The sequence below is a fragment of the Vulpes vulpes genome, unplaced genomic scaffold (assembly GCF_048418805.1).
Source record: "Vulpes vulpes isolate BD-2025 unplaced genomic scaffold, VulVul3 u000000703, whole genome shotgun sequence".
Lineage (NCBI taxonomy): Eukaryota > Metazoa > Chordata > Mammalia > Carnivora > Canidae > Vulpes > Vulpes vulpes.
The window spans coordinates 571,465-713,949 of record NW_027325743.1 but is presented as its reverse complement, the minus strand read 5'-3'; positions in this window follow the sequence as shown (position 1 = coordinate 713,949).

The window sequence follows — 142,485 nt, the reverse complement described above, 5'->3', positions numbered from 1 at the left end:
CCCGCTTGGGCGCCCGACGTTTTCCTGAGTCGGGAAACGCTACTGGACCTGGGTGGATCCGGACCAGGCTGTGTCCCAGCTGCCCTGCGATCCCATATGCCTCACACCAGGACTCCCCGGGCGGGCGAGCCAGCTTTCTGGCCCTGCCTGCCTGAGCCTACCTCTCTATCTCTGGCATCCAACTTGCAACTTCAAGTCCCTGAGGTCGAGAGCTTGGGCTCTCTGGGTCCTGCTAGTAACCCAAACAGACAGACACCTTTGCCATGCCATGCCATGCCATGCCATGCCATTCCATTCCATTCCATTCCATTCCATTCCATTCCATTCCATTCCATACCACTTGCAATCAGGCATCTGCGAAATGAATATTGAGCAAGGGAATTCTCAGCCTTGAACGTTTCTGGGCCCCGCTCCCTTGGCTTTCGCACCGGCCAAAGGTCCAAAGGGCTCCGAGAAACCTCAGCACACGGGCTCTGTTTCCGTCCCTCTGAACACACGTTGCCTGTCTGTCTCCCTTATAATACAGAAACGGGGACGCCTGGGTGGCTCCGTGTGGAGCATCTGCCTTAGGGGCACGTCGTGATCACAGGATCCGGGGATCCAGCCCCACATCGAGCTCCTTGCATTGGAGCCTGCTTCTCCCTCTGCCTAGGTCTCTGCCCCTTTCTCTCTCTCTCTCTCTCTCTCTCTCTCTCTCTCTCTCTCTCTCTCAAAATCCGGCAAAAAAAAAAAAAGAAAGAAAGACAGAAAAAGAAAGAAAGAAAGAAAAGAAAATCCCCTACGTTCGGACTTCCAGGTCACCCCATCAGAAAGATGCCTCGTGGGATGGGACCCAAGAGGTGGTCCATAGAAATAAGGACCCGACTCCCCCCCCCGCCACACACACACACTTCCCATGAGTCCAAATCATGAAGAAGACGGGGAAAGCAGGCCAGGCAGGCAGACGCCAGAAATCCGAAGTCCACAGGCACGCACGCACGCACGCACGCACGAACACCAGAACCGATGCCCAACCCACTGCCTGCGCCTCCACCTCTTTCAGAGGGCTGAAAGGCAACCACGGACAAGGCCTGTTTTCCAGGAGGAAACCGACATGAAGGAACAGGCGGCGTTGGAGGTGGAAGGCTGGAAGGTTGATGGATAGAGAAAGGAAAAGAGGGACAAGAGGGATGGGTGGACACCTGGGTGGCTCAGTGGTTGCGCGGCTGCCTTCCTCTCAGGGTGTGATGCGGGGAGGGGGGCGGGGGTTGGGGAGGTGGAAGGGATACCCTGGGGTCCTGTGCCCGCATCCGGTTCCCTGCCTGCGGGGAGCCTGCTTCTCCCTCTTCCTGTGTCTCTGTCTGCCTCTCTCTGTGTCTCTCAGGAGTAAATAAAGAAATCCTTAAAAAAAAAAAGGAAAAAAATAAAAACCTTTAAATCTGTCTCAGTCCTGGCGGGGGCGGGGACTGCCTTGCCGCCTCTGCGCCTCCGCCTCCCCCGCGGCTCCCGCACACCCCCCCCCCCGTTTCTGCAACACTCCTGTGGATGGAGTGGTCAACTCCTCTGCCATCATCCCGGGTGCCTCCAACGCCATCGCCGCCCCCCCTCCTCATCCCGCCGCCCCCCTGTAAGGAGCAAAAATCACCCGAGCCATTGGGCCACCACGGGAGCCTGACAGTGGGAGTGGGGAACACATAGATTGAGTTTTTAGAGGACGCGAGGGGCGGCGGGGGGGGGGGGGCGGCGGCTGGGGCGACATCTACGCCTTTGGAGCCAATGCATGGTTGTTGGTTTCCTTTATTTTTTGGAGGGGGGGTGCGGTGGAGTTTGAAGATATTTCTTTATTAGGATGCTCACCAGAATGACAGTCTGGCACTGTCCGTCTGATGTGATAAAGGATACATACATCTGATCCGATTCTGGCAGGAAACAGGCGTAACGCCTCTCAGACCTGGTACCGAGCGTCCGTGAAAGACGACTCCATTCACCAGAGAGCATGTTTCCTTGATTCCGAGGTCTCTGCTGTAGCTTCCGGTCACGTCTCCGTGACTTGCTCAGACTTCATTCCGGCATCATCAGTGGACCCTCTCTTTCTTTCTTTCTTTCTTTCTTTCTTTCTTTCTTTCTTTCTTTCTTTTTCTTTTCTTTTTTTTCCCTAGCCACTTCTCAACTCCTTAGGTCAGCTGCCGCCTGTCTGACTCACCCAGGTAGCCTCGAATTCTGCAGCACATCTCTTTGGTACGCTGCTGCCCTGCCACCCTCAGGGGCATGGGTTGGGATTTGGGGGGGGAAGGGGAACGACGTCATGTTACCGAAGCAGACGGCAGGAGCGTATTGGCAAATGACACTAGGACACCCGGACACCCCGCAGGCCCGCCCGAGGGCCTGCTTGGAGCGCACGAACACACGTAGGGCACGTTCTTCTCTTCACGCGGCGCGGCGCGGCAGGCAGCGGAAGGTGCGGGATGACCTCCAGGGGCTCGGCGTCTGCAGCCAGCCATCAGGATGAACTCAGGGATGCCTCCGTGGAGGGTTTTGGTGGCTCCGTGAGCTCCTTTCCGAAGCTGCTTGTAGTTACAGGACTGCTGAACAAGCGTCCAGGAGTTTCTTGGTGAGGTGGGCATCTGCCACGGGGTAGACCTTCGGATTTACATCGGCCTCAGTCATCTCTGCGTATCCGCGGTCCCTGTGGGTTTCCTGTAAAAAGACGTGTCCTGGGAGCTATCACCGTCACACTTCATACGGATGACCAGCTTTGCCCCCACCCACCCCCACCCCCGCCGCCGTTGGGGTTGGGGTGGGCGGTGGGATGCGCTGTGCTCCCGTCACAGTTTGTGGGCCCTGGAATGGTGGTGATCGAGATACACCCCTCCGCCACCTCATTACAAAGAAACAAGACACTGTGGTGTCTTGTTAGACCCCACAGGCACAGCAAAGAAAAAGTGAACTACTTATCCCCTTGTTCCACCGGGACCCACCCGGATGGATGCCCGAGGGTCCAGGCCCCAAGGGACGGGAGTACTCAACTTTTCCTGTGAACTCAACGGATTAGTTAAGTTGTGCCTCTGAGGATTTGTCCACGGAAACTTATCCAAATGATCGATTTTTCTGTCTCGTGTACTTTTCCTTGTTACGAGCAAGCAGGTAAAAAAAAGAAAGAAAGAAAGAAAGAAAGAAAGAAAGAAAGAAAGAAAGAAAGAGAGAAAGAGAGAAAGAAAGAAAGAAAAAGATGAAAAAAGGTCTATAGGTTAAACTTTTACAATACCTTCCCAAATCTTTGGTGACCTGGAACTTTGAAGGTGTAACTAGCTTAATTGATAAATTGGTTCAGTTCACCGAATACCTGGCGTCTGTCTTTCCAACGGAAGGTAAAATACTAGAGTGTGAGTCAATGAGACACCCAAGGTGGGTTTTTTTGTTTGGTGGTGTTGTGTTTTCCTCCTCCACCCCTTGCCCTTTTCTTCCTTCCCCCCCTCCCCCCACCTCAGTTTTTGTGTTTCTCTTTTGTCTGATTCAGGAAACCTGCCGATACCTGGGTGTGTTAGTAAACGTGTTTCAGGTTTGTTTGTTTCTTTTTTCCTTCCTCTTTTTTTAAATTTTAATTCACAATTCATGAGACATACATACACACACACACACACACACACACACACACACACAGGCAGAGACACAGGCAGAGGGAGAAGCGGGCTCCCTGCAGGAACCCCCGATGTAGGACTCGATCCCGGGACTCCAGGATCGCGCTCTGGGCCAAAAGCAGGCGCTAAACCGCTGAGCCACTCAGGGATCCCCTTGCGGACATTTCTACAACCGATCGGGAACGACGCCCGCCGTCCGGTGTCCCGGATCTTTGGGGGTGAGGGCTCCAGGACGCCTCGGATGACGTTTCCAAGTGCGCCCTTCCCGGGGGCTGGAACCGGAACCGGAACCGGGGCGGCATGGGTAGTTCGGGAGACGCTGCCGCCGCCGCCCTCGGCCGGTGCGCCCCCTAGCGGTGCAGATGTCCCCGTCCCGGGGAGGGGGAGGGGGAGGGGGAGCGAAACATCCCTAAGGAAGGCCCCGCTTGGGCGCCCGACGTTTTCCTGAGTCGGGAAACGCTACTGGACCTGGGTGGATCCGGACCAGGCTGGGTCCCAGCTGCCCTGCGATCCCATATGCCTCACACCTGGACTCCCCGGGCGGGCGAGCCAGCTTTCTGGCCCTGCCTGCCTGAGCCTACCTCTCTATCTCTGGCATCCAACTTGCAACTTCAAGTCCCTGAGGTCGAGAGCTTGGGCTCTCTGGGTCCTGCTAGTAACCCAAACAGACAGACACCTTTGCCATGCCATGCCATGCCATGCCATGCCATGCCATGCCATTCCATTCCATTCCATACCACTTGCAATCAGGCATCTGCGAAATGAATATTGAGCAAGGGAATTCTCAGCCTTGAACGTTTCTGGGCCCCGCTCCCTTGGCTTTCGCACCGGCCAAAGTTCCAAAGGGCTCCGAGAAACCTCAGCACACGGGCTCTGTTTCCGTCCCTCTGAACACACGTTGCCTGTCTGTCTCCCTTATAATACAGAAACGGGGACACCTGGGTGGCTCCGTGTGGAGCATCTGCCTTAGGGGCACGTCGTGATCACAGGATCCGGGGATCCAGCACCACATCGAGCTCCTTGCATTGGAGCCTGCTTCTCCCTCTGCCTAGGTCTCTGCCCCTTTCTGTCTCTCTCTCTCTCTCTTTCTCTCTCTCTCTCTCTCAAAATCCGGCAAACATAAAAAGAAAGAAAGAAAGAAAAAGAAAGAAAGAAAGAAAGAAAAGAAAATTCCCTACGTTCGGACTTCCAGGTCACCCCATCAGAAAGATGCCTCGTGGGATGGGACCCAAGAGGTGGTCCAGAGAAATAAGGACCCGACTCCCCCCCCACACACACACACACTTCCCATGAGTCCAAATCATGAAGAAGACGGGGAAAGCAGGCCAGGCAGGCAGACGCCAGAAATCCGAAGTCCACACACACGCACGCACGCACGCACGCACGCACGAGCACCAGAACCGATGCCCAACCCACTGCCTGCGCCTCCACCTCTTTCAGAGGGCTGAAAGGCAACCAGGGACAAGGCCTGTTTTCCAGGAGGAAACCGACATGAAGGAACAGGCGGCGTTGGAGGCGGAAGGCTGGAAGGTTGACGGATAGAGAAAGGAAAAGAGGGACAAGAGGGACGGGTGGACACCTGGGTGGCTCAGTGGTTGGGCGGCTGCCTTCCTCTCAGGGTGTGATGCGGGGGGGGGGGGGTTGGGGAGGTGGAAGGGATACCCTGGGGTCCTGTGCCCGCATCCGGTTCCCTGCCTGCCGGAGCCTGCTTCTCCCTCTGCCTGTGTCTCTGTCTGCCTCTCTCTGTGTCTCTCAGGAGTAAATAAAGAAATCCTTAAAAAAAAAAGGAATAAAATTAAAACCTTTAAATATGTCTCAGTCCTGGCGGGCGCCCGGACTGCCTTGCCGCCTCTGCGCCTCCGCTTCCCCCGCGGACCCCACACCCCCCCCCCTTTCTGCAACACTCCTGTGGATGGAGTGGTCAACTCCTCTGCCATCATCCCGGGTGTCTCCAACGCCATCACCGCTCCCCCTCCTCATCCCGCCGCCCCCCTGTAAGGAGCAAAAATTACCCGAGCCATTGGGCCACCACGGGAGCCTGACAGTGGGAGTGGGGAACACATAGATTGAGTTTTTAGAGGACGCAGGGCGGCGGGGCGGAGGGGCGGCGGGCGGGGGGCGGCTGGGGCGACATCTATGCCTTTGGAGCCAATGCATGGTTGTTGCTTTCCTTTATTTTTTGGAGGGGGGGTGCGGTGGAGTTTGAAGATATTTCTTTATTAGGATGCTCACCAGAATGACAGGCTGGCACTGTCCGTCTGATGTGATAAAGGATACATACATCTGATCCGATTCTGGCAGGAAACAGGCGTAAGGCCTCTCAGACCTGGTACCGAGCGTCCGTGAAAGACGACTCCATTCACCAGAGAGCATGTTTCCTTGATTCCGAGGTCTCTGCTGTAGCTTCCGGTCACGTCTCCGTGACTTGCTCAGACTTCATTCCGGCATCATCGGTGGACCCTCTCTTTCTTTCTTTCTTTCTTTCTTTCTTTCTTTCTTTCTTTTTCTTTTCTTTTTTTTCCCTAGCCACTTCTCAACTCCTTACGTCAGCTGCCGCCTGTCTGACTCACCCAGGTAGCCTCGAATTCTGCAGCACATCTCTTTGGTAGCCTGCTGCCCTGCTACCCTCAGGGGCATTGGTTGGGATTTGGGGGGGGAAGGGGAACGACGTCACCTTACCGAAGCACAGGGCAGGAGCCTATTGGCAAATGACACTAGGACACCCGGACACCCCGCAGGCCCGCCCGAGGGCCTGCTTGGAGCGCACGAACACACGTAGGGCACGTTCTTCTCTTCACGCGGCGCGGCGCGGCAGGCAGCGGAAGGTGCGGGATGACCTCCAGGGGCTCGGCGTCTGCAGCCAGCCATCAGGATGAACTCAGGGATGCCTCCGTGGAGGGTTTTGGTGGCTCCGTGAGCTCCTTTCCGAAGCTGCTTGTAGTTACAGGACTGCTGAACAAGCGTCCAGGAGTTTCTTGGTGAGGTGGGCATCTGCCACGGGGTAGACCTTCGGATTTACATCGGCCTCAGTCATCTCTGCGTATCCGCGGTCCCTGTGGGTTTCCTGTAAAAAGACGTGTCCTGGGAGCTATCACCGTCACACTTCATACGGATGACCAGCTTTGCCCCCACCCACCCCCACCCCCGCCGCCGTTGGGGTTGGGGTGGGCGGTGGGATGCGCTGTGCTCCCGTCACAGTTTGTGGGCCCTGGAATGGTGGTGATCGAGATACACCCCTCCGCCACCTCATTACAAAGAAACAAGACACTGTGGTGTCTTGTTAGACCCCACAGGCACAGCAAAGAAAAGGAGAACTACTTATCCCCTTGTTCCACCGGGACCGACCCGGATGGATGCCTGAGGGTCCAGGCCCCGAGGGACGGGCGTACTCAACTTTTGCTGTGAACTCAACGGATTAGTTAAGTTGTGCCTCTGAGGATTTGTCCACGGAAACTACTCCAAATGATCGATTTTGTCTGTCTCGTGTACTTTTCCTTGTTACGAGCAGGCAGGTAAAAAAAGAAAGAAAGAAAGAAAGAAAGAAAGAAAGAAAGAAAGAAAGAAAGAAAGAAAGAAAAAGATGAAAAAAGGTCTATAGGTTAAACTTTTACAATACCTTCCCAAATCTTTGGTGACCTGGAACTTTGAAGGTGTAACTAGCTTAATTGATAAATTGGGTTCAATTCACCGGATACCTGGCGTCTGTCTTTCCAACAGAAGGTAAAATACTAGAGTGTGAGTCAATGAGACACCCAAGGTGGTTTTTTTTGTTTGGTGGTGTTGTGTTTTCCTCCTCCACCCCTTGCCCTTTTCTTCCTTCCCCCCCTCCCCCCACCTCAGTTTTTGTGTTTCTCTTTTGTCTGATTCAGGAAACCTGCCGATACCTGGGTGTGTTAGTAAACGTGTTTCAGGTTTGTTTGTTTCTTTTTTCCTTCCTCTTTTTTTTAAATTTTAATTCACAATTCATGAGACATACATACACACACACACACACACACACACACAGGCAGAGACACAGGCAGAGACACAGGCAGAGGGAGAAGCGGGCTCCCTGCAGGAACCCCCGATGTAGGACTCGATCCCGGGACTCCAGGATCGCGCTCTGGGCCAAAAGCAGGCGCTAAACCGCTGAGCCACTCAGGGATCCCCTTGCGGACATTTCTACAACCGATCGGGAACGACGCCCGCCGTCCGGTGTCCCGGATCTTTGGGGGTGAGGGCTCCAGGACGCCTCGGATGACGTTTCCAAGTGCGCCCTTCCCGGGGGCTGGAACCGGAACCGGAACCGGGGCGGCATGGGTAGTTCGGAAGACGCTGCCGCCGCCGGCGGCTGCCGGTGCGCCCCCTAGCGGTGCAGATGTCCCCGTCCCGGGGAGGGGGAGGGGGAGGGGGAGCGAAACATCCCTAAGGAAGGCCCCGCTTGGGCGCCCGACGTTTTCCTGAGTCGGGAAACGCTACTGGACCTGGGTGGATCCGGACCAGGCTGTGTCCCAGCTGCCCTGCGATCCCATATGCCTCACACCTGGACACCCCGGGCGGGCGAGCCAGCTTTCTGGCCCTGCCTGCCTGAGCCTACCTCTCTATCTCTGGCATCCAACTTGCAACTTCAAGTCCCTGAGGTCGAGAGCTTCGGCTCTCTGGGTCCTGCTAGTAACCCAAACAGACAGACACCTTTGCCATGCCATGCCATGCCATGCCATGCCATGCCATGCCATTCCATTCCATTCCATTCCATTCCATTCCATTCCATTCCATTCCATTCCATAACACTTGCAATCAGGCATCTGCGAAATGAATATTGAGCAAGGGAATTCTCAGCCTTGAACGTTTCTGGGCCCCGCTCCCTTGGCTTTCACACCGGCCAAAGGTCCAAAGGGCTCCGAGAAACCTCAGCACACGGGCTCTGTTTCCGTCCCTCTGAACACACGTTGCCTGTCTGTCTCCCTTATAATACAGAAACGGGGACGCCTGGGTGGCTCCGTGTGGAGCATCTGCCTTAGGGGCACGTCGTGATCACAGGATCCGGGGATCAAGCCCCACATCGAGCTCCTTGCATTGGAGCCTGCTTCTCCCTCTGCCTAGGTCTCTGCCCCTTTCTCTCTCTCTCTCTCTCTCTCTCTCTCTCTCTCTCTCAAAATCCGGCAAAAATAAAAAGAAAGAAAGAAAGAAAAAGAAAGAAAGAAAGAAAGAAAGAAAGAAAGAAAGAAAGAAAGAAAGAAAAAGAAAGAAAGAAAGAAAATTCCCTACGTTCGGACTTCCAGGTCACCCCATCAGAAAGATGCCTCGTGGGATGGGACCCAAGAGGTGGTCCAGAGAAATAAGGACCCGACTCCCCCCCCCCCTCCCGCACACACACACACACTTCCCATGAGTCCAAATCATGAAGAAGACGGGGAAAGCAGGCCAGGCAGGCAGACGCCAGAAATCCGAAGTCCACACGCACGCACGCACGCAGGAGCACCAGAACCGATGCCCAACCCACTGCCTGCGCCTCCACCTCTTTCAGAGGGCTGAAAGGCAACCACGGACAAGGCCTGTTTTCCAGGAGGAAGCCGACATGAAGGAACAGGCGGCGTTGGAGGCGGAAGGCTGGAAGGTTGACGGATAGAGAAAGGAAAAGAGGGACAAGAGGGACGGGTGGACACCTCCGTGGCTCAGTGGTTGGGCGGCTGCCTTCCTCTCACGGTGTGATGCGGGGGGGGGGGGTTGGGGAGGTGGAAGGGATACCCTGGGGTCCTGTGCCCGCATCCGGTTCCCTGCCTGCCGGAGCCTGCTTCTCCCTCTGCCTGTGTCTCTGTCTGCCTCTCTCTGTGTCTCTCAGGAGTAAATAAAGAAATCCTTAAAAAAAAAGGAATAAAATAAAAACCTTTAAATCTGTCTCAGTCCTGGCGGGGTCGGGGCCTGCCTCGCCGCCTCTGCGCCTCCACTTCCCCCGCGGCCCCCGCACCCCACCCCCCGTTTCTGCAACACTCCTGTGGATGGAGTGGTCAACTCCTCTGCCATCATCCCGGGTGCCTCCAACGCCATCGCCGCCCCCCCTCCTCATCCCGCCGCCCCCCTGTAAGGAGCAAAAATCACCCGAGCCATTGGGCCACCACGGGAGCCTGACAGTGGGAGTGGGGAACACATAGATTGAATTTTTAGAGGCGCAGGGCGGCGGGGCGGAGGGGTGGCGGGCGGGGGGCGGCTGGGGCGACATCTACGCCTTTGGAGCCAATGCATGGTTGTTGGTTTCCTTTATTTTTTGGAGGGGGGGTGCGGTGGAGTTTGAAGATATTTCTTTATTAGGATGCTCACCAGAATGACAGGCTGGCACTGTCCGTCTGATGTGATAAAGGATACATACATCTGATCCGATTCTGGCAGGAAACAGGCGTAAGGCCTCTCAGACCTGGTACCGAGCGTCCGTGAAAGACGACTCCATTCACCAGAGAGCATGTTTCCTTGATTCCGAGGTCTCTGCTGTAGCTTCCGGTCACGTCTCCGTGACTTGCTCAGACTTCATTCCGGCATCATCAGTGGACCCTCTCTTTCTTTCTTTCTTTCTTTTTTTTTTATATACTATTTTTATTTTATTTTAAGATTTTATTTATTATTCATGAGACACAGAGCAAGAGAGACAGAGACCCAGGCCGAGGGAGAAGCAGGCTCCATGCAGGGAACCCGACGCGGGACTCGATCCCGGGGCCCGGGACCATGCCCTGAGGCGAAGGCAGACGCTCAACCGCTGGGCCACCCGAGCGTCCCTCTTTCTTTCTTTCTTTCTTTCTTTCTTTCTTTCTTTCTTTCTTTCTTTCTTTCTTTCTTACTTTCTTTTTTTCTTTCTTTCTTTCTTTCTTTCTTTCTTTCTTTCTTTCTTTCTTTCTTTTTCTTTTCTTTTTTTTCCCTAGCCACTTCTCAACTCCTTAGGTCAGCTGCCGCCTGTCTGACTCACCCAGGTAGCCTCGAATTCTGCAGCACATCTCTTTGGTACGCTGCTGCCCTGCCACCCTCAGGGGCATGGGTTGGGATTTGGGGGGGGAAGGGGAACGACGTCATGTTACCGAAGCAGACGGCAGGAGCGTATTGGCAAATGACACTAGGACACCCGGACACCCCGCAGGCCCGCCCGAGGGCCTGCTTGGAGCGCACGAACACACGTAGGGCACGTTCTTCTCTTCACGCGGCGCGGCGCGGCAGGCAGCGGAAGGTGCGGGATGACCTCCAGGGGCTCGGCGTCTGCAGCCAGCCATCAGGATGAACTCAGGGATGCCTCCGTGGAGGGTTTTGGTGGCTCCGTGAGCTCCTTTCCGAAGCTGCTTGTAGTTACAGGACTGCTGAACAAGCGTCCAGGAGTTTCTTGGTGAGGTGGGCATCTGCCACGGGGTAGACCTTCGGATTTACATCGGCCTCAGTCATCTCTGCGTATCCGCGGTCCCTGTGGGTTTCCTGTAAAAAGACGTGTCCTGGGAGCTATCACCGTCACACTTCATACGGATGACCAGCTTTGCCCCCACCCACCCCCACCCCCGCCGCCGTTGGGGTTGGGGTGGGCGGTGGGATGCGCTGTGCTCCCGTCACAGTTTGTGGGCCCTGGAATGGTGGTGATCGAGATACACCCCTCCGCCACCTCATTACAAAGAAACAAGACACTGTGGTGTCTTGTTAGACCCCACAGGCACAGCAAAGAAAAGGAGAACTACTTATCCCCTTGTTCCACCAGGACCGACCCGGATGGATGCCCGAGGGTCCAGGCCCCGAGGGACGGGCGTACTCAACTTTTCCTGTGAACTCAACGGATTAGTTAAGTTGTGCCTCTGAGGATTTGTCCACGGAAACTTATCCAAATGATCGATTTTGTCTGTCTCGTGTACTTTTCCTTGTTACAAGCAAGCAGGTAAAAAAAAGAAAGAAAGAAAGAAAGAAAGAAAGAAAGAAAGAAAGAAAAAAGAAAGAAAGAGAGAAAGAGAGAAAGAAAGAAAGAAAAAGATGAAAAAAGGTCTATAGGTTAAACTTTTACAATACCTTCCCAAATCTTTGGTGACCTGGAACTTTGAAGGTGTAACTAGCTTAATTGATAAATTGGTTCAGTTCACCGAATACCTGGCGTCTGTCTTTCCAACGGAAGGTAAAATACTAGAGTGTGAGTCAATGAGACACCCAAGGTGGGTTTTTTTGTTTGGTGGTGTTGTGTTTTCCTCCTCCACCCCTTGCCCTTTTCTTCCTTCCCCCCCCCCCCACCACAGTTTTTGTGTTTCTCTTTTGTCTGATTCAGGAAACCTGCCGATACCTGGGTGTGTTAGTAAACGTGTTTCAGGTTTGTTTGTTTCTTTTTTCCTTCCTCTTTATTTAAATTTTAATTCACAATTCATGAGACATACATACACACACACACACACACACACACACACACACACACACAGGCAGAGACACAGGCAGAGACACAGGCAGAGGGAGAAGCGGGCTCCCTGCAGGAACCCCCGATGTAGGACTCGATCCCGGGACTCCAGGATCGCGCTCTGGGCCAAAAGCAGGCGCTAAACCGCTGAGCCACTCAGGGATCCCCTTGCGGACATTTCTACAACCGATCGGGAACGACGCCCGCCGTCCGGTGTCCCGGATCTTTGGGGGTGAGGGCTCCAGGACGCCTCGGATGACGTTTCCAAGTGCGCCCTTCCCGGGGGCTGGAACCGGAACCGGAACCGGGGCGGCATGGGTAGTTCGGAAGACGCTGCCGCCGCCGGCGGCGGCCGGTGCGCCCCCTAGCGGTGCAGATGTCCCCGTCCCGGGGAGGGGGAGGGGGAGGGGGAGCGAAACATCCCTAAGGAAGGCCCCGCTTGGGCGCCCGACGTTTTCCTGAGTCGGGAAACGCTACTGGACCTGGGTGGATCCGGACCAGGCTGGGTCCCAGCTGCCCTGCGATCCCATATGCCTCACACCTGGACTCCCCGGGCGGGCGAGCCAGCTTTCTGGCCCTGCCTGCCTGAGCCTACCTCTCTATCTCTGGCATCCAACTTGCAACTTCAAGTCCCTGAGGTCGAGAGCTTGGGCTCTCTGGGTCCTGCTAGTAACCCAAACAGACAGACACCTTTGCCATGCCATGCCATGCCATGCCATGCCATTCCATTCCATTCCATTCCATTCCATTCCATTCCATTCCATACCACTTGCAATCAGGCATCTGCGAAATGAATATTGAGCAAGGGAATTCTCAGCCTTGAACGTTTCTGGGCCCCGCTCCCTTGGCTTTCGCACCGGCCAAAGGTCCAAAGGGCTCCGAGAAACCTCAGCACACGGGCTCTGTTTCCGTCCCTCTGAACACACGTTGCCTGTCTGTCTCCCTTATAATACAGAAACGGGGACGCCTGGGTGGCTCCGTGTGGAGCATCTGCCTTAGGGGCACGTCGTGATCACAGGATCCGGGGATCCAGCCCCACATCGAGCTCCTTGCATTGGAGCCTGCTTCTCCCTCTGCCTAGGTCTCTGCCCCTTTCTCTCTCTCTCTCTCTCTCTCTCTCTCTCTCTCTCTCTCTCTCAAAATCCGGCAAAAAAAAAAAAAGAAAGAAAGACAGAAAAAGAAAGAAAGAAAGAAAAGAAAATCCCCTACGTTCGGACTTCCAGGTCACCCCATCAGAAAGATGCCTCGTGGGATGGGACCCAAGAGGTGGTCCATAGAAATAAGGACCCGACTCCCCCCCCCGCCACACACACACACTTCCCATGAGTCCAAATCATGAAGAAGACGGGGAAAGCAGGCCAGGCAGGCAGACGCCAGAAATCCGAAGTCCACAGGCACGCACGCACGCACGCACGCACGAACACCAGAACCGATGCCCAACCCACTGCCTGCGCCTCCACCTCTTTCAGAGGGCTGAAAGGCAACCACGGACAAGGCCTGTTTTCCAGGAGGAAACCGACATGAAGGAACAGGCGGCGTTGGAGGTGGAAGGCTGGAAGGTTGATGGATAGAGAAAGGAAAAGAGGGACAAGAGGGATGGGTGGACACCTGGGTGGCTCAGTGGTTGCGCGGCTGCCTTCCTCTCAGGGTGTGATGCGGGGAGGGGGGCGGGGGTTGGGGAGGTGGAAGGGATACCCTGGGGTCCTGTGCCCGCATCCGGTTCCCTGCCTGCGGGGAGCCTGCTTCTCCCTCTTCCTGTGTCTCTGTCTGCCTCTCTCTGTGTCTCTCAGGAGTAAATAAAGAAATCCTTAAAAAAAAAAAGGAAAAAAATAAAAACCTTTAAATCTGTCTCAGTCCTGGCGGGGGCGGGGACTGCCTTGCCGCCTCTGCGCCTCCGCCTCCCCCGCGGCTCCCGCCCACCCCCCCCCTGTTTCTGCAACACTCCTGTGGATGGAGTGGTCAACTCCTCTGCCATCATCCCGGGTGCCTCCAACGCCATCGCCGCCCCCCCTCCTCATCCCGCCGCCCCCCTGTAAGGAGCAAAAATCACCCGAGCCATTGGGCCACCACGGGAGCCTGACAGTGGGAGTGGGGAACACATAGATTGAGTTTTTAGAGGACGCGAGGGGCGGCGGGGGGGGGGGGGGCGGCGGCTGGGGCGACATCTACGCCTTTGGAGCCAATGCATGGTTGTTGGTTTCCTTTATTTTTTGGAGGGGGGGTGCGGTGGAGTTTGAAGATATTTCTTTATTAGGATGCTCACCAGAATGACAGTCTGGCACTGTCCGTCTGATGTGATAAAGGATACATACATCTGATCCGATTCTGGCAGGAAACAGGCGTAACGCCTCTCAGACCTGGTACCGAGCGTCCGTGAAAGACGACTCCATTCACCAGAGAGCATGTTTCCTTGATTCCGAGGTCTCTGCTGTAGCTTCCGGTCACGTCTCCGTGACTTGCTCAGACTTCATTCCGGCATCATCAGTGGACCCTCTCTTTCTTTCTTTCTTTCTTTCTTTCTTTCTTTCTTTCTTTCTTTTTCTTTTCTTTTTTTTCCCTAGCCACTTCTCAACTCCTTAGGTCAGCTGCCGCCTGTCTGACTCACCCAGGTAGCCTCGAATTCTGCAGCACATCTCTTTGGTACGCTGCTGCCCTGCCACCCTCAGGGGCATGGGTTGGGATTTGGGGGGGGAAGGGGAACGACGTCATGTTACCGAAGCAGACGGCAGGAGCGTATTGGCAAATGACACTAGGACACCCGGACACCCCGCAGGCCCGCCCGAGGGCCTGCTTGGAGCGCACGAACACACGTAGGGCACGTTCTTCTCTTCACGCGGCGCGGCGCGGCAGGCAGCGGAAGGTGCGGGATGACCTCCAGGGGCTCGGCGTCTGCAGCCAGCCATCAGGATGAACTCAGGGATGCCTCCGTGGAGGGTTTTGGTGGCTCCGTGAGCTCCTTTCCGAAGCTGCTTGTAGTTACAGGACTGCTGAACAAGCGTCCAGGAGTTTCTTGGTGAGGTGGGCATCTGCCACGGGGTAGACCTTCGGATTTACATCGGCCTCAGTCATCTCTGCGTATCCGCGGTCCCTGTGGGTTTCCTGTAAAAAGACGTGTCCTGGGAGCTATCACCGTCACACTTCATACGGATGACCAGCTTTGCCCCCACCCACCCCCACCCCCGCCGCCGTTGGGGTTGGGGTGGGCGGTGGGATGCGCTGTGCTCCCGTCACAGTTTGTGGGCCCTGGAATGGTGGTGATCGAGATACACCCCTCCGCCACCTCATTACAAAGAAACAAGACACTGTGGTGTCTTGTTAGACCCCACAGGCACAGCAAAGAAAAAGTGAACTACTTATCCCCTTGTTCCACCGGGACCCACCCGGATGGATGCCCGAGGGTCCAGGCCCCAAGGGACGGGAGTACTCAACTTTTCCTGTGAACTCAACGGATTAGTTAAGTTGTGCCTCTGAGGATTTGTCCACGGAAACTTATCCAAATGATCGATTTTTCTGTCTCGTGTACTTTTCCTTGTTACGAGCAAGCAGGTAAAAGAAAGAAAGAAAGAAAGAAAGAAAGAAAGAAAGAAAGAAAGAAAGAAAGAGAGAAAGAGAGAAAGAAAGAAAGAAAAAGATGAAAAAAGGTCTATAGGTTAAACTTTTACAATACCTTCCCAAATCTTTGGTGACCTGGAACTTTGAAGGTGTAACTAGCTTAATTGATAAATTGGTTCAGTTCACCGAATACCTGGCGTCTGTCTTTCCAACGGAAGGTAAAATACTAGAGTGTGAGTCAATGAGACACCCAAGGTGGGTTTTTTTGTTTGGTGGTGTTGTGTTTTCCTCCTCCACCCCTTGCCCTTTTCTTCCTTCCCCCCCTCCCCCCACCTCAGTTTTTGTGTTTCTCTTTTGTCTGATTCAGGAAACCTGCCGATACCTGGGTGTGTTAGTAAACGTGTTTCAGGTTTGTTTGTTTCTTTTTTCCTTCCTCTTTTTTTAAATTTTAATTCACAATTCATGAGACATACATACACACACACACACACACACACACACACACACAGGCAGAGACACAGGCAGAGGGAGAAGCGGGCTCCCTGCAGGAACCCCCGATGTAGGACTCGATCCCGGGACTCCAGGATCGCGCTCTGGGCCAAAAGCAGGCGCTAAACCGCTGAGCCACTCAGGGATCCCCTTGCGGACATTTCTACAACCGATCGGGAACGACGCCCGCCGTCCGGTGTCCCGGATCTTTGGGGGTGAGGGCTCCAGGACGCCTCGGATGACGTTTCCAAGTGCGCCCTTCCCGGGGGCTGGAACCGGAACCGGAACCGGGGCGGCATGGGTAGTTCGGGAGACGCTGCCGCCGCCGCCCTCGGCCGGTGCGCCCCCTAGCGGTGCAGATGTCCCCGTCCCGGGGAGGGGGAGGGGGAGCGAAACATCCCTAAGGAAGGCCCCGCTTGGGCGCCCGACGTTTTCCTGAGTCGGGAAACGCTACTGGACCTGGGTGGATCCGGACCAGGCTGGGTCCCAGCTGCCCTGCGATCCCATATGCCTCACACCTGGACTCCCCGGGCGGGCGAGCCAGCTTTCTGGCCCTGCCTGCCTGAGCCTACCTCTCTATCTCTGGCATCCAACTTGCAACTTCAAGTCCCTGAGGTCGAGAGCTTGGGCTCTCTGGGTCCTGCTAGTAACCCAAACAGACAGACACCTTTGCCATGCCATGCCATGCCATGCCATGCCATGCCATGCCATTCCATTCCATTCCATACCACTTGCAATCAGGCATCTGCGAAATGAATATTGAGCAAGGGAATTCTCAGCCTTGAACGTTTCTGGGCCCCGCTCCCTTGGCTTTCGCACCGGCCAAAGTTCCAAAGGGCTCCGAGAAACCTCAGCACACGGGCTCTGTTTCCGTCCCTCTGAACACACGTTGCCTGTCTGTCTCCCTTATAATACAGAAACGGGGACGCCTGGGTGGCTCCGTGTGGAGCATCTGCCTTAGGGGCACGTCGTGATCACAGGATCCGGGGATCCAGCACCACATCGAGCTCCTTGCATTGGAGCCTGCTTCTCCCTCTGCCTAGGTCTCTGCCCCTTTCTGTCTCTCTCTCTCTCTCTTTCTCTCTCTCTCTCTCTCAAAATCCGGCAAACATAAAAAGAAAGAAAGAAAGAAAAAGAAAGAAAGAAAGAAAAGAAAATTCCCTACGTTCGGACTTCCAGGTCACCCCATCAGAAAGATGCCTCGTGGGATGGGACCCAAGAGGTGGTCCAGAGAAATAAGGACCCGACTCCCCCCCCACACACACACACACTTCCCATGAGTCCAAATCATGAAGAAGACGGGGAAAGCAGGCCAGGCAGGCAGACGCCAGAAATCCGAAGTCCACACACACGCACGCACGCACGCACGCACGCACGAGCACCAGAACCGATGCCCAACCCACTGCCTGCGCCTCCACCTCTTTCAGAGGGCTGAAAGGCAACCAGGGACAAGGCCTGTTTTCCAGGAGGAAACCGACATGAAGGAACAGGCGGCGTTGGAGGCGGAAGGCTGGAAGGTTGACGGATAGAGAAAGGAAAAGAGGGACAAGAGGGACGGGTGGACACCTGGGTGGCTCAGTGGTTGGGCGGCTGCCTTCCTCTCAGGGTGTGATGCGGGGGGGGGGGTTGGGGAGGTGGAAGGGATACCCTGGGGTCCTGTGCCCGCATCCGGTTCCCTGCCTGCCGGAGCCTGCTTCTCCCTCTGCCTGTGTCTCTGTCTGCCTCTCTCTGTGTCTCTCAGGAGTAAATAAAGAAATCCTTAAAAAAAAAAGGAATAAAATTAAAACCTTTAAATATGTCTCAGTCCTGGCGGGCGCCCGGACTGCCTTGCCGCCTCTGCGCCTCCGCTTCCCCCGCGGACCCCACACCCCCCCCCCTTTCTGCAACACTCCTGTGGATGGAGTGGTCAACTCCTCTGCCATCATCCCGGGTGTCTCCAACGCCATCACCGCTCCCCCTCCTCATCCCGCCGCCCCCCTGTAAGGAGCAAAAATTACCCGAGCCATTGGGCCACCACGGGAGCCTGACAGTGGGAGTGGGGAACACATAGATTGAGTTTTTAGAGGACGCAGGGCGGCGGGGCGGAGGGGCGGCGGGCGGGGGGCGGCTGGGGCGACATCTATGCCTTTGGAGCCAATGCATGGTTGTTGCTTTCCTTTATTTTTTGGAGGGGGGGTGCGGTGGAGTTTGAAGATATTTCTTTATTAGGATGCTCACCAGAATGACAGGCTGGCACTGTCCGTCTGATGTGATAAAGGATACATACATCTGATCCGATTCTGGCAGGAAACAGGCGTAAGGCCTCTCAGACCTGGTACCGAGCGTCCGTGAAAGACGACTCCATTCACCAGAGAGCATGTTTCCTTGATTCCGAGGTCTCTGCTGTAGCTTCCGGTCACGTCTCCGTGACTTGCTCAGACTTCATTCCGGCATCATCGGTGGACCCTCTCTTTCTTTCTTTCTTTCTTTCTTTCTTTCTTTTTCTTTTCTTTTTTTTCCCTAGCCACTTCTCAACTCCTTACGTCAGCTGCCGCCTGTCTGACTCACCCAGGTAGCCTCGAATTCTGCAGCACATCTCTTTGGTAGCCTGCTGCCCTGCCACCCTCAGGGGCATTGGTTGGGATTTGGGGGGGGAAGGGGAACGACGTCACCTTACCGAAGCACAGGGCAGGAGCGTATTGGCAAATGACACTAGGACACCCGGACACCCCGCAGGCCCGCCCGAGGGCCTGCTTGGAGCGCACGAACACACGTAGGGCACGTTCTTCTCTTCACGCGGCGCGGCGCGGCAGGCAGCGGAAGGTGCGGGATGACCTCCAGGGGCTCGGCGTCTGCAGCCAGCCATCAGGATGAACTCAGGGATGCCTCCGTGGAGGGTTTTGGTGGCTCCGTGAGCTCCTTTCCGAAGCTGCTTGTAGTTACAGGACTGCTGAACAAGCGTCCAGGAGTTTCTTGGTGAGGTGGGCATCTGCCACGGGGTAGACCTTCGGATTTACATCGGCCTCAGTCATCTCTGCGTATCCGCGGTCCCTGTGGGTTTCCTGTAAAAAGACGTGTCCTGGGAGCTATCACCGTCACACTTCATACGGATGACCAGCTTTGCCCCCACCCACCCCCACCCCCGCCGCCGTTGGGGTTGGGGTGGGCGGTGGGATGCGCTGTGCTCCCGTCACAGTTTGTGGGCCCTGGAATGGTGGTGATCGACATACACCCCTCCGCCACCTCATTACAAATAAACAAGACACTGTGGTGTCTTGTTAGACCCCACAGGCACAGCAAAGAAAAGGAGAACTACTTATCCCCTTGTTCCACCGGGACCCACCCAGATGGATGCCCGAGGGTCCAGGCCCCGAGGGACGGGCGTACTCAACTTTTCCTGTGAACTCAACGGATTAGTTAAGTTGTGCCTCTGAGGATTTGTCCACGGAAACTTATCCAAATGATCGATTTTTCTGTCTCGTGTACTTTTCCTTGTTACGAGCAAGCAGGTAAAAAAAAGAAACAAAGAAAGAAAGAAAGAAAGAAAGAAAGAAAGAAAGAAAGAAAGAGAGAAAGAGAGAAAGAAAGAAAGAAAAAGATGAAAAAAGGTCTATAGGTTAAACTTTTACAATACCTTCCCAAATCTTTGGTGACCTGGAACTTTGAAGGTGTAACTAGCTTAATTGATAAATTGGTTCAGTTCACCGAATACCTGGCGTCTGTCTTTCCAACGGAAGGTAAAATACTAGAGTGTGAGTCAATGAGACACCCAAGGTGGGTTTTTTTGTTTGGTGGTGTTGTGTTTTCCTCCTCCACCCCTTGCCCTTTTCTTCCTTCCCCCCCTCCCCCCACCTCAGTTTTTGTGTTTCTCTTTTGTCTGATTCAGGAAACCTGCCGATACCTGGGTGTGTTAGTAAACGTGTTTCAGGTTTGTTTGTTTCTTTTTTCCTTCCTCTTTTTTTAAATTTTAATTCACAATTCATGAGACATACATACACACACACACACACACACACACACACAGGCAGAGACACAGGCAGAGGGAGAAGCGGGCTCCCTGCAGGAACCCCCGATGTAGGACTCGATCCCGGGACTCCAGGATCTCGCTCTGGGCCAAAAGCAGGCGCTAAACCGCTGAGCCACTCAGGGATCCCCTTGCGGACATTTCTACAACCGATCGGGAACGACGCCCGCCGTCCGGTGTCCCGGATCTTTGGGGGTGAGGGCTCCAGGACGCCTCGGATGACGTTTCCAAGTGCGCCCTTCCCGGGGGCTGGAACCGGAACCGGAACCGGGGCGGCATGGGTAGTTCGGGAGACGCTGCCGCCGCCGGCGGCGGCCGGTGCGCCCCCTAGCGGTGCAGATGTCCCCGTCCCGGGGAGGGGGAGGGGGAGCGAAACATCCCTAAGGAAGGCCCCGCTTGGGCGCCCGACGTTTTCCTGAGTCGGGAAACGCTACTGGACCTGGGTGGATCCGGACCAGGCTGGGTCCCAGCTGCCCTGCGATCCCATATGCCTCACACCTGGACTACCCGGGCGGGCGAGCCAGCTTTCTGGCCCTGCCTGCCTGAGCCTACCTCTCTATCTCTGGCATCCAACTTGAAACTTCAAGTCCCTGAGGTCGAGAGCTTCGGCTCTCTGGGTCCTGCTAGTAACCCAAACAGACAGACACCTTTGCCATGCCATGCCATGCCATGCCATGCCATTCCATTCCATGCCATTCCATTCCATTCCATTCCATTCCATTCAATTCCATTCCATACCACTTGCAATCAGGCATCTGCGAAATGAATATTGAGCAAGGGAATTCTCAGCCTTGAACGTTTCTGGGCCCCGCTCCCTTGGCTTTCGCACCGGCCAAAGGTCCAAAGGGCTCCAAGAAACCTCAGCACACGGGCTCTGTTTCCGTCCCTCTGAACACACGTTGCCTGTCTGTCTCCCTTATAATACAGAAACGGGGACGCCTGGGTGGCTCCGTGTGGAGCATCTGCCTTAGGGGCACGTCGTGATCACAGGATCCGGGGATCCAGCCCCACATCGAGCTCCTTGCATTGGAGCCTGCTTCTCCCTCTGCCTAGGTCTCTGCCCCTTTCTCTCTCTCTCTCTCTCTCTCTCTCTCAAAATCCGGCAAAAAAAAAAAGAAAGAAAGACAGAAAAAGAAAGAAAGAAAGAAAAGAAAATCCCCTACGTTCGGACTTCCAGGTCACCCCATCAGAAAGATGCCTCGTGGGATGGGACCCAAGAGGTGGTCCAGAGAAATAAGGACCCGACTCCCCCCCCCCCACACACACACACTTCCCATGAGTCCAAATCATGAAGAAGACGGGGAAAGCAGGCCAGGCAGGCAGACGCCAGAAATCCGAAGTCCACAGGCACGCACGCACGCACGCACGCACGCACGAACACCAGAACCGATGCCCAACCCACTGCCTGCGCCTCCACCTCTTTCAGAGGGCTGAAAGGCAACCACGGACAAGGCCTGTTTTCCAGGAGGAAACCGACATGAAGGAACAGGCGGCGTTGGAGGTGGAAGGCTGGAAGGTTGATGGATAGAGAAAGGAAAAGAGGGACAAGAGGGATGGGTGGACACCTGGGTGGCTCAGTGGTTGCGCGGCTGCCTTCCTCTCAGGGTGTGATGCGGGGGGGGGGGGTTGGGGAGGTGGAAGGGATACCCTGGGGTCCTGTGCCCGCATCCGGTTCCCTGCCTGCGGGGAGCCTGCTTCTCCCTCTTCCTGTGTCTCTGTCTGCCTCTCTCTGTGTCTCTCAGGAGTAAATAAAGAAATCCTTAAAAAAAAAAAAGGAAAAAAATAAAAACCTTTAAATCTGTCTCAGTCCTGGCGGGGGCGGGGACTGCCTTGCCGCCTCTGCGCCTCCGCCTCCCCCGCGGCCCCCGCACACCCCCCCCCGTTTCTGCAACACTCCTGTGGATGGAGTGGTCAACTCCTCTGCCATCATCCCGGCTGCCTCCAACGCCATCGCCGCCCCCCTCCTCATCCCGCCGCCCCCCTGTAAGGAGCAAAAATCACCCGAGCCATTGGGCCACCACGGGAGCCTGACAGTGGGAGTGGGGAACACATAGATTGAGTTTTTAGAGGACGCGAGGGGCGGCGGGGGGGGGGGCGGCGGCTGGGGCGACATCTACGCCTTTGGAGCCAATGCATGGTTGTTGGTTTCCTTTATTTTTTGGAGGGGGGGTGCGGTGGAGTTTGAAGATATTTCTTTATTAGGATGCTCACCAGAATGACAGTCTGGCACTGTCCGTCTGATGTGATAAAGGATACATACATCTGATCCGATTCTGGCAGGAAACAGGCGTAACGCCTCTCAGACCTGGTACCGAGCGTCCGTGAAAGACGACTCCATTCACCAGAGAGCATGTTTCCTTGATTCCGAGGTCTCTGCTGTAGCTTCCGGTCACGTCTCCGTGACTTGCTCAGACTTCATTCCGGCATCATCAGTGGACCCTCTCTTTCTTTCTTTCTTTCTTTCTTTCTTTCTTTCTTTCTTTCTTTTTCTTTTCTTTTTTTTCCCTAGCCACTTCTCAACTCCTTAGGTCAGCTGCCGCCTGTCTGACTCACCCAGGTAGCCTCGAATTCTGCAGCACATCTCTTTGGTACGCTGCTGCCCTGCCACCCTCAGGGGCATGGGTTGGGATTTGGGGGGGGAAGGGGAACGACGTCATGTTACCGAAGCAGACGGCAGGAGCGTATTGGCAAATGACACTAGGACACCCGGACACCCCGCAGGCCCGCCCGAGGGCCTGCTTGGAGCGCACGAACACACGTAGGGCACGTTCTTCTCTTCACGCGGCGCGGCGCGGCAGGCAGCGGAAGGTGCGGGATGACCTCCAGGGGCTCGGCGTCTGCAGCCAGCCATCAGGATGAACTCAGGGATGCCTCCGTGGAGGGTTTTGGTGGCTCCGTGAGCTCCTTTCCGAAGCTGCTTGTAGTTACAGGACTGCTGAACAAGCGTCCAGGAGTTTCTTGGTGAGGTGGGCATCTGCCACGGGGTAGACCTTCGGATTTACATCGGCCTTAGTCATCTCTGCGTATCCGCGGTCCCTGTGGGTTTCCTGTAAAAAGACGTGTCCTGGGAGCTATCACCGTCACACTTCATACGGATGACCAGCTTTGCCCCCACCCACCCCCACCCCCGCCGCCGTTGGGGTTGGGGTGGGCGGTGGGATGCGCTGTGCTCCCGTCACAGTTTGTGGGCCCTGGAATGGTGGTGATCGAGATACACCCCTCCGCCACCTCATTACAAAGAAACAAGACACTGTGGTGTCTTGTTAGACCCCACAGGCACAGCAAAGAAAAGGAGAACTACTTATCCCCTTGTTCCACCGGGACCCACCCGGATGGATGCCCGAGGGTCCAGGCCCCGAGGGACGGGCGTACTCAACTTTTCCTGTGAACTCAACGGATTAGTTAAGTTGTGCCTCTGAGGATTTGTCCACGGAAACTTATCCAAATGATCGATTTTGTCTGTCTCGTGTACTTTTCCTTGTTACAAGCAAGCAGGTAAAAAAAAGAAAGAAAGAAAGAAAGAAAGAAAGAAAGAAAGAAAGAAAGAAAGAGAGAAAGAGAGAAAGAAAGAAAGAAAAAGATGAAAAAAGGTCTATAGGTTAAACTTTTACAATACCTTCCCAAATCTTTGGTGACCTGGAACTTTGAAGGTGTAACTAGCTTAATTGATAAATTGGTTCAGTTCACCGAATACCTGGCGTCTGTCTTTCCAACGGAAGGTAAAATACTAGAGTGTGAGTCAATGAGACACCCAAGGTGGGTTTTTTTGTTTGGTGGTGTTGTGTTTTCCTCCTCCACCCCTTGCCCTTTTCTTCCTTCCCCCCCTCCCCCCACCTCAGTTTTTGTGTTTCTCTTTTGTCTGATTCAGGAAACCTGCCGATACCTGGGTGTGTTAGTAAACGTGTTTCAGGTTTGTTTGTTTCTTTTTTCCTTCCTCTTTTTTTAAATTTTAATTCACAATTCATGAGACATGCATACACACACACACACACACACACACACACACACACACACACAGGCAGAGACACAGGCAGAGGGAGAAGCGGGCTCCCTGCAGGAACCCCCGATGTAGGACTCGATCCCGGGACTCCAGGATCGCGCTCTGGGCCAAAAGCAGGCGCTAAACCGCTGAGCCACTCAGGGATCCCCTTGCGGACATTTCTACAACCGATCGGGAAAGACGCCCGCCGTCCGGTGTCCCGGATCTTTGGGGGTGAGGGCTCCAGGACGCCTCGGATGACGTTTCCAAGTGCGCCCTTCCCGGGGGCTGGAACCGGAACCGGAACCGGGGCGGCATGGGTAGTTCGGAAGACGCTGCCGCCGCCGGCGGCGGCCGGTGCGCCCCCTAGCGGTGCAGATGTCCCCGTCCCGGGGAGGGGGAGGGGAAGCGAAACATCCCTAAGGAAGGCCCCGCTTGGGCGCCCGACGTTTTCCTGAGTCGGGAAACGCTACTGGACCTGGGTGGATCCGGACCAGGCTGTGTCCCAGCTGCCCTGCGATCCCATATGCCTCACACCTGGACTCCCCGGGCGAGCGAGCCAGGTTTCTGGCCCTGCATGCCTGAGCCTACCTCTCTATCTCTGGCATCCAACTTGCAACTTCAAGTCCCTGAGGTCGAGAGCTTGGGCTCTCTGGGTCCTGCTAGTAACCCAAACAGACAGACACCTTTGCCATGCCATGCCATGCCATGCCATGCCATGCCATGCCATGCCATTCCATTCCATTCCATTCCATTCCATTCCATACCACTTGCAATCAGGCATCTGCGAAATGAATATTGAGCAAGGGAATTCTCAGCCTTGAACGTTTCTGGGCCCCGCTCCCTTGGCTTTCGCACCGGCCAAAGGTCCAAAGGGCTCCGAGAAACCTCAGCACACGGGCTCTGTTTCCGTCCCTCTGAACACACGTTGCCTGTCTGTCTCCCTTATAATACAGAAACGGGGACGCCTGGGTGGCTCCGTGTGGAGCATCTGCCTTAGGGGCAGGTCGTGATCACAGGATCCGGGGATCCAGCCCCACATCGAGCTCCTTGCATTGGAGCCTGCTTCTCCCTCTGCCTAGGTCTCTGCCCCTTTCTCTCTCTCTCTCTCTCTCTCTCTCTCTCTCTCTCAAAATCCGGCAAAAAAAAAAGAAAGAAAGAAAGAAAAAGAAAGAAAGAAAGAAAAGAAAATCCCCTACGTTCGGACTTCCAGGTCACCCCATCAGAAAGATGCCTCGTGGGATGGGACCCAAGAGGTGGTCCAGAGATATAAGGACCCGACTCCCCCCCCCCACACACACACACACTTCCCATGAGTCCAAATCATGAAGAAGACGGGGAAAGCAGGCCAGGCAGGCAGACGCCAGAAATCCGAAGTCCACAGGCACGCACGCACGCACGCACGCACGCACGCACGAACACCAGAACCGATGCCCAACCCACTGCCTGCGCCTCCACCTCTTTCAGAGGGCTGAAAGGCAACCACGGACAAGGCCTGTTTCCCAGGAGGGAACCGACATGAAGGAACAGGCGGCGTTGGAGGTGGAAGGCTGGAAGGTTGATGGATAGAGAAAGGAAAAGAGGGACAAGAGGGACGGGTGGACACCTGGGTGGCTCAGTGGTTGGGCGGCTGCCTTCCTCTCAGGGTGTGATGCGGGGGGGGGGGGGTTGGGGAGGTGGAAGGGATACCCTGGGGTCCTGTGCCCGCATCCGGTTCCCTGCCTGCGGGGAGCCTGCTTCTCCCTCTGCCTGTGTCTCTGTCTGCCTCTCTCTGTGTCTCTCAGGAGTAAATAAAGAAATCCTTAAAAAAAAAAAAAGGAAAAAAATAAAAACATTTAAATCTGTCTCAGTCCTGGCGGGGGCGGGGACTGCCTTGCCGCCTCTGCGCCTCCGCCTCCCCCGCGGCCCCCGCACACCCCCCCCCCGTTTCTGCAACACTCCTGTGGATGGAGTGGTCAACTCCTCTGCCATCATCCCGGGTGCCTCCAACGCCATCGCCGCCCCCCCTCCTCATCCCGCCGCCCCCCTGTAAGGAGCAAAAATCACCCGAGCCATTGGGCCACCACGGGAGCCTGACAGTGGGAGTGGGGAACACATAGATTGAGTTTTTAGAGGACGCGAGGGGCGGCGGGGGGGGCGGCGGCTGGGGCGACATCTACGCCTTTGGAGCCAATGCATGGTTGTTGGTTTCCTTTATTTTTTGGAGGGGGGGTGCGGTGGAGTTTGAAGATATTTCTTTATTAGGATGCTCACCAGAATGACAGTCTGGCACTGTCCGTCTGATGTGATAAAGGATACATACATCTGATCCGATTCTGGCAGGAAACAGGCATAAGGCCTCTCAGACCTGGTACCGAGCGTCCGTGAAAGACGACTCCATTCACCAGAGAGCATGTTTCCTTGATTCCGAGGTCTCTGCTGTAGCTTCCGGTCACGTCTCCGTGACTTGCTCAGACTTCATTCCGGCATCATCAGTGGACCCTCTCTTTCTTTCTTTCTTTCTTTCTTTCTTTCTTTCTTTCTTTTCCTTTTCTTTTTTTTCCCTAGCCACTTCTCAACTCCTTAGGTCAGCTGCCGCCTGTCTGACTCACCCAGGTAGCCTCGAATTCTGCAGCACATCTCTTTGGTACGCTGCTGCCCTGCCACCCTCAGGGGCATGGGTTGGGATTTGGGGGGGGAAGGGGAACGACGTCATGTTACCGAAGCAGACGGCAGGAGCGTATTGGCAAATGACACTAGGACACCCGGACACCCCGCAGGCCCGCCCGAGGGCCTGCTTGGAGCGCACGAACACACGTAGGGCACGTTCTTCTCTTCACGCGGCGCGGCGCGGCAGGCAGCGGAAGGTGCGGGATGACCTCCAGGGGCTCGGCGTCTGCAGCCAGCCATCAGGATGAACTCAGGGATGCCTCCGTGGAGGGTTTTGGTGGCTCCGTGAGCTCCTTTCCGAAGCTGCTTGTAGTTACAGGACTGCTGAACAAGCGTCCAGGAGTTTCTTGGTGAGGTGGGCATCTGCCACGGGGTAGACCTTCGGATTTACATCGGCCTCAGTCATCTCTGCGTATCCGCGGTCCCTGTGGGTTTCCTGTAAAAAGACGTGTCCTGGGAGCTATCACCGTCACACTTCATACGGATGACCAGCTTTGCCCCCACCCACCCCCACCCCCGCCGCCGTTGGGGTTGGGGTGGGCGGTGGGATGCGCTGTGCTCCCGTCACAGTTTGTGGGCCCTGGAATGGTGGTGATCGAGATACACCCCTCCGCCACCTCATTACAAAGAAACAAGACACTGTGGTGTCTTGTTAGACCCCACAGGCACAGCAAAGAAAAGGAGAACTACTTATCCCCTTGTTCCACCAGGACCGACCCGGATGGATGCCCGAGGGTCCAGGCCCCGAGGGACGGGCGTACTCAACTTTTCCTGTGAACTCAACGGATTAGTTAAGTTGTGCCTCTGAGGATTTGTCCACGGAAACTTATCCAAATGATCGATTTTGTCTGTCTCGTGTACTTTTCCTTGTTACAAGCAAGCAGGTAAAAAAAAGAAAGAAAGAAAGAAAGAAAGAAAGAAAGAAAGAAAGAAAGAAAGAAAAAAGAAAGAAAGAGAGAAAGAGAGAAAGAAAGAAAGAAAAAGATGAAAAAAGGTCTATAGGTTAAACTTTTACAATACCTTCCCAAATCTTTGGTGACCTGGAACTTTGAAGGTGTAACTAGCTTAATTGATAAATTGGTTCAGTTCACCGAATACCTGGCGTCTGTCTTTCCAACGGAAGGTAAAATACTAGAGTGTGAGTCAATGAGACACCCAAGGTGGGTTTTTTTGTTTGGTGGTGTTGTGTTTTCCTCCTCCACCCCTTGCCCTTTTCTTCCTTCCCCCCCCCCCCCACCACAGTTTTTGTGTTTCTCTTTTGTCTGATTCAGGAAACCTGCCGATACCTGGGTGTGTTAGTAAACGTGTTTCAGGTTTGTTTGTTTCTTTTTTCCTTCCTCTTTATTTAAATTTTAATTCACAATTCATGAGACATACATACACACACACACACACACACACACACACACACACACACAGGCAGAGACACAGGCAGAGGGAGAAGCGTGCTCCCTGCAGGAACCCCCGATGTAGGACTCGATCCCGGGACTCCAGGATCGCGCTCTGGGCCAAAAGCAGGCGCTAAACCGCTGAGCCACTCAGGGATCCCCTTCCGGACATTTCTACAACCGATCGGGAACGACGCCCGCCGTCCGGTGTCCCGGATCTTTGGGGGTGAGGGCTCCAGGACGCCTCGGATGACGTTTCCAAGTGCGCCCTTCCCGGGGGCTGGAACCGGAACCGGAACCGGGGCGGCATGGGTAGTTCGGAAGACGCTGCCGCCGCCGGCGGCGGCCGGTGCGCCCCCTAGCGGTGCAGATGTCCCCGTCCCGGGGAGGGGGAGGGGGAGGGGGAGCGAAACATCCCTAAGGAAGGCCCCGCTTGGGCGCCCGACGTTTTCCTGAGTCGGGAAACGCTACTGGACCTGGGTGGATCCGGACCAGGCTGTGTCCCAGCTGCCCTGCGATCCCATATGCCTCACACCTGGACTCCCCGGGCGGGCGAGCCAGCTTTCTGGCCCTGCCAGCCTGAGCCTACCTCTCTATCTCTGGCATCCAACTTGCAACTTCAAGTCCCTGAGGTCGAGAGCTTGGGCTCTCTGGGTCCTGCTAGTAACCCAAACAGACAGACACCTTTGCCATGCCATGCCATGCCATGCCATGCCATTCCATTCCATTCCATTCCATTCCATTCCATTCCATTCCATACCACTTGCAATCAGGCATCTGCGAAATGAATATTGAGCAAGGGAATTCTCAGCCTTGAACGTTTCTGGGCCCCGCTCCCTTGGCTTTCGCACCGGCCAAAGGTCCAAAGGGCTCCGAGAAACCTCAGCACACGGGCTCTGTTTCCGTCCCTCTGAACACACGTTGCCTGTCTGTCTCCCTTATAATACAGAAACGGGGACGCCTGGGTGGCTCCGTGTGGAGCATCTGCCTTAGGGGCACGTCGTGATCACAGGATCCGGGGATCCAGCCCCACATCGAGCTCCTTGCATTGGAGCCTGCTTCTCCCTCTGCCTAGGTCTCTGCCCCTTTCTCTCTCTCTCTCTCTCTCTCTCTCTCTCTCTCTCTCTCTCTCAAAATCCGGCAAAAAAAAAAAAAGAAAGAAAGACAGAAAAAGAAAGAAAGAAAGAAAAGAAAATCCCCTACGTTCGGACTTCCAGGTCACCCCATCAGAAAGATGCCTCGTGGGATGGGACCCAAGAGGTGGTCCATAGAAATAAGGACCCGACTCCCCCCCCCGCCACACACACACACTTCCCATGAGTCCAAATCATGAAGAAGACGGGGAAAGCAGGCCAGGCAGGCAGACGCCAGAAATCCGAAGTCCACAGGCACGCACGCACGCACGCACGCACGAACACCAGAACCGATGCCCAACCCACTGCCTGCGCCTCCACCTCTTTCAGAGGGCTGAAAGGCAACCACGGACAAGGCCTGTTTTCCAGGAGGAAACCGACATGAAGGAACAGGCGGCGTTGGAGGTGGAAGGCTGGAAGGTTGATGGATAGAGAAAGGAAAAGAGGGACAAGAGGGATGGGTGGACACCTGGGTGGCTCAGTGGTTGCGCGGCTGCCTTCCTCTCAGGGTGTGATGCGGGGAGGGGGGCGGGGGTTGGGGAGGTGGAAGGGATACCCTGGGGTCCTGTGCCCGCATCCGGTTCCCTGCCTGCGGGGAGCCTGCTTCTCCCTCTTCCTGTGTCTCTGTCTGCCTCTCTCTGTGTCTCTCAGGAGTAAATAAAGAAATCCTTAAAAAAAAAAAGGAAAAAAATAAAAACCTTTAAATCTGTCTCAGTCCTGGCGGGGGCGGGGACTGCCTTGCCGCCTCTGCGCCTCCGCCTCCCCCGCGGCTCCCGCACACCCCCCCCCGTTTCTGCAACACTCCTGTGGATGGAGTGGTCAACTCCTCTGCCATCATCCCGGGTGCCTCCAACGCCATCGCCGCCCCCCCTCCTCATCCCGCCGCCCCCCTGTAAGGAGCAAAAATCACCCGAGCCATTGGGCCACCACGGGAGCCTGACAGTGGGAGTGGGGAACACATAGATTGAGTTTTTAGAGGACGCGAGGGGCGGCGGGGGGGGGGGGGCGGCGGCTGGGGCGACATCTACGCCTTTGGAGCCAATGCATGGTTGTTGGTTTCCTTTATTTTTTGGAGGGGGGGTGCGGTGGAGTTTGAAGATATTTCTTTATTAGGATGCTCACCAGAATGACAGTCTGGCACTGTCCGTCTGATGTGATAAAGGATACATACATCTGATCCGATTCTGGCAGGAAACAGGCGTAACGCCTCTCAGACCTGGTACCGAGCGTCCGTGAAAGACGACTCCATTCACCAGAGAGCATGTTTCCTTGATTCCGAGGTCTCTGCTGTAGCTTCCGGTCACGTCTCCGTGACTTGCTCAGACTTCATTCCGGCATCATCAGTGGACCCTCTCTTTCTTTCTTTCTTTCTTTCTTTCTTTCTTTCTTTCTTTCTTTTTCTTTTCTTTTTTTTCCCTAGCCACTTCTCAACTCCTTAGGTCAGCTGCCGCCTGTCTGACTCACCCAGGTAGCCTCGAATTCTGCAGCACATCTCTTTGGTACGCTGCTGCCCTGCCACCCTCAGGGGCATGGGTTGGGATTTGGGGGGGGAAGGGGAACGACGTCATGTTACCGAAGCAGACGGCAGGAGCGTATTGGCAAATGACACTAGGACACCCGGACACCCCGCAGGCCCGCCCGAGGGCCTGCTTGGAGCGCACGAACACACGTAGGGCACGTTCTTCTCTTCACGCGGCGCGGCGCGGCAGGCAGCGGAAGGTGCGGGATGACCTCCAGGGGCTCGGCGTCTGCAGCCAGCCATCAGGATGAACTCAGGGATGCCTCCGTGGAGGGTTTTGGTGGCTCCGTGAGCTCCTTTCCGAAGCTGCTTGTAGTTACAGGACTGCTGAACAAGCGTCCAGGAGTTTCTTGGTGAGGTGGGCATCTGCCACGGGGTAGACCTTCGGATTTACATCGGCCTCAGTCATCTCTGCGTATCCGCGGTCCCTGTGGGTTTCCTGTAAAAAGACGTGTCCTGGGAGCTATCACCGTCACACTTCATACGGATGACCAGCTTTGCCCCCACCCACCCCCACCCCCGCCGCCGTTGGGGTTGGGGTGGGCGGTGGGATGCGCTGTGCTCCCGTCACAGTTTGTGGGCCCTGGAATGGTGGTGATCGAGATACACCCCTCCGCCACCTCATTACAAAGAAACAAGACACTGTGGTGTCTTGTTAGACCCCACAGGCACAGCAAAGAAAAAGTGAACTACTTATCCCCTTGTTCCACCGGGACCCACCCGGATGGATGCCCGAGGGTCCAGGCCCCAAGGGACGGGCGTACTCAACTTTTCCTGTGAACTCAACGGATTAGTTAAGTTGTGCCTCTGAGGATTTGTCCACGGAAACTTATCCAAATGATCGATTTTTCTGTCTCGTGTACTTTTCCTTGTTACGAGCAAGCAGGTAAAAAAAAGAAAGAAAGAAAGAAAGAAAGAAAGAAAGAAAGAAAGAAAGAAAGAAAGAAAGAAAGAAAGAGAGAAAGAGAGAAAGAAAGAAAGAAAAAGATGAAAAAAGGTCTATAGGTTAAACTTTTACAATACCTTCCCAAATCTTTGGTGACCTGGAACTTTGAAGGTGTAACTAGCTTAATTGATAAATTGGTTCAGTTCACCGAATACCTGGCGTCTGTCTTTCCAACGGAAGGTAAAATACTAGAGTGTGAGTCAATGAGACACCCAAGGTGGGTTTTTTTGTTTGGTGGTGTTGTGTTTTCCTCCTCCACCCCTTGCCCTTTTCTTCCTTCCCCCCCTCCCCCCACCTCAGTTTTTGTGTTTCTCTTTTGTCTGATTCAGGAAACCTGCCGATACCTGGGTGTGTTAGTAAACGTGTTTCAGGTTTGTTTGTTTCTTTTTTCCTTCCTCTTTTTTTAAATTTTAATTCACAATTCATGAGACATACATACACACACACACACACACACACACACACACACAGGCAGAGACACAGGCAGAGGGAGAAGCGGGCTCCCTGCAGGAACCCCCGATGTAGGACTCGATCCCGGGACTCCAGGATCGCGCTCTGGGCCAAAAGCAGGCGCTAAACCGCTGAGCCACTCAGGGATCCCCTTGCGGACATTTCTACAACCGATCGGGAACGACGCCCGCCGTCCGGTGTCCCGGATCTTTGGGGGTGAGGGCTCCAGGACGCCTCGGATGACGTTTCCAAGTGCGCCCTTCCCGGGGGCTGGAACCGGAACCGGAACCGGGGCGGCATGGGTAGTTCGGGAGACGCTGCCGCCGCCGCCCTCGGCCGGTGCGCCCCCTAGCGGTGCAGATGTCCCCGTCCCGGGGAGGGGGAGGGGGAGCGAAACATCCCTAAGGAAGGCCCCGCTTGGGCGCCCGACGTTTTCCTGAGTCGGGAAACGCTACTGGACCTGGGTGGATCCGGACCAGGCTGGGTCCCAGCTGCCCTGCGATCCCATATGCCTCACACCTGGACTCCCCGGGCGGGCGAGCCAGCTTTCTGGCCCTGCCTGCCTGAGCCTACCTCTCTATCTCTGGCATCCAACTTGCAACTTCAAGTCCCTGAGGTCGAGAGCTTGGGCTCTCTGGGTCCTGCTAGTAACCCAAACAGACAGACACCTTTGCCATGCCATGCCATGCCATGCCATGCCATGCCATGCCATTCCATTCCATTCCATACCACTTGCAATCAGGCATCTGCGAAATGAATATTGAGCAAGGGAATTCTCAGCCTTGAACGTTTCTGGGCCCCGCTCCCTTGGCTTTCGCACCGGCCAAAGTTCCAAAGGGCTCCGAGAAACCTCAGCACACGGGCTCTGTTTCCGTCCCTCTGAACACACGTTGCCTGTCTGTCTCCCTTATAATACAGAAACGGGGACGCCTGGGTGGCTCCGTGTGGAGCATCTGCCTTAGGGGCACGTCGTGATCACAGGATCCGGGGATCCAGCACCACATCGAGCTCCTTGCATTGGAGCCTGCTTCTCCCTCTGCCTAGGTCTCTGCCCCTTTCTGTCTCTCTCTCTCTCTCTTTCTCTCTCTCTCTCTCTCAAAATCCGGCAAACATAAAAAGAAAGAAAGAAAGAAAAAGAAAGAAAGAAAGAAAAGAAAATTCCCTACGTTCGGACTTCCAGGTCACCCCATCAGAAAGATGCCTCGTGGGATGGGACCCAAGAGGTGGTCCAGAGAAATAAGGACCCGACTCCCCCCCCACACACACACACACTTCCCATGAGTCCAAATCATGAAGAAGACGGGGAAAGCAGGCCAGGCAGGCAGACGCCAGAAATCCGAAGTCCACACACACGCACGCACGCACGCACGCACGCACGAGCACCAGAACCGATGCCCAACCCACTGCCTGCGCCTCCACCTCTTTCAGAGGGCTGAAAGGCAACCAGGGACAAGGCCTGTTTTCCAGGAGGAAACCGACATGAAGGAACAGGCGGCGTTGGAGGCGGAAGGCTGGAAGGTTGACGGATAGAGAAAGGAAAAGAGGGACAAGAGGGACGGGTGGACACCTGGGTGGCTCAGTGGTTGGGCGGCTGCCTTCCTCTCAGGGTGTGATGCGGGGGGGGGGGGTTGGGGAGGTGGAAGGGATACCCTGGGGTCCTGTGCCCGCATCCGGTTCCCTGCCTGCCGGAGCCTGCTTCTCCCTCTGCCTGTGTCTCTGTCTGCCTCTCTCTGTGTCTCTCAGGAGTAAATAAAGAAATCCTTAAAAAAAAAAGGAATAAAATTAAAACCTTTAAATATGTCTCAGTCCTGGCGGGCGCCCGGACTGCCTTGCCGCCTCTGCGCCTCCGCTTCCCCCGCGGACCCCACACCCCCCCCCCTTTCTGCAACACTCCTGTGGATGGAGTGGTCAACTCCTCTGCCATCATCCCGGGTGTCTCCAACGCCATCACCGCTCCCCCTCCTCATCCCGCCGCCCCCCTGTAAGGAGCAAAAATCACCCGAGCCATTGGGCCACCACGGGAGCCTGACAGTGGGAGTGGGGAACACATAGATTGAGTTTTTAGAGGACGCAGGGCGGCGGGGCGGAGGGGCGGCGGGCGGGGGGCGGCTGGGGCGACATCTATGCCTTTGGAGCCAATGCATGGTTGTTGCTTTCCTTTATTTTTTGGAGGGGGGGTGCGGTGGAGTTTGAAGATATTTCTTTATTAGGATGCTCACCAGAATGACAGGCTGGCACTGTCCGTCTGATGTGATAAAGGATACATACATCTGATCCGATTCTGGCAGGAAACAGGCGTAAGGCCTCTCAGACCTGGTACCGAGCGTCCGTGAAAGACGACTCCATTCACCAGAGAGCATGTTTCCTTGATTCCGAGGTCTCTGCTGTAGCTTCCGGTCACGTCTCCGTGACTTGCTCAGACTTCATTCCGGCATCATCGGTGGACCCTCTCTTTCTTTCTTTCTTTCTTTCTTTCTTTCTTTCTTTCTTTCTTTTTCTTTTCTTTTTTTTCCCTAGCCACTTCTCAACTCCTTACGTCAGCTGCCGCCTGTCTGACTCACCCAGGTAGCCTCGAATTCTGCAGCACATCTCTTTGGTAGCCTGCTGCCCTGCCACCCTCAGGGGCATTGGTTGGGATTTGGGGGGGGAAGGGGAACGACGTCACCTTACCGAAGCACAGGGCAGGAGCCTATTGGCAAATGACACTAGGACACCCGGACACCCCGCAGGCCCGCCCGAGGGCCTGCTTGGAGCGCACGAACACACGTAGGGCACGTTCTTCTCTTCACGCGGCGCGGCGCGGCAGGCAGCGGAAGGTGCGGGATGACCTCCAGGGGCTCGGCGTCTGCAGCCAGCCATCAGGATGAACTCAGGGATGCCTCCGTGGAGGGTTTTGGTGGCTCCGTGAGCTCCTTTCCGAAGCTGCTTGTAGTTACAGGACTGCTGAACAAGCGTCCAGGAGTTTCTTGGTGAGGTGGGCATCTGTCACGGGGTAGGCCATCAGATTTACATCGGCCTCAGTCTTCTCTGCGTATCCGCGGTCCCTGTGGGTTTCCTGTAAAAAGACGTGTCCTGGGAGCTATCACCGTCACACTTCATACGGATGACCAGCTTTGCACCCACCCACCCCCACCCCCGCCGCCGTTGGGGTTGGGGTGGGCGGTGGGATGCGCTGTGCTCCCGTCACAGTTTGTGGGCCCTGGAATGGTGGTGATCGAGATACACCCCTCCGCCACCTCATTACAAAGAAACAAGACACTGTGGTGTCTTGTTAGACCCCACAGGCACAGCAAAGAAAAGGAGAACTACTTATCCCCTTGTTCCACCGGGACCGACCCGGATGGATGCCTGAGGGTCCAGGCCCCGAGGGACGGGCGTACTCAAATTTTGCTGTGAACTCAACGGATTAGTTAAGTTGTGCCTCTGAGGATTTGTCCACGGAAACTACTCCAAATGATCGATTTTGTCTGTCTCGTGTACTTTTCCTTGTTACGAGCAGGCAGGTAAAAAAAGAAAGAAAGAAAGAAAGAAAGAAAGAAAGAAAGAAAGAAAGAAAGAAAGAAAGAAAGAAAAAGATGAAAAAAGGTCTATAGGTTAAACTTTTACAATACCTTCCCAAATCTTTGGTGACCTGGAACTTTGAAGGTGTAACTAGCTTAATTGATAAATTGGGTTCAATTCACCGGATACCTGGCGTCTGTCTTTCCAACAGAAGGTAAAATACTAGAGTGTGAGTCAATGAGACACCCAAGGTGGTTTTTTTTGTTTGGTGGTGTTGTGTTTTCCTCCTCCACCCCTTGCCCTTTTCTTCCTTCCCCCCCTCCCCCCACCTCAGTTTTTGTGTTTCTCTTTTGTCTGATTCAGGAAACCTGCCGATACCTGGGTGTGTTAGTAAACGTGTTTCAGGTTTGTTTGTTTCTTTTTTCCTTCCTCTTTTTTTTAAATTTTAATTCACAATTCATGAGACATACATACACACACACACACACACACACACACAGGCAGAGACACAGGCAGAGACACAGGCAGAGGGAGAAGCGTGCTCCCTGCAGGAACCCCCGATGTAGGACTTGATCCCGGGACTCCAGGATCGCGCTCTGGGCCAAAAGCAGGCGCTAAACCGCTGAGCCACTCAGGGATCCCCTTGCGGACATTTCTACAACCGATCGGGAACGACGCCCGCCGTCCGGTGTCCCGGATCTTTGGGGGTGAGGGCTCCAGGACGCCTCGGATGACGTTTCCAAGTGCGCCCTTCCCGGGGGCTGGAACCGGAACCGGAACCGGGGCGGCATGGGTAGTTCGGAAGACGCTGCCGCCGCCGGCGGCGGCCGGTGCGCCCCCTAGCGGTGCAGATGTCCCCGTCCCGGGGAGGGGGAGGGGGAGGGGGAGCGAAACATCCCTAAGGAAGGCCCCGCTTGGGCGCCCGACGTTTTCCTGAGTCGGGAAACGCTACTGGACCTGGGTGGATCCGGACCAGGCTGTGTCCCAGCTGCCCTGCGATCCCATATGCCTCACACCTGGACTCCCCGGGCGGGCGAGCCAGCTTTCTGGCCCTGCCTGCCTGAGCCTACCTCTCTATCTCTGGCATCCAACTTGCAACTTCAAGTCCCTGAGGTCGAGAGCTTGGGCTCTCTGGGTCCTGCTAGTAACCCAAACAGACAGACACCTTTGCCATGCCATGCCATGCCATGCCATGCCATTCCATTCCATTCCATTCCATTCCATTCCATTCCATTCCATACCACTTGCAATCAGGCATCTGCGAAATGAATATTGAGCAAGGGAATTCTCAGCCTTGAACGTTTCTGGGCCCCGCTCCCTTGGCTTTCGCACCGGCCAAAGGTCCAAAGGGCTCCGAGAAACCTCAGCACACGGGCTCTGTTTCCGTCCCTCTGAACACACGTTGCCTGTCTGTCTCCCTCATAATACAGAAACGGGGACGCCTGGGTGGCTCCGTGTGGAGCATCTGCCTTAGGGGCACGTCGTGATCACAGGATCCGGGGATCCAGCCCCACATCGAGCTCCTTGCATTGGAGCCTGCTTCTCCCTCTGCCTAGGTCTCTGCCCCTTTCTCTCTCTCTCTCTCTCTCTCTCTCTCTCTCTCTCTCAAAATCCGGCAAAAAAAAAAAAGAAAGAAAGACAGAAAAAGAAAGAAAGAAAGAAAAGAAAATCCCCTACGTTCGGACTTCCAGGTCACCCCATCAGAAAGATGCCTCGTGGGATGGGACCCAAGAGGTGGTCCATAGAAATAAGGACCCGACTCCCCCCCCCGCCACACACACACACTTCCCATGAGTCCAAATCATGAAGAAGACGGGGAAAGCAGGCCAGGCAGGCAGACGCCAGAAATCCGAAGTCCACAGGCACGCACGCACGCACGCAGGCACGAACACCAGAACCGATGCCCAACCCACTGCCTGCGCCTCCACCTCTTTCAGAGGGCTGAAAGGCAACCACGGACAAGGCCTGTTTTCCAGGAGGAAACCGACATGAAGGAACAGGCGGCGTTGGAGGTGGAAGGCTGGAAGGTTGATGGATAGAGAAAGGAAAAGAGGGACAAGAGGGATGGGTGGACACCTGGGTGGCTCAGTGGTTGCGCGGCTGCCTTCCTCTCAGGGTGTGATGCGGGGAGGGGGGCGGGGGTTGGGGAGGTGGAAGGGATACCCTGGGGTCCTGTGCCCGCATCCGGTTCCCTGCCTGCGGGGAGCCTGCTTCTCCCTCTTCCTGTGTCTCTGTCTGCCTCTCTCTGTGTCTCTCAGGAGTAAATAAAGAAATCCTTAAAAAAAAAAAGGAAAAAAATAAAAACCTTTAAATCTGTCTCAGTCCTGGCGGGGGCGGGGACTGCCTTGCCGCCTCTGCGCCTCCGCCTCCCCCGCGGCTCCCGCACACCCCCCCCCCGTTTCTGCAACACTCCTGTGGATGGAGTGGTCAACTCCTCTGCCATCATCCCGGGTGCCTCCAACGCCATCGCCGCCCCCCCTCCTCATCCCGCCGCCCCCCTGTAAGGAGCAAAAATCACCCGAGCCATTGGGCCACCACGGGAGCCTGACAGTGGGAGTGGGGAACACATAGATTGAGTTTTTAGAGGACGCGAGGGGCGGCGGGGGGGGGGGGGCGGCGGCTGGGGCGACATCTACGCCTTTGGAGCCAATGCATGGTTGTTGGTTTCCTTTATTTTTTGGAGGGGGGGTGCGGTGGAGTTTGAAGATATTTCTTTATTAGGATGCTCACCAGAATGACAGTCTGGCACTGTCCGTCTGATGTGATAAAGGATACATACATCTGATCCGATTCTGTTTGGAAACAGGCGTAACGCCTCTCAGACCTGGTACCGAGCGTCCGTGAAAGACGACTCCATTCACCAGAGAGCATGTTTCCTTGATTCCGAGGTCTCTGCTGTAGCTTCCGGTCACGTCTCCGTGACTTGCTCAGACTTCATTCCGGCATCATCAGTGGACCCTCTCTTTCTTTCTTTCTTTCTTTCTTTCTTTCTTTCTTTCTTTCTTTTTCTTTTCTTTTTTTTCCCTAGCCACTTCTCAACTCCTTAGGTCAGCTGCCGCCTGTCTGACTCACCCAGGTAGCCTCGAATTCTGCAGCACATCTCTTTGGTACGCTGCTGCCCTGCCACCCTCAGGGGCATGGGTTGGGATTTGGGGGGGGAAGGGGAACGACGTCATGTTACCGAAGCAGACGGCAGGAGCGTATTGGCAAATGACACTAGGACACCCGGACACCCCGCAGGCCCGCCCGAGGGCCTGCTTGGAGCGCACGAACACACGTAGGGCACGTTCTTCTCTTCACGCGGCGCGGCGCGGCAGGCAGCGGAAGGTGCGGGATGACCTCCAGGGGCTCGGCGTCTGCAGCCAGCCATCAGGATGAACTCAGGGATGCCTCCGTGGAGGGTTTTGGTGGCTCCGTGAGCTCCTTTCCGAAGCTGCTTGTAGTTACAGGACTGCTGAACAAGCGTCCAGGAGTTTCTTGGTGAGGTGGGCATCTGCCACGGGGTAGACCTTCGGATTTACATCGGCCTCAGTCATCTCTGCGTATCCGCGGTCCCTGTGGGTTTCCTGTAAAAAGACGTGTCCTGGGAGCTATCACCGTCACACTTCATACGGATGACCAGCTTTGCCCCCACCCACCCCCACCCCCGCCGCCGTTGGGGTTGGGGTGGGCGGTGGGATGCGCTGTGCTCCCGTCACAGTTTGTGGGCCCTGGAATGGTGGTGATCGAGATACACCCCTCCGCCACCTCATTACAAAGAAACAAGACACTGTGGTGTCTTGTTAGACCCCACAGGCACAGCAAAGAAAAGGAGAACTACTTATCCCCTTGTTCCACCGGGACCCACCCGGATGGATGCCCGAGGGTCCAGGCCCCGAGGGACGGGCGTACTCAACTTTTCCTGTGAACTCAACGGATTAGTTAAGTTGTGCCTCTGAGGATTTGTCCACGGAAACTTATCCAAATGATCGATTTTTCTGTCTCGTGTACTTTTCCTTGTTACGAGCAAGCAGGTAAAAAAAAGAAAGAAAGAAAGAAAGAAAGAAAGAAAGAAAGAAAGAAAGAAAGAGAGAAAGAGAGAAAGAAAGAAAGAAAAAGATGAAAAAAGGTCTATAGGTTAAACTTTTACAATACCTTCCCAAATCTTTGGTGACCTGGAACTTTGAAGGTGTAACTAGCTTAATTGATAAATTGGTTCAGTTCACCGAATACCTGGCGTCTGTCTTTCCAACGGAAGGTAAAATACTAGAGTGTGAGTCAATGAGACACCCAAGGTGGGTTTTTTTGTTTGGTGGTGTTGTGTTTTCCTCCTCCACCCCTTGCCCTTTTCTTCCTTCCCCCCCTCCCCCCACCTCAGTTTTTGTGTTTCTCTTTTGTCTGATTCAGGAAACCTGCCGATACCTGGGTGTGTTAGTAAACGTGTTTCAGGTTTGTTTGTTTCTTTTTTCCTTCCTCTTTTTTTAAATTTTAATTCACAATTCATGAGACATACATACACACACACACACACACACACACACACACACACAGGCAGAGACACAGGCAGAGGGAGAAGCGGGCTCCCTGCAGGAACCCCCGATGTAGGACTCGATCCCGGGACTCCAGGATCGCGCTCTGGGCCAAAAGCAGGCGCTAAACCGCTGAGCCACTCAGGGATCCCCTTGCAGACATTTCTACAACCGATCGGGAACGACGCCCGCCGTCCGGTGTCCCGGATCTTTGGGGGTGAGGGCTCCAGGACGCCTCGGATGACGTTTCCAAGTGCGCCCTTCCCGGGGGCTGGAACCGGAACCGGAACCGGGGCGGCATGGGTAGTTCGGGAGACGCTGCCGCCGCCGGCGGCGGCTGGTGCGCCCCCTAGCGGTGCAGATGTCCCCGTCCCGGGGAGGGGGAGGGGGAGCGAAACATCCCTAAGGAAGGCCCCGCTTGGGCGCCCGACGTTTTCCTGAGTCGGGAAACGCTACTGGACCTGGGTGGATCCGGACCAGGCTGTGTCCCAGCTGCCCTGCGATCCCATATGCCTCACACCTGGACTCCCCGGGCGGGCGAGCCAGCTTTCTGGCCCTGCCTGCCTGAGCCTACCTCTCTATCTCTGGCATCCAACTTGAAACTTCAAGTCCCTGAGGTCGAGAGCTTCGGCTCTCTGGGTCCTGCTAGTAACCCAAACAGACAGACACCTTTGCCATGCCATGCCATGCCATGCCATGCCATGCCATGCCATTCCATTCCATTCCATTCAATTCCATTCCATACCACTTGCAATCAGGCATCTGCGAAATGAATATTGAGCAAGGGAATTCTCAGCCTTGAACGTTTCTGGGCCCCGCTCCCTTGGCTTTCGCACCGGCCAAAGGTCCAAAGGTCTCCAAGAAACCTCAGCACACGGGCTCTGTTTCCGTCCCTCTGAACACACGTTGCCTGTCTGTCTCCCTGATAATACAGAAACGGGGACGCCTGGGTGGCTCCGTGTGGAGCATCTGCCTTAGGGGCACGTCGTGATCACAGGATCCGGGGATCCAGCCCCACATCGAGCTCCTTGCATTGGAGCCTGCTTCTCCCTCTGCCTAGGTCTCTGCCCCTTTCTCTCTCTCTCTCTCTCTCTCTCTCTCTCTCTCTCAAAATCCGGCAAAAAAAAAAGAAAGAAAGACAGAAAAAGAAAGAAAGAAAGAAAAGAAAATCCCCTACGTTCGGACTTCCAGGTCACCCCATCAGAAAGATGCCTCGTGGGATGGGACCCAAGAGGTGGTCCAGAGAAATAAGGACCCGACTCCCCCCCCCCCCACACACACACACTTCCCATGAGTCCAAATCATGAAGAAGACGGGGAAAGCAGGCCAGGCAGGCAGACGCCAGAAATCCGAAGTCCACACGCACGCACGCAGGCACGCACGCACGAACACCAGAACCGATGCCCAACCCACTGCCTGCGCCTCCACCTCTTTCAGAGGGCTGAAAGGCAACCACGGACAAGGCCTGTTTTCCAGGAGGAAACCGACATGAAGGAACAGGCGGCGTTGGAGGTGGAAGGCTGGAAGGTTGATGGATAGAGAAAGGAAAAGAGGGACAGGAGGGACGGGTGGACACCTGGGTGGCTCAGTGGTTGCGCGGCTGCCTTCCTCTCAGGGTGTGATGCGGGGGGGGGGGGGTTGGGGAGGTGGAAGGGATACCCTGGGGTCCTGTGCCCGCATCCGGTTCCCTGCCTGCGGGGAGCCTGCTTCTCCCTCTTCCTGTGTCTCTGTCTGCCTCTCTCTGTGTCTCTCAGGAGTAAATAAAGAAATCCTTAAAAAAAAAAAGGAAAAAAATAAAAACCTTTAAATCTGTCTCAGTCCTGGCGGGGGCGGGGACTGCCTTGCCGCCTCTGCGCCTCCGCCTCCCCCGCGGCCCCCGCACACCCCCCCCCGTTTCTGCAACACTCCTGTGGATGGAGTGGTCAACTCCTCTGCCATCATCCCGGGTGCCTCCAACGCCATCGCCGCCCCCCCTCCTCATCCCGCCGCCCCCCTGTAAGGAGCAAAAATCACCCGAGCCATTGGGCCACCACGGGAGCCTGACAGTGGGAGTGGGGAACACATAGATTGAGTTTTTAGAGGACGCGAGGGGCGGCGGGGGGGGGGGCGGCGGCTGGGGCGACATCTACGCCTTTGGAGCCAATGCATGGTTGTTGGTTTCCTTTATTTTTTGGAGGGGGGGTGCGGTGGAGTTTGAAGATATTTCTTTATTAGGATGCTCACCAGAATGACAGTCTGGCACTGTCCGTCTGATGTGATAAAGGATACATACATCTGATCCGATTCTGGCAGGAAACAGGCGTAACGCCTCTCAGACCTGGTACCGAGCATCCGTGAAAGACGACTCCATTCACCAGAGAGCATGTTTCCTTGATTCCGAGGTCTCTGCTGTAGCTTCCGGTCACGTCTCCGTGACTTGCTCAGACTTCATTCCGGCATCATCAGTGGACCCTCTCTTTCTTTCTTTCTTTCTTTCTTTCTTTCTTTCTTTCTTTCTTTTTCTTTTCTTTTTTTTCCCTAGCCACTTCTCAACTCCTTAGGTCAGCTGCCGCCTGTCTGACTCACCCAGGTAGCCTCGAATTCTGCAGCACATCTCTTTGGTACGCTGCTGCCCTGCCACCCTCAGGGGCATGGGTTGGGATTTGGGGGGGGAAGGGGAACGACGTCATGTTACCGAAGCAGACGGCAGGAGCGTATTGGCAAATGACACTAGGACACCCGGACACCCCGCAGGCCCGCCCGAGGGCCTGCTTGGAGCGCACGAACACACGTAGGGCACGTTCTTCTCTTCACGCGGCGCGGCGCGGCAGGCAGCGGAAGGTGCGGGATGACCTCCAGGGGCTCGGCGTCTGCAGCCAGCCATCAGGATGAACTCAGGGATGCCTCCGTGGAGGGTTTTGGTGGCTCCGTGAGCTCCTTTCCGAAGCTGCTTGTAGTTACAGGACTGCTGAACAAGCGTCCAGGAGTTTCTTGGTGAGGTGGGCATCTGCCACGGGGTAGACCTTCGGATTTACATCGGCCTCAGTCATCTCTGCGTATCCGCGGTCCCTGTGGGTTTCCTGTAAAAAGACGTGTCCTGGGAGCTATCACCGTCACACTTCATACGGATGACCAGCTTTGCCCCCACCCACCCCCACCCCCGCCGCCGTTGGGGTTGGGGTGGGCGGTGGGATGCGCTGTGCTCCCGTCACAGTTTGTGGGCCCTGGAATGGTGGTGATCGAGATACACCCCTCCGCCACCTCATTACAAAGAAACAAGACACTGTGGTGTCTTGTTAGACCCCACAGGCACAGCAAAGAAAAGGAGAACTACTTATCCCCTTGTTCCACCGGGACCCACCCGGATGGATGCCCGAGGGTCCAGGCCCCGAGGGACGGGCGTACTCAACTTTTCCTGTGAACTCAACGGATTAGTTAAGTTGTGCCTCTGAGGATTTGTCCACGGAAACTTATCCAAATGATCGATTTTGTCTGTCTCGTGTACTTTTCCTTGTTACAAGCAAGCAGGTAAAAAAAAGAAAGAAAGAAAGAAAGAAAGAAAGAAAGAAAGAAAGAAAGAGAGAAAGAAAGAAAGAAAAAGATGAAAAAAGGTCTATAGGTTAAACTTTTACAATACCTTCCCAAATCTTTGGTGACCTGGAACTTTGAAGGTGTAACTAGCTTAATTGATAAATTGGTTCAGTTCACCGAATACCTGGCGTCTGTCTTTCCAACGGAAGGTAAAATACTAGAGTGTGAGTCAATGAGACACCCAAGGTGGGTTTTTTTGTTTGGTGGTGTTGTGTTTTCCTCCTCCACCCCTTGCCCTTTTCTTCCTTCCCCCCCTCCCCCCACCTCAGTTTTTGTGTTTCTCTTTTGTCTGATTCAGGAAACCTGCCGATACCTGGGTGTGTTAGTAAACGTGTTTCAGGTTTGTTTGTTTCTTTTTTCCTTCCTCTTTTTTTAAATTTTAATTCACAATTCATGAGACATGCATACACACACACACACACACACACACACACACACACACAGGCAGAGACACAGGCAGAGGGAGAAGCGGGCTCCCTGCAGGAACCCCCGATGTAGGACTCGATCCCGGGACTCCAGGATCGCGCTCTGGGCCAAAAGCAGGCGCTAAACCGCTGAGCCACTCAGGGATCCCCTTGCGGACATTTCTACAACCGATCGGGAACGACGCCCGCCGTCCGGTGTCCCGGATCTTTGGGGGTGAGGGCTCCAGGACGCCTCGGATGACGTTTCCAAGTGCGCCCTTCCCGGGGGCTGGAACCGGAACCGGAACCGGGGCGGCATGGGTAGTTCGGAAGACGCTGCCGCCGCCGGCGGCGGCCGGTGCGCCCCCTAGCGGTGCAGATGTCCCCGTCCCGGGGAGGGGGAGGGTAAGCGAAACATCCCTAAGGAAGGCCCCGCTTGGGCGCCCGACGTTTTCCTGAGTCGGGAAACGCTACTGGACCTGGGTGGATCCGGACCAGGCTGTGTCCCAGCTGCCCTGCGATCCCATATGCCTCACACCTGGACTCCCCGGGCGAGCGAGCCAGGTTTCTGGCCCTGCATGCCTGAGCCTACCTCTCTATCTCTGGCATCCAACTTGCAACTTCAAGTCCCTGAGGTCGAGAGCTTGGGCTCTCTGGGTCCTGCTAGTAACCCAAACAGACAGACACCTTTGCCATGCCATGCCATGCCATGCCATGCCATGCCATGCCATGCCATTCCATTCCATTCCATTCCATTCCATTCCATTCCATACCACTTGCAATCAGGCATCTGCGAAATGAATATTGAGCAAGGGAATTCTCAGCCTTGAACGTTTCTGGGCCCCGCTCCCTTGGCTTTCGCACCGGCCAAAGGTCCAAAGGGCTCCGAGAAACCTCAGCACACGGGCTCTGTTTCCGTCCCTCTGAACACACGTTGCCTGTCTGTCTCCCTTATAATACAGAAACGGGGACGCCTGGGTGGCTCCGTGTGGAGCATCTGCCTTAGGGGCAGGTCGTGATCACAGGATCCGGGGATCCAGCCCCACATCGAGCTCCTTGCATTGGAGCCTGCTTCTCCCTCTGCCTAGGTCTCTGCCCCTTTCTCTCTCTCTCTCTCTTTCTCTCTCTCTCTCTCTCTCTCTCTCTCTCTCAAAATCCGGCAAAAAAAAAAGAAAGAAAGAAAGAAAAAGAAAGAAAGAAAGAAAAGAAAATCCCCTACGTTCGGACTTCCAGGTCACCCCATCAGAAAGATGCCTCGTGGGATGGGACCCAAGAGGTGGTCCAGAGATATAAGGACCCGAATCCCCCCCCCACACACACACACACTTCCCATGAGTCCAAATCATGAAGAAGACGGGGAAAGCAGGCCAGGCAGGCAGACGCCAGAAATCCGAAGTCCACAGGCACGCACGCACGCACGCACGCACGCACGAACACCAGAACCGATGCCCAACCCACTGCCTGCGCCTCCACCTCTTTCAGAGGGCTGAAAGGCAACCACTGACAAGGCCTGTTTCCCAGGAGGGAACCGACATGAAGGAACAGGCGGCGTTGGAGGTGGAAGGCTGGAAGGTTGATGGATAGAGAAAGGAAAAGAGGGACAAGAGGGACGGGTGGACACCTGGGTGGCTCAGTGGTTGGGCGGCTGCCTTCCTCTCAGGGTGTGATGCGGGGGGGGGGGGGGTTGGGGAGGTGGAAGGGATACCCTGGGGTCCTGTGCCCGCATCCGGTTCCCTGCCTGCGGGGAGCCTGCTTCTCCCTCTGCCTGTGTCTCTGTCTGCCTCTCTCTGTGTCTCTCAGGAGTAAATAAAGAAATCCTTAAAAAAAAAAAAAAGGAAAAAAATAAAAACATTTAAATCTGTCTCAGTCCTGGCGGGGGCGGGGACTGCCTTGCCGCCTCTGCGCCTCCGCCTCCCCCGCGGCCCACGCACACCCCCCCCCCCCGTTTCTGCAACACTCCTGTGGATGGAGTGGTCAACTCCTCTGCCATCATCCCGGGTGCCTCCAACGCCATCGCCGCCCCCCCTCCTCATCCCGCCGCCCCCCTGTAAGGAGCAAAAATCACCCGAGCCATTGGGCCACCACGGGAGCCTGACAGTGGGAGTGGGGAACACATAGATTGAGTTTTTAGAGGACGCGAGGGGCGGCGGGGGGGGCGGCGGCTGGGGCGACATCTACGCCTTTGGAGCCAATGCATGGTTGTTGGTTTCCTTTATTTTTTGGAGGGGGGGTGCGGTGGAGTTTGAAGATATTTCTTTATTAGGATGCTCACCAGAATGACAGTCTGGCACTGTCCGTCTGATGTGATAAAGGATACATACATCTGATCCGATTCTGGCAGGAAACAGGCATAAGGCCTCTCAGACCTGGTACCGAGCGTCCGTGAAAGACGACTCCATTCACCAGAGAGCATGTTTCCTTGATTCCGAGGTCTCTGCTGTAGCTTCCGGTCACGTCTCCGTGACTTGCTCAGACTTCATTCCGGCATCATCAGTGGACCCTCTCTTTCTTTCTTTCTTTCTTTCTTTCTTTCTTTCTTTCTTTTCCTTTTCTTTTTTTTCCCTAGCCACTTCTCAACTCCTTAGGTCAGCTGCCGCCTGTCTGACTCACCCAGGTAGCCTCGAATTCTGCAGCACATCTCTTTGGTACGCTGCTGCCCTGCCACCCTCAGGGGCATGGGTTGGGATTTGGGGGGGGAAGGGGAACGACGTCATGTTACCGAAGCAGACGGCAGGAGCGTATTGGCAAATGACACTAGGACACCCGGACACCCCGCAGGCCCGCCCGAGGGCCTGCTTGGAGCGCACGAACACACGTAGGGCACGTTCTTCTCTTCACGCGGCGCGGCGCGGCAGGCAGCGGAAGGTGCGGGATGACCTCCAGGGGCTCGGCGTCTGCAGCCAGCCATCAGGATGAACTCAGGGATGCCTCCGTGGAGGGTTTTGGTGGCTCCGTGAGCTCCTTTCCGAAGCTGCTTGTAGTTACAGGACTGCTGAACAAGCGTCCAGGAGTTTCTTGGTGAGGTGGGCATCTGCCACGGGGTAGACCTTCGGATTTACATCGGCCTCAGTCATCTCTGCGTATCCGCGGTCCCTGTGGGTTTCCTGTAAAAAGACGTGTCCTGGGAGCTATCACCGTCACACTTCATACGGATGACCAGCTTTGCCCCCACCCACCCCCACCCCCGCCGCCGTTGGGGTTGGGGTGGGCGGTGGGATGCGCTGTGCTCCCGTCACAGTTTGTGGGCCCTGGAATGGTGGTGATCGAGATACACCCCTCCGCCACCTCATTACAAAGAAACAAGACACTGTGGTGTCTTGTTAGACCCCACAGGCACAGCAAAGAAAAGGAGAACTACTTATCCCCTTGTTCCACCAGGACCGACCCGGATGGATGCCCGAGGGTCCAGGCCCCGAGGGACGGGCGTACTCAACTTTTCCTGTGAACTCAACGGATTAGTTAAGTTGTGCCTCTGAGGATTTGTCCACGGAAACTTATCCAAATGATCGATTTTGTCTGTCTCGTGTACTTTTCCTTGTTACAAGCAAGCAGGTAAAAAAAAGAAAGAAAGAAAGAAAGAAAGAAAGAAAGAAAGAAAGAAAGAAAGAAAGAAAAAAGAAAGAAAGAGAGAAAGAGAGAAAGAAAGAAAGAAAAAGATGAAAAAAGGTCTATAGGTTAAACTTTTACAATACCTTCCCAAATCTTTGGTGACCTGGAACTTTGAAGGTGTAACTAGCTTAATTGATAAATTGGTTCAGTTCACCGAATACCTGGCGTCTGTCTTTCCAACGGAAGGTAAAATACTAGAGTGTGAGTCAATGAGACACCCAAGGTGGGTTTTTTTGTTTGGTGGTGTTGTGTTTTCCTCCTCCACCCCTTGCCCTTTTCTTCCTTCCCCCCCCCCCCACCTCAGTTTTTGTGTTTCTCTTTTGTCTGATTCAGGAAACCTGCCGATACCTGGGTGTGTTAGTAAACGTGTTTCAGGTTTGTTTGTTTCTTTTTTCCTTCCTCTTTATTTAAATTTTAATTCACAATTCATGAGACATACATACACACACACACACACACACACACACACACACACACAGGCAGAGACACAGGCAGAGGGAGAAGCGTGCTCCCTGCAGGAACCCCCGATGTAGGACTTGATCCCGGGACTCCAGGATCGCGCTCTGGGCCAAAAGCAGGCGCTAAACCGCTGAGCCACTCAGGGATCCCCTTGCGGACATTTCTACAACCGATCGGGAACGACGCCCGCCGTCCGGTGTCCCGGATCTTTGGGGGTGAGGGCTCCAGGACGCCTCGGATGACGTTTCCAAGTGCGCCCTTCCCGGGGGCTGGAACCGGAACCGGAACCGGGGCGGCATGGGTAGTTCGGAAGACGCTGCCGCCGCCGGCGGCGGCCGGTGCGCCCCCTAGCGGTGCAGATGTCCCCGTCCCGGGGAGGGGGAGGGGGAGGGGGAGCGAAACATCCCTAAGGAAGGCCCCGCTTGGGCGCCCGACGTTTTCCTGAGTCGGGAAACGCTACTGGACCTGGGTGGATCCGGACCAGGCTGGGTCCCAGCTGCCCTGCGATCCCATATGCCTCACACCTGGACTCCCCGGGCGGGCGAGCCAGCTTTCTGGCCCTGCCTGCCTGAGCCTACCTCTCTATCTCTGGCATCCAACTTGCAACTTCAAGTCCCTGAGGTCGAGAGCTTGGGCTCTCTGGGTCCTGCTAGTAACCCAAACAGACAGACACCTTTGCCATGCCATGCCATGCCATGCCATGCCATGCCATGCCATTCCATTCCATTCCATTCCATTCCATTCCATTCCATTCCATTCCATACCACTTGCAATCAGGCATCTGCGAAATGAATATTGAGCAAGGGAATTCTCAGCCTTGAACGTTTCTGGGCCCCGCTCCCTTGGCTTTCGCACCGGCCAAAGGTCCAAAGGGCTCCGAGAAACCTCAGCACACGGGCTCTGTTTCCGTCCCTCTGAACACACGTTGCCTGTCTGTCTCCCTTATAATACAGAAACGGGGACGCCTGGGTGGCTCCGTGTGGAGCATCTGCCTTAGGGGCACGTCGTGATCACAGGATCCGGGGATCCAGCCCCACATCGAGCTCCTTGCATTGGAGCCTGCTTCTCCCTCTGCCTAGGTCTCTGCCCCTTTCTCTCTCTCTCTCTCTCTCTCTCTCTCTCTCTCTCAAAATCCGGCAAAAAAAAAAAAAAAGAAAGAAAGACAGAAAAAGAAAGAAAGAAAGAAAAGAAAATCCCCTACGTTCGGACTTCCAGGTCACCCCATCAGAAAGATGCCTCGTGGGATGGGACCCAAGAGGTGGTCCATAGAAATAAGGACCCGACTCCCCCCCCCGCCACACACACACACTTCCCATGAGTCCAAATCATGAAGAAGACGGGGAAAGCAGGCCAGGCAGGCAGACGCCAGAAATCCGAAGTCCACAGGCACGCACGCACGCACGCACGCACGCACGCACGAACACCAGAACCGATGCCCAACCCACTGCCTGCGCCTCCACCTCTTTCAGAGGGCTGAAAGGCAACCACGGACAAGGCCTGTTTTCCAGGAGGAAACCGACATGAAGGAACAGGCGGCGTTGGAGGTGGAAGGCTGGAAGGTTGATGGATAGAGAAAGGAAAAGAGGGACAAGAGGGATGGGTGGACACCTGGGTGGCTCAGTGGTTGCGCGGCTGCCTTCCTCTCAGGGTGTGATGCGGGGAGGGGGGCGGGGGTTGGGGAGGTGGAAGGGATACCCTGGGGTCCTGTGCCCGCATCCGGTTCCCTGCCTGCGGGGAGCCTGCTTCTCCCTCTTCCTGTGTCTCTGTCTGCCTCTCTCTGTGTCTCTCAGGAGTAAATAAAGAAATCCTTAAAAAAAAAAAGGAAAAAAATAAAAACCTTTAAATCTGTCTCAGTCCTGGCGGGGGCGGGGACTGCCTTGCCGCCTCTGCGCCTCCGCCTCCCCCGCGGCCCCCGCACACCCCCCCCCGTTTCTGCAACACTCCTGTGGATGGAGTGGTCAACTCCTCTGCCATCATCCCGGGTGCCTCCAACGCCATCGCCGCCCCCCCTCCTCATCCCGCCGCCCCCCTGTAAGGAGCAAAAATCACCCGAGCCATTGGGCCACCACGGGAGCCTGACAGTGGGAGTGGGGAACACATAGATTGAGTTTTTAGAGGACGCGAGGGGCGGCGGGGGGGGGGGGGGGCGGCGGCTGGGGCGACATCTACGCCTTTGGAGCCAATGCATGGTTGTTGGTTTCCTTTATTTTTTGGAGGGGGGGTGCGGTGGAGTTTGAAGATATTTCTTTATTAGGATGCTCACCAGAATGACAGTCTGGCACTGTCCGTCTGATGTGATAAAGGATACATACATCTGATCCGATTCTGGCAGGAAACAGGCGTAACGCCTCTCAGACCTGGTACCGAGCGTCCGTGAAAGACGACTCCATTCACCAGAGAGCATGTTTCCTTGATTCCGAGGTCTCTGCTGTAGCTTCCGGTCACGTCTCCGTGACTTGCTCAGACTTCATTCCGGCATCATCAGTGGACCCTCTCTTTCTTTCTTTCTTTCTTTCTTTCTTTCTTTCTTTCTTTCTTTTTCTTTTCTTTTTTTTCCCTAGCCACTTCTCAACTCCTTAGGTCAGCTGCCGCCTGTCTGACTCACCCAGGTAGCCTCGAATTCTGCAGCACATCTCTTTGGTACGCTGCTGCCCTGCCACCCTCAGGGGCATGGGTTGGGATTTGGGGGGGGAAGGGGAACGACGTCATGTTACCGAAGCAGACGGCAGGAGCGTATTGGCAAATGACACTAGGACACCCGGACACCCCGCAGGCCCGCCCGAGGGCCTGCTTGGAGCGCACGAACACACGTAGGGCACGTTCTTCTCTTCACGCGGCGCGGCGCGGCAGGCAGCGGAAGGTGCGGGATGACCTCCAGGGGCTCGGCGTCTGCAGCCAGCCATCAGGATGAACTCAGGGATGCCTCCGTGGAGGGTTTTGGTGGCTCCGTGAGCTCCTTTCCGAAGCTGCTTGTAGTTACAGGACTGCTGAACAAGCGTCCAGGAGTTTCTTGGTGAGGTGGGCATCTGCCACGGGGTAGACCTTCGGATTTACATCGGCCTCAGTCATCTCTGCGTATCCGCGGTCCCTGTGGGTTTCCTGTAAAAAGACGTGTCCTGGGAGCTATCACCGTCACACTTCATACGGATGACCAGCTTTGCCCCCACCCACCCCCACCCCCGCCGCCGTTGGGGTTGGGGTGGGCGGTGGGATGCGCTGTGCTCCCGTCACAGTTTGTGGGCCCTGGAATGGTGGTGATCGAGATACACCCCTCCGCCACCTCATTACAAAGAAACAAGACACTGTGGTGTCTTGTTAGACCCCACAGGCACAGCAAAGAAAAGGAGAACTACTTATCCCCTTGTTCCACCGGGACCCACCCGGATGGATGCCCGAGGGTCCAGGCCCCGAGGGACGGGCGTACTCAACTTTTCCTGTGAACTCAACGGATTAGTTAAGTTGTGCCTCTGAGGATTTGTCCACGGAAACTTATCCAAATGATCGATTTTGTCTGTCTCGTGTACTTTTCCTTGTTACAAGCAAGCAGGTAAAAAAAAGAAAGAAAGAAAGAAAGAAAGAAAGAAAGAAAGAAAGAAAGAGAGAAAGAAAGAAAGAAAAAGATGAAAAAAGGTCTATAGGTTAAACTTTTACAATACCTTCCCAAATCTTTGGTGACCTGGAACTTTGAAGGTGTAACTAGCTTAATTGATAAATTGGTTCAGTTCACCGAATACCTGGCGTCTGTCTTTCCAACGGAAGGTAAAATACTAGAGTGTGAGTCAATGAGACACCCAAGGTGGGTTTTTTTGTTTGGTGGTGTTGTGTTTTCCTCCTCCACCCCTTGCCCTTTTCTTCCTTCCCCCCCTCCCCCCACCTCAGTTTTTGTGTTTCTCTTTTGTCTGATTCAGGAAACCTGCCGATACCTGGGTGTGTTAGTAAACGTGTTTCAGGTTTGTTTGTTTCTTTTTTCCTTCCTCTTTTTTTAAATTTTAATTCACAATTCATGAGACATGCATACACACACACACACACACACACACACACACACACACAGGCAGAGACACAGGCAGAGGGAGAAGCGGGCTCCCTGCAGGAACCCCCGATGTAGGACTCGATCCCGGGACTCCAGGATCGCGCTCTGGGCCAAAAGCAGGCGCTAAACCGCTGAGCCACTCAGGGATCCCCTTGCGGACATTTCTACAACCGATCGGGAACGACGCCCGCCGTCCGGTGTCCCGGATCTTTGGGGGTGAGGGCTCCAGGACGCCTCGGATGACGTTTCCAAGTGCGCCCTTCCCGGGGGCTGGAACCGGAACCGGAACCGGGGCGGCATGGGTAGTTCGGAAGACGCTGCCGCCGCCGGCGGCGGCCGGTGCGCCCCCTAGCGGTGCAGATGTCCCCGTCCCGGGGAGGGGGAGGGTAAGCGAAACATCCCTAAGGAAGGCCCCGCTTGGGCGCCCGACGTTTTCCTGAGTCGGGAAACGCTACTGGACCTGGGTGGATCCGGACCAGGCTGTGTCCCAGCTGCCCTGCGATCCCATATGCCTCACACCTGGACTCCCCGGGCGAGCGAGCCAGGTTTCTGGCCCTGCATGCCTGAGCCTACCTCTCTATCTCTGGCATCCAACTTGCAACTTCAAGTCCCTGAGGTCGAGAGCTTGGGCTCTCTGGGTCCTGCTAGTAACCCAAACAGACAGACACCTTTGCCATGCCATGCCATGCCATGCCATGCCATGCCATGCCATGCCATTCCATTCCATTCCATTCCATTCCATTCCATTCCATACCACTTGCAATCAGGCATCTGCGAAATGAATATTGAGCAAGGGAATTCTCAGCCTTGAACGTTTCTGGGCCCCGCTCCCTTGGCTTTCGCACCGGCCAAAGGTCCAAAGGGCTCCGAGAAACCTCAGCACACGGGCTCTGTTTCCGTCCCTCTGAACACACGTTGCCTGTCTGTCTCCCTTATAATACAGAAACGGGGACGCCTGGGTGGCTCCGTGTGGAGCATCTGCCTTAGGGGCAGGTCGTGATCACAGGATCCGGGGATCCAGCCCCACATCGAGCTCCTTGCATTGGAGCCTGCTTCTCCCTCTGCCTAGGTCTCTGCCCCTTTCTCTCTCTCTCTCTCTTTCTCTCTCTCTCTCTCTCTCTCTCTCTCTCTCAAAATCCGGCAAAAAAAAAAGAAAGAAAGAAAGAAAAAGAAAGAAAGAAAGAAAAGAAAATCCCCTACGTTCGGACTTCCAGGTCACCCCATCAGAAAGATGCCTCGTGGGATGGGACCCAAGAGGTGGTCCAGAGATATAAGGACCCGAATCCCCCCCCCACACACACACACACTTCCCATGAGTCCAAATCATGAAGAAGACGGGGAAAGCAGGCCAGGCAGGCAGACGCCAGAAATCCGAAGTCCACAGGCACGCACGCACGCACGCACGCACGCACGAACACCAGAACCGATGCCCAACCCACTGCCTGCGCCTCCACCTCTTTCAGAGGGCTGAAAGGCAACCACGGACAAGGCCTGTTTCCCAGGAGGGAACCGACATGAAGGAACAGGCGGCGTTGGAGGTGGAAGGCTGGAAGGTTGATGGATAGAGAAAGGAAAAGAGGGACAAGAGGGACGGGTGGACACCTGGGTGGCTCAGTGGTTGGGCGGCTGCCTTCCTCTCAGGGTGTGATGCGGGGGGGGGGGGGTTGGGGAGGTGGAAGGGATACCCTGGGGTCCTGTGCCCGCATCCGGTTCCCTGCCTGCGGGGAGCCTGCTTCTCCCTCTGCCTGTGTCTCTGTCTGCCTCTCTCTGTGTCTCTCAGGAGTAAATAAAGAAATCCTTAAAAAAAAAAAAAAGGAAAAAAATAAAAACATTTAAATCTGTCTCAGTCCTGGCGGGGGCGGGGACTGCCTTGCCGCCTCTGCGCCTCCGCCTCCCCCGCGGCCCCCGCACACCCCCCCCCCCGTTTCTGCAACACTCCTGTGGATGGAGTGGTCAACTCCTCTGCCATCATCCCGGGTGCCTCCAACGCCATCGCCGCCCCCCCTCCTCATCCCGCCGCCCCCCTGTAAGGAGCAAAAATCACCCGAGCCATTGGGCCACCACGGGAGCCTGACAGTGGGAGTGGGGAACACATAGATTGAGTTTTTAGAGGACGCGAGGGGCGGCGGGGGGGGCGGCGGCTGGGGCGACATCTACGCCTTTGGAGCCAATGCATGGTTGTTGGTTTCCTTTATTTTTTGGAGGGGGGGTGCGGTGGAGTTTGAAGATATTTCTTTATTAGGATGCTCACCAGAATGACAGTCTGGCACTGTCCGTCTGATGTGATAAAGGATACATACATCTGATCCGATTCTGGCAGGAAACAGGCATAAGGCCTCTCAGACCTGGTACCGAGCGTCCGTGAAAGACGACTCCATTCACCAGAGAGCATGTTTCCTTGATTCCGAGGTCTCTGCTGTAGCTTCCGGTCACGTCTCCGTGACTTGCTCAGACTTCATTCCGGCATCATCAGTGGACCCTCTCTTTCTTTCTTTCTTTCTTTCTTTCTTTCTTTCTTTCTTTCTTTCTTTTCCTTTTCTTTTTTTTCCCTAGCCACTTCTCAACTCCTTAGGTCAGCTGCCGCCTGTCTGACTCACCCAGGTAGCCTCGAATTCTGCAGCACATCTCTTTGGTACGCTGCTGCCCTGCCACCCTCAGGGGCATGGGTTGGGATTTGGGGGGGGAAGGGGAACGACGTCATGTTACCGAAGCAGACGGCAGGAGCGTATTGGCAAATGACACTAGGACACCCGGACACCCCGCAGGCCCGCCCGAGGGCCTGCTTGGAGCGCACGAACACACGTAGGGCACGTTCTTCTCTTCACGCGGCGCGGCGCGGCAGGCAGCGGAAGGTGCGGGATGACCTCCAGGGGCTCGGCGTCTGCAGCCAGCCATCAGGATGAACTCAGGGATGCCTCCGTGGAGGGTTTTGGTGGCTCCGTGAGCTCCTTTCCGAAGCTGCTTGTAGTTACAGGACTGCTGAACAAGCGTCCAGGAGTTTCTTGGTGAGGTGGGCATCTGCCACGGGGTAGACCTTCGGATTTACATCGGCCTCAGTCATCTCTGCGTATCCGCGGTCCCTGTGGGTTTCCTGTAAAAAGACGTGTCCTGGGAGCTATCACCGTCACACTTCATACGGATGACCAGCTTTGCCCCCACCCACCCCCACCCCCGCCGCCGTTGGGGTTGGGGTGGGCGGTGGGATGCGCTGTGCTCCCGTCACAGTTTGTGGGCCCTGGAATGGTGGTGATCGAGATACACCCCTCCGCCACCTCATTACAAAGAAACAAGACACTGTGGTGTCTTGTTAGACCCCACAGGCACAGCAAAGAAAAGGAGAACTACTTATCCCCTTGTTCCACCAGGACCGACCCGGATGGATGCCCGAGGGTCCAGGCCCCGAGGGACGGGCGTACTCAACTTTTCCTGTGAACTCAACGGATTAGTTAAGTTGTGCCTCTGAGGATTTGTCCACGGAAACTTATCCAAATGATCGATTTTGTCTGTCTCGTGTACTTTTCCTTGTTACAAGCAAGCAGGTAAAAAAAAGAAAGAAAGAAAGAAAGAAAGAAAGAAAGAAAGAAAGAAAGAAAGAAAAAAGAAAGAAAGAGAGAAAGAGAGAAAGAAAGAAAGAAAAAGATGAAAAAAGGTCTATAGGTTAAACTTTTACAATACCTTCCCAAATCTTTGGTGACCTGGAACTTTGAAGGTGTAACTAGCTTAATTGATAAATTGGTTCAGTTCACCGAATACCTGGCGTCTGTCTTTCCAACGGAAGGTAAAATACTAGAGTGTGAGTCAATGAGACACCCAAGGTGGGTTTTTTTGTTTGGTGGTGTTGTGTTTTCCTCCTCCACCCCTTGCCCTTTTCTTCCTTCCCCCCCCCCCCACCTCAGTTTTTGTGTTTCTCTTTTGTCTGATTCAGGAAACCTGCCGATACCTGGGTGTGTTAGTAAACGTGTTTCAGGTTTGTTTGTTTCTTTTTTCCTTCCTCTTTATTTAAATTTTAATTCACAATTCATGAGACATACATACACACACACACACACACACACACACACACACACACAGGCAGAGACACAGGCAGAGGGAGAAGCGTGCTCCCTGCAGGAACCCCCGATGTAGGACTTGATCCCGGGACTCCAGGATCGCGCTCTGGGCCAAAAGCAGGCGCTAAACCGCTGAGCCACTCAGGGATCCCCTTGCGGACATTTCTACAACCGATCGGGAACGACGCCCGCCGTCCGGTGTCCCGGATCTTTGGGGGTGAGGGCTCCAGGACGCCTCGGATGACGTTTCCAAGTGCGCCCTTCCCGGGGGCTGGAACCGGAACCGGAACCGGGGCGGCATGGGTAGTTCGGAAGACGCTGCCGCCGCCGGCGGCGGCCGGTGCGCCCCCTAGCGGTGCAGATGTCCCCGTCCCGGGGAGGGGGAGGGGGAGGGGGAGCGAAACATCCCTAAGGAAGGCCCCGCTTGGGCGCCCGACGTTTTCCTGAGTCGGGAAACGCTACTGGACCTGGGTGGATCCGGACCAGGCTGGGTCCCAGCTGCCCTGCGATCCCATATGCCTCACACCTGGACTCCCCGGGCGGGCGAGCCAGCTTTCTGGCCCTGCCTGCCTGAGCCTACCTCTCTATCTCTGGCATCCAACTTGCAACTTCAAGTCCCTGAGGTCGAGAGCTTGGGCTCTCTGGGTCCTGCTAGTAACCCAAACAGACAGACACCTTTGCCATGCCATGCCATGCCATGCCATGCCATGCCATGCCATTCCATTCCATTCCATTCCATTCCATTCCATTCCATTCCATACCACTTGCAATCAGGCATCTGCGAAATGAATATTGAGCAAGGGAATTCTCAGCCTTGAACGTTTCTGGGCCCCGCTCCCTTGGCTTTCGCACCGGCCAAAGGTCCAAAGGGCTCCGAGAAACCTCAGCACACGGGCTCTGTTTCCGTCCCTCTGAACACACGTTGCCTGTCTGTCTCCCTTATAATACAGAAACGGGGACGCCTGGGTGGCTCCGTGTGGAGCATCTGCCTTAGGGGCACGTCGTGATCACAGGATCCGGGGATCCAGCCCCACATCGAGCTCCTTGCATTGGAGCCTGCTTCTCCCTCTGCCTAGGTCTCTGCCCCTTTCTCTCTCTCTCTCTCTCTCTCTCTCTCTCTCTCTCAAAATCCGGCAAAAAAAAAAAAAAGAAAGAAAGACAGAAAAAGAAAGAAAGAAAGAAAAGAAAATCCCCTACGTTCGGACTTCCAGGTCACCCCATCAGAAAGATGCCTCGTGGGATGGGACCCAAGAGGTGGTCCATAGAAATAAGGACCCGACTCCCCCCCCCGCCACACACACACACTTCCCATGAGTCCAAATCATGAAGAAGACGGGGAAAGCAGGCCAGGCAGGCAGACGCCAGAAATCCGAAGTCCACAGGCACGCACGCACGCACGCACGCACGCACGCACGAACACCAGAACCGATGCCCAACCCACTGCCTGCGCCTCCACCTCTTTCAGAGGGCTGAAAGGCAACCACGGACAAGGCCTGTTTTCCAGGAGGAAACCGACATGAAGGAACAGGCGGCGTTGGAGGTGGAAGGCTGGAAGGTTGATGGATAGAGAAAGGAAAAGAGGGACAAGAGGGATGGGTGGACACCTGGGTGGCTCAGTGGTTGCGCGGCTGCCTTCCTCTCAGGGTGTGATGCGGGGAGGGGGGCGGGGGTTGGGGAGGTGAAAGGGATACCCTGGGGTCCTGTGCCCGCATCCGGTTCCCTGCCTGCGGGGAGCCTGCTTCTCCCTCTTCCTGTGTCTCTGTCTGCCTCTCTCTGTGTCTCTCAGGAGTAAATAAAGAAATCCTTAAAAAAAAAAAAGGAAAAAAATAAAAACCTTTAAATCTGTCTCAGTCCTGGCGGGGGCGGGGACTGCCTTGCCGCCTCTGTGCCTCCGCCTCCCCCGCGGCCCCCGCACACCCCCTCCCGTTTCTGCAACACTCCTGTGGATGGAGTGGTCAACTCCTCTGCCATCATCCCGGGTGCCTCCAACGCCATCGCCGCCCCCCCTCCTCATCCCGCCGCCCCCCTGTAAGGAGCAAAAATCACCCGAGCCATTGGGCCACCACGGGAGCCTGACAGTGGGAGTGGGGAACACATAGATTGAGTTTTTAGAGGACGCGAGGGGCGGCGGGGGGGGGGGGGCGGCGGCTGGGGCGACATCTACGCCTTTGGAGCCAATGCATGGTTGTTGGTTTCCTTTATTTTTTGGAGGGGGGGTGCGGTGGAGTTTGAAGATATTTCTTTATTAGGATGTTCACCAGAATGACAGTCTGGCACTGTCCGTCTGATGTGATAAAGGATACATACATCTGATCCGATTCTGGCAGGAAACAGGCGTAACGCCTCTCAGACCTGGTACCGAGCGTCCGTGAAAGACGACTCCATTCACCAGAGAGCATGTTTCCTTGATTCCGAGGTCTCTGCTGTAGCTTCCGGTCACGTCTCCGTGACTTGCTCAGACTTCATTCCGGCATCATCAGTGGACCCTCTCTTTCTTTCTTTCTTTCTTTCTTTCTTTCTTTCTTTCTTTCTTTCTTTTTCTTTTCTTTTTTTTCCCTAGCCACTTCTCAACTCCTTAGGTCAGCTGCCGCCTGTCTGACTCACCCAGGTAGCCTCGAATTCTGCAGCACATCTCTTTGGTACGCTGCTGCCCTGCCACCCTCAGGGGCATGGGTTGGGATTTGGGGGGGGAAGGGGAACGACGTCATGTTACCGAAGCAGACGGCAGGAGCGTATTGGCAAATGACACTAGGACACCCGGACACCCCGCAGGCCCGCCCGAGGGCCTGCTTGGAGCGCACGAACACACGTAGGGCACGTTCTTCTCTTCACGCGGCGCGGCACGGCAGGCAGCGGAAGGTGCGGGATGACCTCCAGGGGCTCGGCGTCTGCAGCCAGCCATCAGGATGAACTCAGGGATGCCTCCGTGGAGGGTTTTGGTGGCTCCGTGAGCTCCTTTCCGAAGCTGCTTGTAGTTACAGGACTGCTGAACAAGCGTCCAGGAGTTTCTTGGTGAGGTGGGCATCTGCCACGGGGTAGACCTTCGGATTTACATCGGCCTCAGTCATCTCTGCGTATCCGCGGTCCCTGTGGGTTTCCTGTAAAAAGACGTGTCCTGGGAGCTATCACCGTCACACTTCATAGGGATGACCAGCTTTGCCCCCACCCACCCCCACCCCCGCCGCCGTTGGGGTTGGGGTGGGCGGTGGGATGCGCTGTGCTCCCGTCACAGTTTGTGGGCCCTGGAATGGTGGTGATCGAGATACACCCCTCCGCCACCTCATTACAAAGAAACAAGACACTGTGGTGTCTTGTTAGACCCCACAGGCACAGCAAAGAAAAGGAGAACTACTTATCCCCTTGTTCCACCGGGACCCACCCGGATGGATGCCCGAGGGTCCAGGCCCCGAGGGACGGGCGTACTCAACTTTTCCTGTGAACTCAACGGATTAGTTAAGTTGTGCCTCTGAGGATTTGTCCACGGAAACTTATCCAAATGATCGATTTTTCTGTCTCGTGTACTTTTCCTTGTTACGAGCAAGCAGGTAAAAAAAAGAAAGAAAGAAAGAAAGAAAGAAAGAAAGAAAGAAAGAGAGAAAGAGAGAAAGAAAGAAAGAAAAAGATGAAAAAAGGTCTATAGGTTAAACTTTTACAATACCTTCCCAAATCTTTGGTGACCTGGAACTTTGAAGGTGTAACTAGCTTAATTGATAAATTGGTTCAGTTCACCGAATACCTGGCGTCTGTCTTTCCAACGGAAGGTAAAATACTAGAGTGTGAGTCAATGAGACACCCAAGGTGGGTTTTTTTGTTTGGTGGTGTTGTGTTTTCCTCCTCCACCCCTTGCCCTTTTCTTCCTTCCCCCCCCCCCACCTCAGTTTTTGTGTTTCTCTTTTGTCTGATTCAGGAAACCTGCCGATACCTGGGTGTGTTAGTAAACGTGTTTCAGGTTTGTTTGTTTCTTTTTTCCTTCCTCTTTATTTAAATTTTAATTCACAATTCATGAGACATACATACACACACACACACACACACACACACACACACACAGGCAGAGACACAGGCAGAGGGAGAAGCGTGCTCCCTGCAGGAACCCCCGATGTAGGACTCGATCCCGGGACTCCAGGATCGCGCTCTGGGCCAAAAGCAGGCGCTAAACCGCTGAGCCACCCAGGGATCCCCTTGCGGACATTTCTACAACCGATCGGGAACGACGCCCGCCGTCCGGTGTCCCGGATCTTTGGGGGTGAGGGCTCCAGGACGCCTCGGATGACGTTTCCAAGTGCGCCCTTCCCGGGGGCTGGAACCGGAACCGGAACCGGGGCGGCATGGGTAGTTCGGAAGACGCTGCCGCCGCCGGCGGCGGCCGGTGCGCCCCCTAGCGGTGCAGATGTCCCCGTCCCGGGGAGGGGGAGGGGGAGGGGGAGCGAAACATCCCTAAGGAAGGCCCCGCTTGGGCGCCCGATGTTTTCCTGTGTCGGGAAACGCTACTGGACCTGGGTGGATCCGGACCAGGCTGGGTCCCAGCTGCCCTGCGATCCCATATGCCTCACACCTGGACTCCCCGGGCGGGCGAGCCAGCTTTCTGGCCCTGCCTGCCTGAGCCTACCTCTCTATCTCTGGCATCCAACTTGCAACTTCAAGTCCCTGAGGTCGAGAGCTTGGGCTCTCTGGGTCCTGCTAGTAACCCAAACAGACAGACACCTTTGCCATGCCATGCCATGCCATGCCATGCCATGCCATTCCATTCCATTCCATTCCATTCCATTCCATTCCATTCCATTCCATTCCATTCCATACCATTTGCAATCAGGCATCTGCGAAATGAATATTGAGCAAGGGAATTCTCAGCCTTGAACGTTTCTGGGCCCCGCTCCCTTGGCTTTCGCACCGGCCAAAGGTCCAAAGGGCTCCGAGAAACCTCAGCACACGGGCTCTGTTTCCGTCCCTCTGAACACACGTTGCCTGTCTGTCTCCCTTATAATACAGAAACGGGGACGCCTGGGTGGCTCCGTGTGGAGCATCTGCCTTAGGGGCACGTCGTGATCACAGGATCCGGGGATCCAGCCCCACATCGAGCTCCTTGCATTGGAGCCTGCTTCTCCCTCTGCCTAGGTCTCTGCCCCTTTCTCTCTCTCTCTCTCTCTCTCTCTCTCTCTCTCTCTCTCTCTCAAAATCCGGCAAAAAAAAAAAAAGAAAGAAAGACAGAAAAAGAAAGAAAGAAAGAAAAGAAAATCCCCTACGTTCGGACTTCCAGGTCACCCCATCAGAAAGATGCCTCGTGGGATGGGACCCAAGAGGTGGTCCATAGAAATAAGGACCCGACTCCCCCCCCCGCCACACACACACACTTCCCATGAGTCCAAATCATGAAGAAGACGGGGAAAGCAGGCCAGGCAGGCAGACGCCAGAAATCCGAAGTCCACAGGCACGCACGCACGCACGCACGCACGAACACCAGAACCGATGCCCAACCCACTGCCTGCGCCTCCACCTCTTTCAGAGGGCTGAAAGGCAACCACGGACAAGGCCTGTTTTCCAGGAGGAAACCGACATGAAGGAACAGGCGGCGTTGGAGGTGGAAGGCTGGAAGGTTGATGGATAGAGAAAGGAAAAGAGGGACAAGAGGGATGGGTGGACACCTGGGTGGCTCAGTGGTTGCGCGGCTGCCTTCCTCTCAGGGTGTGATGCGGGGAGGGGGGCGGGGGTTGGGGAGGTGGAAGGGATACCCTGGGGTCCTGTGCCCACATCCGGTTCCCTGCCTGCGGGGAGCCTGCTTCTCCCTCTTCCTGTGTCTCTGTCTGCCTCTCTCTGTGTCTCTCAGGAGTAAATAAAGAAATCCTTAAAAAAAAAAAGGAAAAAAATAAAAACCTTTAAATCTGTCTCAGTCCTGGCGGGGGCGGGGACTGCCTTGCCGCCTCTGCGCCTCCGCCTCCCCCGCGGCCCCCGCACACCCCCCCCCGTTTCTGCAACACTCCTGTGGATGGAGTGGTCAACTCCTCTGCCATCATCCCGGGTGCCTCCAACGCCATCGCCGCCCCCCCTCCTCATCCCGCCGCCCCCCTGTAAGGAGCAAAAATCACCCGAGCCATTGGGCCACCACGGGAGCCTGACAGTGGGAGTGGGGAACACATAGATTGAGTTTTTAGAGGACGCGAGGGGCGGCGGGGGGGGGGGGGGCGGCGGCTGGGGCGACATCTACGCCTTTGGAGCCAATGCATGGTTGTTGGTTTCCTTTATTTTTTGGAGGGGGGGTGCGGTGGAGTTTGAAGATATTTCTTTATTAGGATGCTCACCAGAATGACAGTCTGGCACTGTCCGTCTGATGTGATAAAGGATACATACATCTGATCCGATTCTGGCAGGAAACAGGCGTAACGCCTCTCAGACCTGGTACCGAGCGTCCGTGAAAGACGACTCCATTCACCAGAGAGCATGTTTCCTTGATTCCGAGGTCTCTGCTGTAGCTTCCGGTCACGTCTCCGTGACTTGCTCAGACTTCATTCCGGCATCATCAGTGGACCCTCTCTTTCTTTCTTTCTTTCTTTCTTTCTTTCTTTCTTTCTTTCTTTTTCTTTTCTTTTTTTTCCCTAGCCACTTCTCAACTCCTTAGGTCAGCTGCCGCCTGTCTGACTCACCCAGGTAGCCTCGAATTCTGCAGCACATCTCTTTGGTACGCTGCTGCCCTGCCACCCTCAGGGGCATGGGTTGGGATTTGGGGGGGGAAGGGGAACGACGTCATGTTACCGAAGCAGACGGCAGGAGCGTATTGGCAAATGACACTAGGACACCCGGACACCCCGCAGGCCCGCCCGAGGGCCTGCTTGGAGCGCACGAACACACGTAGGGCACGTTCTTCTCTTCACGCGGCGCGGCGCGGCAGGCAGCGGAAGGTGCGGGATGACCTCCAGGGGCTCGGCGTCTGCAGCCAGCCATCAGGATGAACTCAGGGATGCCTCCGTGGAGGGTTTTGGTGGCTCCGTGAGCTCCTTTCCGAAGCTGCTTGTAGTTACAGGACTGCTGAACAAGCGTCCAGGAGTTTCTTGGTGAGGTGGGCATCTGCCACGGGGTAGACCTTCGGATTTACATCGGCCTCAGTCATCTCTGCGTATCCGCGGTCCCTGTGGGTTTCCTGTAAAAAGACGTGTCCTGGGAGCTATCACCGTCACACTTCATACGGATGACCAGCTTTGCCCCCACCCACCCCCACCCCCGCCGCCGTTGGGGTTGGGGTGGGCGGTGGGATGCGCTGTGCTCCCGTCACAGTTTGTGGGCCCTGGAATGGTGGTGATCGAGATACACCCCTCCGCCACCTCATTACAAAGAAACAAGACACTGTGGTGTCTTGTTAGACCCCACAGGCACAGCAAAGAAAAAGTGAACTACTTATCCCCTTGTTCCACCGGGACCCACCCGGATGGATGCCCGAGGGTCCAGGCCCCAAGGGACGGGAGTACTCAACTTTTCCTGTGAACTCAACGGATTAGTTAAGTTGTGCCTCTGAGGATTTGTCCACGGAAACTTATCCAAATGATCGATTTTTCTGTCTCGTGTACTTTTCCTTGTTACGAGCAAGCAGGTAAAAAAAAGAAAGAAAGAAAGAAAGAAAGAAAGAAAGAAAGAAAGAAAGAAAGAAAGAAAGAGAGAAAGAGAGAAAGAAAGAAAGAAAAAGATGAAAAAAGGTCTATAGGTTAAACTTTTACAATACCTTCCCAAATCTTTGGTGACCTGGAACTTTGAAGGTGTAACTAGCTTAATTGATAAATTGGTTCAGTTCACCGAATACCTGGCGTCTGTCTTTCCAACGGAAGGTAAAATACTAGAGTGTGAGTCAATGAGACACCCAAGGTGGGTTTTTTTGTTTGGTGGTGTTGTGTTTTCCTCCTCCACCCCTTGCCCTTTTCTTCCTTCCCCCCCTCCCCCCACCTCAGTTTTTGTGTTTCTCTTTTGTCTGATTCAGGAAACCTGCCGATACCTGGGTGTGTTAGTAAACGTGTTTCAGGTTTGTTTGTTTCTTTTTTCCTTCCTCTTTTTTTAAATTTTAATTCACAATTCATGAGACATACATACACACACACACACACACACACACACACACACAGGCAGAGACACAGGCAGAGGGAGAAGCGGGCTCCCTGCAGGAACCCCCGATGTAGGACTCGATCCCGGGACTCCAGGATCGCGCTCTGGGCCAAAAGCAGGCGCTAAACCGCTGAGCCACTCAGGGATCCCCTTGCGGACATTTCTACAACCGATCGGGAACGACGCCCGCCGTCCGGTGTCCCGGATCTTTGGGGGTGAGGGCTCCAGGACGCCTCGGATGACGTTTCCAAGTGCGCCCTTCCCGGGGGCTGGAACCGGAACCGGAACCGGGGCGGCATGGGTAGTTCGGGAGACGCTGCCGCCGCCGCCCTCGGCCGGTGCGCCCCCTAGCGGTGCAGATGTCCCCGTCCCGGGGAGGGGGAGGGGGAGCGAAACATCCCTAAGGAAGGCCCCGCTTGGGCGCCCGACGTTTTCCTGAGTCGGGAAACGCTACTGGACCTGGGTGGATCCGGACCAGGCTGTGTCCCAGCTGCCCTGCGATCCCATATGCCTCACACCTGGACTCCCCGGGCGGGCGAGCCAGCTTTCTGGCCCTGCCTGCCTGAGCCTACCTCTCTATCTCTGGCATCCAACTTGCAACTTCAAGTCCCTGAGGTCGAGAGCTTGGGCTCTCTGGGTCCTGCTAGTAACCCAAACAGACAGACACCTTTGCCATGCCATGCCATGCCATGCCATGCCATGCCATGCCATTCCATTCCATTCCATACCACTTGCAATCAGGCATCTGCGAAATGAATATTGAGCAAGGGAATTCTCAGCCTTGAACGTTTCTGGGCCCCGCTCCCTTGGCTTTCGCACCGGCCAAAGTTCCAAAGGGCTCCGAGAAACCTCAGCACACGGGCTCTGTTTCCGTCCCTCTGAACACACGTTGCCTGTCTGTCTCCCTTATAATACAGAAACGGGGACGCCTGGGTGGCTCCGTGTGGAGCATCTGCCTTAGGGGCACGTCGTGATCACAGGATCCGGGGATCCAGCACCACATCGAGCTCCTTGCATTGGAGCCTGCTTCTCCCTCTGCCTAGGTCTCTGCCCCTTTCTGTCTCTCTCTCTCTCTCTTTCTCTCTCTCTCTCTCTCAAAATCCGGCAAACATAAAAAGAAAGAAAGAAAGAAAAAGAAAGAAAGAAAGAAAAGAAAATTCCCTACGTTCGGACTTCCAGGTCACCCCATCAGAAAGATGCCTCGTGGGATGGGACCCAAGAGGTGGTCCAGAGAAATAAGGACCCGACTACCCCCCCACACACACACACACTTCCCATGAGTCCAAATCATGAAGAAGACGGGGAAAGCAGGCCAGGCAGGCAGACGCCAGAAATCCGAAGTCCACACACACGCACGCACGCACGCACGCACGAGCACCAGAACCGATGCCCAACCCACTGCCTGCGCCTCCACCTCTTTCAGAGGGTTGAAAGGCAACCAGGGACAAGGCCTGTTTTCCAGGAGGAAACCGACATGAAGGAACAGGCGGCGTTGGAGGCGGAAGGCTGGAAGGTTGACGGATAGAGAAAGGAAAAGAGGGACAAGAGGGACGGGTGGACACCTGGGTGGCTCAGTGGTTGGGCGGCTGCCTTCCTCTCAGGGTGTGATGCGGGGGGGGGGGGTTGGGGAGGTGGAAGGGATACCCTGGGGTCCTGTGCCCGCATCCGGTTCCCTGCCTGCCGGAGCCTGCTTCTCCCTCTGCCTGTGTCTCTGTCTGCCTCTCTCTGTGTCTCTCAGGAGTAAATAAAGAAATCCTTAAAAAAAAAAGGAATAAAATTAAAACCTTTCAATATGTCTCAGTCCTGGCGGGCGCCCGGACTGCCTTGCCGCCTCTGCGCCTCCGCTTCCCCCGCGGACCCCACACCCCCCCCCCTTTCTGCAACACTCCTGTGGATGGAGTGGTCAACTCCTCTGCCATCATCCCGGGTGTCTCCAACGCCATCACCGCTCCCCCTCCTCATCCCGCCGCCCCCCTGTAAGGAGCAAAAATTACCCGAGCCATTGGGCCACCACGGGAGCCTGACAGTGGGAGTGGGGAACACATAGATTGAGTTTTTAGAGGACGCAGGGCGGCGGGGCGGAGGGGCGGCGGGCGGGGGGCGGCTGGGGCGACATCTATGCCTTTGGAGCCAATGCATGGTTGTTGCTTTCCTTTATTTTTTGGAGGGGGGGTGCGGTGGAGTTTGAAGATATTTCTTTATTAGGATGCTCACCAGAATGACAGGCTGGCACTGTCCGTCTGATGTGATAAAGGATACATACATCTGATCCGATTCTGGCAGGAAACAGGCGTAAGGCCTCTCAGACCTGGTACCGAGCGTCCGTGAAAGACGACTCCATTCACCAGAGAGCATGTTTCCTTGATTCCGAGGTCTCTGCTGTAGCTTCCGGTCACGTCTCCGTGACTTGCTCAGACTTCATTCCGGCATCATCGGTGGACCCTCTCTTTCTTTCTTTCTTTCTTTCTTTCTTTCTTTCTTTCTTTCTTTTTCTTTTCTTTTTTTTCCCTAGCCACTTCTCAACTCCTTACGTCAGCTGCCGCCTGTCTGACTCACCCAGGTAGCCTCGAATTCTGCAGCACATCTCTTTGGTAGCCTGCTGCCCTGCCACCCTCAGGGGCATTGGTTGGGATTTGGGGGGGGAAGGGGAACGACGTCACCTTACCGAAGCACAGGGCAGGAGCCTATTGGCAAATGACACTAGGACACCCGGACACCCCGCAGGCCCGCCCGAGGGCCTGCTTGGAGCGCACGAACACACGTAGGGCACGTTCTTCTCTTCACGCGGCGCGGCGCGGCAGGCAGCGGAAGGTGCGGGATGACCTCCAGGGGCTCGGCGTCTGCAGCCAGCCATCAGGATGAACTCAGGGATGCCTCCGTGGAGGGTTTTGGTGGCTCCGTGAGCTCCTTTCCGAAGCTGCTTGTAGTTACAGGACTGCTGAACAAGCGTCCAGGAGTTTCTTGGTGAGGTGGGCATCTGTCACGGGGTAGGCCATCAGATTTACATCGGCCTCAGTCTTCTCTGCGTATCCGCGGTCCTTGTGGGTTTCCTGTAAAAAGACGTGTCCTGGGAGCTATCACCGTCACACTTCATACGGATGACCAGCTTTGCCCCCACCCACCCCCACCCCCGCCGCCGTTGGGGTTGGGGTGGGCGGTGGGATGCGCTGTGCTCCCGTCACAGTTTGTGGGCCCTGGAATGGTGGTGATCGAGATACACCCCTCCGCCACCTGATTACAAAGAAACAAGACACTGTGGTGTCTTGTTAGACCCCACAGGCACAGCAAAGAAAAGGAGAACTACTTATCCCCTTGTTCCACCGGGACCGACCCGGATGGATGCCTGAGGGTCCAGGCCCCGAGGGACGGGCGTACTCAACTTTTGCTGTGAACTCAACGGATTAGTTAAGTTGTGCCTCTGAGGATTTGTCCACGGAAACTACTCCAAATGATCGATTTTGTCTGTCTCGTGTACTTTTCCTTGTTACGAGCAGGAAGGTAAAAAAAGAAAGAAAGAAAGAAAGAAAGAAAGAAAGAAAGAAAGAAAGAAAGAAAGAAAGAAAGAAAAAGATGAAAAAAGGTCTATAGGTTAAACTTTTACAATACCTTCCCAAATCTTTGGTGACCTGGAACTTTGAAGGTGTAACTAGCTTAATTGATAAATTGGGTTCAATTCACCGGATACCTGGCGTCTGTCTTTCCAACAGAAGGTAAAATACTAGAGTGTGAGTCAATGAGACACCCAAGGTGGTTTTTTTTGTTTGGTGGTGTTGTGTTTTCCTCCTCCACCCCTTGCCCTTTTCTTCCTTCCCCCCCTCCCCCCACCTCAGTTTTTGTGTTTCTCTTTTGTCTGATTCAGGAAACCTGCCGATACCTGGGTGTGTTAGTAAACGTGTTTCAAGTTTGTTTGTTTCTTTTTTCCTTCCTCTTTTTTTTAAATTTTAATTCACAATTCATGAGACATACATACACACACACACACACACACACACACACAGGCAGAGACACAGGCAGAGACACAGGCAGAGGGAGAAGCGGGCTCCCTGCAGGAACCCCCGATGTAGGACTCGATCCCGGGACTCCAGGATCGCGCTCTGGGCCAAAAGCAGGCGCTAAACCGCTGAGCCACTCAGGGATCCCCTTGCGGACATTTCTACAACCGATCGGGAACGACGCCCGCCGTCCGGTGTCCCGGATCTTTGGGGGTGAGGGCTCCAGGACGCCTCGGATGACGTTTCCAAGTGCGCCCTTCCCGGGGGCTGGAACCGGAACCGGAACCGGGGCGGCATGGGTAGTTCGGAAGACGCTGCCGCCGCCGGCGGCGGCCGGTGCGCCCCCTAGCGGTGCAGATGTCCCCGTCCCGGGGAGGGGGAGGGGGAGGGGGAGCGAAACATCCCTAAGGAAGGCCCCGCTTGGGCGCCCGACGTTTTCCTGAGTCGGGAAACGCTACTGGACCTGGGTGGATCCGGACCAGGCTGTGTCCCAGCTGCCCTGCGATCCCATATGCCTCACACCTGGACACCCCGGGCGGGCGAGCCAGCTTTCTGGCCCTGCCTGCCTGAGCCTACCTCTCTATCTCTGGCATCCAACTTGCAACTTCAAGTCCCTGAGGTCGAGAGCTTCGGCTCTCTGGGTCCTGCTAGTAACCCAAACAGACAGACACCTTTGCCATGCCATGCCATGCCATGCCATGCCATGCCATGCCATTCCATTCCATTCCATTCCATTCCATTCCATTCCATTCCATTCCATAACACTTGCAATCAGGCATCTGCGAAATGAATATTGAGCAAGGGAATTCTCAGCCTTGAACGTTTCTGGGCCCCGCTCCCTTGGCTTTCACACCGGCCAAAGGTCCAAAGGGCTCCGAGAAACCTCAGCACACGGGCTCTGTTTCCGTCCCTCTGAACACACGTTGCCTGTCTGTCTCCCTTATAATACAGAAACGGGGACGCCTGGGTGGCTCCGTGTGGAGCATCTGCCTTAGGGGCACGTCGTGATCACAGGATCCGGGGATCAAGCCCCACATCGAGCTCCTTGCATTGGAGCCTGCTTCTCCCTCTGCCTAGGTCTCTGCCCCTTTCTCTCTCTCTCTCTCTCTCTCTCTCTCTCTCAAAATCCGGCAAAAATAAAAAGAAAGAAAGAAAGAAAAAGAAAGAAAGAAAGAAAGAAAGAAAGAAAGAAAGAAAGAAAGAAAGAAAAAGAAAGAAAGAAAGAAAATTCCCTACGTTCGGACTTCCAGGTCACCCCATCAGAAAGATGCCTCGTGGGATGGGACCCAAGAGGTGGTCCAGAGAAATAAGGACCCGACTCCCCCCCCCCCCCCCGCCACACACACACACTTCCCATGAGTCCAAATCATGAAGAAGACGGGGAAAGCAGGCCAGGCAGGCAGACGCCAGAAATCCGAAGTCCACAGGCACGCACGCACGCACGCACGCACGAACACCAGAACCGATGCCCAACCCACTGCCTGCGCCTCCACCTCTTTCAGAGGGCTGAAAGGCAACCACGGACAAGGCCTGTTTTCCAGGAGGAAACCGACATGAAGGAACAGGCGGCGTTGGAGGTGGAAGGCTGGAAGGTTGATGGATAGAGAAAGGAAAAGAGGGACAAGAGGGATGGGTGGACACCTGGGTGGCTCAGTGGTTGCGCGGCTGCCTTCCTCTCAGGGTGTGATGCGGGGAGGGGGGCGGGGGTTGGGGAGGTGAAAGGGATACCCTGGGGTCCTGTGCCCGCATCCGGTTCCCTGCCTGCGGGGAGCCTGCTTCTCCCTCTTCCTGTGTCTCTGTCTGCCTCTCTCTGTGTCTCTCAGGAGTAAATAAAGAAATCCTTAAAAAAAAAAAAGGAAAAAAATAAAAACCTTTAAATCTGTCTCAGTCCTGGCGGGGGCGGGGACTGCCTTGCCGCCTCTGCGCCTCCGCCTCCCCCGCGGCCCCCGCACACCCCCTCCCGTTTCTGCAACACTCCTGTGGATGGAGTGGTCAACTCCTCTGCCATCATCCCGGGTGCCTCCAACGCCATCGCCGCCCCCCCTCCTCATCCCGCCGCCCCCCTGTAAGGAGCAAAAATCACCCGAGCCATTGGGCCACCACGGGAGCCTGACAGTGGGAGTGGGGAACACATAGATTGAGTTTTTAGAGGACGCGAGGGGCGGCGGGGGGGGGGGGGCGGCGGCTGGGGCGACATCTACGCCTTTGGAGCCAATGCATGGTTGTTGGTTTCCTTTATTTTTTGGAGGGGGGGTGCGGTGGAGTTTGAAGATATTTCTTTATTAGGATGTTCACCAGAATGACAGTCTGGCACTGTCCGTCTGATGTGATAAAGGATACATACATCTGATCCGATTCTGGCAGGAAACAGGCGTAACGCCTCTCAGACCTGGTACCGAGCGTCCGTGAAAGACGACTCCATTCACCAGAGAGCATGTTTCCTTGATTCCGAGGTCTCTGCTGTAGCTTCCGGTCACGTCTCCGTGACTTGCTCAGACTTCATTCCGGCATCATCAGTGGACCCTCTCTTTCTTTCTTTCTTTCTTTCTTTCTTTCTTTCTTTCTTTCTTTCTTTTTCTTTTCTTTTTTTTCCCTAGCCACTTCTCAACTCCTTAGGTCAGCTGCCGCCTGTCTGACTCACCCAGGTAGCCTCGAATTCTGCAGCACATCTCTTTGGTACGCTGCTGCCCTGCCACCCTCAGGGGCATGGGTTGGGATTTGGGGGGGGAAGGGGAACGACGTCATGTTACCGAAGCAGACGGCAGGAGCGTATTGGCAAATGACACTAGGACACCCGGACACCCCGCAGGCCCGCCCGAGGGCCTGCTTGGAGCGCACGAACACACGTAGGGCACGTTCTTCTCTTCACGCGGCGCGGCACGGCAGGCAGCGGAAGGTGCGGGATGACCTCCAGGGGCTCGGCGTCTGCAGCCAGCCATCAGGATGAACTCAGGGATGCCTCCGTGGAGGGTTTTGGTGGCTCCGTGAGCTCCTTTCCGAAGCTGCTTGTAGTTACAGGACTGCTGAACAAGCGTCCAGGAGTTTCTTGGTGAGGTGGGCATCTGCCACGGGGTAGACCTTCGGATTTACATCGGCCTCAGTCATCTCTGCGTATCCGCGGTCCCTGTGGGTTTCCTGTAAAAAGACGTGTCCTGGGAGCTATCACCGTCACACTTCATAGGGATGACCAGCTTTGCCCCCACCCACCCCCACCCCCGCCGCCGTTGGGGTTGGGGTGGGCGGTGGGATGCGCTGTGCTCCCGTCACAGTTTGTGGGCCCTGGAATGGTGGTGATCGAGATACACCCCTCCGCCACCTCATTACAAAGAAACAAGACACTGTGGTGTCTTGTTAGACCCCACAGGCACAGCAAAGAAAAGGAGAACTACTTATCCCCTTGTTCCACCGGGACCCACCCGGATGGATGCCCGAGGGTCCAGGCCCCGAGGGACGGGCGTACTCAACTTTTCCTGTGAACTCAACGGATTAGTTAAGTTGTGCCTCTGAGGATTTGTCCACGGAAACTTATCCAAATGATCGATTTTTCTGTCTCGTGTACTTTTCCTTGTTACGAGCAAGCAGGTAAAAAAAAGAAAGAAAGAAAGAAAGAAAGAAAGAAAGAAAGAAAGAAAGAAAGAGAGAAAGAGAGAAAGAAAGAAAGAAAAAGATGAAAAAAGGTCTATAGGTTAAACTTTTACAATACCTTCCCAAATCTTTGGTGACCTGGAACTTTGAAGGTGTAACTAGCTTAATTGATAAATTGGTTCAGTTCACCGAATACCTGGCGTCTGTCTTTCCAACGGAAGGTAAAATACTAGAGTGTGAGTCAATGAGACACCCAAGGTGGGTTTTTTTGTTTGGTGGTGTTGTGTTTTCCTCCTCCACCCCTTGCCCTTTTCTTCCTTCCCCCCCCCCCACCTCAGTTTTTGTGTTTCTCTTTTGTCTGATTCAGGAAACCTGCCGATACCTGGGTGTGTTAGTAAACGTGTTTCAGGTTTGTTTGTTTCTTTTTTCCTTCCTCTTTATTTAAATTTTAATTCACAATTCATGAGACATACATACACACACACACACACACACACACACACACACACAGGCAGAGACACAGGCAGAGGGAGAAGCGTGCTCCCTGCAGGAACCCCCGATGTAGGACTCGATCCCGGGACTCCAGGATCGCGCTCTGGGCCAAAAGCAGGCGCTAAACCGCTGAGCCACCCAGGGATCCCCTTGCGGACATTTCTACAACCGATCGGGAACGACGCCCGCCGTCCGGTGTCCCGGATCTTTGGGGGTGAGGGCTCCAGGACGCCTCGGATGACGTTTCCAAGTGCGCCCTTCCCGGGGGCTGGAACCGGAACCGGAACCGGGGCGGCATGGGTAGTTCGGAAGACGCTGCCGCCGCCGGCGGCGGCCGGTGCGCCCCCTAGCGGTGCAGATGTCCCCGTCCCGGGGAGGGGGAGGGGGAGGGGGAGCGAAACATCCCTAAGGAAGGCCCCGCTTGGGCGCCCGATGTTTTCCTGTGTCGGGAAACGCTACTGGACCTGGGTGGATCCGGACCAGGCTGGGTCCCAGCTGCCCTGCGATCCCATATGCCTCACACCTGGACTCCCCGGGCGGGCGAGCCAGCTTTCTGGCCCTGCCTGCCTGAGCCTACCTCTCTATCTCTGGCATCCAACTTGCAACTTCAAGTCCCTGAGGTCGAGAGCTTGGGCTCTCTGGGTCCTGCTAGTAACCCAAACAGACAGACACCTTTGCCATGCCATGCCATGCCATGCCATGCCATGCCATTCCATTCCATTCCATTCCATTCCATTCCATTCCATTCCATTCCATTCCATACCATTTGCAATCAGGCATCTGCGAAATGAATATTGAGCAAGGGAATTCTCAGCCTTGAACGTTTCTGGGCCCCGCTCCCTTGGCTTTCGCACCGGCCAAAGGTCCAAAGGGCTCCGAGAAACCTCAGCACACGGGCTCTGTTTCCGTCCCTCTGAACACACGTTGCCTGTCTGTCTCCCTTATAATACAGAAACGGGGACGCCTGGGTGGCTCCGTGTGGAGCATCTGCCTTAGGGGCACGTCGTGATCACAGGATCCGGGGATCCAGCCCCACATCGAGCTCCTTGCATTGGAGCCTGCTTCTCCCTCTGCCTAGGTCTCTGCCCCTTTCTCTCTCTCTCTCTCTCTCTCTCTCTCTCTCTCTCTCTCTCTCTCTCAAAATCCGGCAAAAAAAAAAAAAGAAAGAAAGACAGAAAAAGAAAGAAAGAAAGAAAAGAAAATCCCCTACGTTCGGACTTCCAGGTCACCCCATCAGAAAGATGCCTCGTGGGATGGGACCCAAGAGGTGGTCCATAGAAATAAGGACCCGACTCCCCCCCCCGCCACACACACACACTTCCCATGAGTCCAAATCATGAAGAAGACGGGGAAAGCAGGCCAGGCAGGCAGACGCCAGAAATCCGAAGTCCACAGGCACGCACGCACGCACGCACGCACGAACACCAGAACCGATGCCCAACCCACTGCCTGCGCCTCCACCTCTTTCAGAGGGCTGAAAGGCAACCACGGACAAGGCCTGTTTTCCAGGAGGAAACCGACATGAAGGAACAGGCGGCGTTGGAGGTGGAAGGCTGGAAGGTTGATGGATAGAGAAAGGAAAAGAGGGACAAGAGGGATGGGTGGACACCTGGGTGGCTCAGTGGTTGCGCGGCTGCCTTCCTCTCAGGGTGTGATGCGGGGAGGGGGGCGGGGGTTGGGGAGGTGGAAGGGATACCCTGGGGTCCTGTGCCCACATCCGGTTCCCTGCCTGCGGGGAGCCTGCTTCTCCCTCTTCCTGTGTCTCTGTCTGCCTCTCTCTGTGTCTCTCAGGAGTAAATAAAGAAATCCTTAAAAAAAAAAAGGAAAAAAATAAAAACCTTTAAATCTGTCTCAGTCCTGGCGGGGGCGGGGACTGCCTTGCCGCCTCTGCGCCTCCGCCTCCCCCGCGGCCCCCGCACACCCCCCCCCGTTTCTGCAACACTCCTGTGGATGGAGTGGTCAACTCCTCTGCCATCATCCCGGGTGCCTCCAACGCCATCGCCGCCCCCCCTCCTCATCCCGCCGCCCCCCTGTAAGGAGCAAAAATCACCCGAGCCATTGGGCCACCACGGGAGCCTGACAGTGGGAGTGGGGAACACATAGATTGAGTTTTTAGAGGACGCGAGGGGCGGCGGGGGGGGGGGGGGGCGGCGGCTGGGGCGACATCTACGCCTTTGGAGCCAATGCATGGTTGTTGGTTTCCTTTATTTTTTGGAGGGGGGGTGCGGTGGAGTTTGAAGATATTTCTTTATTAGGATGCTCACCAGAATGACAGTCTGGCACTGTCCGTCTGATGTGATAAAGGATACATACATCTGATCCGATTCTGGCAGGAAACAGGCGTAACGCCTCTCAGACCTGGTACCGAGCGTCCGTGAAAGACGACTCCATTCACCAGAGAGCATGTTTCCTTGATTCCGAGGTCTCTGCTGTAGCTTCCGGTCACGTCTCCGTGACTTGCTCAGACTTCATTCCGGCATCATCAGTGGACCCTCTCTTTCTTTCTTTCTTTCTTTCTTTCTTTCTTTCTTTCTTTTTCTTTTCTTTTTTTTCCCTAGCCACTTCTCAACTCCTTAGGTCAGCTGCCGCCTGTCTGACTCACCCAGGTAGCCTCGAATTCTGCAGCACATCTCTTTGGTACGCTGCTGCCCTGCCACCCTCAGGGGCATGGGTTGGGATTTGGGGGGGGAAGGGGAACGACGTCATGTTACCGAAGCAGACGGCAGGAGCGTATTGGCAAATGACACTAGGACACCCGGACACCCCGCAGGCCCGCCCGAGGGCCTGCTTGGAGCGCACGAACACACGTAGGGCACGTTCTTCTCTTCACGCGGCGCGGCGCGGCAGGCAGCGGAAGGTGCGGGATGACCTCCAGGGGCTCGGCGTCTGCAGCCAGCCATCAGGATGAACTCAGGGATGCCTCCGTGGAGGGTTTTGGTGGCTCCGTGAGCTCCTTTCCGAAGCTGCTTGTAGTTACAGGACTGCTGAACAAGCGTCCAGGAGTTTCTTGGTGAGGTGGGCATCTGCCACGGGGTAGACCTTCGGATTTACATCGGCCTCAGTCATCTCTGCGTATCCGCGGTCCCTGTGGGTTTCCTGTAAAAAGACGTGTCCTGGGAGCTATCACCGTCACACTTCATACGGATGACCAGCTTTGCCCCCACCCACCCCCACCCCCGCCGCCGTTGGGGTTGGGGTGGGCGGTGGGATGCGCTGTGCTCCCGTCACAGTTTGTGGGCCCTGGAATGGTGGTGATCGAGATACACCCCTCCGCCACCTCATTACAAAGAAACAAGACACTGTGGTGTCTTGTTAGACCCCACAGGCACAGCAAAGAAAAGGAGAACTACTTATCCCCTTGTTCCACCGGGACCCACCCAGATGGATGCCCGAGGGTCCAGGCCCCGAGGGACGGGCGTACTCAACTTTTCCTGTGAACTCAACGGATTAGTTAAGTTGTGCCTCTGAGGATTTGTCCACGGAAACTTATCCAAATGATCGATTTTTCTGTCTCGTGTACTTTTCCTTGTTACGAGCAAGCAGGTAAAAAAAAGAAAGAAAGAAAGAAAGAAAGAAAGAAAGAAAGAAAGAAAGAAAGAAAGAGAGAAAGAGAGAAAGAAAGAAAGAAAAAGATGAAAAAAGGTCTATAGGTTAAACTTTTACAATACCTTCCCAAATCTTTGGTGACCTGGAACTTTGAAGGTGTAACTAGCTTAATTGATAAATTGGTTCAGTTCACCGAATACCTGGCGTCTGTCTTTCCAACGGAAGGTAAAATACTAGAGTGTGAGTCAATGAGACACCCAAGGTGGGTTTTTTTGTTTGGTGGTGTTGTGTTTTCCTCCTCCACCCCTTGCCCTTTTCTTCCTTCCCCCCCTCCCCCCACCTCAGTTTTTGTGTTTCTCTTTTGTCTGATTCAGGAAACCTGCCGATACCTGGGTGTGTTAGTAAACGTGTTTCAGGTTTGTTTGTTTCTTTTTTCCTTCCTCTTTTTTTAAATTTTAATTCACAATTCATGAGACATACATACACACACACACACACACACACACACACACACACAGGCAGAGACACAGGCAGAGGGAGAAGCGGGCTCCCTGCAGGAACCCCCGATGTAGGACTCGATCCCGGGACTCCAGGATCTCGCTCTGGGCCAAAAGCAGGCGCTAAACCGCTGAGCCACTCAGGGATCCCCTTGCGGACATTTCTACAACCGATCGGGAACGACGCCCGCCGTCCGGTGTCCCGGATCTTTGGGGGTGAGGGCTCCAGGACGCCTCGGATGACGTTTCCAAGTGCGCCCTTCCCGGGGGCTGGAACCGGAACCGGAACCGGGGCGGCATGGGTAGTTCGGGAGACGCTGCCGCCGCCGGCGGCGGCCGGTGCGCCCCCTAGCGGTGCAGATGTCCCCGTCCCGGGGAGGGGGAGGGGGAGCGAAACATCCCTAAGGAAGGCCCCGCTTGGGCGCCCGACGTTTTCCTGAGTCGGGAAACGCTACTGGACCTGGGTGGATCCGGACCAGGCTGGGTCCCAGCTGCCCTGCGATCCCATATGCCTCACACCTGGACTACCCGGGCGGGCGAGCCAGCTTTCTGGCCCTGCCTGCCTGAGCCTACCTCTCTATCTCTGGCATCCAACTTGAAACTTCAAGTCCCTGAGGTCGAGAGCTTCGGCTCTCTGGGTCCTGCTAGTAACCCAAACAGACAGACACCTTTGCCATGCCATGCCATGCCATACCATGCCATTCCATTCCATGCCATTCCATTCCATTCCATTCCATTCCATTCAATTCCATTCCATACCACTTGCAATCAGGCATCTGCGAAATGAATATTGAGCAAGGGAATTCTCAGCCTTGAACGTTTCTGGGCCCCGCTCCCTTGGCTTTCGCACCGGCCAAAGGTCCAAAGGGCTCCAAGAAACCTCAGCACACGGGCTCTGTTTCCGTCCCTCTGAACACACGTTGCCTGTCTGTCTCCCTTATAATACAGAAACGGGGACGCCTGGGTGGCTCCGTGTGGAGCATCTGCCTTAGGGGCACGTCGTGATCACAGGATCCGGGGATCCAGCCCCACATCGAGCTCCTTGCATTGGAGCCTGCTTCTCCCTCTGCCTAGGTCTCTGCCCCTTTCTCTCTCTCTCTCTCTCTCTCTCTCTCTCAAAATCCGGCAAAAAAAAAAAGAAAGAAAGACAGAAAAAGAAAGAAAGAAAGAAAAGAAAATCCCCTACGTTCGGACTTCCAGGTCACCCCATCAGAAAGATGCCTCGTGGGATGGGACCCAAGAGGTGGTCCAGAGAAATAAGGACCCGACTCCCCCCCCCCACACACACACACACTTCCCATGAGTCCAAATCATGAAGAAGACGGGGAAAGCAGGCCAGGCAGGCAGACGCCAGAAATCCGAAGTCCACAGGCACGCACGCACGCACGCACGCACGCACGAACACCAGAACCGATGCCCAACCCACTGCCTGCGCCTCCACCTCTTTCAGAGGGCTGAAAGGCAACCACGGACAAGGCCTGTTTTCCAGGAGGAAACCGACATGAAGGAACAGGCGGCGTTGGAGGTGGAAAGCTGGAAGGTTGATGGATAGAGAAAGGAAAAGAGGGACAAGAGGGACGGGTGGACACCTGGGTGGCTCAGTGGTTGCGCGGCTGCCTTCCTCTCAGGGTGTGATGCGGGGGGGGGGGGGTTGGGGAGGTGGAAGGGATACCCTGGGGTCCTGTGCCCGCATCCGGTTCCCTGCCTGCGGGGAGCCTGCTTCTCCCTCTTCCTGTGTCTCTGTCTGCCTCTCTCTGTGTCTCTCAGGAGTAAATAAAGAAATCCTTAAAAAAAAAAAAGGAAAAAAATAAAAACCTTTAAATCTGTCTCAGTCCTGGCGGGGGCGGGGACTGCCTTGCCGCCTCTGCGCCTCCGCCTCCCCCGCGGCCCCCGCACACCCCCCCCCGTTTCTGCAACACTCCTGTGGATGGAGTGGTCAACTCCTCTGCCATCATCCCGGGTGCCTCCAACGCCATCGCCGCCCCCCCTCCTCATCCCGCCGCCCCCCTGTAAGGAGCAAAAATCACCCGAGCCATTGGGCCACCACGGGAGCCTGACAGTGGGAGTGGGGAACACATAGATTGAGTTTTTAGAGGACGCGAGGGGCGGCGGGGGGGGGGCGGCGGCTGGGGCGACATCTACGCCTTTGGAGCCAATGCATGGTTGTTGGTTTCCTTTATTTTTTGGAGGGGGGGTGCGGTGGAGTTTGAAGATATTTCTTTATTAGGATGCTCACCAGAATGACAGTCTGGCACTGTCCGTCTGATGTGATAAAGGATACATACATCTGATCCGATTCTGGCAGGAAACAGGCGTAACGCCTCTCAGACCTGGTACCGAGCGTCCGTGAAAGACGACTCCATTCACCAGAGAGCATGTTTCCTTGATTCCGAGGTCTCTGCTGTAGCTTCCGGTCACGTCTCCGTGACTTGCTCAGACTTCATTCCGGCATCATCAGTGGACCCTCTCTTTCTTTCTTTCTTTCTTTCTTTCTTTCTTTCTTTCTTTCTTTCTTTTTCTTTTCTTTTTTTTCCCTAGCCACTTCTCAACTCCTTAGGTCAGCTGCCGCCTGTCTGACTCACCCAGGTAGCCTCGAATTCTGCAGCACATCTCTTTGGTACGCTGCTGCCCTGCCACCCTCAGGGGCATGGGTTGGGATTTGGGGGGGGAAGGGGAACGACGTCATGTTACCGAAGCAGACGGCAGGAGCGAATTGGCAAATGACACTAGGACACCCGGACACCCCGCAGGCCCGCCCGAGGGCCTGCTTGGAGCGCACGAACACACGTAGGGCACGTTCTTCTCTTCACGCGGCGCGGCGCGGCAGGCAGCGGAAGGTGCGGGATGACCTCCAGGGGCTCGGCGTCTGCAGCCAGCCATCAGGATGAACTCAGGGATGCCTCCGTGGAGGGTTTTGGTGGCTCCGTGAGCTCCTTTCCGAAGCTGCTTGTAGTTACAGGACTGCTGAACAAGCGTCCAGGAGTTTCTTGGTGAGGTGGGCATCTGCCACGGGGTAGACCTTCGGATTTACATCGGCCTCAGTCATCTCTGCGTATCCGCGGTCCCTGTGGGTTTCCTGTAAAAAGACGTGTCGTGGGAGCTATCACCGTCACACTTCATACGGATGACCAGCTTTGCCCCCACCCACCCCCACCCCCGCCGCCGTTGGGGTTGGGGTGGGCGGTGGGATGCGCTGTGCTCCCGTCACAGTTTGTGGGCCCTGGAATGGTGGTGATCGAGATACACCCCTCCGCCACCTCATTACAAAGAAACAAGACACTGTGGTGTCTTGTTAGACCCCACAGGCACAGCAAAGAAAAGGAGAACTACTTATCCCCTTGTTCCACCGGGACCCACCCGGATGGATGCCCGAGGGTCCAGGCCCCGAGGGACGGGCGTACTCAACTTTTCCTGTGAACTCAACGGATTAGTTAAGTTGTGCCTCTGAGGATTTGTCCACGGAAACTTATCCAAATGATCGATTTTGTCTGTCTCGTGTACTTTTCCTTGTTACGAGCAAGCAGGTAAAAAAAAGAAAGAAAGAAAGAAAGAAAGAAAGAAAGAAAGAAAGAAAGAAAGAAAGAAAGAAAGAGAGAAAGAGAGAAAGAAAGAAAGAAAAAGATGAAAAAAGGTCTATAGGTTAAACTTTTACAATACCTTCCCAAATCTTTGGTGACCTGGAACTTTGAAGGTGTAACTAGCTTAATTGATAAATTGGTTCAGTTCACCGAATACCTGGCGTCTGTCTTTCCAACGGAAGGTAAAATACTAGAGTGTGAGTCAATGAGACACCGAAGGTGGGTTTTTTTGTTTGGTGGTGTTGTGTTTTCCTCCTCCACCCCTTGCCCTTTTCTTCCTTCCCCCCCTCCCCCCACCTCAGTTTTTGTGTTTCTCTTTTGTCTGATTCAGGAAACCTGCCGATACCTGGGTGTGTTAGTAAACGTGTTTCAGGTTTGTTTGTTTCTTTTTTCCTTCCTCTTTTTTTAAATTTTAATTCACAATTCATGAGACATACATACACACACACACACACACACACACACACACAGGCAGAGACACAGGCAGAGGGAGAAGCGGGCTCCCTGCAGGAACCCCCGATGTAGGACTCGATCCCGGGACTCCAGGATCGCGCTCTGGGCCAAAAGCAGGCGCTAAACCGCTGAGCCACTCAGGGATCCCCTTGCGGACATTTCTACAACCGATCGGGAACGACGCCCGCCGTCCGGTGTCCCGGATCTTTGGGGGTGAGGGCTCCAGGACGCCTCGGATGACGTTTCCAAGTGCGCCCTTCCCGGGGGCTGGAACCGGAACCGGTACCGGGGCGGCATGGGTAGTTCGGGAGACGCTGCCGCCGCCGGCGGCGGCTGGTGCGCCCCCTAGCGGTGCAGATGTCCCCGTCCCGGGGAGGGGGAGGGGGAGCGAAACATCCCTAAGGAAGGCCCCGCTTGGGCGCCCGACGTTTTCCTGAGTCGGGAAACGCTACTGGACCTGGGTGGATCCGGACCAGGCTGGGTCCCAGCTGCCCTGCGATCCCATATGCCTCACACCTGGACTACCCGGGCGGGCGAGCCAGCTTTCTGGCCCTGCCTGCCTGAGCCTACCTCTCTATCTCTGGCATCCAACTTGAAACTTCAAGTCCCTGAGGTCGAGAGCTTCGGCTCTCTGGGTCCTGCTAGTAACCCAAACAGACAGACACCTTTGCCATGCCATGCCATGCCATGCCATGCCATGCCATTCCATTCCATTCCATTCAATTCCATTCCATACCACTTGCAATCAGGCATCTGCGAAATGAATATTGAGCAAGGGAATTCTCAGCCTTGAACGTTTCTGGGCCCCGCTCCCTTGGCTTTCGCACCGGCCAAAGGTCCAAAGGGCTCCGAGAAACCTCAGCACACGGGCTCTGTTTCCGTCCTTCTGAACACACGTTGCCTGTCTGTCTCCCTTATAATACAGAAACGGGGACGCCTGGGTGGCTCCGTGTGGAGCATCTGCCTTAGGGGCACGTCGTGATCACAGGATCCGGGGATCCAGCCCCACATCGAGCTCCTTGCATTGGAGCCTGCTTCTCCCTCTGCCTAGGTCTCTGCCCCTTTCTCTCTCTCTCTCTCTCTCTCTCTCTCTCTCTCTCAAAATCAGGAAAAAAAAAAGAAAAAAGACAGAAAAAGAAAGAAAGAAAGAAAAGAAAATCCCCTACGTTCGGACTTCCAGGTCACCCCATCAGAAAGATGCCTCGTGGGATGGGACCCAAGAGGTGGTCCAGAGAAATAAGGACCCGACTCCCCCCCACACACACACACACACTTCCCATGAGTCCAAATCATGAAGAAGACGGGGAAAGCAGGCCAGGCAGGCAGACGCCAGAAATCCGAAGTCCACAGGCACGCACGCACGCACGCACGCACGCACGAACACCAGAACCGATGCCCAACCCACTGCCTGCGCCTCCACCTCTTTCAGAGGGCTGAAAGGCAACCACGGACAAGGCCTGTTTTCCAGGAGGAAACCGACATGAAGGAACAGGCGGCGTTGGAGGTGGAAGGCTGGAAGGTTGATGGATAGAGAAAGGAAAAGAGGGACAAGAGGGACGGGTGGACACCTGGGTGGCTCAGTGGTTGCGCGGCTGCCTTCCTCTCAGGGTGTGATGCGGGGGGGGGGGGGGGGGGGGTTGGGGAGGTGGAAGGGATACCCTGGGGTCCTGTGCCCGCATCCGGTTCCCTGCCTGCGGGGAGCCTGCTTCTCCCTCTGCCTGTGTCTCTGTCTGCCTCTCTCTGTGTCTCTCAGGAGTAAATAAAGAAATCCTTAAAAAAAAAAAAGGAAAAAAATAAAAACCTTTAAATCTGTCTCAGTCCTGGCGGGGGCGGGGACTGCCTTGCCGCCTCTGCGCCTCCGCCTCCCCGGCGGCCCCCGCACACCCCCCCCGTTTCTGCAACACTCCTGTGGATGGAGTGGTCAACTCCTCTGCCATCATCCCGGGTGCCTCCAACGCCATCGCCGCCCCCCCTCCTCATCCCGCCGCCCCCCTGTAAGGAGCAAAAATCACCCGAGCCATTGGGCCACCACGGGAGCCTGACAGTGGGAGTGGAGAACACATAGATTGAGTTTTTAGAGGACGCGAGGGGCGGCGGGGGGGGGCGGCGGCTGGGGCGACATCTACGCCTTTGGAGCCAATGCATGGTTGTTGGTTTCCTTTATTTTTTGGAGGGGGGGTGCGGTGGAGTTTGAAGATATTTCTTTATTAGGATGCTCACCAGAATGACAGTCTGGCACTGTCCGTCTGATGTGATAAAGGATACATACATCTGATCCGATTCTGGCAGGAAACAGGCGTAACGCCTCTCAGACCTGGTACCGAGCGTCCGTGAAAGACGACTCCATTCACCAGAGAGCATGTTTCCTTGATTCCGAGGTCTCTGCTGTAGCTTCCGGTCACGTCTCCGTGACTTGCTCAGACTTCATTCCGGCATCATCAGTGGACCCTATCTTTCTTTCTTTCTTTCTTTTTTCTTTCTTTCTTTCTTTCTTTTTCTTTTCTTTTTTTTCCCTAGCCACTTCTCAACTCCTTAGGTCAGCTGCCGCCTGTCTGACTTACCCAGGTAGCCTCGAATTCTGCAGCACATCTCTTTGGTAGGCTGCTGCCCTGCCACCCTCAGGGGCATGGGTTGGGATTTGGGGGGGGAAGGGGAACGACGTCATGTTACCGAAGCAGACGGCAGGAGCGTATTGGCAAATGACACTAGGACACCCGGACACCCCGCAGGCCCGCTCGAGGGCCTGCTTGGAGCGCACGAACACACGTAGGGCTCGTTCTTCTCTTCACGCGGCGCGGCGCGGCAGGCAGCGGAAGGTGCGGGATGACCTCCAGGGGCTCGGCGTCTGCAGCCAGCCATCAGGATGAACTCAGGGATGCCTCCGTGGAGGGTTTTGGTGGCTCCGTGAGCTCCTTTCCGAAGCTGCTTGTAGTTACAGGACTGCTGAACAAGCGTCCAGGAGTTTCTTGGTGAGGTGGGCATCTGCCACGGGGTAGACCTTCGGATTTACATCGGCCTCAGTCATCTCTGCGTATCCGCGGTCCCTGTGGGTTTCCTGTAAAAAGACGTGTCCTGGGAGCTATCACCGTCACACTTCATACGGATGACCAGCTTTGCCCCCACCCACCCCCACCCCCGCCGCCGTTGGGGTTGGGGTGGGCGGTGGGATGCGCTGTGCTCCCGTCACAGTTTGTGGGCCCTGGAATGGTGGTGATCGAGATACACCCCTCCGCCACCTCATTACAAAGAAACAAGACACTGTGGTGTCTTGTTAGACCCCACAGGCACAGCAAAGAAAAGGAGAACTACTTATCCCCTTGTTCCACCGGGACCCACCCGGATGGATGCCCGAGGGTCCAGGCCCCGAGGGACGGGCGTACTCAACTTTTCCTGTGAACTCAACGGATTAGTTAAGTTGTGCCTCTGAGGATTTGTCCACGGAAACTTATCCAAATGATCGATTTTGTCTGTCTCGTGTACTTTTCCTTGTTACAAGCAAGCAGGTAAAAAAAAGAAAGAAAGAAAGAAAGAAAGAAAGAAAGAAAGAAAGAAAGAGAGAAAGAGAGAAAGAAAGAAAGAAAAAGATGAAAAAAGGTCTATAGGTTAAACTTTTACAATACCTTCCCAAATCTTTGGTGACCTGGAACTTTGAAGGTGTAACTAGCTTAATTGATAAATTGGTTCAGTTCACCGAATACCTGGCGTCTGTCTTTCCAACGGAAGGTAAAATACTAGAGTGTGAGTCAATGAGACACCCAAGGTGGGTTTTTTTGTTTGGTGGTGTTGTGTTTTCCTCCTCCACCCCTTGCCCTTTTCTTCCTTCCCCCCCTCCCCCCACCTCAGTTTTTGTGTTTCTCTTTTGTCTGATTCAGGAAACCTGCCGATACCTGGGTGTGTTAGTAAACGTGTTTCAGGTTTGTTTGTTTCTTTTTTCCTTCCTCTTTTTTTAAATTTTAATTCACAATTCATGAGACATACATACACACACACACACACACACACACACACAGGCAGAGACACAGGCAGAGGGAGAAGCGGGCTCCCTGCAGGAACCCCCGATGTAGGACTCGATCCCGGGACTCCAGGATCGCGCTCTGGGCCAAAAGCAGGCGCTAAACCGCTGAGCCACTCAGGGATCCCCTTGCGGACATTTCTACAACCGATCGGGAACGACGCCCGCCGTCCGGTGTCCCGGATCTTTGGGGGTGAGGGCTCCAGGACGCCTCGGATGACGTTTCCAAGTGCGCCCTTCCCGGGGGCTGGAACCGGAACCGGAACCGGGGCGGCATGGGTAGTTCGGAAGACGCTGCGGCCGCCGGCGGCGGCCGGTGCGCCCCCTAGCGGTGCAGATGTCCCCGTCCCGGGGAGGGGGAGGGGGAGGGGGAGCGAAACATCCCTAAGGAAGGCCCCGCTTGGGCGCCCGACGTTTTCCTGAGTCGGGAAACGCTACTGGACCTGGGTGGATCCGGACCAGGCTGTGTCCCAGCTGCCCTGCGATCCCATATGCCTCACACCTGGACACCCCGGGCGGGCGAGCCAGCTTTCTGGCCCTGCCTGCCTGAGCCTACCTCTCTATCTCTGGCATCCAACTTGCAACTTCAAGTCCCTGAGGTCGAGAGCTTCGGCTCTCTGGGTCCTGCTAGTAACCCAAACAGACAGACACCTTTGCCATGCCATGCCATGCCATGCCATGCCATGCCATGCCATTCCATTCCATTCCATTCCATTCCATTCCATTCCATTCCATAACACTTGCAATCAGGCATCTGCGAAATGAATATTGAGCAAGGGAATTCTCAGCCTTGAACGTTTCTGGGCCCCGCTCCCTTGGCTTTCACACCGGCCAAAGGTCCAAAGGGCTCCGAGAAACCTCAGCACACGGGCTCTGTTTCCGTCCCTCTGAACACACGTTGCCTGTCTGTCTCCCTTATAATACAGAAACGGGGACGCCTGGGTGGCTCCGTGTGGAGCATCTGCCTTAGGGGCACGTCGTGATCACAGGATCCGGGGATCAAGCCCCACATCGAGCTCCTTGCATTGGAGCCTGCTTCTCCCTCTGCCTAGGTCTCTGCCCCTTTCTCTCTCTCTCTCTCTCTCTCTCTCTCTCTCAAAATCCGGCAAAAATAAAAAGAAAGAAAGAAAGAAAAAGAAAGAAAGAAAGAAAGAAAGAAAGAAAGAAAGAAAGAAAGAAAGAAAGAAAGAAAGAAAGAAAAAGAAAGAAAGAAAGAAAATTCCCTACGTTCGGACTTCCAGGTCACCCCATCAGAAAGATGCCTCGTGGGATGGGACCCAAGAGGTGGTCCAGAGAAATAAGGACCCGACCCCCCCCCCCTCCCGCACACACACACACACTTCCCATGAGTCCAAATCATGAAGAAGACGGGGAAAGCAGGCCAGGCAGGCAGACGCCAGAAATCCGAAGTCCACACGCACGCACGAACGCACGAGCACCAGAACCGATGCCCAACCCACTGCCTGCTCCTCCACCTCTTTCAGAGGGCTGAAAGGCAACCACGGACAAGGCCTGTTTTCCAGGAGGAAACCGTCATGAAGGAACAGGCGGCGTTGGAGGCGGAAGGCTGGAAGGTTGACGGATAGAGAAAGGAAAAGAGGGACAAGAGGGACGGGTGGACACCTCCGTGGCTCAGTGGTTGGGCGGCTGCCTTCCTCTCAGGGTGTGATGCGGGGGTGGGGGGCGGTGGGGAGGTGGAAGGGATACCCTGGGGTCCTGTGCCCGCATCCGATTCCCTGCCTGCCGGAGCCTGCTTCTCCCTCTGCCTGTGTCTCTGTCTGCCTCTCTCTGTGTCTCTCAGGAGTAAATAAAGAAATCCTTAAAAAAAAAAAGGAAAAAAATAAAAACCTTTAAATCTGTCTCAGTCCTGGCGGGGGCGGGGACTGCCTTGCCGCCTCTGCGCCTCTGCCTCCCCCGTGGCCCCCGCACCCCCCCTCCCCCGTTTCTGCAACACTCCTGTGGATGGAGTGGTCAACTCCTCTGCCATCATCCCGGGTGCCTCCAACGCCATCGCCGCCCCCCTCCTCATCCCGCCGCCGCCCTGTAAGGAGCAAAAATCACCAGAGCCATTGGGCCACCACGGGAGCCTGACAGTGGGAGTGGGGAACACATAGATTGAGTTTTAAGAGGACGCGGGGCGGCGGGGGGGGGGGGGCGGCTGGGGCGACATCTACGCCTTTGGAGCCAATGCATGGTTGTTGGTTTCCTTTATTTTTTGGAGGGGGGGTGCGGTGGAGTTTGAAGATATTTCTTTATTAGGATGCTCACCAGAATGACAGGCTGGCACTGTCCGTCTGATGTGATAAAGGATACATACATCTGATCCGATTCTGGCAGGAAACAGGTGTAAGGCCTCTCAGACCTGGTACCGAGCGTCCGTGAAAGACGACTCCATTCACCAGAGAGCATGTTTCCTTGATTCCGAGGTCTCTGCTGTAGCTTCCGGTCACGTCTCCGTGACTTGCTCAGACTTCATTCCGGCATCATCTGTGGACCCTCTCTTTCTTTCTTTCTTTCTTTCTTTCTTTCTTTCTTTCTTTCTTTTTCTTTTCTTTTTTTTCCCTAGCCACTTCTCAACTCCTTAGGTCAGCTGCCGCCTGTCTGACTCACCCAGGTAGCCTCGAATTCTGCAGCACATCTCTTTGGTAGGCTGCTGCCCTGCCACCCTCAGGGGCATGGGTTGGGATTTGGGGGGGGAAGGGGAACGACGTCACGTTACCGAAGCAGACGGCAGGAGCGTATTGGCAAATGACACTAGGACACCCGGATACCCCGCAGGCCCGCCCGAGGGCCTGCTTGGAGCGCACGAACACACGTAGGGCACGTTCTTCTCTTCACGCGGCGCGGCGCGGCAGGCAGCGGAAGGTGCGGGATGACCTCCAGGGGCTCGGCGTCTGCAGCCAGCCATCAGGATGAACTCAGGGATGCCTCCGTGGAGGGTTTTGGTGGCTCCGTGAGCTCCTTTCCGAAGCTGCTTGTAGTTATAGGACTGCTGAACAAGCGTCCAGGAGTTTCTCGGTGAGGTTGGCATCTGCCACGGGGTAGGCCTTCGGATTTACATCGGCCTCAGTCATCTCTGCGTATCCGCGGTCCCTGTGGGTTTCCTGTAAAAAGACGTGTCCTGGGAGCTATCACCGTCACACTTCATACGGATGACCAGCTTTGCCCCCACCCACCCCCACCCCCGCCGCCGTTGGGGTTGCGGTGGGCGGTGGGATGCGCTGTGCTCCCGTCACAGTTTGTGGGCCCTGGAATGGTGGTGATCGAGATACACCCCTCCGCCACCTCATTACAAAGAAACAAGACACTGTGGTGTCTTGTTAGACCCCACAGGCACAGCAAAGAAAAGGAGAACTACTTATCCCCTTGTTCCACCGGGACCGACCCGGATGGATGCCCGAGGGTCCAGGCCCCGAGGGACGGGCGGACTCAACTTTTGCTGTGAACTCAACGGATTAGTTAAGTTGTGCCTCTGAGGATTTGTCCACGGAAACTACTCCAAATGATCGATTTTGTCTGTCTCGTGTACTTTTCCTTGTTTCGAGCAAGCAGGTAAAAGAAAGAAAGAAAGAAAGAAAAAGAAAGAAAGAAAGAAAGAAAGAAAGAAAGAAAGAAAGAAAGAAAGAAAGAAAGAAAGAAAAAGATGAAAAAAGGTCTATAGGTTAAACTTTTACAATACCTTCCCAAATCTTTGGTGACCTGGAACTTTGAAGGTGTAACTAGCTTAATTGATAAATTGGGTTCAGTTCACCGGATACCTGGCGTCTGTCTTTCCAACAGAAGGTAAAATACTAGAGTGTGAGTCAATGAGACACCCAAGGTGGTTTTTTTTGTTTGGTGGTGTTGTGTTTTCCTCCTCCACCCCTTGCCCTTTTCTTCCTTCCCCCCCTCCCCCCACCTCAGTTTTTGTGTTTCTCTTTTGTCTGATTCAGGAAACCTGCCGATACCTGGGTGTGTTAGTAAACGTGTTTCAGGTTTGTTTGTTTCTTTTTTCCTTCCTCTTTTTTTTAAATTTTAATTCACAATTCATGAGACATACATACACACACACACACACACACACACACAAGCAGAGACACAGGCAGAGACACAGGCAGAGGGAGAAGCGGGCTCCCTGCAGGAACCCCCGATGTAGGACTCGATCCCGGGACTCCAGGATCTCGCTCTGGGCCAAAAGCAGGCGCTAAACCGCTGAGCCACTCAGGGATCCCCTTGCGGACATTTCCACAAACGATCGGGAACGACGCCCGCCTTCCGGTGTCCCGGATCTTTGGGGGTGAGGGTTCCAGGACGCCTCGGATGACGTTTCCAAGTGCGCCCTTCCCGGGGGCTGGAACCGGAACTGGAACCGGGGCGGCGTGGGCAGTTCGGAAGACGCTGCGGCCGCCGGCGGCGGCCGGTACGCCCCCTAGCGGTGCAGATGTCCCCGTCCCGGGGAGGGGGAGGGGGAGCGAAACATCCCTAAGGAAGGCCTGGCTTGGGCGCCCGACGTTTTCCTGAGTCGGGAAACGCTACTGGACCTGGGTGGATCCGGACCAGGCTGTGTCCCAGCTGCCCTGCGATCCCATATGCCTCACACCTGGACACCCCAGGCGGGCGAGCCAGCTTTCTGGCCCTGCCTGCCTGAGCCTACCTCTCTATCTCTGGCATCCAACTTGCAACTTCAAGTCCCTGATGTCGAGAGATTCGGCTCTCTGGTTCCTGCTAGTAACCCAAACAGACAGACACCTTTGCCATGCCATGCCATGCCATGCCATGCCATGCCATGCCATTCCATTCCATTCCATACCACTTGCAATCAGGCATCTGCGAAATGAATATTGAGCAAGGGAATTCTCAGCCTTGAACGTTTCTGGGCCCCGCTCCCTTGGCTATCGCACCGGCCAAATGTCCAAAGGGCTCCGAGAAACCTCAGCACACGGGGTCTGTTTCCGTCCCTCTGAACACACGTTGCCTGTCTGTCTCCCTTATAATACAGAAACGGGGACGCCTGGGTGGCTCCGTGTGGAGCATCTGCCTTAGGGGCACGTCGTGATCACAGGATCCGGGGATCCAGCCCCACATCGAGCTCCTTGCATTGGAGCCTGCTTCTCCCTCTGCCTAGGTCTCTGCCCCTTCTCTCTCTCTCTCTCTCTCTCTCTCTCAAAATCCGGCAAAAATAAAAAGAAAGAAAGAAAGAAAAAGAAAGAAAGAAAGAAAGAAAAGAAAATTCCCTACGTTCGGACTTCCAGGTCACCCCATCAGAAAGATGCCTCGTGGGATGGGACCCAAGAGGTGGTCCAGAGAAATAAGGACCCGACTCCCCCCCCCCACACAAACACACTTCCCATGAGTCCAAATCATGAAGAAGACGGGGAAAGCAGGCCAGGCAGGCAGACGCCAGAAATCCGAAGTCCACACGCACGCACGCACGCAGGAGCACCAGAACCGATGCCCAACCCACTGCCTGCGCCTCCACCTCTTTCAGAGGGCTGAAAGGCAACCACGGACAAGGCCTGTTTTCCAGGAGGAAACCGACATGAAGGAACAGGCGGCGTTGGAGGCGGAAGGCTGGAAGGTTGACGGATAGAGAAAGGAAAAGAGGGACAAGAGGGACGGGTGGACACGTCCGTGGCTCAGTGGTTGGGCGGCTGCCTTCCTCTCAGGGTGTGATGCGGGGGGGGGGGTTGGGGAGGTGGAAGGGATACCCTGGGGTCCTGTGCCCGCATCCGGTTCCCTGCCTGCCGGAGCCTGCTTCTCCCTCTGCCTGTGTCTCTGTCTGCCTCTCTCTGTGTCTCTCAGGAGTAAATAAAGAAATCCTTAAAAAAAAAGGAATAAAATAAAAACCTTTAAATCTGTCTCAGTCCTGGCGGGGTCGGGGCCTGCCTCGCCGCCTCTGCGCCTCCGCTTCCCCCCCGGCCCCCGCACCCCACCCCCCGTTTCTGCAACACTCCTGTGGATGGAGTGGTCAACTCCTCTGCCATCATCCCGGGTGCCTCCAACGCCATCGCCGCCCCCCCTCCTCATCCCGCCGCCCCCCTGTAAGGAGCAAAAATCACCCGAGCCATTGGGCCACCACGGGAGCCTGACAGTGGGAGTGGGGAACACATAGATTGAATTTTTAGAGGCGCAGGGCGGCGGGGCGGAGGGGTGGCGGGCGGGGGGCGGCTGGGGCGACATCTACGCCTTTGGAGCCAATGCATGGTTGTTGGTTTCCTTTATTTTTTGGAGGGGGGGTGCGGTGGAGTTTGAAGATATTTCTTTATTAGGATGCTCACCAGAACGACAGGCTGGCACTGTCCGTCTGATGTGATAAAGGATACATACATCTGATCCGATTCTGGCAGGAAACAGGCGTAAGGCCTCTCAGACCTGGTACCGAGCGTCCGTGAAAGACGACTCCATTCACCAGAGAGCATGTTTCCTTGATTCCGAGGTCTCTGCTGTAGCTTCCGGTCACGTCTCCGTGACTTGCTCAGACTTCATTCCGGCATCATCAGTGGACCCTCTCTTTCTTTCTTTCTTTCTTTTTTTTTTTTATACTATTTTTATTTTATTTTAAGATTTTATTTATTATTCATGAGACACAGAGCAAGAGAGACAGAGACCCAGGCCGAGGGAGAAGCAGGCTCCATGCAGGGAGCCCGAAGCGGGACTCGATCCCGGGGCCCGGGACCATGCCCTGAGGCGAAGGCAGACGCTCAACCGCTGGGCCACCCGAGCGTCCCTCTTTCTTTCTTTCTTTCTTTCTTTCTTTCTTTCTTTCTTTCTTTCTTTCTTTCTTTCTTCCTTTTTTTCTTTCTTTCTTTCTTTCTTTCTTTCTTTCTTTCTTTTTCTTTTCTTTTTTTTCCCTTGCCACTTCTCAACTCATTACGTCAGCTGCCGCCTGTCTGACTCACCCAGGTAGCCTCGAATTCTGCAGCACATCTCTTTGGTAGCCTGCTGCCCTGCCACCCTCAGGGGCATGGGTTGGGAATTGGGGGGGGAAGGGGAACGACGTCACGTTACCGAAGCAGACCGCAGGAGCGTATTGGCAAATGACACTAGGACACCCGGACACCCCGCAGCCCCGCCCGAGGGCCTGCTTGGAGCGCACGAACACACGTAGGGCACGTTCTTCTCTTCACGCGGCGCGGCGCGGCAGGCAGCGGAAGGTGCGGGATGACCTCCAGGGGCTCGGCGTCTGCAGCCAGCCATCAGGATGAACTCAGGGATGCCTCCGTGGAGGGTTTTGGTGGCTCCGTGAGCTCCTTTCCGAAGCTGCTTGTAGTTACAGGACTGCTGAACAAGGGTCCAGGAGTTTCTCGGTGAGGTGGGCATCTGCCACGGGGTAGGCCATCGGATTTACATCGGCCTCAGTCATCTCTGCGTATCCGCGGTCCCTGTGGGTTTCCTGTAAAAAGACGTGTCCTGGGAGCTATCACCGTCACACTTCATACGGATGACCAGCTTTGCCCCCACCCACCCCCACCCCCGCCGCCGTTGGGGTTGGGGTGGGCGGTGGGATGCGCTGTGCTCCCGTCACAGTTTGTGGGCCCTGGAATGGTGGTGATCGAGATACACCCCTCCGCCACCTCATTACAAAGAAACAAGACACTGTGGTGTCTTGTTAGACCCCACAGGCACAGCAAAGAAAAGGAGAACTACTTATCCCCTTGTTCCACCGGGACCCACCCGGATGGATGCCCGAGGGTCCAGGCCCCGAGGGACGGGCGTACTCAACTTTTCCTGTGAACTCAACGGATTAGTTAAGTTGTGCCTCTGAGGATTTGTCCACGGAAACTTATCCAAATGATCGATTTTGTCTGTCTCGTGTACTTTTCCTTGTTACGAGCAAGCAGGTAAAAAAAAGAAAGAAAGAAAGAAAGAAAGAAAGAAAGAAAGAAAGAAAGAAAGAAAGAGAGAAAGAGAGAAAGAAAGAAAGAAAAAGATGAAAAAAGGTCTATAGGTTAAACTTTTACAATACCTTCCCAAATCTTTGGTGACCTGGAACTTTGAAGGTGTAACTAGCTTAATTGATAAATTGGTTCAGTTCACCGAATACCTGGCGTCTGTCTTTCCAACGGAAGGTAAAATACTAGAGTGTGAGTCAATGAGACACCGAAGGTGGGTTTTTTTGTTTGGTGGTGTTGTGTTTTCCTCCTCCACCCCTTGCCCTTTTCTTCCTTCCCCCCCTCCCCCCACCTCAGTTTTTGTGTTTCTCTTTTGTCTGATTCAGGAAACCTGCCGATACCTGGGTGTGTTAGTAAACGTGTTTCAGGTTTGTTTGTTTCTTTTTTCCTTCCTCTTTTTTTAAATTTTAATTCACAATTCATGAGACATACATACACACACACACACACACACACACACACACAGGCAGAGACACAGGCAGAGGGAGAAGCGGGCTCCCTGCAGGAACCCCCGATGTAGGACTCGATCCCGGGACTCCAGGATCGCGCTCTGGGCCAAAAGCAGGCGCTAAACCGCTGAGCCACTCAGGGATCCCCTTGCGGACATTTCTACAACCGATCGGGAACGACGCCCGCCGTCCGGTGTCCCGGATCTTTGGGGGTGAGGGCTCCAGGACGCCTCGGATGACGTTTCCAAGTGCGCCCTTCCCGGGGGCTGGAACCGGAACCGGTACCGGGGCGGCATGGGTAGTTCGGGAGACGCTGCCGCCGCCGGCGGCGGCTGGTGCGCCCCCTAGCGGTGCAGATGTCCCCGTCCCGGGGAGGGGGAGGGGGAGCGAAACATCCCTAAGGAAGGCCCCGCTTGGGCGCCCGACGTTTTCCTGAGTCGGGAAACGCTACTGGACCTGGGTGGATCCGGACCAGGCTGGGTCCCAGCTGCCCTGCGATCCCATATGCCTCACACCTGGACTACCCGGGCGGGCGAGCCAGCTTTCTGGCCCTGCCTGCCTGAGCCTACCTCTCTATCTCTGGCATCCAACTTGAAACTTCAAGTCCCTGAGGTCGAGAGCTTCGGCTCTCTGGGTCCTGCTAGTAACCCAAACAGACAGACACCTTTGCCATGCCATGCCATGCCATGCCATGCCATGCCATTCCATTCCATTCCATTCAATTCCATTCCATACCACTTGCAATCAGGCATCTGCGAAATGAATATTGAGCAAGGGAATTCTCAGCCTTGAACGTTTCTGGGCCCCGCTCCCTTGGCTTTCGCACCGGCCAAAGGTCCAAAGGGCTCCGAGAAACCTCAGCACACGGGCTCTGTTTCCGTCCTTCTGAACACACGTTGCCTGTCTGTCTCCCTTATAATACAGAAACGGGGACGCCTGGGTGGCTCCGTGTGGAGCATCTGCCTTAGGGGCACGTCGTGATCACAGGATCCGGGGATCCAGCCCCACATCGAGCTCCTTGCATTGGAGCCTGCTTCTCCCTCTGCCTAGGTCTCTGCCCCTTTCTCTCTCTCTCTCTCTCTCTCTCTCTCTCTCTCTCAAAATCAGGAAAAAAAAAAGAAAAAAGACAGAAAAAGAAAGAAAGAAAGAAAAGAAAATCCCCTACGTTCGGACTTCCAGGTCACCCCATCAGAAAGATGCCTCGTGGGATGGGACCCAAGAGGTGGTCCAGAGAAATAAGGACCCGACTCCCCCCCACACACACACACACACTTCCCATGAGTCCAAATCATGAAGAAGACGGGGAAAGCAGGCCAGGCAGGCAGACGCCAGAAATCCGAAGTCCACAGGCACGCACGCACGCACGCACGCACGCACGAACACCAGAACCGATGCCCAACCCACTGCCTGCGCCTCCACCTCTTTCAGAGGGCTGAAAGGCAACCACGGACAAGGCCTGTTTTCCAGGAGGAAACCGACATGAAGGAACAGGCGGCGTTGGAGGTGGAAGGCTGGAAGGTTGATGGATAGAGAAAGGAAAAGAGGGACAAGAGGGACGGGTGGACACCTGGGTGGCTCAGTGGTTGCGCGGCTGCCTTCCTCTCAGGGTGTGATGCGGGGGGGGGGGGGGGGGGGTTGGGGAGGTGGAAGGGATACCCTGGGGTCCTGTGCCCGCATCCGGTTCCCTGCCTGCGGGGAGCCTGCTTCTCCCTCTGCCTGTGTCTCTGTCTGCCTCTCTCTGTGTCTCTCAGGAGTAAATAAAGAAATCCTTAAAAAAAAAAAAGGAAAAAAATAAAAACCTTTAAATCTGTCTCAGTCCTGGCGGGGGCGGGGACTGCCTTGCCGCCTCTGCGCCTCCGCCTCCCCGGCGGCCCCCGCACACCCCCCCCGTTTCTGCAACACTCCTGTGGATGGAGTGGTCAACTCCTCTGCCATCATCCCGGGTGCCTCCAACGCCATCGCCGCCCCCCCTCCTCATCCCGCCGCCCCCCTGTAAGGAGCAAAAATCACCCGAGCCATTGGGCCACCACGGGAGCCTGACAGTGGGAGTGGAGAACACATAGATTGAGTTTTTAGAGGACGCGAGGGGCGGCGGGGGGGGGCGGCGGCTGGGGCGACATCTACGCCTTTGGAGCCAATGCATGGTTGTTGGTTTCCTTTATTTTTTGGAGGGGGGGTGCGGTGGAGTTTGAAGATATTTCTTTATTAGGATGCTCACCAGAATGACAGTCTGGCACTGTCCGTCTGATGTGATAAAGGATACATACATCTGATCCGATTCTGGCAGGAAACAGGCGTAACGCCTCTCAGACCTGGTACCGAGCGTCCGTGAAAGACGACTCCATTCACCAGAGAGCATGTTTCCTTGATTCCGAGGTCTCTGCTGTAGCTTCCGGTCACGTCTCCGTGACTTGCTCAGACTTCATTCCGGCATCATCAGTGGACCCTATCTTTCTTTCTTTCTTTCTTTTTTCTTTCTTTCTTTCTTTCTTTTTCTTTTCTTTTTTTTCCCTAGCCACTTCTCAACTCCTTAGGTCAGCTGCCGCCTGTCTGACTTACCCAGGTAGCCTCGAATTCTGCAGCACATCTCTTTGGTAGGCTGCTGCCCTGCCACCCTCAGGGGCATGGGTTGGGATTTGGGGGGGGAAGGGGAACGACGTCATGTTACCGAAGCAGACGGCAGGAGCGTATTGGCAAATGACACTAGGACACCCGGACACCCCGCAGGCCCGCTCGAGGGCCTGCTTGGAGCGCACGAACACACGTAGGGCTCGTTCTTCTCTTCACGCGGCGCGGCGCGGCAGGCAGCGGAAGGTGCGGGATGACCTCCAGGGGCTCGGCGTCTGCAGCCAGCCATCAGGATGAACTCAGGGATGCCTCCGTGGAGGGTTTTGGTGGCTCCGTGAGCTCCTTTCCGAAGCTGCTTGTAGTTACAGGACTGCTGAACAAGCGTCCAGGAGTTTCTTGGTGAGGTGGGCATCTGCCACGGGGTAGACCTTCGGATTTACATCGGCCTCAGTCATCTCTGCGTATCCGCGGTCCCTGTGGGTTTCCTGTAAAAAGACGTGTCCTGGGAGCTATCACCGTCACACTTCATACGGATGACCAGCTTTGCCCCCACCCACCCCCACCCCCGCCGCCGTTGGGGTTGGGGTGGGCGGTGGGATGCGCTGTGCTCCCGTCACAGTTTGTGGGCCCTGGAATGGTGGTGATCGAGATACACCCCTCCGCCACCTCATTACAAAGAAACAAGACACTGTGGTGTCTTGTTAGACCCCACAGGCACAGCAAAGAAAAGGAGAACTACTTATCCCCTTGTTCCACCGGGACCCACCCGGATGGATGCCCGAGGGTCCAGGCCCCGAGGGACGGGCGTACTCAACTTTTCCTGTGAACTCAACGGATTAGTTAAGTTGTGCCTCTGAGGATTTGTCCACGGAAACTTATCCAAATGATCGATTTTGTCTGTCTCGTGTACTTTTCCTTGTTACAAGCAAGCAGGTAAAAAAAAGAAAGAAAGAAAGAAAGAAAGAAAGAAAGAAAGAAAGAAAGAGAGAAAGAGAGAAAGAAAGAAAGAAAAAGATGAAAAAAGGTCTATAGGTTAAACTTTTACAATACCTTCCCAAATCTTTGGTGACCTGGAACTTTGAAGGTGTAACTAGCTTAATTGATAAATTGGTTCAGTTCACCGAATACCTGGCGTCTGTCTTTCCAACGGAAGGTAAAATACTAGAGTGTGAGTCAATGAGACACCCAAGGTGGGTTTTTTTGTTTGGTGGTGTTGTGTTTTCCTCCTCCACCCCTTGCCCTTTTCTTCCTTCCCCCCCTCCCCCCACCTCAGTTTTTGTGTTTCTCTTTTGTCTGATTCAGGAAACCTGCCGATACCTGGGTGTGTTAGTAAACGTGTTTCAGGTTTGTTTGTTTCTTTTTTCCTTCCTCTTTTTTTAAATTTTAATTCACAATTCATGAGACATACATACACACACACACACACACACACACACACAGGCAGAGACACAGGCAGAGGGAGAAGCGGGCTCCCTGCAGGAACCCCCGATGTAGGACTCGATCCCGGGACTCCAGGATCGCGCTCTGGGCCAAAAGCAGGCGCTAAACCGCTGAGCCACTCAGGGATCCCCTTGCGGACATTTCTACAACCGATCGGGAACGACGCCCGCCGTCCGGTGTCCCGGATCTTTGGGGGTGAGGGCTCCAGGACGCCTCGGATGACGTTTCCAAGTGCGCCCTTCCCGGGGGCTGGAACCGGAACCGGAACCGGGGCGGCATGGGTAGTTCGGAAGACGCTGCGGCCGCCGGCGGCGGCCGGTGCGCCCCCTAGCGGTGCAGATGTCCCCGTCCCGGGGAGGGGGAGGGGGAGGGGGAGCGAAACATCCCTAAGGAAGGCCCCGCTTGGGCGCCCGACGTTTTCCTGAGTCGGGAAACGCTACTGGACCTGGGTGGATCCGGACCAGGCTGTGTCCCAGCTGCCCTGCGATCCCATATGCCTCACACCTGGACACCCCGGGCGGGCGAGCCAGCTTTCTGGCCCTGCCTGCCTGAGCCTACCTCTCTATCTCTGGCATCCAACTTGCAACTTCAAGTCCCTGAGGTCGAGAGCTTCGGCTCTCTGGGTCCTGCTAGTAACCCAAACAGACAGACACCTTTGCCATGCCATGCCATGCCATGCCATGCCATGCCATGCCATTCCATTCCATTCCATTCCATTCCATTCCATTCCATTCCATAACACTTGCAATCAGGCATCTGCGAAATGAATATTGAGCAAGGGAATTCTCAGCCTTGAACGTTTCTGGGCCCCGCTCCCTTGGCTTTCACACCGGCCAAAGGTCCAAAGGGCTCCGAGAAACCTCAGCACACGGGCTCTGTTTCCGTCCCTCTGAACACACGTTGCCTGTCTGTCTCCCTTATAATACAGAAACGGGGACGCCTGGGTGGCTCCGTGTGGAGCATCTGCCTTAGGGGCACGTCGTGATCACAGGATCCGGGGATCAAGCCCCACATCGAGCTCCTTGCATTGGAGCCTGCTTCTCCCTCTGCCTAGGTCTCTGCCCCTTTCTCTCTCTCTCTCTCTCTCTCTCTCTCTCTCAAAATCCGGCAAAAATAAAAAGAAAGAAAGAAAGAAAAGAAAGAAAGAAAGAAAGAAAGAAAGAAAGAAAGAAAGAAAGAAAGAAAGAAAGAAAGAAAGAAAAAGAAAGAAAGAAAGAAAATTCCCTACGTTCGGACTTCCAGGTCACCCCATCAGAAAGATGCCTCGTGGGATGGGACCCAAGAGGTGGTCCAGAGAAATAAGGACCCGACCCCCCCCCCCTCCCGCACACACACACACACTTCCCATGAGTCCAAATCATGAAGAAGACGGGGAAAGCAGGCCAGGCAGGCAGACGCCAGAAATCCGAAGTCCACACGCACGCACGAACGCACGAGCACCAGAACCGATGCCCAACCCACTGCCTGCTCCTCCACCTCTTTCAGAGGGCTGAAAGGCAACCACGGACAAGGCCTGTTTTCCAGGAGGAAACCGTCATGAAGGAACAGGCGGCGTTGGAGGCGGAAGGCTGGAAGGTTGACGGATAGAGAAAGGAAAAGAGGGACAAGAGGGACGGGTGGACACCTCCGTGGCTCAGTGGTTGGGCGGCTGCCTTCCTCTCAGGGTGTGATGCGGGGGTGGGGGGCGGTGGGGAGGTGGAAGGGATACCCTGGGGTCCTGTGCCCGCATCCGATTCCCTGCCTGCCGGAGCCTGCTTCTCCCTCTGCCTGTGTCTCTGTCTGCCTCTCTCTGTGTCTCTCAGGAGTAAATAAAGAAATCCTTAAAAAAAAAAAGGAAAAAAATAAAAACCTTTAAATCTGTCTCAGTCCTGGCGGGGGCGGGGACTGCCTTGCCGCCTCTGCGCCTCTGCCTCCCCCGTGGCCCCCGCACCCCCCCTCCCCCGTTTCTGCAACACTCCTGTGGATGGAGTGGTCAACTCCTCTGCCATCATCCCGGGTGCCTCCAACGCCATCGCCGCCCCCCTCCTCATCCCGCCGCCGCCCTGTAAGGAGCAAAAATCACCAGAGCCATTGGGCCACCACGGGAGCCTGACAGTGGGAGTGGGGAACACATAGATTGAGTTTTAAGAGGACGCGGGGCGGCGGGGGGGGGGGGGCGGCTGGGGCGACATCTACGCCTTTGGAGCCAATGCATGGTTGTTGGTTTCCTTTATTTTTTGGAGGGGGGGTGCGGTGGAGTTTGAAGATATTTCTTTATTAGGATGCTCACCAGAATGACAGGCTGGCACTGTCCGTCTGATGTGATAAAGGATACATACATCTGATCCGATTCTGGCAGGAAACAGGTGTAAGGCCTCTCAGACCTGGTACCGAGCGTCCGTGAAAGACGACTCCATTCACCAGAGAGCATGTTTCCTTGATTCCGAGGTCTCTGCTGTAGCTTCCGGTCACGTCTCCGTGACTTGCTCAGACTTCATTCCGGCATCATCTGTGGACCCTCTCTTTCTTTCTTTCTTTCTTTCTTTCTTTCTTTCTTTCTTTCTTTCTTTTTCTTTTCTTTTTTTTCCCTAGCCACTTCTCAACTCCTTAGGTCAGCTGCCGCCTGTCTGACTCACCCAGGTAGCCTCGAATTCTGCAGCACATCTCTTTGGTAGGCTGCTGCCCTGCCACCCTCAGGGGCATGGGTTGGGATTTGGGGGGGGAAGGGGAACGACGTCACGTTACCGAAGCAGACGGCAGGAGCGTATTGGCAAATGACACTAGGACACCCGGATACCCCGCAGGCCCGCCCGAGGGCCTGCTTGGAGCGCACGAACACACGTAGGGCACGTTCTTCTCTTCACGCGGCGCGGCGCGGCAGGCAGCGGAAGGTGCGGGATGACCTCCAGGGGCTCGGCGTCTGCAGCCAGCCATCAGGATGAACTCAGGGATGCCTCCGTGGAGGGTTTTGGTGGCTCCGTGAGCTCCTTTCCGAAGCTGCTTGTAGTTATAGGACTGCTGAACAAGCGTCCAGGAGTTTCTCGGTGAGGTTGGCATCTGCCACGGGGTAGGCCTTCGGATTTACATCGGCCTCAGTCATCTCTGCGTATCCGCGGTCCCTGTGGGTTTCCTGTAAAAAGACGTGTCCTGGGAGCTATCACCGTCACACTTCATACGGATGACCAGCTTTGCCCCCACCCACCCCCACCCCCGCCGCCGTTGGGGTTGCGGTGGGCGGTGGGATGCGCTGTGCTCCCGTCACAGTTTGTGGGCCCTGGAATGGTGGTGATCGAGATACACCCCTCCGCCACCTCATTACAAAGAAACAAGACACTGTGGTGTCTTGTTAGACCCCACAGGCACAGCAAAGAAAAGGAGAACTACTTATCCCCTTGTTCCACCGGGACCGACCCGGATGGATGCCCGAGGGTCCAGGCCCCGAGGGACGGGCGGACTCAACTTTTGCTGTGAACTCAACGGATTAGTTAAGTTGTGCCTCTGAGGATTTGTCCACGGAAACTACTCCAAATGATCGATTTTGTCTGTCTCGTGTACTTTTCCTTGTTTCGAGCAAGCAGGTAAAAGAAAGAAAGAAAGAAAGAAGAAAGAAAGAAAGAAAGAAAGAAAGAAAGAAAGAAAGAAAGAAAGAAAGAAAGAAAAAGATGAAAAAAGGTCTATAGGTTAAACTTTTACAATACCTTCCCAAATCTTTGGTGACCTGGAACTTTGAAGGTGTAACTAGCTTAATTGATAAATTGGGTTCAGTTCACCGGATACCTGGCGTCTGTCTTTCCAACAGAAGGTAAAATACTAGAGTGTGAGTCAATGAGACACCCAAGGTGGTTTTTTTTGTTTGGTGGTGTTGTGTTTTCCTCCTCCACCCCTTGCCCTTTTCTTCCTTCCCCCCCTCCCCCCACCTCAGTTTTTGTGTTTCTCTTTTGTCTGATTCAGGAAACCTGCCGATACCTGGGTGTGTTAGTAAACGTGTTTCAGGTTTGTTTGTTTCTTTTTTCCTTCCTCTTTTTTTTAAATTTTAATTCACAATTCATGAGACATACATACACACACACACACACACACACACACAAGCAGAGACACAGGCAGAGACACAGGCAGAGGGAGAAGCGGGCTCCCTGCAGGAACCCCCGATGTAGGACTCGATCCCGGGACTCCAGGATCTCGCTCTGGGCCAAAAGCAGGCGCTAAACCGCTGAGCCACTCAGGGATCCCCTTGCGGACATTTCCACAAACGATCGGGAACGACGCCCGCCTTCCGGTGTCCCGGATCTTTGGGGGTGAGGGTTCCAGGACGCCTCGGATGACGTTTCCAAGTGCGCCCTTCCCGGGGGCTGGAACCGGAACTGGAACCGGGGCGGCGTGGGCAGTTCGGAAGACGCTGCGGCCGCCGGCGGCGGCCGGTACGCCCCCTAGCGGTGCAGATGTCCCCGTCCCGGGGAGGGGGAGGGGGAGCGAAACATCCCTAAGGAAGGCCTGGCTTGGGCGCCCGACGTTTTCCTGAGTCGGGAAACGCTACTGGACCTGGGTGGATCCGGACCAGGCTGTGTCCCAGCTGCCCTGCGATCCCATATGCCTCACACCTGGACACCCCAGGCGGGCGAGCCAGCTTTCTGGCCCTGCCTGCCTGAGCCTACCTCTCTATCTCTGGCATCCAACTTGCAACTTCAAGTCCCTGATGTCGAGAGATTCGGCTCTCTGGTTCCTGCTAGTAACCCAAACAGACAGACACCTTTGCCATGCCATGCCATGCCATGCCATGCCATGCCATGCCATTCCATTCCATTCCATACCACTTGCAATCAGGCATCTGCGAAATGAATATTGAGCAAGGGAATTCTCAGCCTTGAACGTTTCTGGGCCCCGCTCCCTTGGCTATCGCACCGGCCAAATGTCCAAAGGGCTCCGAGAAACCTCAGCACACGGGGTCTGTTTCCGTCCCTCTGAACACACGTTGCCTGTCTGTCTCCCTTATAATACAGAAACGGGGACGCCTGGGTGGCTCCGTGTGGAGCATCTGCCTTAGGGGCACGTCGTGATCACAGGATCCGGGGATCCAGCCCCACATCGAGCTCCTTGCATTGGAGCCTGCTTCTCCCTCTGCCTAGGTCTCTGCCCCTTCTCTCTCTCTCTCTCTCTCTCTCTCTCAAAATCCGGCAAAAATAAAAAGAAAGAAAGAAAGAAAAAGAAAGAAAGAAAGAAAGAAAAGAAAATTCCCTACGTTCGGACTTCCAGGTCACCCCATCAGAAAGATGCCTCGTGGGATGGGACCCAAGAGGTGGTCCAGAGAAATAAGGACCCGACTCCCCCCCCCCACACAAACACACTTCCCATGAGTCCAAATCATGAAGAAGACGGGGAAAGCAGGCCAGGCAGGCAGACGCCAGAAATCCGAAGTCCACACGCACGCACGCACGCAGGAGCACCAGAACCGATGCCCAACCCACTGCCTGCGCCTCCACCTCTTTCAGAGGGCTGAAAGGCAACCACGGACAAGGCCTGTTTTCCAGGAGGAAACCGACATGAAGGAACAGGCGGCGTTGGAGGCGGAAGGCTGGAAGGTTGACGGATAGAGAAAGGAAAAGAGGGACAAGAGGGACGGGTGGACACGTCCGTGGCTCAGTGGTTGGGCGGCTGCCTTCCTCTCAGGGTGTGATGCGGGGGGGGGGGTTGGGGAGGTGGAAGGGATACCCTGGGGTCCTGTGCCCGCATCCGGTTCCCTGCCTGCCGGAGCCTGCTTCTCCCTCTGCCTGTGTCTCTGTCTGCCTCTCTCTGTGTCTCTCAGGAGTAAATAAAGAAATCCTTAAAAAAAAAGGAATAAAATAAAAACCTTTAAATCTGTCTCAGTCCTGGCGGGGTCGGGGCCTGCCTCGCCGCCTCTGCGCCTCCGCTTCCCCCCCGGCCCCCGCACCCCACCCCCCGTTTCTGCAACACTCCTGTGGATGGAGTGGTCAACTCCTCTGCCATCATCCCGGGTGCCTCCAACGCCATCGCCGCCCCCCCTCCTCATCCCGCCGCCCCCCTGTAAGGAGCAAAAATCACCCGAGCCATTGGGCCACCACGGGAGCCTGACAGTGGGAGTGGGGAACACATAGATTGAATTTTTAGAGGCGCAGGGCGGCGGGGCGGAGGGGTGGCGGGCGGGGGGCGGCTGGGGCGACATCTACGCCTTTGGAGCCAATGCATGGTTGTTGGTTTCCTTTATTTTTTGGAGGGGGGGTGCGGTGGAGTTTGAAGATATTTCTTTATTAGGATGCTCACCAGAACGACAGGCTGGCACTGTCCGTCTGATGTGATAAAGGATACATACATCTGATCCGATTCTGGCAGGAAACAGGCGTAAGGCCTCTCAGACCTGGTACCGAGCGTCCGTGAAAGACGACTCCATTCACCAGAGAGCATGTTTCCTTGATTCCGAGGTCTCTGCTGTAGCTTCCGGTCACGTCTCCGTGACTTGCTCAGACTTCATTCCGGCATCATCAGTGGACCCTCTCTTTCTTTCTTTCTTTCTTTTTTTTTTTTATACTATTTTTATTTTATTTTAAGATTTTATTTATTATTCATGAGACACAGAGCAAGAGAGACAGAGACCCAGGCCGAGGGAGAAGCAGGCTCCATGCAGGGAGCCCGAAGCGGGACTCGATCCCGGGGCCCGGGACCATGCCCTGAGGCGAAGGCAGACGCTCAACCGCTGGGCCACCCGAGCGTCCCTCTTTCTTTCTTTCTTTCTTTCTTTCTTTCTTTCTTTCTTTCTTTCTTTCTTTCTTTCTTTCTTTCTTTTTTTCTTTCTTTCTTTCTTTCTTTCTTTCTTTCTTTTTCTTTTCTTTTTTTTCCCTTGCCACTTCTCAACTCATTACGTCAGCTGCCGCCTGTCTGACTCACCCAGGTAGCCTCGAATTCTGCAGCACATCTCTTTGGTAGCCTGCTGCCCTGCCACCCTCAGGGGCATGGGTTGGGAATTGGGGGGGGAAGGGGAACGACGTCACGTTACCGAAGCAGACCGCAGGAGCGTATTGGCAAATGACACTAGGACACCCGGACACCCCGCAGCCCCGCCCGAGGGCCTGCTTGGAGCGCACGAACACACGTAGGGCACGTTCTTCTCTTCACGCGGCGCGGCGCGGCAGGCAGCGGAAGGTGCGGGATGACCTCCAGGGGCTCGGCGTCTGCAGCCAGCCATCAGGATGAACTCAGGGATGCCTCCGTGGAGGGTTTTGGTGGCTCCGTGAGCTCCTTTCCGAAGCTGCTTGTAGTTACAGGACTGCTGAACAAGGGTCCAGGAGTTTCTCGGTGAGGTGGGCATCTGCCACGGGGTAGGCCATCGGATTTACATCGGCCTCAGTCATCTCTGCGTATCCGCGGTCCCTGTGGGTTTCCTGTAAAAAGACGTGTCCTGGGAGCTATCACCGTCACACTTCATACGGATGACCAGCTTTGCCCCCACCCACCCCCACCCCCGCCGCCGTTGGGGTTGGGGTGGGCGGTGGGATGCGCTGTGCTCCCGTCACAGTTTGTGGGCCCTGGAATGGTGGTGATCGAGATACACCCCTCCGCCACCTCATTACAAAGAAACAAGACACTGTGGTGTCTTGTTAGACCCCACAGGCACAGCAAAGAAAAGGAGAACTACTTATCCCCTTGTTCCACCGGGACCGACCCGGATGGATGCCCGAGGGTCCAGGCCCCGAGGGACGGGCGTACTCAACTTTTCCTGTGAACTCAACGGATTAGTTAAGTTGTGCCTCTGAGGATTTGTCCACGGAAACTACTCCAAATGATCGATTTTGTCTGTCTCGTGTACTTTTCCTTGTTTCGAGCAAGCAGGTAAAAGAAAGAAAGAAAGAAAGAAAGAAAGAAAGAAAGAAAGAAAGAAAGAAAGAAAGAAAGAAAGAAAGAAAAAGATGAAAAAAGGTCTATAGGTTAAACTTTTACAATACCTTCCCAAATCTTTGGTGACCTGGAACTTTGAAGGTGTAACTAGCTTAATTGATAAATTGGGTTCAGTTTACCGGATACCTGGCGTCTGTCTTTCCAACAGAAGGTAAAATACTAGAGTGTGAGTCAATGAGACACCCAAGGTGGTTTTTTTTGTTTGGTGGTGTTGTGTTTTCCTCCTCCACCCCTTGCCCTTTTCTTCCTTCCCCCCCTCCCCCCACCTCAGTTTTTGTGTTTCTCTTTTGTCTGATTCAGGAAACCTGCCGATACCTGGGTGTGTTAGTAAACGTGTTTCAGGTTTGTTTGTTTCTTTTTTCCTTCCTCTTTTTTTTAAATTTTAATTCACAATTCATGAGACATACACACACACACACACACACACACACACACACACACACAGGCAGAGACACAGGCAGAGACACAGGCAGAGGGAGAAGCGGGCTCCCTGCAGGAACCCCCGATGTAGGACTCGATCCCGGGACTCCAGGATCGCGCTCTGGGCCAAAAGCAGGCGCAAAACCGCTGAGCCACTCAGGGATCCCCTTGCGGACATTTCTACAACCGATCGGGAACGACGCCCGCCGTCCGGTGTCCCGGAACTTTGGGGGTGAGGGCTCCAGGACGCCTCGGATGACGTTTCCAAGTGCGCCCTTCCCGGGGGCTGGAACCGGAACCGGAACCGGGGCGGCATGGGTAGTTCAGAAGACGCTGCCGCCGCCGGCGGCGGCCGGTGCGCCCCCTAGCGGTGCAGATGTCCCCGTCCCGGGGAGGGGGAGGGGGAGGGGGAGCGAAACATCCCTAAGGAAGGCCCCGCTTGGGTGCCCGACGTTTTCCTGAGTCGGGAAACGCTACTGGACCTGGGTGGATCCGGACCAGGCTGTGTCCCAGCTGCCCTGCGATCCCATATGCCTCACACCTGGACTCCCCGGGCGGGCGAGCCAGCTTTCTGGCCCTGCCTGCCTGAGCCTACCTCTCTATCTCTGGCATCCAACTTGCAACTTCAAGTCCCTGAGGTCGAGAGCTTCGGATCTCTGGGTCCTGCTAGTAACCCAAACAGACAGACACCTTTGCCATGCCATGCCATGCCATGCCATGCCATGCCATGCCATGCCATTCCATTCCATTCCATTCCATTCCATTCCATTCCATACCACTTGCAATCAGGCATCTGCGAAATGAATATTGAGCAAGGGAATTCTCAGCCTTGAACGTTTCTGGGCCCCGCTCCCTTGGCTTTCGCACCGACCAAAGGTCCAAAGGGCTCCGAGAAACCTCAGCATACGGGCTCTGTTTCCGTCCCTCTGAACACACGTTGCCTGTCTGTCTCCCTTATAATACAGAAACTGGGACGCCTGGGTGGCTCCGTGTGGAGCATCTGCCTTAGGGGCACGTCGTGATCACAGGATCCGGGGATCCAGCCCCACATCCAGCTCCTTGCATTGGAGCCTGCTTCTCCCTCTGCCTAGGTCTCTGCCCCTTTCTCTCTCTCTCTCTCTCAAAATCCGGCAAAAATAAAAAGAAAGAAAGAAAGAAAAAGAAAGAAAGAAAGAAAGAAAAGAAAATTCCCTACGTTCGGACTTCCAGGTCACCCCATCAGAAAGATGCCTCGTGGGATGGGACCCAAGAGGTGGTCCAGAGAAATAAGGACCCGACTCCCCCCCACACACACACTTCCCATGAGTCCAAATCATGAAGAAGACGGGGAAAGCAGGCCAGGCAGGCAGACGCCAGAAATCCGAAGTCCACACGCACGCACGCACGCAGGAGCACCAGAACCGATGCCCAACCCACTGCCTGCGCCTCCACCTCTTTCAGAGGGCTGAAAGGCAACCAGGGACAAGGCCTGTTTTCCAGGAGGAAACCGACATGAAGGAACAGGCGGCGTTGGAGGCGGAAGGCTGGAAGGTTGACGGATAGAGAAAGGAAAAGAGGGACAAGAGGGACGGGTGGACACCTCCGTGGCTCAGTGGTTGGGCGGCTGCCTTCCTCTCAGTGTGTGATGCGGGGGGGGGGTTGGGGAGGTGGAAGGGATACCCTGGGGTCCTGTGCCCGCATCCGGTTCCCTGCCTGCCGGAGCCTGCTTCTCCCTCTGCCTGTGTCTCTGTCTGCCTCTCTCTGTGTCTCTGAGGAGTAAATAAAGAAATCCTTAAAAAAAAAGGAATAAAATAAAAACCTTTAAATCTGTCTCAGTCCTGGCGGGGTCGGGGCCTGCCTCGCCGCCTCTGCGCCTCCGCTTCCCCCGCGGCCCCCGCACCCCACCCCCCGTTTCTGCAACACTCCTGTGGATGGAGTGGTCAACTCCTCTGCCATCATCCCGGGTGCCTCCAACGCCATCGCCGCCCCCCCTCCTCATCCCGCCGCCCCCCTGTAAGGAGCAAAAATCACCCGAGCCATTGGGCCACCACGGGAGCCTGACAGTGGGAGTGGGGAACACATAGATTGAATTTTTAGAGGCGCAGGGCGGCGGGGCGGAGGGGTGGCGGGCGGGGGGCGGCTGGGGCGACATCTACGCCTTTGAAGCCAATGCATGGTTGTTGGTTTCCTTTATTTTTTGGAGGGGGGGTGCGGTGGAGTTTGAAGATATTTCTTTATTAGGATGCTCACCAGAATGACAGGCTGGCACTGTCCGTCTGATGTGATAAAGGATACATACATCTGATCCGATTCTGGCAGGAAACAGGCGTAAGGCCTCTCAGACCTGGTACCGAGCGTCCGTGAAAGACGACTCCATTCACCAGAGAGCATGTTTCCTTGATTCCGAGGTCTCTGCTGTAGCTTCCGGTCAAGTCTCCGTGACTTGCTCAGACTTCATTCCGGCATCATCAGTGGACCCTCTCTTTCTTTCTTTCTTTCTTTCTTTCTTTCTTTCTTTCTTTCTTTTTCTTTTCTTTTTTTTCCCTAGCCACTTCTCAACTCCTTACGTCAGCTGCCGCCTGTCTGACTCACCCAGGTAGCCTCGAATTCTGCAGCACATCTCTTTGGTAGGCTGCTGCCCTGTCACCCTCAGGGGCATCGGTTGAGATTTGGGGGGGGGAAGGGGAACGACGTCACGTTACCGAAGCAGACGGCAGGAGCGTATTGGCAAATGACACTAGGACACCCGGACACCCCACAGGCCCGCCCGAGGGCCTGCTTGGAGCGCACGAACACCCGTGGGGCACGTTCTTCTCTTCTCTTCACGCGGCGTGGCGCGGCAGGCAGCGGAAGGTGCGGGATGACCTCCAGGGGCTCGGCGTCTGCAGCCAGCCATCAGGATGAACTCAGGGATGCCTCCTTGGAGGGTTTTGGTGGCTCCGTGAGCTCCTTTCCGAAGCTGCTTGTAGTTACAGGACTGCTGAACAAGCGTCCAGGAGTTTCTTGGTGAGGTGGGCATCTGCCACGGGGTAGGCCTTCGGATTGACATCGGCCTCAGTCATCTCTGCGTATCCGCGGTCCCTGTGGGTTTCCTGTAAAAAGACGTGTCCTGGGAGCTATCACCGTCACACTTCATGCGGATGACCAGCTTTGCCCCCACCCACCCACACCCCCGCCGCCCTTGGGGTTGGGGTGGGCGGTGGGATGCGCTGTGCTCCCGTCACAGTTTGTGGGCCCTGGAATGGTGGTGATCGAGATACACCCCTCCGCCACCTCATTACAAAGAAACAAGACACTGTGGTGTCTTGTTAGACCCCACAGGCACAGCAAAGAAAAGGAGAACTACTTATCCCCTTGTTCCACCGGGACCGACCCGGATGGATGCCCGAGGGTCCAGGCCCCGAGGGACGGGCGTACTCAACTTTTGCTGTGAACTCAACGGATTAGTTAAGTTGTGCCTCTGAGGATTCGTCCACGGAAACTACTCCAAATGATCGATTTTGTCTGTCTCGTGTACTTTTCCTTGTTACGAGCAAGCAGGTAAAAAAAAAGAAAGAAAGAAGAAAGAAAGAAAGAAAGAAAGAAAGAAAGAAAGAAAGAAAGAGAGAAAGAAAGAAAGAAAGAAAAAGATGAAAAAAGGTCTATAGGTTAAACTTTTACAATACCTTCCCAAATCTTTGGTGACCTGGAACTTTGAAGGTGTAAGTAGCTTAATTGATAAATTGGGTTCAGTTCACCGGATACCTGGCGTCTGTCTTTCCAACAGAAGGTAAAATACTAGAGTGTGAGTCAAGGAGACACCCAAGGTGGTTTTTTTTTGTTTGGTGGTGTTGTGTTTTCCTCCTCCACCCCTTGCCCTTTTCTTCCTTCCCCCCCTTACCCCCACCTCAGTTTTTGTGTTTCTCTTTTGTCTGATTCAGGAAACCTGCCGATACTTGGGTGTGTTAGTAAACGTGTTTCAGGTTTGTTTGTTTCTTTTTTCCTTCCTCTTTTTTTTAAATTTTAATTCACAATTCATGAGACATACATACACACACACACACACACACACAGAGGCAGAGACACAGGCAGAGGGAGAAGGGGGCTCCCTGCAGGAACCCCCGATGTAGGACTGGATCCCGGGACTCCAGGATCGCGCTCTGGGCCAAAAGCAGGCGCTAAACCGCTGAGCCACCCAGGGATCCCCTTGCGGACATTTCTACAACCAATCGGGAATGACGCCCGCCGTCCGGTGTCCCGGATCTTTGGCGGTGAGGGCTCCAGGACGCCTCGGATGACGTTTCCAAGTGCGCCCTTCCCGGGGGCTGGAACCGGAACCGAAACCGGAACCAGGGCGGCATGGGTAGTTCGGAAGACGCTGCCGCCGCCGCCGGCGGTCGGTGCGCCCCCTAGCGGTGCAGATGTCCCCGTCCCGGGGAGGGGGAGGGGAAGCGAAACATCCCTAAGGAAGGCCCCGCTTGGGCGCCCGACGTTTTCCTGAGTCGGGAAACGCTACTGGACCTGGGTGGATCCGGACCAGGCTGTGTCCCAGCTGCCCTGCGATCCCATATGCCTCACACCTGGACTCCCCGGGCGGGCGAGCCAGCTTTCTGGCCCTGCCTGCCTGAGCCTACCTCTCTATCTCTGGCATCCAACTTGAAACTTCAAGTCCCTGAGGTCGAGACCTTCGGCTCTCTGGGTCCTGCTAGTAACCCAAACAGACAGACACGTTTGCCATGCCATGCCATGCCATGCCATGCCATGCCATGCCATTCCATTCCATTCCATTCCATACCATACCACTTGCAATGAGGCATCTGCGAAATGAATATTGAGCAAGGGAATTCTCAGCCTTGAACGTTTCTGGGCCCCGCTCCCTTGGCTTTCGCACCGGCCAAAGGTCCAAAGGGCTCCGAGAAACCTCAGCACACGGGCTCTGTTTCCGTCCCTCTGAACACACGTTGCCTGTCTGTCTCCCTTATAATACAGAAACGGGGACGCCTGGGTGGCTCCGTGTGGAGCATCTGCCTTAGGGGCACGTCGTGATCACAGGATCCGGGGATCCAGCCCCACATCGAGCTCCTTGCATTGGAGCCTGCTTCTCCCTCTGCCTAGGTCTCTGCCCCTTTCTCTCTCTCTCTCTCTCTCTCTCAAAATCCGGTAAAAATAGAAAGGAAAGAAAGAAAGAAAGAAGAAAGAAAGAAAGAAAGAAAGAAAGAAAGAAAGAAAGAAAGAAAGAAAGAAAGAAAAGAAAAGAAAATTCCCTAGGTTCGGACTTCCAGGTCACCCCATAAGAAAGATGCCTCGTGGGATGGGACCCAAGAGGTGGTCCAGAGAAATAAGGACCCGACTCCCCCCCCACACACACACACACTTCCCATGAGTCCAAATCATGAAGAAGACGGGGAAAGCAGGCCAGGCAGGCAGACGCCAGAAATCCGAAGTCCGCACGCACGCACGCACGCACGAGCACCAGAACCGATGCCCAACCCACTGCCTGCGCCTCCACCTCTCTCTGAGGGCAGAAAGGCAACCACGGACAAGGCCTGTTTTCCAGGAGGAAGCCGACATGAAGGAACAGGCGGCGTTGGAGGTGGAAGGCTGGAAGGTTGACGGATAGAGAAAGGAAAAGAGGGACAAGAGGGACGGGTGGACACCTGGGTGGCTCAGTGGTTGGGCGGCTGCCTTCCTCTCAGGGTGTGATGCGGGGGGGGGGGTTGGGGAGGTGGAAGGGATACCCTGGGGTCCTGTGCCTGCATCCGGTTCCCTGCCTGCGGGGAGCCTGCTTCTCCCTCTGCCTGTGTCTCTGTCTCCCTCTCTCTGTGTCTCTCAGGAGTAAATAAAGAAATCCTTAAAAAAAAGGAATAAAATAAAAACCTTTAAATCTGTCTCAGTCCTGGCGGGGGCGGGGACTGCCTTGCCGCCTCTGCGCCTCCGCCTCCCCCACGGCCCCCGCACCCCCCCCCCCCCCGTTTCTGCAACACTCCTGTGGATGCAGTGGTCAACTCCTCTGCCATCATCCCGGGTGCCTCCAACGCCATCGCCGCCCCCCCTCCTCATCCCGCCGCCCCCCTGTAAGGAGCAAAAATCACCCGAGCCATTGGGCCACCACGGGAGCCTGACAGTGGGAGTGGGGAACACATAGATTGAGTTTTTAGAGGACGCGGTGCGGCGGGACGGAGGGGCGGCGCGGGGGGGCGGCTGGGGCGACATCTACGCCTTTGGAGCCAATGCATGGTTGTTGGTTTCCTTTATTTTTTGGAGGGGGGGTGCGGTGGAGTTTGAAGATATTTCTTTATTAGGATGCTCACCAGAATGACAGGCTCGCACTGTCCGTCTGATGTGATAAAGGATACATACATCTGATCCGATTCTGGCAGGAAACAGGCGTAAGGCCTCTCAGACCTGGTACCGAGCGTCCGTGAAAGACGACTCCATTCACCAGAGAGCATGTTTCCTTGATTCCGAGGTCTCTGCTGTAGCTTCCGGTCACGTCTCCGTGACTTGCTCAGACTTCATTCCGGCATCATCAGTGGACCCTCTCTTTCTTTCTTTCTTTCTTTCTTTTTTTTATACTATTTTTATTTTATTTTAAGATTTTATTTATTATTCATGAGACACAGAGCAAGAGAGACAGAGACCCACGCCGAGGGAGAAGCAGGCTCCATGCAGGGAGCCCGACGCGGGACTCGATCCCGGGGCCCGGGACCATGCCCTGAGCCGAAGGCAGACGCTCAACCGCTGGGCCACCCGAGCGTCCCTCTTTCTTTCTTTCTTTCTTTCTTTTTTTCTTTCTTTCTTTCTTTCTTTCTTTCTTTCTTTCTTTCTTTCTTTCTTTTTCTTTCCTTTTTTTTCCCTAGCCACTTCTCAACTCCTTACGTCAGCTGCCGCCTGTCTGACTCACCCAGGTAGCCTCGAATTCTGCAGCACATCTCTCTGGTAGGCTGCTGCCCTGCCACCCTCAGGGGCATGGGTTGGGATTTGGGGGGCGAAGGGGAACGACGTCACGTTACCGAAGCAGACGGCAGGAGCCTATTGGCAAATGACACTAGGACACCCGGACACCCCGCAGGCCCGCCCAAGGGCCTGCTTGGAGCGCACGAACACACGTAGGGCACGTTCTTCTCTTCACGCGGCCCGGCGCGGCAGGCAGCGGAAGGTGCGGGATGACATCCAGGGGCTCGGCGTCTGCAGCCAGCCATCAGGATGAACTCAGGGATGCCTCCGTGGAGGGTTTTGGTGGCTCCGTGAGCTCCTTTCCGAAGCTGCTTGTAGTTACAGGACTGCTGAACAAGCGTCCAGGAGTTTCTTGGTGAGGTGGGCATCTGCCACGGGGTAGGCCTTCGGATTTACATCGGCCTCAGTCATCTCTGCGTATCCGCGGTCCCTGTGGGTTTCCTGTAAAAAGACGTGTCCTGGGAGCTATCACCGTCACACTTCATACGGATGACCAGCTTTGCCCCCACCCACCCCCACCCCCGCCGCCGTTGGGGTTGGGGTGGGCGGTGGGATGCGCTGTGCTCCCGTCACAGTTTGTGGGCCCTGGAATGGTGGTGATCGAGATACACCCCTCCGCCACCTCCTTACAAAGAAACAAGACACTGTGGTGTCTAGTTAGACCCCACAGGCACAGCAAAGAAAAGGAGAACTACTTATCCCCTTGTTCCACCGGGACCGACCCGGATAGAAGCCCGAGGGTCCAGGCCCCGAGGGACGGGCGTACTCAACTTTTGCTGTGAACTCAACGGATTAGTTAAGTTGTGCCTCTGAGGATTTGTCCACGGAAACTACTCCAAATGATCGATTTTGTCTGTCTCGTGTACTTTTCCTTGTTATGAGCAAGCAGGTAAAAGAAAGAAAGAAAGAAAGAAAGAAAGAAAGAAAGAAAGAAAGAAAGAAAGAAAGAGAGAAAGAGAGAAAGAAAGAAAGAAAAATATGAAAAAAGGTCTATAGGTTAAACTTTTACAATACCTTCCCAAATCTTTGGTGACCTGGAACTTTGAAGGTGTAACTAGCTTAATTGATTAATTGGGTTCAGTTCACCGGATACCTGGCGTCTGTCTTTCCAACAGAAGGTAAAATACTAGAGTGTGAGTCAATGAGACACCCAAGGTGGTTTTTTTTGTTTGGTGGTGTTGTGTTTTCCTCCTCCACCCCTTGCCCTTTTCTTCCTTCCCCCCCCCCACCTCAGTTTTTGTGTTTCTCTTTTGTCTGATTCAGGAAACCTGCCGATACCTGGGTGTGTTAGTAAACGTGTTTCAGATTTGTTTGTTTCTTTTTTCCTTCCTTTTATTTTTAAATTTTATTTTTTTTTAATTTTTATTTATTTTATGATAGTCACAGAGAGAGAGAGAGAGGCAGAGACACAGGCAGAGGAGAAGCAGGCTCCATGCACCGGGAGCCTGACGTGGGATTCGATCCCGGGTCTCCAGGATCGCGCCCTGGGCCAAAGGCAGGCGCCAAACCGCTGCGCCACCCAGGGATCCCTTTTTTTAAATTTTAATTCACAATTCATGAGGCATACATACACACACACACACACACACACACACACACACACACACAGGCAGAGACACAGGCAGAGGGAGAAGCGGGCTCCCTGCAGGAACCCCCGATGTAGGACTCGATCCCGGGACTCCAGGATCGCGCTCTGGGCCAAAAGCAGGCGCTAAACCGCTGAGCCACCCAGGGATCCCCTTGCGGACATTTCTACAACCGATCGGGAACGACGCCCGCCGTCCGGTGTCCCGGATCTTTGGGGGTGAGGGCTCCAGGACGCCTCGGATGACGTTTCCAAGTGCGCCCTTCCCGGGGGCTGGAACGGGAACCGGAACCGGGGCGGCATGGGTAGTCGGAAGACGCTGCCGCCGCCGGCGGCGGCCGGTGCGCCCCCTAGCGGTGCAGATGTCCCCGTCCCGGGGAGGGGGAGGGGGAGCGAAACATCCCTAAGGAAGGCCCCGCTTGGGCGCCGGACGTTTTCCTGAGTCGGGAAACACTACTGGACCTGGGTGGATCCGGACCAGGCTGTGTCCCAGCTGCCCTGCGATCCCATATGCCTCACACCTGGACTCCCCGGGCGGGCGAGCCAGCTTTCTGGCCCTGCCAGCCTGAGCCTACCTCTCTATCTCTGGCATCCAACTTGCAACTTCAAGTCCCTGAGGTCGAGAGCTTCGGCTCTCTGGGTCCTGCTACTAACCCAAACAGACAGACACGTTTGCCATGCCATGCCATGCCATGCCATGCCATGCCATTCCATTCCATTCCATTCCATTCCATTCCATACCATACCACTTGCAATCAGGCATCTGCGAAATGAATATTGAGCAAGGGAATTCTCAGCCTTGAACGTTTCTGGGCCCCGCTCCCTTGGCTTTCGCACCGGCCAAAGTCCAAAGGGCTCCGAGAAACCTCAGCACACGGGCTCTGTTTCCGTCCCTCTGAACACACGTTGCCTGTCTGTCTCCCTTATAATACAGAACCGGGGACGCCTGGGTGGCTCCGTGTGGAGCATCTGCCTTAGGGGCACGTCGTGATCACAGGATCCGGGGATCCAGCCCCACATCGAGCTCCTTGCATTGGAGCCTGCTTCTCCCTCTGCCTAGGTCTCTGCCCCTTTCTCTCTCTCTCTCTCTCTCTCTCAAAATCCGGTAAAAATAGAAAGGAAAGAAAGAAAGAAAGAAGAAAGAAAGAAAGAAAGAAAGAAAGAAAGAAAGAAAGAAAGAAAGAAAGAAAGAAAGAAAAGAAAAGAAAATTCCCTAGGTTCGGACTTCCAGGTCACCCCATAAGAAAGATGCCTCGTGGGATGGGACCCAAGAGGTGGTCCAGAGAAATAAGGACCCGACTCCCCCCCCCCACACACACACACTTCCCATGAGTCCAAATCATGAAGAAGACGGGGAAAGCAGGCCAGGCAGGCAGACGCCAGAAATCCGAAGTCCGCACGCACGCACGCACGCACGAGCACCAGAACCGATGCCCAACCCACTGCCTGCGCCTCCACCTCTCTCTGAGGGCAGAAAGGCAACCACGGACAAGGCCTGTTTTCCAGGAGGAAGCCGACATGAAGGAACAGGCGGCGTTGGAGGTGGAAGGCTGGAAGGTTGACGGATAGAGAAAGGAAAAGAGGGACAAGAGGGACGGGTGGACACCTGGGTGGCTCAGTGGTTGGGCGGCTGCCTTCCTCTCAGGGTGTGATGCGGGGGGGGGGGTTGGGGAGGTGGAAGGGATACCCTGGGGTCCTGTGCCTGCATCCGGTTCCCTGCCTGCGGGGAGCCTGCTTCTCCCTCTGCCTGTGTCTCTGTCTCCCTCTCTCTGTGTCTCTCAGGAGTAAATAAAGAAATCCTTAAAAAAAAGGAATAAAATAAAAACCTTTAAATCTGTCTCAGTCCTGGCGGGGGCGGGGACTGCCTTGCCGCCTCTGCGCCTCCGCCTCCCCCACGGCCCCCGCACCCCCCCCCCCGTTTCTGCAACACTCCTGTGGATGCAGTGGTCAACTCCTCTGCCATCATCCCGGGTGCCTCCAACGCCATCGCCGCCCCCCCTCCTCATCCCGCCGCCCCCCTGTAAGGAGCAAAAATCACCCGAGCCATTGGGCCACCACGGGAGCCTGACAGTGGGAGTGGGGAACACATAGATTGAGTTTTTAGAGGACGCGGTGCGGCGGGACGGAGGGGCGGCGCGGGGGGGCGGCTGGGGCGACATCTACGCCTTTGGAGCCAATGCATGGTTGTTGGTTTCCTTTATTTTTTGGAGGGGGGGTGCGGTGGAGTTTGAAGATATTTCTTTATTAGGATGCTCACCAGAATGACAGGCTCGCACTGTCCGTCTGATGTGATAAAGGATACATACATCTGATCCGATTCTGGCAGGAAACAGGCGTAAGGCCTCTCAGACCTGGTACCGAGCGTCCGTGAAAGACGACTCCATTCACCAGAGAGCATGTTTCCTTGATTCCGAGGTCTCTGCTGTAGCTTCCGGTCACGTCTCCGTGACTTGCTCAGACTTCATTCCGGCATCATCAGTGGACCCTCTCTTTCTTTCTTTCTTTCTTTCTTTTTTTTATACTATTTTTATTTTATTTTAAGATTTTATTTATTATTCATGAGACACAGAGCAAGAGAGACAGAGACCCACGCCGAGGGAGAAGCAGGCTCCATGCAGGGAGCCCGACGCGGGACTCGATCCCGGGGCCCGGGACCATGCCCTGAGCCGAAGGCAGACGCTCAACCGCTGGGCCACCCGAGCGTCCCTCTTTCTTTCTTTCTTTCTTTCTTTTTTTCTTTCTTTCTTTCTTTCTTTCTTTCTTTCTTTCTTTCTTTCTTTTTCTTTCCTTTTTTTTCCCTAGCCACTTCTCAACTCCTTACGTCAGCTGCCGCCTGTCTGACTCACCCAGGTAGCCTCGAATTCTGCAGCACATCTCTCTGGTAGGCTGCTGCCCTGCCACCCTCAGGGGCATGGGTTGGGATTTGGGGGGCGAAGGGGAACGACGTCACGTTACCGAAGCAGACGGCAGGAGCCTATTGGCAAATGACACTAGGACACCCGGACACCCCGCAGGCCCGCCCAAGGGCCTGCTTGGAGCGCACGAACACACGTAGGGCACGTTCTTCTCTTCACGCGGCCCGGCGCGGCAGGCAGCGGAAGGTGCGGGATGACATCCAGGGGCTCGGCGTCTGCAGCCAGCCATCAGGATGAACTCAGGGATGCCTCCGTGGAGGGTTTTGGTGGCTCCGTGAGCTCCTTTCCGAAGCTGCTTGTAGTTACAGGACTGCTGAACAAGCGTCCAGGAGTTTCTTGGTGAGGTGGGCATCTGCCACGGGGTAGGCCTTCGGATTTACATCGGCCTCAGTCATCTCTGCGTATCCGCGGTCCCTGTGGGTTTCCTGTAAAAAGACGTGTCCTGGGAGCTATCACCGTCACACTTCATACGGATGACCAGCTTTGCCCCCACCCACCCCCACCCCCGCCGCCGTTGGGGTTGGGGTGGGCGGTGGGATGCGCTGTGCTCCCGTCACAGTTTGTGGGCCCTGGAATGGTGGTGATCGAGATACACCCCTCCGCCACCTCCTTACAAAGAAACAAGACACTGTGGTGTCTAGTTAGACCCCACAGGCACAGCAAAGAAAAGGAGAACTACTTATCCCCTTGTTCCACCGGGACCGACCCGGATAGAAGCCCGAGGGTCCAGGCCCCGAGGGACGGGCGTACTCAACTTTTGCTGTGAACTCAACGGATTAGTTAAGTTGTGCCTCTGAGGATTTGTCCACGGAAACTACTCCAAATGATCGATTTTGTCTGTCTCGTGTACTTTTCCTTGTTATGAGCAAGCAGGTAAAAGAAAGAAAGAAAGAAAGAAAGAAAGAATTGAAAGAAAGAAAGAAAGAAAGAAAGAAAGAGAGAAAGAGAGAAAGAAAGAAAGAAAAATATGAAAAAAGGTCTATAGGTTAAACTTTTACAATACCTTCCCAAATCTTTGGTGACCTGGAACTTTGAAGGTGTAACTAGCTTAATTGATTAATTGGGTTCAGTTCACCGGATACCTGGCGTCTGTCTTTCCAACAGAAGGTAAAATACTAGAGTGTGAGTCAATGAGACACCCAAGGTGGTTTTTTTTGTTTGGTGGTGTTGTGTTTTCCTCCTCCACCCCTTGCCCTTTTCTTCCTTCCCCCCCCCCACCTCAGTTTTTGTGTTTCTCTTTTGTCTGATTCAGGAAACCTGCCGATACCTGGGTGTGTTAGTAAACGTGTTTCAGATTTGTTTGTTTCTTTTTTCCTTCCTTTTATTTTTAAATTTTATTTTTTTTTAATTTTTATTTATTTTATGATAGTCACAGAGAGAGAGAGAGAGGCAGAGACACAGGCAGAGGAGAAGCAGGCTCCATGCACCGGGAGCCTGACGTGGGATTCGATCCCGGGTCTCCAGGATCGCGCCCTGGGCCAAAGGCAGGCGCCAAACCGCTGCGCCACCCAGGGATCCCTTTTTTTAAATTTTAATTCACAATTCATGAGGCATACATACACACACACACACACACACACACACACACACACACAGGCAGAGACACAGGCAGAGGGAGAAGCGGGCTCCCTGCAGGAACCCCCGATGTAGGACTCGATCCCGGGACTCCAGGATCGCGCTCTGGGCCAAAAGCAGGCGCTAAACCGCTGAGCCACCCAGGGATCCCCTTGCGGACATTTCTACAACCGATCGGGAACGACGCCCGCCGTCCGGTGTCCCGGATCTTTGGGGGTGAGGGCTCCAGGACGCCTCGGATGACGTTTCCAAGTGCGCCCTTCCCGGGGGCTGGAACGGGAACCGGAACCGGGGCGGCATGGGTAGTCGGAAGACGCTGCCGCCGCCGGCGGCGGCCGGTGCGCCCCCTAGCGGTGCAGATGTCCCCGTCCCGGGGAGGGGGAGGGGGAGCGAAACATCCCTAAGGAAGGCCCCGCTTGGGCGCCGGACGTTTTCCTGAGTCGGGAAACACTACTGGACCTGGGTGGATCCGGACCAGGCTGTGTCCCAGCTGCCCTGCGATCCCATATGCCTCACACCTGGACTCCCCGGGCGGGCGAGCCAGCTTTCTGGCCCTGCCAGCCTGAGCCTACCTCTCTATCTCTGGCATCCAACTTGCAACTTCAAGTCCCTGAGGTCGAGAGCTTCGGCTCTCTGGGTCCTGCTACTAACCCAAACAGACAGACACGTTTGCCATGCCATGCCATGCCATGCCATGCCATGCCATTCCATTCCATTCCATTCCATTCCATTCCATTCCATACCATACCACTTGCAATCAGGCATCTGCGAAATGAATATTGAGCAAGGGAATTCTCAGCCTTGAACGTTTCTGGGCCCCGCTCCCTTGGCTTTCGCACCGGCCAAAGTCCAAAGGGCTCCGAGAAACCTCAGCACACGGGCTCTGTTTCCGTCCCTCTGAACACACGTTGCCTGTCTGTCTCCCTTATAATACAGAACCGGGGACGCCTGGGTGGCTCCGTGTGGAGCATCTGCCTTAGGGGCACGTCGTGATCACAGGATCCGGGGATCCAGCCCCACATCGAGCTCCCTGCATTGGAGCCTGCTTCTCCCTCTGCCTAGGTCTCTGCCCCTTTCTCTCTCTCTCTCTCTCTCTCTCTCAAAATCCGGTAAAAATAGAAAGGAAAGAAAGAAAGAAAGAAAGAAAGAAAGAAAGAAAGAAAGAAAGAAGAAAGAAAGAAAGAAAGAAAGAAAGAAAGAAAGAAAGAAAGAAAGAAAGAAAGAAGAAAGAAAGAAAGAAAATAAAATTCCCTAGGTTCGGACTTCCAGGTCACCCCATCAGAAAGATGCCTCGTGGGATGGGACCCAAGAGGTGGTCCAGAGAAATAAGGACCCGACTCCCCCCCACACACACACACAAACTTCCCATGAGTCCAAATCCGAAGAAGACGGGGAAAGCAGGCCAGGCAGGCAGACGCCAGAAATCCGAAGTTCGCATGCCCGCACGCACGCACGAGCACCAGAACCGATGCCCAACCCACTGCCTGCGCCTCCACCTCTCTCTGAGGGCAGAAAGGCAACCACGGACAAGGCCTGTTTTCCAGGAGGAAGCCGACATGAAGGAACAGGCGGCGTTGGAGGTGGAAGGCTGGAAGGTTGACGGATAGAGAAAGGAAAAGAGGGACAAGAGGGACGGGTGGACACCTGGGTGGCTCAGTGGTTGGGCGGCTGCCTTCCTCTCAGGGTGTGATGCGGGGGGGGGGGGGTTGGGGAGGTGGAAGGGATACCCTGGGGTCCTGTGCCTGCATCCGGTTCCCTGCCTGCGGGGAGCCTGCTTCTCCCTCTGCCTGTGTCTCTGTCTCCCTCTCTCTGTGTCTCTCAGGAGTAAATAAAGAAATCCTTAAAAAAAAGGAATAAAATAAAAACCTTTAAATCTGTCTCAGTCCTGGCGGGGGCGGGGACTGCCTTGCCGCCTCTGCGCCTCCGCCTCCCCCACGGCCCCCGCACCCCCCCCCCCCCCCGTTTCTGCAACACTCCTGTGGATGCAGTGGTCAACTCCTCTGCCATCATCCCGGGTGCCTCCAACGCCATCGCCGCCCCCCCTCCTCATCCCGCCGCCCCCCTGTAAGGAGCAAAAATCACCCGAGCCATTGGGCCACCACGGGAGCCTGACAGTGGGAGTGGGGAACACATAGATTGAGTTTTTAGAGGACGCGGTGCGGCGGGACGGAGGGGCGGCGCGGGGGGGCGGCTGGGGCGACATCTACGCCTTTGGAGCCAATGCATGGTTGTTGGTTTCCTTTATTTTTTGGAGGGGGGGTGCGGTGGAGTTTGAAGATATTTCTTTATTAGGATGTTCACCAGAATGACAGTCTGGCACTGTCCGTCTGATGTGATAAAGGATACATACATCTGATCCGATTCTGGCAGGAAACAGGCGTAACGCCTCTCAGACCTGGTACCGAGCGTCCGTGAAAGACGACTCCATTCACCAGAGAGCATGTTTCCTTGATTCCGAGGTCTCTGCTGTAGCTTCCGGTCACGTCTCCGTGACTTGCTCAGACTTCATTCCGGCATCATCAGTGGACCCTCTCTTTCTTTCTTTCTTTCTTTCTTTTTTTTATACTATTTTTATTTTATTTTAAGATTTTATTTATTATTCATGAGACACAGAGCAAGAGAGACAGAGACCCACGCCGAGGGAGATGCAGGCTCCATGCAGGGAGCCCGACGCGGGACTCGATCCCGGGGCCCGGGACCATGCCCTGAGCCGAAGGCAGACGCTCAACCGCTGGGCCACCCGAGCGTCCCTCTTTCTTTCTTTCTTTCTTTCTTTCTTTTTTTCTTTCTTTCTTTCTTTCTTTCTTTCTTTCTTTCTTTCTTTTTCTTTCCTTTTTTTTCCCTAGCCACTTCTCAACTCCTTACGTCAGTTGCCGCCTGTCTGACTCACCCAGGTAGCCTCGAATTCTGCAGCACATCTCTCTGGTAGGCTGCTGCCCTGCCACCCTCAGGGGCATGGGTTGGGATTTGGGGGGGGAAGGGGAACGACGTCACGTTACCGAAGCAGACGGCAGGAGCCTATTGGCAAATGACACTAGGACACCCGGACACCCCGCAGGCCCGCCCAAGGGACTGCTTGGAGCGCACGAACACACGTAGGGCACGTTCTTCTCTTCACGCGGCCCGGCGCGGCAGGCAGCGGAAGGTGCGGGATGACATCCAGGGGCTCGGCGTCTGCAGCCAGCCATCAGGATGAACTCAGGGATGCCTCCGTGGAGGGTTTTGGTGGCTCCGTGAGCTCCTTTCCGAAGCTGCTTGTAGTTACAGGACTGCTGAACAAGCGTCCAGGAGTTTCTTGGTGAGGTGGGCATCTGCCACGGGGTAGGCCTTCGGATTTACATCGGCCTCAGTCATCTCTGCGTATCCGCGGTCCCTGTGGGTTTCCTGTAAAAAGACGTGTCCTGGGAGCTATCACCGTCACACTTCATACGGATGACCAGCTTTGCCCCCACCCACCCCCACCCCCGCCGCCGTTGGGGTTGGGGTGGGCGGTGGGATGCGCTGTGCTCCCGTCACAGTTTGTGGGCCCTGGAATGGTGGTGATCGAGATACACCCCTCCGCCACCTCCTTACAAAGAAACAAGACACTGTGGTGTCTAGTTAGACCCCACAGGCACAGCAAAGAAAAGGAGAACTACTTATCCCCTTGTTCCACCGGGACCGACCCGGATAGAAGCCCGAGGGTCCAGGCCCCGAGGGACGGGCGTACTCAACTTTTGCTGTGAACTCAACGGATTAGTTAAGTTGTGCCTCTGAGGATTTGTCCACGGAAACTACTCCAAATGATCGATTTTGTCTGTCTCGTGTACTTTTCCTTGTTACGAGCAAGCAGGTAAAAGAAAGAAAGAAAGAAAGAAAGAAAGAAAGAAAGAAAGAAAGAAAGAAAGAAAGAAAGAGAGAAAGAGAGAAAGAAAGAAAGAAAAATATGAAAAAAGGTCTATAGGTTAAACTTTTACAATACCTTCCCAAATCTTTGGTGACCTGGAACTTTGAAGGTGTAACTAGCTTAATTGATTAATTGGGTTCAGTTCACCGGATACCTGGCGTCTGTCTTTCCAACAGAAGGTAAAATACTAGAGTGTGAGTCAATGAGACACCCAAGGTGGTTTTTTTTGTTTGGTGGTGTTGTGTTTTCCTCCTCCACCCCTTGCCCTTTTCTTCCTTCCCCCCCCCCACCTCAGTTTTTGTGTTTCTCTTTTGTCTGATTCAGGAAACCTGCCGATACCTGGGTGTGTTAGTAAACGTGTTTCAGATTTGTTTGTTTCTTTTTTCCTTCCTTTTATTTTTAAATTTTATTTTTTTTTAATTTTTATTTATTTTATGATAGTCACAGAGAGAGAGAGAGAGGCAGAGACACAGGCAGAGGAGAAGCAGGCTCCATGCACCGGGAGCCTGACGTGGGATTCGATCCCGGGTCTCCAGGATCGCGCCCTGGGCCAAAGGCAGGCGCCAAACCGCTGCGCCACCCAGGGATCCCTTTTTTTAAATTTTAATTCACAATTCATGAGGCATACATACACACACACACACACACACACACACACACACAGGCAGAGACACAGGCAGAGGGAGAAGCGGGCTCCCTGCAGGAACCCCCGATGTAGGACTCGATCCCGGGACTCCAGGATCGCGCTCTGGGCCAAAAGCAGGCGCTAAACCGCTGAGCCACCCAGGGATCCCCTTGCGGACATTTCTACAACCGATCGGGAACGACGCCCGCCGTCCGGTGTCCCGGATCTTTGGGGGTGAGGGCTCCAGGACGCCTCGGATGACGTTTCCAAGTGCGCCCTTCCCGGGGGCTGGAACGGGAACCGGAACCGGGGCGGCATGGGTAGTCGGAAGACGCTGCCGCCGCCGGCGGCGGCCGGTGCGCCCCCTAGCGGTGCAGATGTCCCCGTCCCGGGGAGGGGGAGGGGGAGCGAAACATCCCTAAGGAAGGCCCCGCTTGGGCGCCGGACGTTTTCCTGAGTCGGGAAACACTACTGGACCTGGGTGGATCCGGACCAGGCTGTGTCCCAGCTGCCCTGCGATCCCATATGCCTCACACCTGGACTCCCCGGGCGGGCGAGCCAGCTTTCTGGCCCTGCCAGCCTGAGCCTACCTCTCTATCTCTGGCATCCAACTTGCAACTTCAAGTCCCTGAGGTCGAGAGCTTCGGCTCTCTGGGTCCTGCTACTAACCCAAACAGACAGACACGTTTGCCATGCCATGCCATGCCATGCCATGCCATGCCATTCCATTCCATTCCATTCCATTCCATTCCATACCATACCACTTGCAATCAGGCATCTGCGAAATGAATATTGAGCAAGGGAATTCTCAGCCTTGAACGTTTCTGGGCCCCGCTCCCTTGGCTTTCGCACCGGCCAAAGTCCAAAGGGCTCCGAGAAACCTCAGCACACGGGCTCTGTTTCCGTCCCTCTGAACACACGTTGCCTGTCTGTCTCCCTTATAATACAGAACCGGGGACGCCTGGGTGGCTCCGTGTGGAGCATCTGCCTTAGGGGCACGTCGTGATCACAGGATCCGGGGATCCAGCCCCACATCGAGCTCCCTGCATTGGAGCCTGCTTCTCCCTCTGCCTAGGTCTCTGCCCCTTTCTCTCTCTCTCTCTCTCTCTCTCTCAAAATCCGGTAAAAATAGAAAGGAAAGAAAGAAAGAAAGAAAGAAAGAAAGAAAGAAAGAAAGAAAGAAGAAAGAAAGAAAGAAAGAAAGAAAGAAAGAAAGAAAGAAAGAAAGAAGAAAGAAAGAAAGAAAATAAAATTCCCTAGGTTCGGACTTCCAGGTCACCCCATCAGAAAGATGCCTCGTGGGATGGGACCCAAGAGGTGGTCCAGAGAAATAAGGACCCGACTCCCCCCCACACACACACACAAACTTCCCATGAGTCCAAATCCGAAGAAGACGGGGAAAGCAGGCCAGGCAGGCAGACGCCAGAAATCCGAAGTTCGCATGCCCGCACGCACGCACGAGCACCAGAACCGATGCCCAACCCACTGCCTGCGCCTCCACCTCTCTCAGAGGGCTGAAAGGCAACCACGGACAAGGCCTGTTTTCCAGGAGGAAGCCGACATGAAGGAACAGGCAGCCTTGGAGGCGGAAGGCTGGAAGGTTGACGGATAGAGAAAGGAAAAGAGGGACAAGAGGGACGGGTGGACACCTGGGTGGCTCAGTGGTTGGGCGGCTGCCTTCCTCTCAGGGTGTGATGCGGGGGGGGGGGTTGGGGAGGTGGAAGGGATACCCTGGGGTCCTGTGCCCGCATCCGGTTCCCTGCCTGCGGGGAGCCTGCTTCTCCCTCTGCCTGTGTTTCTGTCTGCCTCTCTCTGTGTCTCTCAGGAGTAAATAAAGAAATCCTTAAAAAAAAAAAAGGAATAAAATAAAAACCTTTAAATCTGTCTCAGTCCTGGCGGGGGCGGGGACTGCCTTGCCGCCTCTGCGCCTCCGCCTCCCCCGCGGCCCCCGCACACCCCACCCCGTTTCTGCAACACTCCTGTGGATGGAGTGGTCAACTCCTCTGCCATCATCCCGGGTGCCTCCAACGCCATCGCCGCCCCCCCTCCTCATCCCGCCGCCCCCCTGTAAGGAGCAAAAATCACCCGAGCCATTGGGCCACCAAGGGAGCATGACAGTGGGAGTGGGAACACATAGATTGAGTTTTTAGAGGTCGCGGGCGGCGGGGCGGAGCGGCGGCGGGGGGGGGGGGGGGCGGCTGGGGCGACATCTACGCCTTTGGAGCCAATGCATGGTTGTTGGTTTCCTTTATTCTTTGGAGGGGGGGTGCGGTGGAGTTTGAAGATATTTCTTTATTAGGATGCTCACCAGAATGACAGGCTGGCACTGTCCGTCTGATGTGATAAAGGATACATACATCTGATCCGATTCTGGCAGGAAACAGGCGTAAGGCCTCTCAGACCTGGTACCGAGCGTCCGTGAAAGACGACTCCATTCACCAGAGAGCATGTTTCCTTGATTCCGAGGTCTCTGCTGTAGCTTCCGGTCACGTCTCCGTGACTTGCTCAGACTTCATTCCGGCATCATCAGTGGACCCTCTCTTTCTTTCTTTCTTTCTTTCTTTCTTTCTTTCTTTCTTTCTTTTTCTTTTCTTTTTTTTCCCTAGGCACTTCTCAACTCCTTACGTCAGCTGCCGCCTGTCTGACTCACCCAGGTAGCCTCGAATTCTGCAGCACATCTCTTTGGTATGCTGCTGCCCTGCCACCCTCGGTGGCATGGGTTGGGATTTGGGGGGGGAAGGGGAACGACGTCACGTTACCGAAGCAGAGGGCAGGAGCGTATTGGCAAATGACACTAGGACACCCGGACACCCCGCAGGCCCGCCCGAAGGCCTGCTTGGAGCGCACGAACACACGTAGGGCACGTTCTTCTCTTAGGCGGCGCGGCGCGGCAGGCAGCGGAAGGTGCGGGATGACCTCCAGGGGCTCGGCGTCTGCAGCCAGCCCTCAGGATGAACTCAGGGATGCCTCCGTGGAGGGTTTTGGTGGCTCCGTGAGCTCCTTTCCGAAGCTGCTTGTAGTTACAGGACTGCTGAACAAGCGTCCAGGAGTTTCTTGGTGAGGTGGGCATCTGCCACGGGGTAGGCCTTCGGATTTACATCGGCCTCAGTCATCTCTGCGTATCCGCGGTCCCTGTGGGTTTCCTGTAAAAAGACGTGTCCTGGGAGCTATCACCGTCACACTTCATACGGATGACCAGCTTTGCCCCCACCCACCCCCACCCCCGCCGCCGTTGGGGTTGGGGTGGGCGGTGGGATGCGCTGTGCTCCCGTCACAGTTTGTGGGCCCTGGAATGGTGGTGATCGAGATACACCCCTCCGCCACCTCTTTCCAAAGAAACAAGACACTGTGGTGTCTTGTTAGACCCCACAGGCACAGTAAAGAAAAGGAGAACTACTTATCCCCTTGTTCCACCGGGACCGACCCGGATGGATGCCCGAGGGTCCAGGCCCCGAGGGACGGGCGTACTCAACTTTTGCTGTAAACTCAACGGATTAGTTACGTTGTGCCTCTGAGGATTTGTCCACGGAACTACTCCAAATGATCGATTTTGTCTGTCTCGTGTACTTTTCCTTGTTACGAGCAAGCAGGTAAAAAAAAGAAAGAAAGAAAGAAAGAAAGAAAGAGAGAAAGAGAGAAAGAAAGAAAGAAAAAGATGAAAAAAGGTCTATAGGTTAAACTTTTACAATACCTTCCCAAATCTTTGGTGACCTGGAACTTTGAAGGTGTAACTAGCTTAATTGATAAATTGGGTTCAGTTCACCGGATACCTGGCGTCTGTCTTTCCAACAGAAGGTAAAATACTAGAGTGTGAGTCAATGAGACACCCAAGGTGGTTTTTTTTTGTTTGGTGGTGTTGTGTTTTCCTCCTCCACCCCTTGCCCTTTTCTTCCTTCCCCCCCTCCCCCCACCTCAGTTTTTGTGTTTCTCTTTTGTCTGATTCAGGAAACCTGCCGATACCTGGGTGTGTTAGTAAACGTGTTTCAGGTTTGTTTCTTTCTTTTTTCCTTCCTCTTTTTTTTAAATTTTAATTCACAATTCATGAGACGTACATACATACACACACACACACACACACACACACACACACACACAGGCAGAGACACAGGCAGAGGGAGAAGCGGGCTCCCTGCAGGAACCCCCGATGTAGGACTCGATCCCGGGACTCCAGGATCGCGCTCTGGGCCAAAAGCAGGCGCTAAACCGCTGAGCCACTCAGGGATCCCCTTGCGGACATTTCTACAACCGATCGGGAACGACGCCCGCCGTCCGGTGTCCCGGATCTTTGGGGGTGAGGGCTCCAGGACGCCTCGGATGACGTTTCCAAGTGCGCCCTTCCCGGGGGCTGGAACCGGAACCGGAACCGGGGCGGCATGGGTAGTTCAGAAGACGCTGCCGCCGCCGGCGACGGCCGGTGCGCCCCCTAGCGGTGCAGATGTCCCCGTCCCGGGGAGGGGGAGGGGGAGCGAAACATCCCTAAGGAAGGCCCCGCTTGGGCGCCCGACGTTTTCCTGAGTCGGGAAACGCTACTGGACCTGGGTGGATCCGGACCAGGCTGTGTCCCAGCTGCCCTGCGATCCCATCTGCCTCACACCTGGACTACCCGGGCGGGCGAGCCAGCTTTCTGGCCCTGCCTGCCTGAGCCTACCTCTCTATCTCTGGCATCCAACTTGCAACTTCAAGTCCCTGAGGTCGAGAGCTTCGGCTCTCTGGGTCCTGCTAGTAACCCAAACAGACAGACACCTTTGCCATGCCATGCCATGCCATGCCATGCCATTCCATTCCATTCCATTCCATTCCATTCCATTCCATACCACTTGCAATCAGGCATCTGCGAAATGAATATTGAGCAAGGGAATTCTCAGCCTTGAACGTTTCTCGCCCCGCTCCCTTGGCTTTCGCACCGGCCAAAGGTCCAAAGGGCTCCGAGAAACCTCAGCACACGGGCTCTGTTTCCGTCCCTCTGAACACACGTTGCCTGTCTGTCTCCCTTATAATACAGAAACGGGGATGCCTGGGTGGCTCCGTGTGGAGCATCTGCCTTAGGGGCACGTCGTGATCACAGGATCCGGGGATCCAGCCCCACATCGAGCTCCTTGCATTGGAGCCTGCTTCTCCCTCTGCCTAGGTCTCTGCCCCTTTCTTTCTCTCTCTCTCTCTCTCTCTCTCAAAATCCGGCAAAAATAAAAAGAAAGAAAGAAAGAAAAAGAAAGAAAGAAAAGAAAATTCCCTACATTCGGACTTCCAGGTCACCCGTCCAGAAAGATGTCTCGTGGGATGGGACCCAAGAGGTGGTCCAGAGAAATAAGGACCGGACTCCCCCCCCCACACACACACACACTTCCCATGATTCCAAATCATGAAGAAGACGGGGAAAGCAGGCCAGGCAGGCAGACGCCAGAAATCCGAAGTCCACAACAACGCACGCACGCACGCACGAGCACCAGAACCGATGCCCAACCCACTGCCTGCACCTCCACCTCTTTCAGAGGGCTGAAAGGCAACCACGGACAAGGCCTGTTTTCCAGGAGGAAACCGACATGAAGGAACAGGCGGCGTTGGAGGCGGAAGGCGGGAAGGTTGACGGATAGAGAAAGGAAAAGAGGGACAGGAGGGACGGGTGGACACCTCCGTGGCTCAGTGGTTGGGCGGCTGCCTTCCTCCCAGGGTGTGATGCGGGGGTGGGGGGGTGGGGAGGTGGACGGGATACCCTGGGGTCCTGTCCCCGCATCTGGTTCCCTGCCTGCGGGGAGCCTGCTTCTCCCTCTGCCTGTGTCTCTGTCTGCCTCTCTTTGTGTCTCTCAGGAGTAAATAAAGAAATCCTTAAAAAAAAAAAAAGGAAAAAAATAAAAACCTTTAAATCTGTCTCAGTCCTGGCGGGGGCGGGGACTGCCTTGCCGCCTCTGCGCCTCCGCCTCCCCCGCGGCCCCCGCACCCCCCCCCCGTTTCTGCAACACTCCTGTGGATGGAGTGGTCAACTCCTCTGCCATCATCCCGGGTGCCTCCAACGCCATCGCCGTCCCCCCTCCTCATCCCGCCGCCCCCCTGTAAGGAGCAAAAATCACCCGAGCCATTGGGCCACCACGGGAGCCTGACAGTGGGAGTGGGGAACACATAGATTGAGTTTTTAGAGGACGCGGGGCGGCGGGGCGGAGGGGCGGCGGGGGGGGCGGCTGCGGCGAAATCTACGCATTTGGAGCCAATGCATGGTTGTTGGTTTCCTTTATTTTTTGGAGGGGGGGTGCGGTGGAGTTTGAAGATATTTCTTTATTAGGATGCTCACCAGAATGACAGGCTGGCACTGTCCGTCTGATGTGATAAAGGATACATACATCTGATCCGATTCTGGCAGGAAACAGGCGTAAGGCCTCTCAGACCTGGTACCGAGCGTCCGTGAAAGACGACTCCATTCACCAGAGAGCATGTTTCCTTGATTCCGAGGTCTCTGCTGTAGCTTCCGGTCACGTCTCCGTGACTTGCTCAGACTTCATTCCGGCATCATCAGTGGACCCTCTCTTTCTTTCTTTCTTTCTTTCTTTCTTTCTTTCTTTCTTCCTTTCTTTCTTTTTCTTTTCTTTTTTTTCCCTAGCCACTTCTCAACTCCTTACGTCAGCTGCCGCCTGTCTGACTCACCCAGGTAGCCTCGAATTCTGCAGCACATCTCTTTGGTAGGCTGCTGCCCTGTCACCCTCAGGGGCATCGGTTGAGATTTGGGGGGGGGAAGGGGAACGACGTCACGTTACCGAAGCAGACGGCAGGAGCGTATTGGCAAATGACACTAGGACACCCGGACACCCCACAGGCCCGCCCGAGGGCCTGCTTGGAGCGCACGAACACCCGTAGGGCACGTTCTTCTCTTCTCTTCACGCGGCGTGGCGCGGCAGGCAGCGGAAGGTGCGGGATGACCTCCAGGGGCTCGGCGTCTGCAGCCAGCCATCAGGATGAACTCAGGGATGCCTCCTTGGAGGGTTTTGGTGGCTCCGTGAGCTCCTTTCCGAAGCTGCTTGTAGTTACAGGACTGCTGAACAAGCGTCCAGGAGTTTCTTGGTGAGGTGGGCATCTGCCACGGGGTAGGCCTTCGGATTGACATCGGCCTCAGTCATCTCTGCGTATCCGCGGTCCCTGTGGGTTTCCTGTAAAAAGACGTGTCCTGGGAGCTATCACCGTCACACTTCATGCGGATGACCAGCTTTGCCCCCACCCACCCCCACCCCCGCCGCCGTTGGGGTTGGGGTGGGCGGTGGGATGCGCTGTGCTCCCGTCACAGTTTGTGGGCCCTGGAATGGTGGTGATCGAGATACACCCCTCCGCCACCTGATTACAAAGAAACAAGACACTGTGGTGTCTTGTTAGACCCCACAGGCACAGCAAAGAAAAGGAGAACTACTTATCCCCTTGTTCCACCGGGACCGACCCGGATGGATGCCCGAGGGTCCAGGCCCCGAGGGACGGGCGTACTCAACTTTTGCTGTGAACTCAACGGATTAGTTAAGTTGTGCCTCTGAGGATTCGTCCACGGAAACTACTCCAAATGATCGATTTTGTCTGTCTCGTGTACTTTTCCTTGTTACGAGCAAGCAGGTAAAAAAAAAGAAAGAAAGAAGAAAGAAAGAAAGAAAGAAAGAAAGAAAGAAAGAAAGAAAGAAAGAAAGAGAGAAAGAAAGAAAGAAAGAAAAAGATGAAAAAAGGTCTATAGGTTAAACTTTTACAATACCTTCCCAAATCTTTGGTGACCTGGAACTTTGAAGGTGTAAGTAGCTTAATTGATAAATTGGGTTCAGTTCACCGGATACCTGGCGTCTGTCTTTCCAACAGAAGGTAAAATACTAGAGTGTGAGTCAAGGAGACACCCAAGGTGGTTTTTTTTTGTTTGGTGGTGTTGTGTTTTCCTCCTCCACCCCTTGCCCTTTTCTTCCTTCCCCCCCTTACCCCCACCTCAGTTTTTGTGTTTCTCTTTTGTCTGATTCAGGAAACCTGCCGATACTTGGGTGTGTTAGTAAACGTGTTTCAGGTTTGTTTGTTTCTTTTTTCCTTCCTCTTTTTTTTAAATTTTAATTCACAATTCATGAGACATACATACACACACACACACACACACACAGAGGCAGAGACACAGGCAGAGGGAGAAGGGGGCTCCCTGCAGGAACCCCCGATGTAGGACTGGATCCCGGGACTCCAGGATCGCGCTCTGGGCCAAAAGCAGGCGCTAAACCGCTGAGCCACCCAGGGATCCCCTTGCGGACATTTCTACAACCAATCGGGAATGACGCCCGCCGTCCGGTGTCCCGGATCTTTGGCGGTGAGGGCTCCAGGACGCCTCGGATGACGTTTCCAAGTGCGCCCTTCCCGGGGGCTGGAACCGGAACCGAAACCGGAACCAGGGCGGCATGGGTAGTTCGGAAGACGCTGCCGCCGCCGCCGGCGGTCGGTGCGCCCCCTAGCGGTGCAGATGTCCCCGTCCCGGGGAGGGGGAGGGGAAGCGAAACATCCCTAAGGAAGGCCCCGCTTGGGCGCCCGACGTTTTCCTGAGTCGGGAAACGCTACTGGACCTGGGTGGATCCGGACCAGGCTGTGTCCCAGCTGCCCTGCGATCCCATATGCCTCACACCTGGACTCCCCGGGCGGGCGAGCCAGCTTTCTGGCCCTGCCTGCCTGAGCCTACCTCTCTATCTCTGGCATCCAACTTGCAACTTCAAGTCCCTGAGGTCGAGACCTTCGGCTCTCTGGGTCCTGCTAGTAACCCAAACAGACAGACACGTTTGCCATGCCATGCCATGCCATGCCATGCCATGCCATGCCATTCCATTCCATTCCATTCCATACCATACCACTTGCAATGAGGCATCTGCGAAATGAATATTGAGCAAGGGAATTCTCAGCCTTGAACGTTTCTGGGCCCCGCTCCCTTGGCTTTCGCACCGGCCAAAGGTCCAAAGGGCTCCGAGAAACCTCAGCACACGGGCTCTGTTTCCGTCCCTCTGAACACACGTTGCCTGTCTGTCTCCCTTATAATACAGAAACGGGGACGCCTGGGTGGCTCCGTGTGGAGCATCTGCCTTAGGGGCACGTCGTGATCACAGGATCCGGGGATCCAGCCCCACATCGAGCTCCTTGCATTGGAGCCTGCTTCTCCCTCTGCCTAGGTCTCTGCCCCTTTCTCTCTCTCTCTCTCTCTCTCTCAAAATCCGGTAAAAATAGAAAGGAAAGAAAGAAAGAAAGAAGAAAGAAAGAAAGAAAGAAAGAAAGAAAGAAAGAAAGAAAGAAAGAAAGAAAGAAAGAAAGAAAAGAAAAGAAAATTCCCTAGGTTCGGACTTCCAGGTCACCCCATAAGAAAGATGCCTCGTGGGATGGGACCCAAGAGGTGGTCCAGAGAAATAAGGACCCGACTCCCCCCCCACACACACACACACTTCCCATGAGTCCAAATCATGAAGAAGACGGGGAAAGCAGGCCAGGCAGGCAGACGCCAGAAATCCGAAGTCCGCACGCACGCACGCACGCACGAGCACCAGAACCGATGCCCAACCCACTGCCTGCGCCTCCACCTCTCTCTGAGGGCAGAAAGGCAACCACGGACAAGGCCTGTTTTCCAGGAGGAAGCCGACATGAAGGAACAGGCGGCATTGGAGGTGGAAGGCTGGAAGGTTGACGGATAGAGAAAGGAAAAGAGGGACAAGAGGGACGGGTGGACACCTGGGTGGCTCAGTGGTTGGGCGGCTGCCTTCCTCTCAGGGTGTGATGCGGGGGGGGGGGGTTGGGGAGGTGGAAGGGATACCCTGGGGTCCTGTGCCTGCATCCGGTTCCCTGCCTGCGGGGAGCCTGCTTCTCCCTCTGCCTGTGTCTCTGTCTCCCTCTCTCTGTGTCTCTCAGGAGTAAATAAAGAAATCCTTAAAAAAAAGGAATAAAATAAAAACCTTTAAATCTGTCTCAGTCCTGGCGGGGGCGGGGACTGCCTTGCCGCCTCTGCGCCTCCGCCTCCCCCACGGCCCCCGCACCCCCCCCCCCCGTTTCTGCAACACTCCTGTGGATGCAGTGGTCAACTCCTCTGCCATCATCCCGGGTGCCTCCAACGCCATCGCCGCCCCCCCTCCTCATCCCGCCGCCCCCCTGTAAGGAGCAAAAATCACCCGAGCCATTGGGCCACCACGGGAGCCTGACAGTGGGAGTGGGGAACACATAGATTGAGTTTTTAGAGGACGCGGTGCGGCGGGACGGAGGGGCGGCGCGGGGGGGCGGCTGGGGCGACATCTACGCCTTTGGAGCCAATGCATGGTTGTTGGTTTCCTTTATTTTTTGGAGGGGGGGTGCGGTGGAGTTTGAAGATATTTCTTTATTAGGATGCTCACCAGAATGACAGGCTCGCACTGTCCGTCTGATGTGATAAAGGATACATACATCTGATCCGATTCTGGCAGGAAACAGGCGTAAGGCCTCTCAGACCTGGTACCGAGCGTCCGTGAAAGACGACTCCATTCACCAGAGAGCATGTTTCCTTGATTCCGAGGTCTCTGCTGTAGCTTCCGGTCACGTCTCCGTGACTTGCTCAGACTTCATTCCGGCATCATCAGTGGACCCTCTCTTTCTTTCTTTCTTTCTTTCTTTCTTTCTTTCTTTCTTTTTCTTTTCTTTTTTTTCCCTAGCCACTTCTCAACTCCTTACGTCAGCTGCCGCCTGTCTGACTCACCCAGGTAGCCTCGAATTCTGCAGCACATCTCTTTGGTAGGCTGCTGCCCTGCCACCCTCAGGGGCATGGGTTGGGATTTGGGGGGGGAAGGGGAACGACGTCACGTTACCGAAGCAGACGGCAGGAGCGTATTGGCAAATGACACTAGGACACCCGGACACCCCGCAGGCCCGCCCGAGGGCCTGCTTGGAGCGCACGAACACACGTAGGGCACGTTCTTCTCTTCACGCGGCGCGGCGCGGCAGGCAGCGGAAGGTGCGGGATGACCTCCAGGGGCTCGGCGTCTGCAGCCAGCCATCAGGATGAACTCAGGGATGCCTCCGTGGAGGGTTTTGGTGGCTCCGTGAGCTCCTTTCCGAAGCTGCTTGTAGTTACAGGACTGCTGAACAAGCGTCCAGGAGTTTCTTGGTGAGGTGGGCATCTGCCACGGGGTAGGCCTTCGGATTTACATCGGCCTCAGTCATCTCTGCGTATCCGCGGTCCCTGTGGGTTTCCTGTAAAAAGACGTGTCCTGGGAGCTATCACCGTCACACTTCATACGGATGACCAGCTTTGCCCCCACCCACCCCCACCCCCGCCGCCGTTGGGGTTGGGGTGGGCGGTGGGATGCGCTGTGCTCCCGTCACAGTTTGTGGGCCCTGGAATGGTGGTGATCGAGATACACCCCTCCGCCACCTCATTACAAAGAAACAAGACACTGTGGTGTCTTGTTAGACCCCACAGGCACAGCAAAGAAAAGGAGAACTACTTATCCCCTTGTTCCACCGGGACCGACCCGGATAGAAGCCCGAGGGTCCAGGCCCCGAGGGACGGGCGTACTCAACTTTTGCTGTGAACTCAACGGATTAGTTAAGTTGTGCCTCTGAGGATTTGTCCACGGAAACTACTCCAAATGATCGATTTTGTCTGTCTCGTGTACTTTTCCTTGTTTCGAGCAAGCAGGTAAAAGAAAGAAAGAAAGAAAGAAGAAAGAAAGAAAGAAAGAAAGAAAGAAAGAAAGAAAGAAAGAAAGAAAAAGATGAAAAAAGGTCTATAGGTTAAACTTTTACAAGACCTTCCCAAATCTTTGGTGACCTGGAACTTTGAAGGTGTAACTAGCTTAATTGATAAATTGGGTTCAGTTCACCGGATACCTGGCGTCTGTCTTTCCAACAGAAGGTAAAATACTAGAGTGTGAGTCAATGAGACACCCAAGGTGGTTTTTTTTGTTTGGTGGTGTTGTGTTTTCCTCCTCCACCCCTTGCCCTTTTCTTCCTTCCCCCCCTCCCCCCACCTCAGTTTTTGTGTTTCTCTTTTGTCTGATTCAGGAAACCTGCCGATACCTGGGTGTGTTAGTAAACGTGTTTCAGGTTTGTTTGTTTCTTTTTTCCTTCCTCTTTTTTTTAAATTTTAATTCACAATTCATGAGACATACATACACACACACACACACACACACACACACACACACAGGCAGAGACACAGGCAGAGGGAGAAGCGGGCTCCCTGCAGGAACCCCCGATGTAGGACTCGATCCCGGGACTCCAGGATCGCGCTCTGGGCCAAAAGCAGGCGCTAAACCGCTGAGCCCCTCAGGGATCGCCTTGCGGACATTTCTACAACCGATCGGGAATGACGCCCGCCGTCCGGTGTCCCGGATCTTTGGGGGTGAGAGCTCCAGGACGCCTCGGATGACTTTTCCAAGTGCGCCCTTCCCGGGGGCTGGAACCGGAACCGGAACCGGGGCGGCATGGGTAGTTCGGAAGACGCTGCCGCCGCCGGCGGCGGCCGGTGCGCCCCCTAGCGGTGCAGATGTCCCCGTCCCGGGGAGGGGGAGGGGGAGGGGGAGCGAAACATCCCTAAGGAAGGCCCCGCTTGGGCGCCCGACGTTTTCCTGAGTCGGGAAACGCTACTGGACCTGGGTGGATCCGGACCAGGCTGTGTCCCAGCTGCCCTGCGATCCCATATGCCTCACACCTGGACTCCCCAGGCGGGCGAGCCAGCTTTCTGGCCCTGCCTGCCTGAGCCTACCTCTCTATCTCTGGCATCCAACTTGCAACTTCAAGTCCCTGAGGTCGAGAGCTTCGGCTCTCTGGGTCCTGCTACTAACCCAAACAGACAGACACGTTTGCCATGCCATGCCATGCCATGCCATGCCATGCCATGCCATTCCATTCCATTCCATTCCATTCCATTCCATTACATACCATACCACTTGCAATCAGGCATCTGCGAAATGAATATTGAGCAAGGGAATTCTCAGCCTTGAACGTTTCTGGGCCCCGCTCCCTTGGCTTTCGCACCGGCCAAAGGTCCAAAGGCTCCGAGAAACCTCAGCACACGGGCTCTGTTTCTGTCCCTCTGAACACACGTTGCCTGTCTGTCTCCCTTATAATACAGAACCGGGGACGCCTGGGTGGCTCCGTGTGGAGCATCTGCCTTAGGGGCACGTCGTGATCACAGGATCCGGGGATCCAGCCCCACATCGAGCTCCTTGCATTGGAGCCTGCTTCTCCCTCTGCCTAGGTCTCTGCCCCTTTCTCTCTCTCTCTCTCTCTCTCTCTCAAAATCCGGTAAAAATAGAAAGGAAAGAAAGAAAGAAAGAAAGAAAGAAAGAAAGAAAGAAAGAAAGAAAGAAGAAAGAAAGAAAGAAAGAAAGAAAGAAAGAAAGAAAGAAAGAAAGAAAGAAAATAAAATTCCCTACGTTCGGACTTCCAGGTCACCCCATCAGAAAGATGCCTCGTGGGATGGGACCCAAGAGGTGGTCCAGAGAAATAAGGGCCCGACTCCCCCCCACACACACACACACACTTCCCATGAGTCCAAATCACGAAGAAGACGGGGAAAGCAGGCCAGGCAGGCAGAGGCCAGAAATCCGAAGTCCACACGCACTCACGCACGCACACACGAGCACCAGAACCGATGCCCAACCCACTGCCTGCGCCTCCACCTCTCTCAGAGGGCTGAAAGGCAACCACGGACAAGGCCTGTTTTCCAGGAGGAAGCCGACATGAAGGAACAGGCGGCGTTGGAGGCGGAAGGCTGGAAGGTTGACGGATAGAGAAAGGAAAAGAGGGACAAGAGGGACGGGTGGACACCTGGGTGGCTCAGTGGTTGGGCGGCTGCCTTCCTCTCAGGGTGTGATGCGGGGGGCGGGGGGGTTGGGGAGGTGGAAGGGATACCCTGGGGTCCTGTGCCCGCATCCGGTTCCCTGCCTGCGGGGAGCCTGCTTCTCCCTCTGCCTGTGTCTCTGTCTGCCTCTCTCTGTGTCTCTCAGGAGTAAATAAAGAAATCCTTAAAAAAAAAAAAGGAATAAAATAAAAACCTTTAAATCTGTCTCAGTCCTGGCGGGTCGGGGACTGCCTCGCCGCCTCTGCGCCTCTGCCTCCCCCGCAGCCCCCGCACACCCCACCCCGTTTCTGCAACACTCCTGTGGATGGAGTGGTCAACTCCTCTGCCATCATCCCGGGTGCCTCCAATGCCATCGCCGCCCCCCCTCCTCATCCCGCCGCCCCCCTGTAAGGTGCAAAAATCACCCAAGCCATTGGGCCACCACGGGAGCCTGACAGTGGGAGTGGGGAACACATAGATTGAGTTTTTAGAGGTCGCGGGGCGGCGGGGCGGACTGGCGGCGGGGGGGGGGCGGCTGGGGCGACATCTAGGCCTTTGGAGCCAATGCATGGTTGTTGGTTTCCTTTATTTTTTGGAGGGGGGGTGCGGTGGAGTTTGAAGATATTTCTTTATTAGGATGCTCACCAGAATGACAGGCTGGCACTGTCCGTCTGATGTGATAAAGGATACATACATCTGATCCGATTCTGGCAGGAAACAGGCGTAAGGCCTCTCAGACCTGGTATCGAGCGTCCGTGAAAGACGACTCCATTCACCAGAGAGCATGTTTCCTTGATTCCGAGGTCTCTGCTGTAGCTTCCGGTCACGTCTCCGTGACTTGCTCAGACTTCATTCCGGCATCATCAGTGGACCCTCTCTTTCTTTCTTTCTTTCTTTCTTTCTTTCTTTCTTTCTTTTTCTTTTCTTTTTTTTCCCTAGCCACTTCTCAACTCCTTACGTCAGCTGCCGCCTGTCTGACTCACCCAGGTAGCCTCGAATTCTGCAGCACATCTCTTTGGTAGGCTGCTGCCCTGCCACCCTCAGGGGCATGGTTTGGGATTTGGGGGGGGAAGGGGAACGACGTCACATTACCGAAGCAGACGGCAGGAGCCTATTGGCAAATGACACTAGGACACCCGGACACCCCGCAGGCCCGCCCGAGGGCCTGCTTGGAGCGCACGAACACCCGTAGGGCACGTTCTTCTCTTCTCTTCATGCGGCCCGGCGCGGCAGGCAGCGGAAGGTGCGGGATGACCTCCAGGGGCTCGGCGTCTGCAGCCAGCCATCAGGATGAACTCAGGGATGCCTCCGTGGAGGGTTTTGGTGGCTCCGTGAGCTCCTTTCCGAAGCTGCTTGTAGTTACAGGACTGCTGAACAAGCGTCCAAGAGTTTCTTGGTGAGGTGGGCATCTGCCACGGGGTAGGCCTTCGGATTTACATCGGCCTCAGTCATCTCTGCGTATCCGCGGTCCCTGTGGGTTTCCTGTAAAAAGACGTGTCCTGGGAGCTATCACCGTCACACTTCATACGGATGACCAGCTTTGCCCCCACCCACCCCCACCCCCGCCGCCGTTGGGGTTGGGGTGGGCGGTGGGATGCGCTGTGCTCCCGTCACAGTTTGTGGGCCCTGGAATGGTGGTGATCGAGATACACCCCTCCGCCACCTCATTACAAAGAAACAAGACACTGTGGTGTCTTGTTAGACCCCACAGGCACAGCAAAGAAAAGGAGAACTACTTATCCCCTTGTTCCACCGGGACCGACCCGGATAGAAGCCCGAGGGTCCAGGCCCCGAGGGACGGGCGTACTCAACTTTTGCTGTGAACTCAACGGATTAGTTAAGTTGTGCCTCTGAGGATTTGTCCACGGAAACTACTCCAAATGATCGATTTTGTCTGTCTCGTGTACTTTTCCTTGTTTCGAGCAAGCAGGTAAAAGAAAGAAAGAAAGAAAGAAAGAAAGAAAGAAAGAAAGAAAGAAAGAAAGAAAGAAAGAAAGAAAGAGAGAAAGAGAGAAAGAAAGAAAGAAAAATATGAAAAAAGGTCTATAGGTTAAACTTTTACAATACCTTCCCAAATCTTTGGTGACCTGGAACTTTGAAGGTGTAACTAGCTTAATTGATTAATTGGGTTCAGTTCACCGGATACCTGGCGTCTCTCTTTCCAACAGAAGGTAAAATACTAGAGTGTGAGTCAATGAGACACCCAAGGTGGTTTTTTTTGTTTGGTGGTGTTGTGTTTTCCTCCTCCACCCCTTGCCCTTTTCTTCCTTCCCCCCCTTACCCCCACCTCAGTTTTTGTGTTTCTCTTTTGTCTGATTCAGGAAACCTGCCGATACTTGGGTGTGTTAGTAAACGTGTTTCAGGTTTGTTTGTTTCTTTTTTCCTTCCTCTTTTTTTTAAATTTTAATTCACAATTCATGAGACATACATACACACACACACACACACACACACACAGGTAGAGACACAGGCAGAGGGAGAAGCGGGCTCCCTGCAGGAAACCCCGATGTAGGACTCGATCCCGGGACTCCAGAATCGCGCTCTGGGCCAAAAGCAGGCGCTAAACCGCTGAGCCACCCAGGGATCCCCTTGCGGACATTTCTACAACCGATCGGGAACGACGCCCGCCGTCCGGTGTACCGGATCTTTGGGGGTGAGGGCTCCAGGACGCCTCGGATGACGTTTCCAAGTGCGCCCTTCCCGGGGGCTGGAACGGGAACCGGAACCGGGGCGGCATGGGTAGTTGGAAGACGCTGCCGCCGCCGGCGGCGGCCGGTGCGCCCCCTAGCGGTGCAGATGTCCCCGTCCCGGGGAGGGGGAGGGGAGCGAAACATCCCTAAGGAAGGCCCCGCTTGGGCGCCCGACGTTTTCCTGAGTCGGGAAACGCTACTGGACCTGGGTGGATCCGGACCAGGCTGTGTCCCAGCTGCCCTGCGATCCCATATGCCTCACACCTGGACTCCCCGGGCGGGCGAGCCAGCTTTCTGGCCCTGCCTGCCTGAGCCTACCTCTCTATCTCTGGCATCCAACTTGCAACTTCAAGTCCCTGAGGTCGAGAGCTTCGGCTCTCTGGGTCCTGCTACTAACCCAAACAGACAGACACGTTTGCCATGCCATGCCATGCCATGCCATGCCATGCCATGCCATTCCATTCCATTCCATTCCATTCCATTCCATTCCATTCCATACCATACCACTTGCAATCAGGCATCTGCGAAATGAATATTGAGCAAGGGAATTCTCAGCCTTGAACGTTTCTGGGCCCCGCTCCGTTGGCTTTCGCACCGGCCAAAGGTCCAAAGGGCTCCGAGAAACCTCAGCACACGGGCTCTGTTTCCGTCCCTCTGAACACACGTTGCCTGTCTGTCTCCCTTATAATACAGAACCGGGGACGCCTGGGTGGCTCCGTGTGGAGCATCTGCCTTAGGGGCACGTCGTGATCACAGGATCCGGGGATCCAGCCCCACATCGAGCTCCTTGCATTGGAGCCTGCTTCTCCCTCTGCCTAGGTCTCTGCCCCTTTCTCTCTCTCTCTCTCTCTCTCTCTCTCTCTCTCTCTCTAAATCCGGTAAAAATAGAAAGGAAAGAAAGAAAGAAAGAAAGAAAGAAAGAAAGAAAGAAAGAAAGAAAGAAGAAAGAAAGAAAGAAAGAAAGAAAGAAAGAAAGAAAGAAAGAAAGAAAGAAAGAAAATAAAATTCCCTACGTTCGGACTTCCAGGTCACCCCATAAGAAAGATGCCTCGTGGGATGGGACCCAAGAGGTGGTCCAGAGAAATAAGGACCCGACTCCCCCCCCCCCACACACACACACTTCCCATGAGTCCAAATCATGAAGAAGACGGGGAAAGCAGGCTAGGCAGGCAGACGCCAGAAATCCGAAGTCCGCACGCACGCACGCACGCACGAGCACCAGAACCGATGCCCAACCCACTGCCTGCGCCTCCACCTCTCTCAGAGGGCTGAAAGGCAACCACGGACAAGGCCTGTTTTCCAGGAGGAAGCCGACATGAAGGAACAGGCGGCGTTGGAGGCGGAAGGCTGGAAGGTTGACGGATAGAGAAAGGAAAAGAGGGACAAGAGGGACGGGTGGACACCTGGGTGGCTCAGTGGTTGGGCGGCTGCCTTCCTCTCAGGGTGTGATGCGGGGGGGGGGGGCGGGTTGGGGAGGTGGAAGGGATACCCTGGGGTCCTGTGCCCGCATCCGGTTCCCTGCCTGCGGGGAGCCTGCTTCTCCCTCTGCCTGTGTCTCTGTCTGCCTCTCTCTGTGTCTCTCAGGAGTAAATAAAGAAATCCTTAAAAAAAAAAAAAGGAATAAAATAAAAACCTTTAAATCTGTCTCAGTCCTGGCGGGGCGGGGACTGCCTTGCCGCCTCTGTGCCTCCGCCTCCCCCGCGGTCCCCGCACCCCCCCCCCCCCCCCCGTTTCTGCAACACTCCTGTGGATGGAGTGGTCAACTCCTCTGCCATCATCCCGGGTGCCTCCAACGCCATCGCCGCCCCCCCTCCTCATCCCGCCGCCCCCCTGTAAGGAGCAAAAATCACCCGAGCCTTTGGGCCACCACGGGAGTCTGACAGTGGGAGTGGGGAACACATAGATTGAGTTTTTAGAGGACGTGGGGCGGCGGGGCGGAGGGGCGGCGCGGGGGGGCGGCTGGGGCGACATCTACGCCTTTGGAGCCAATGCATGGTTGTTGGTTTCCTTTATTTTTTGGAGGGGGGGGTGCGGTGGAGTTTGAAGATATTTCGTTATTAGGATGCTCACCAGAATGACAGGCTGGCACTGTCCGTCTGATGTGATAAAGGATACATACATCTGATCCGATTCTGGCAGGAAACAGGCGTAAGGCCTCTCAGACCTGGTACCGAGCGTCCGTGAAAGACGACTCCATTCACCAGAGAGCATGTTTCCTTGATTCCGAGGTCTCTGCTGTAGCTTCCGGTCACGTCTCCGTGACTTGCTCAGACTTCATTCCGGCATCATCAGTGGACCCTCTCTTTCTTTCTTTCTTTCTTTCTTTCTTTCTTTCTTTCTTTCTTTCTTTCTTTCTTTTTCTTTTCTTTTTTTTCCCTAGCCACTTGTCAACTCCTTACGTCAGCTGCCGCCTGTCTGACTCACCCAGGTAGCCTCGAATTCTGCAGCACATCTCTTTGGTAGGCTGCTGCCCTGCCACCCTCAGGGGCATGGGTTGGGATTTGGGGGGGGGAAGGGGAACGACGTCACGTTACCGAAGCAGACGGCAGGAGCGTATTGGCAAATGACACTAGGACACCCGGACACCCCGCAGGCCCGCCCGAGGGCCTGCGTGGAGCGCACGAACACACGTAGGGCACGTTCTTCTCCTCACGCGGCGCGGCGCGGCAGGCAGCGGAAGGTGCGGGATGACCTCCAGGGGCTCGGCGTCTGCAGCCAGCCATCAGGATGAACTCAGGGATGCCTCCGTGGAGGGTTTTGGTGGCTCCGTGAGCTCCTTTCCGAAGCTGCCTGTAGTTACAGGACTGCTGAACAAGCGTCCAGGAGTTTCTTGGTGAGGTGGGCATCTGCCACGGGGTAGGCCTTCGGATTTACATCGGCCTCAGTCATCTCTGCGTATCCGCGGTCCCTGTGGGTTTCCTGTAAAAAGACGTGTCCTGGGAGCTATCACCGTCACACTTCATACGGATGACCAGCTTTGCCCCCACCCACCCACACCCCCGCCGCCCTTGGGGTTGGGGTGGGCGGTGGGATGCGCTGTGCTCCCGTCACAGTTTGTGGGCCCTGGAATGGTGGTGATCGAGATACACCCCTCCGCCACCTGATTACAAAGAAACAAGACACTGTGGTGTCTTGTTAGACCCCACAGGCACAGCAAAGAAAAGGAGAACTACTTATCCCCTTGTTCCACCGGGACCGACCCGGATGGATGCCCGAGGGTCCAGGCCCCGAGGGACGGGCGTACTCAACTTTTGCTGTGAACTCAACGGATTAGTTAAGTTGTGCCTCTGAGGATTCGTCCACGGAAACTACTCCAAATGATCGATTTTGTCTGTCTCGTGTACTTTTCCTTGTTACGAGCAAGCAGGTAAAAAAAAAGAAAGAAAGAAAGAAAGAAAGAAAGAAAGAAAGAAAGA